The following is a 142,567-nucleotide window of genomic DNA, read 5'->3' on the forward strand; positions in this document are numbered from 1 at the left end:
TGCCACCTTTGTTATCTCGTCAAGTAAACATGGCGGACAGTTGCTGAATGAGTTCATTTATTCGGAAGACATCACTGCAAGTCCGGGATATTTAACAATTATTCCATGAGCGCGCGTTGGCTATAACCAATCTCATATCCAACAAGCGCGAATGGAATAATTATTTTATTAAATTCGGTGCGTTTGTATTCTTGGAAATTACAGCTTAATTTTATTGGATTTTAGCTTTTCAAAACGACCGGAAGTCGACGTGGCAAAAACAACAACAAGTGGGAAATCACATGACACGCGCGCCGTCTGTAAAATTAGTTGAATGAAAAATTTAAAAGCGAAGCAAGCGAAATTGCTGCATAAAATTGCAGTCAAGTAGAATTCAAGGAACGTCTATCAAATGAAGGAGATGTAACCCTGATCAGAAAGCTTGCAAAGCGTTCAAGTTCCAGTCATGGAGAAGAGCCGAATAATTGTGCATTTGCACATTGCCGTTGATGCTGCGGAAACCTTTGATCGCCATGTGACAAAATTATTCTCGACAAGACCTCTTTCAGGATTCCCTTGCTTTGAAAGCCTTGGCATTTCGAACTGTACGTGTGGAGCTCATTGTTGGCAAGATTCTGCAGATTCAGAGTCAGGGACAAAAACTATCTTAGCGTCAGATCCATATTCAGAATCTCCGAGGCCACCCTGATGGTTTTTTGTGGGTGGTAAAGAACCGGGTTTTCTTCGGTTCAGCTCAAAACACTGAACTCCTCGAGGTGTTTTTCGCAAGGAAAGAATTGTTGGCGCTAGCTGTCGTTGTTCTCTCGTCCTCGTCGGCCAAAAAAGAGACCGAGATGAAACTAGGTCGTCCTCTGTAGCTGTGCGGGATTTTTGCTCTCGGCCGATCCGAGCTTGCTTAAGTCGAACACTTTCCTCATCTGCTGATTGGAAATTGTTTTCTTATGGACTACGCCGGTAATGATGCCTGTTTTCCTGAGGCCTTTTATAAATGCATATGCTCTAATAATTTATTTGCCTGGTCTGCGATAATGGAAAACGGTTTGTTGTGCAGCGGCGTGCGAAGAAAATGATCAACTGGCGGCTCTAATGGATTTAGTCAATGAACTTTTGCAAATAGGTGTCGTCTTTCTTCCTCGCAGACGTGTAAAACCACTTCAAACAAACATTCAGTTCTTCTTTTGACATTTCTTATATCGGTTTCAAAAATTTGGGGCCACCTGGACTAGCAAGCCATTCTGTTAAGGTAAACATTGTTTTTGTTACATAATCTTCATGAATGTGTAAAATCTTGACGGTCATATTTTAATTTTGCAGCTTTTAAGAGAAACTTAACGTATACGTACCGTTAAATTAATCTAATCTCGAACTTTGTGGCTTTTTTGTTGTTACTGGGACGGCATTGTCCATAATTTCCTGTATTTCATCTGTAGATGGCTCACCGAATCTGTTTTTTTTTTTTTCATCATTTTTTTGTCGACAAAACTTGGCTTCCCGCGAAAAAGTTTATGCCGAGCAACATTTACCACATTTATTTCCATAAAAGGTCAAACGCAGGTATAATGGCTGGTAACCGTGATCCAGTGAACCAATCAGAAAGCTAGAATTGCATTATCCGAGGCTGAGAATTTAATAATTGTACATATTTGAAAGGATGGAACATTTTCAAAATGAATGCTGCCGCCATTCGACCAAAAATCCTTCTAGGAAGTCGTGTTCAAGGCATTATGAAGAATCGTAAACCAGCAGTGGTTACATAGATCGCTGAAATTTATATTTCTTCAAACTAAACGTACTTATTTTTAGATGATGACAACTGTGAATGAAGTCATCAACGATGAAACAAAGGTGCCAGATGAATTTATTTTTCGCAGTGTTTCACTCGTTTGGCTTACCGCCGAACTCGACGAGTGAATTAATTCACAATCGATGTACATGTAAGATTATTATTATGAATAAAACTACGGCTGCATGAACAATTGCGTCTCAGCTTTTATGTTTTTAGTCTGTTATTCTCTCTTTTTAGGTGTGAAATCATACGTAAAAAACTATTCGGCTCAGGTTCAGTGAATATTGGTGAATATTCGTCTCGACGTCGTCTCAGTGAATGTTCACCAATGTTCACTTCGCCTTCGTGAATTAAGCGACCATGTAACAAAACACATAATCACAATACATAATCACAATACATAACGACGTTTGAGGCGGTTTTCCGAACATGTTATCAAAAATGATATCTTCACATGTGCTAGAATTTTTTGAAGAAATTAAAAATTCGAGACAAAGCAATGGTTTCTTACCTTAAAGTTATTTTTTAAGACCAATTTTGTGTTTAATTTAGTCTCGCTCGACTGCCGACGGTGACTGCTCGAGTATTTTTTTCTGAGTCATTTTCTAAAAAAAAAACAGCTTTTTCTTTCTTCTTCCTGCTTCTCGTACCAGTTCAATGCCTCGACAAGATTCTTTTGTAGCTTATCGTTCACCCAGTCACATAAAATATTATCTAAATCTTCAAATTAAGTTTCCACCATTTTAAAACACAGGGGGGGGGGGGGGACTTTGTAATGATGACGTCAATGGCGCGTCGTCTGACCTCTAATAGATCACAGGCGAGAACCAGACAAACTGCGAGAAAAATGTGACTTATTATATTAAAAATATATATTCATCTATCAAACAAATCTATATTGATCCAATATTGAGTTGGTGGTTTAGAGGACTTTCATCAAACCAACAGAGGTAGAATTAAAAACTATTTTAAAAAATCTTTTTAAGTATTTACTGACAAACATTAAAAGCTATCAACTCTACAACCAAGTTTATTTTGTTTTAACAGGCAACAAGAAACAGTAGCAAACACAAACAGCAGTGGATAAAGTGCAAACACGTGCTCTCCCAGAGAACACGTCCTCTTTCTCAAGACGCACAAAACAGGTTCCACCACAATCGCCAATATCTTTTTCCGTTATGGCGACTCACGGAGTCTTACCTTTGTGTTTGGTGGCAACACGTTGATTGTCTGGCCTCGTCGTTTTCAGGTCTCTTTCACATTGCCTTTAGAGAGACCTCGACTGAATTTTCTTTGCAGTCACACCAGGTACAATCAAAAACCGATGAATCATCTCTTTCCAAAGCCGACTGCCAAATACGTGACAATTCTCCGAAGCCCTGTGGACCAGTACGAGTCGGTTTTTAACTATATGGGGTTGGGCGATATTTATGGATTCGGCAGAGATCCCAGAAATGCTTTAGAAACATTCCTTAGCACTGGTATCGAATTGAAAGACTTTTTCAAAACAGCATCTACGCGCTTGGCTCGAAATCCCATGTCATTCGATTTAGGATTGGCCTACAAATTTCACCAGAATGTTACAGCTATCAACAATTACATTGCATTTTTGTCTAAGGAGTTTGACTTGGTTATGATCACAGATTACGTCGATGAGTCAGTCGTGCTGCTAAAATGCTTGCTTTGCTGGGAATTAGATGATATTCTTTATTTTAAATCTAACGAGAGACAAGACAAAGAGAGAGTTGTGGGCTTGAGCGACGAAGTTAAAGACAATATCAAGCGATGGAACGCAGCCGATGAGTTATTACTTACTCCAGTACTTTAACCAAACATTTTGGCACAAAATAAAAAAGGAAGGTACAGGTTTTTATGATGACCTGGCAGCTTTTCGCCGGAAGAAAGAGCAAGTGAGTTGCTTATGCTTGACAAATGGCACAATTCTTCAACGACAATACAGTAACAAGTACGTCAAGGCGGTTTCTTTAAAGCAGAACTTGAGGGGAGAAACAAGAGAGCACTGCGAAAGAATGACGAGAAGTGAAAATTCGTATCTAGTGCAGTTAAGAAGGAAACAGTCAATGAGATTAGCAAGTCTTAGTGTAGCGGCAGCAAATGAAGAGAAGGCTGAAGAACTGACTAGCTGGGATGTGGCGATTGAGCTTAATTATGCTCCTGCATCCAAAACGACTGTACTAGGAGGTCGTCTTAGTGGAAATGTGGAGAAGCGGGAAAAAAAAGGTAGAAAACGAGGATATATTCGACACAAGGCTAGCCGGCAAGGGCGGAGTAGGGGTTTGGAAGGGGCGAGGGGTGGTGGGATAAGGAGAAAAGAAACTAGGAAGTAATTCTTTGTATCATTGAAGAGAAATACACTATTAAAACAAAACGAAAGAAACAGGGATGTAAACATGAAATATCGCAGATCAAAGTTGTATGATGAAAGCCTCGACATTATGATATTCTAAGGTAACATAATGTAAGTAATAACTGTAGCACTTAGCTAAACTACTCGATTTTGAGAATTTGACACTTTAGTAGTTCTCCAAGCGGCAGGGGAGATCTGATCTTTGTGTTTCAAAAAATGATATCCTACATTATCGGAATGTATTAGGTAAATGCATGTCTATTGAGGGAAAAATTCGAAATAAAGATAAGGATAAACTTTATAACCAGGGGCCCGTTTCTTGAAAACCCCGGAAACTTTTTGGGCCCCGAAAAGCCATTTTTAGTTAATCAGTATTTAATCAAAGACATAGCGTTGTATACTCCTAAAACTTTTTGTATGAAGGGAACTCTGTTCGTATTAAGAATAGGTGAAAGAAAAAAAAAAAAAAAAACAGCTCTGTAGTCATAAGGTTTGAGATTTTGCTACGGCTTTTCGGGTATGAAAACTTTTCGGGACCTTCGAGAAACGGGGCCCAGGTTGCTGCTTTTACTTACCACTGAAATCTCACAAACAAGAAGGGTGACAATTAAGCAAGAAGAAGAATCAACGCTACATTGGGAAAATTGAATTGTAAAAATATAAAGACAAACACCAGTTCTCAAAGGGGCTTTTACTCCAGAAAAAATGTTTTAAAATGCTGAAACAAGTAATACAAAGAAACTAAAATAACATAGTTAAAATTCTTGACTGGCTGGAGGCAGAGCAGTTGGCTAATTATATACAGACCACGCGAAATAAGGCAATGCTTGGTTGATTTGCGCCATATGTTTTTCAGTTAATGGCCTTCCGAGATGAAAAGAAGAATTCTAACTCGAGCAGAACTAGAGGGGTGCACATTTTGCACTGCCGAACGGTAAAATGGAGAGTAACAAATCGGTTGCCGTGAACTGCTTTTTCGAAAACAGGCAAGTGACAAAAAAACAGTTTTTTTCTGAGCAGAAAACCTTTTTTCCTTCATATCTGGTCATGTCGAAAATTTTGAGCTCAGTCTTTTGTTTGTTTAGCTGGTTGTTTGTTTGTTTGTTTGTTTGTTTGGTTGGTTGTTTGTTTACTGTGTGTATTGTTTTGAGGAGGGACTCTCCAAGTGAGCTTTCTTCCGTGTTGTTTTGTCGTTTGGTTAACCTATGAGTAGTCTTAAAGTGTGCTGGAAATGTTTCCACCGGGAAGACTAGAGTTTCTTGAAAAATAACCTGTCATCCAGAAACACATTTTAGAACAAAAAAGACAAGATTTATTTTACCAAGGTTTTGAACAATGGGAATATGGGTGAGTGAATATGAGAAGGCCAGAAAACATCTCGAGAATTTTCTCGTGATCTCAAGAGACATTGAAGACCGAAATGGCATGGTCAGGAGTAGTTTCAGTGATATACGAAATATCGTATATTTGAACCGCGTAGAAAGATGTAGAGACATCCATAATCATCGCAGTTTTATTCACAACTCAAGCGGCTGTGAAAATAAAAGCCGGAAAGAAATATGCTTCAACGGGATCCCGTTCGAATTCAAGCCTGATTTTTTCGTTGTTGTTGTTTTGTTGTTGTTTTGTTTTGTTTTGTTTCGCTTTGTTTTGTTTTGTTTTGTTTTGTTTTGTTTTTTTGTTTTGTTTTGTTTTGTTTTTTTCCATGTGTTTAAATGGATTAGCCTCCATAATCATCGCAGTTTTATTCACAACTCAAGCAGCTGTGAAAATGAAACAGGAAAAAATATGCTTGAACATGATCCCGTTCAAGCCTGATTGTTTTTCGTGTGTTTAAATGGATTAACCTTCTTGACGAAAGCCATAAAATTGTGTATCGATCCGTTAGAATAAAAGAAGACTTCAGACAATTGGGCCAAAAAAAATCATTGGCGAGAAGAAAAATTAGGAACGGACATACACCACATGTTTCTCATCTAAACCTGTGTGTTGAATTCAGTTTCTCCCTTAGCAGTTATAGCAAAGCTAACGAATGTAAACAGAAATTTATCATCGTCAAAGCCATTATCTCAAGGAAGAGGAAGACAGCCATGAAGTTTCGCGAATTGGAAAGAAAAGCAAAGATAACAAGTGGCCCAAAATGAACCTTTCTATTTGTTACAAACCTATCCTTGCTCCCTTATTTTAACTTTCAGCTGAGAAAGAGCGCGTTTTTTTTTTTTTTTTTTTTAACATATAGCTAAGTTCTGAGGCCTTCTATGTCAACCGGTCTTAGCTGATACCTGAGAAATGGGCTAGAACTTTGACCCATTGCTGAAAAATCTCCGAAATTTTATATGGGTAATCAAACGAAAAATTCCATATAAGTAAAAAAAAAAACGAGGGAAATTATTTGAATTTTGACACAACGCAAGTAGAATTATTGCTTAATTTTACGACTCAAGCAGTTTAAGGCCTGGATCAGGAATGAAAAGTAGATGTATGATTAGGCAGCCATATCTCTCGCTATATTTGTTTCATCAAGCTAGAATTTTCCCTGATTATTAAACCTGGCGTTCTCACGTGTCCCGTGATCATTTTGTTAAAATTTAATAAATCGGCCAATTGGTGGCGAATTTTAATTGTAGTGTTCAATAAATGTGCATTTTCGATGCAAATTTAAATGATCTATCTTGCTACGTTTTCAAATGATGATTTTTAAATTTCCTTGATTCCAAGGATAGCAGATATAGATGATCAAAAGTCGAATGTTCTTGAAAAAACCACCTTTGAACCCATAAAATCTTCATGCGAAAAGAGGGACGGTGTCTTTAGAAATATAACTGATAAATTATATTCACAAGTAAAAGTCTTGGATCCAGGCCTTAAAGTACTTTTGAAATATACTATTTGATTACTTTTTAATAATTATCATGTTTGACAAATTGCACTTACGATCATAGGTTTTTGAGCTGTTTGTTGTCTACAGAAATTTTGCGCCAAACGTTGCCATAGCAATTTTATAATTTCACATACGAAATGATCAATCAAGGGCGCTGAAATTTGGCGCCAAAATTAATGCGTAAGTTGTCACCCGTGAGATTAACTTGGTAACCTGGCCTGGGTTGTTCAAAAGGTGAATAACGCCGGATAAATTACCATCCAGTGGATAGGGTGGTTTGTTTTGTTAACATCTATCCACTGGATAGTGTTATCCAACCTTCGAACAACTGGGGCCTGGATTTTATCACCCCTATCCAGAAACCCTCTCGTTGTAAATTGCAATCCGTCAATCATAGAGACTTGGGTGTGACGTAATCTCGTCTGGCAGAATCCCTCCGATCTCATTTATTACGTAATAACCAAAAACGAAACGTAATTTGCTTATTAAATTAATACGAGGCTGTTACCAGCGAAATGTCGACGGCTGTTGCGCGTCATCAGAGGGTGCAGTTGAAGGTGGCCTTATGTTTGAATCTCAGCGCGTTTTTCAAAACTTGCTTTTGTTTTGTTTTGTTATATAACAAATCACTTAATGGCTGGTCCCTTGGGGAACAGTGAATTTTGTTTCCCTCAAATCTCAATGTTTTCCTCAATTTCGTCCCTGGGAAACATTGAGATCATCGGGAAACAAAATTCACTGTTCCCCTCGGGACCAGTCATTAGGCGTTAAATATTTCTCTATGGTAACCTATTGTGTCACGAAAATGGTAACAACGTGTCCACCAATGATTGAGCAATATTTTTACACCATGATTATGGCAACAACTGAGAAAGAATGGTTAAAATAAAATCTAAGTCTTGGAAAATGCTGGAAACTGTCTCGAGCCACCTAAAGTGCTCATTTTTCATTGCCACCAATTTCGAAAAACAGGTTGCCGGATTGTTTTGGTTCTCTAGCGGGGAAGGGGCAGCGAAAGAGATTTCACTTTCTTAAAACCTTCACGCGTCTCGTGTCTTTTTTTTTTTTTTTTTTTTTTGTAATTCTGCAGAAATTTAAAAGTACTATTAACTGTTTTTTGTGATATGCTGGAAGCTCACCAGTAACATGTACGAAAGATGTCCTATTCAAATTTTACAAAATGAGTCCAGTGAGTCATACATATACGTACAGTACTTGTGACTTGAATTGTGAATGAAACGCGATGGGAAAATGCAAAGTGCGGCTGTTCAGCAACGACAGATGCCATTGTAAGCAAAATTAAGACGGTGCCAAAAAAAAAATAAATAAAGGTATATATAGCTATATCATTTGACCATCAATAACTTGAGCCATGTTGGTCAACATGTGTCAGTTCAAAACATTCAATACTGTAGTCCCGGCAAAACAATGAAACTACTAGTCACATGAAATCCATGAATTCTGTAGCAGTAACCCGGCGTTATTCCTTTTGAAACCCGCAAAGTTCGCAGTAAATGGACCGATTTCCTGTTGCTTTGCTTTGCTTTGCTTTGCTTTGTTCTGTTTCACGTTACGTCTATAGTTAATTTGATTAAAATAAACACTGTATGAATAGAAACACGAAAGTAGAAATACAGTAAACAACGATTTTTTTTTTTCGGTCCTTTGTTCTCAACCCCTGATAACTTGAACTCCCAAAAACTCCAACCTTTTTAAATTTTCCTTGAAGGTTCGAGTTATCGGGAGCCGACCGTAAATCGCCTGAGGGACCAGTCACAGACAAACTCAATAGTTTTTTTCTTATAAAAATGACTAAAACTTAGTGTTAGTCATTTTGAAACAGTTTTTACTTAACCACTTTTTACCTCAGTTAGTAGAACTATTTATAATCCTAGTTCTAGTATTAAACTTTAGTTTTAGTCTCACGGTTTTAGCTTTTATTACTTCTGTATGTTAGACATTAAATGTATATTTTAGACTTTTATTTTTTTACAGGACCCTCCTGAAAATCACTTCTAGGTGATTAGAGGCCTCCTCTCAAAATAATAATCTATTATTATAATTATTGTTATTAGTTTTTAATATGCAATTGTTTTCAATAAACCCTGACTACTCCAACCTAATATAAATTCATCATGCCATTTTGAGCAGGGAATTTTTCTTGAGTATTGTGCCAAGTTCCAGGTGAATAGCGGTTTCAAAATATCATGAACAGGATGCTCAAACAACAAAGTCCAAGTGTGACGATCTTTTTTTCCAAGTGTGACCCAATTTCAAAATGTGTAACCCACACGCCCGCTAAGTAATAGAATTAACAATGATAAGGCAGATGGTCATTGCTATAGCTTTGCCTGGATTTAACGATCTTGGACGTTCAGTGACCCCTACGTTTCTTCCCAAAAACAGATTTTATTTGCAATTATCTCCACATTGTCAAAAAATGAAAAAAAAAAAAAATCGATGTGGGAAGTTAAAAGAAAATTCAAGATTTCTGTCCACGGGACATCGAATCCTGCCATCTTGCGGCTGCAAGGCGCGTGAAACTATGGTCGCTAAGTGGGAACTTGTGTTCTAAGGAACCTCACCAGTTGATTAAATTCACTTAATATGTCCACTCAAGCAATATTTGGCAGAGAATATCTCACTTCAAAGATCTAATTGCAATAGTTTTGGGCTTGAAGACACTGTGGCGTTATTCCTTAACGAAGTCAGATTTTTTCACATTTAGGATGTTCTTCCGAGCGTGTTCAAGCTGTTCAAAATTAACCAAAATATATGTTATTGACAGTCATTATTTCTTTGTTCCCTGTTGCTCAGTGGATTTCTGATCATAGCTTAGATATACCGATTCCATGGCTTTCAATGACAATATAAAATGGCGTTGACTAGCCTACACGACTTCCTCGGTTCGTGACATTTGTACATTTGTCGTTCTCTGTTCGGTCTCTCGACCTTTTTTGTCGCTTCACTCGTGTTTATGAAGGGCACTGCATGTTGTATAATAAGGAGGAAATTTAAGTAGAGTTGAGCCGTTAGACTGTGCTATGGGGAATTTTTATTGATCATACGTCTGCATAGTTTCCGTTGTTATCTGCATTTCGCTTCGTAGAGTTTGACACCTCTGTAATTTGCAATGTGTTTATGCATTGTTTAGGCTCGTTTCTATTGCAATATGGGCTTTTAGGTCTACAAGAATTTGCTTTTGACAAACGAAGGCGCTGGGAACGAGATTGTAATGCACAATTTTGTACCTAATCTTCGGGAAATCTAACTTTTTGGTAAAAAAAAATAAATAAATAAATAAATAAAATAGCTCTTTTAATAAACGTGGGCCTAGTTAGCGTCATGGCAGCCAAAGAACTGATTTAAGGGTTAAAACGGCGTTGTTTGGTGAAAATTGGGTAGGCAAAGTGTAAAACAAGTTCACTTTCCGCTACAATCGTGAATTTTTCAATGTATTTCACCCGTTTTGCTACAAATTGTTTCTTTACATTTCCAGTCATCTTTTTTACGTTATTTTGTGGTCTTATGTTTCAGCGCCGTAGTTCTACAAAAAAAAAAAAAAAAAGAAAAAGAAAAATCTTTCATGCAATGATTTCAAACAGTAAAAAAGACTGATGTAATTTAATCTATATGCTACAAATACTCGCCATGCACACATCTCTCTCAGTAAATAACCTTATTTTTGTAACTAGCTGTGCAAAGCAAGCGATCAATTACGTGCTTTGTGTCACGCGCCTCGCGAGAAGTGATAAAACTAATAAAATTGTCACGTATTTAGTGTGCAAAAACCAACAAACATTTCTGTTTTTAAGTCATTTCGTTATTAGAAAAAATATTTACAAGACGGAGACATTTCACAGCGTGAATTTAATCTTTTAGCTTTTTAAGAATATTTTTTCTATAAGGAGATAATCCACAGTGGCATGATTTGTTTTCGTATCGTATATAACGCTTTGCGGCATTTTTAAGAATTTCTCCTTTGATGGATCAAGATTAGTTTTTAATAGGAAACCGAAAATCAAGTTCACCTTTGCCAACCTTTTAAGTGAACCGTTCAGTTTGGAAGTTATATAGGCGTTTCTTAGCTAAACCAGGAACATGGTTCAGGCAGATTAAAGAACACCGCCTTTACTAGGTTCGGTTAGAATTCCAAAACAGCTGAGGTTACCCAATCACAAGAAGACCCATGGTTCATCTTAACCAATCACAGAACATTGTAGACCAGGAACGCGCTTTATTATAGCGTCTTTTTATTTGTAAGCTGCACTTAGTGATCTGAAGCCAGCCAAACCACAGTGATTAAAGAGTTGTTGAAGTCCTCCCAGAGCTCTAAAATCTGTCCCGCAACACTGAATACGAACCTAGTGGCTTGAGGCCGGAGCTTATCCCGGTTTCTGTAGCAAGAGGCGACTAAGGGTATTTCTACTCCCCTCTGGATGGATGCCAGGCCATCGCAGGGTTACCCCCAGCATTAAGTTTGCCGGTAACCATTTATACATCCGGGTGGAGAGGGGCACTGTGAGAGTAAAGTGGCTTGCCCAAGAACACAGCACAATGTCTCCGGCCAGGGCTCAAATCCGGACCGCACCCGCCTCCCATCGATACTACAATAATTGTATCAAACAAATGCCCAAACACTGGTGAGCAAGTGGTGGCCATTTTCGTGATGCAAACGAATAACCCATTTGAAGCACTCTTAATTGTACATTTTTTAATGGGTTTGTAACTCAAGACCGGCTCCTGTAACCTTTTTTAATCGAATTCTAATCACCATGTCAAGTTTTACGTTTTTGGTAAGTGTAAAAAAATGGTGGAAGCAGATTCAGGACCCCCTCAATTGTTTTGGACAATTTAAGCTGGCTGTGAATACGCTACAATCTTCATCGATTCTGGCAGTGAAATCAGTTCCATCGTGAAACTCTTTGATTATTTTTTCTCAAGACCCGAAGTGTTGGTCAAACGGAGTCGCTAGTAGACGTAAGGATTTGCGATAGCCTGCATTCCCTTTAGTCGAAATCAATATTTACAGGCAAGTCCGCGGAAGTTTTCCACCCATCGGCAGCCAACACAAATTGATCGCACGTCATTCGTTACACGGACTGCAGCTAGCTTGTACTAGCAAGTAAACGTGAGGTCCATTTGCCCTTTCAACGCATACCTGTAAGCAAGTTCAACTTTCGCCTAAAAGTGCCGAGGCTCTTTTTCCGCTTACGGTAATAAACTTGCCAAAAATTTCATAAATAGTTATAAATATTGTGGTTATATAACAAAATGGGAACATATCATGACAGTATACGATACATCATTCGGCATTGAACTATCACATGAAATAGTTAGACTGAGACGTCACACAACTCCAAAATCCCCCCACCCAAGTCCCCAGGAAGTAAAAGTCGATACCCAATTTTCAGACCTATAAAATTAGTAAACGGAAAACCAGCAAACAAGAAAAAGGCCTCATCTGTGAAAACATTTGAGAAGGACAACAAATTTGCCAATGTTAATGCGGAAATAATCGGTTCCTTGTAAACAGAATACTCAAAGCCAAAGCCTGAGGGAAAAATCCACCCTATTTCAGGTCAATATGGTCCAAACACCTTTTTCAGAGACAAACAGCTCAACAACCATACTCTTTTGGGCGGCACATATCTCTGATAGCCCATATATAGGAGTATTCCCAACTCATCCCCCCCCCCCCCCCGCCTCCCGAGCTAAAAATACAAAAAAAAATAAAAAAAATAAAAACGCAGTTTCTCCGCCAGGAAAATTTCTGCGCGATATTTCACGGGTCTCGTTTGGATCCTTTAATCTTTAAAATAAAAATTGTTTGCTTTGAAAGTCTTATTAAATCTTTCTATTCATTATTCTTTTATCCATTTTTGGCAACGCGTGACAAAATCCTATCAAGTGACCATTGCGTGACAGATAAATTAGGTCGACAGGACGCCAAATTTACATTTCCAAATTTCCAAATTTACATTTCAGCATGCATCATGAGCTAGGAGAACAGCACATAAGTATTTCGCTTAAGCAAGCAAGGCACTGAAGCTGGAAGGCCTCACCACTTTTATGGATTGCTTTTTAAGAACAAGGAATTGGAATGTGATAGATTATATCGGAGTCAGTTGAATGTCAATAGGAAGATGATGTACTTTGCGGAATTTGCCGAACTCCACGCGTCCCAATGGTTATCATGTAGGATTCTGAATACACCAGTACGTATTATTTGAATGTCATATTTTACAGAAGGTGAGCTCAACACGACTTTTCTGCCATAGTTTAAGTCCACATACCGAGAATATCAAAGGCAAAGAGACATTTTCACATTCCTTTTGATTATCTGGTCACAGGCACTTGCCTATTGTTTTCGTTTCTAGCAGGTTACCCTTACCAAAACAGCTGTATTTTTAAACTGATTTTAAACTGTTTTGAACGTATTTTGACGATTTAAACAGTATTTTGAAGTCACTATGGGGTATTTTTGTGCTATTTTGTACAAAATTCAAAATTTTGCTTCTTGTTTGTAATGTATTTCAAGTATAGTTAAAACCTACTTCATGATATTGGAATGATTTTCACTCTGTTTTTAACGTAGTTTGAGCTCAAAACAGGGTTTAAATAGGGGATTTAAAATCTATTTTAATACTACGGCCACAAAAATGTCGTTCAAACAGTTTAAAAATTCTAGTTAAACCCTGTTTTGAAAGTTATGTTGGCAATGGCCGTAGGTTTAAAAAGTATTTTACAAATTTTCAGTCTTAAAATAGTCTTTAAATAGGATATTTAAAATGTAGTTGACATGCCAAGAACATAAAATATGTTTTAAATAGGAAGTTTGAAACCTATTTGAGATAGCAATTCATATTATAAGCTTTAAAATACAACCAAAACAGTCTGTTTTAAACATATCTTAAGTTTTAATCAGGCGAGTATACTATTTAAATAGTAGTTTTAAATAATGACAATAATGTCTATCTTAAAAACAGATTTTAAATACACTATTTTTGCACTATTTATAAATCTAGCCCAATGGAAATTTATAATTCAATCAACATAATTTGCATCCCCTTTTTGAAAACTGCTTTAGTGTGTAAGCTTTTAAGACTCTCTCAATATCGAAATCAATCAAAAATTTAGCCAAGCCAAAAACATGAATCTGTGGACAAACAAACCTTTTCGCAAAACAGCACTCTCTTGCCGCCCTGCATGTACATGTATTCCTGTCTTTCTTTTTTTTCGAAGTATCAAGCACTGTTTATAACCAAAATGGCAGGCAAAGACTGAACAACTCCAGGACTTCCCAGAGGAGTTTTTCGATAGGCATTAAAGTAAATCCCAGTCTTCTCTAAAAGGACATGGTCACAGATGCCATGTTTGTTCACAAGTGAGGTTCAGGTTGAGAGCATGTGCTAGGCCGCATGTACATGCACAATATAAGTTCTATCAAAAGTGTCATCACTTTAAAAATTTACCAGGAGCAATCAAATCTCTGAAAGCAGCAACTAATAACTCAAGGAAAATTGATCCAAGTAATTGGTTGACATTACTTATTACTGATTGGGGCTACTCCTAATGGCAAAACATGCCATCACTCACAAAGTAGACCAGAATTAAGATCTCACAATCAAATCACAAAAAAATCACATCTACTCAATATTAAAAAGAAAATTTCAAGGTACATGTAACTAGCTTGCAGTAATTAGCAAATTATTGATTGTGGTCAGTCATCATGTACGTGCTTCAAGATTACATAATTTACATACATGTAATTTTGGCAGAAAGTGTCCCACTCACAGTGTGCACGTGAAAGATCTCAAAACAAATCACAAGAAATGACAACCACTGAATATGAAAAAGAAAATTGCTTGTAGTAATCAGCCAGTTATTTATTGTGGTCCCTCATCATGGTATACATGCTTCAAGATCTTGCAAAAGTGCTGTCACTCACAAAGTACACCAAAATCAAGATCTCACAACCAAATTAATTCCTTTTTTTTTTTTTTTGTTCTTTCAAACAATTCTTTTTTTCCTGTTTCCCATATGAGCAGTTACAGTTTTCCAGATTTGACAGTCATTTAATTTTGAAGTCAAAAGTGGTTTGAACTAATATTTGTGTACAACAGTTCAGTCATTATTGTTAACAATGTAGGAAATCCATTTTTTTTTTTTGTCTAAATGATAAAAGTTGTTGTTCCAGTCTGTTATGAGCAGACTTATGTTGAATTTAGTGGTTGGTTTCAATGACAGATGCTGTGACCAGGCTAATATTATGAGAGTCTGTGCTCTGATCTGTTAACAAGAGGCATTCACTACTAACATCACAGCAAGCTGGCAAAAAGCGCCGGTTCCACAATAACTGTGAATAATAATTATTATTGGATGAGGTTGAGCAAAATATCATGATTCGTCAGTGGCAAGCAGATCAATTATTTCCCGAAGCTGAAGGCTGAGCCAAATAATTGATCTGTGACCACCCAGTTTGGTTTCACATTTAAATCACTCTCTGACAGCTCAGCGAAGCGATCTGCCATTTAAATTATTTCACCTGAGAGCTTGGTTTCAATTACGCATGAGAGGAAAATTCAATATTATTTGCAGCAAACACATTTACACGGCACTATGCATGAGCAGATCATTACTTGTAGGCAGTTATTTACATGTCACTTGGTGGGCTCTCAGCCAATGAAAAGGAAGACAAAATGCATTGAATGACAAAAAGTTTTATTTTTCAGTTGTCAACAATAACATTTCAGAACACCTAGAGGCCTTTGCGCATTTGCTTGGATGCCATCTTGCAAACTAGAGCACAAGCTTCAAGATCTCGCGAACAACAACTACCGAACCAAGACTTGGAACATTTCATTATTAATTATGTACATGAATAAACTGCATTATCCACTTACCCATTCATTCATGTCCTAGTGGGCTATTCTGTAACTGGTTAAATTTACTCTGTTTCTTGAAAATGTTACAAGCAAAAGCGAATAAAGAACCCTCACTGGACCACATAAAAATGCCTTGGTGGTAAATCACACTGGTTCTGCAAATCTTTCCCAACTTAATTGTTTCATCTGCTTCAGTTTCTTGCAAAGAATGAAATACTTCAGCTACATGTAGTTTTCTGTGTTTTCATCCTTCTCTTATTACTTTGTCCTCTTGTCTTTCATTATTTTTTCTTCTTCTTGCCAGGTAATTTCTTCTTCCTGAACCTTGGTTGTGCTTAGCCATATTTTTTGGAAATATATCAACCTGCCACATAAATATAGTGCATTCATCTAATCAAAAATTTGTTGAATTTGAACTACACTGAATGCTTGTCTATCCCCCACTGAAGGTCAAAACTAACATGTGCATGGGGAGAAGTCCCTATCACTAGGCCCTTCAACCATTTTCCAGAGCCTCTTTGTGTGAATATCATTTTTGCCAAGAAATCTACATCCATAATATAGAAGAATGAAAATAATTAAAGTAAAATTAACGATAGAAACAATAGGACGAATACAGGTTGAGTGACACCTAAAGTCGCAACCAAAATGCAAGGATTCGACTGTTCATGGCAGGCTTGATTCAAGCTTGGATTTCATGTGTTATAGCATGCAATTACTCAATACATGAACATGTGTACAACACATTCTTGCACGACAACAAAGTGCGATTCCATTCATTCGAATGTCCCAATTTTGTTCTTCGAGTGTTCAGACCCAATCGTTCGATTAAGTTCGATTGATTTCGATAAAGTTCGTTTAATTGAACGTTCCATTTGGTACGTGATTAGTTACGTCTGGAGCAAAGCCATGCATCTAAGAGAAAGCTTCTTTTATGAATAAACATTTGGCGCATCCAAACAAGAAATCGCCAAGCATTACCCGCGTATGTTTCAATGTAAAATACCTGAAAATACGCTTGAAAAAGTTACGAGGGTTGTAAACAAAAAAATGAAGTTTAAGCAGATAAAATAAACAGATACCGTACCGTTAAAAATCCTGGGCTAAGAACTATATCCAATGTGGCGATCGATGCGATCCTCTTGCTTCGTTTTGGCGGTCGTAACTTTTGGCGCAAACAGATTTTCCGGTCGATTTTCCGCTGACCCGCCGGTGCAATACTCTGATGCGAGCATTTTGGTCAGCTGTGATTGCATGAAACATCATGTGAATGACCACGTGACTTGTTTCCATTTCAAAATTGCTGTGTAAAACGGAGGTTTCGTTCCAGTCGTTTAAAACTAGTGCAACAGTTCATTTGTTCGTTTTTTTACCTTTTACTGGACGAAAAGTTAAGGGACCGAACCGAATCATATGACTCGTGGGTGCAGCGACCATGATTTATCTTTCTGATAGACTTCAACTTGGTAATGTCTCAAGGAAATGGAGGTAAGCCGACCATCTTCTGTCTTGGTGTGTCTTTCATTCGAAAAGATGCATGCACATGTAAATACATGTAACATATCTGTAACCACATCAGCTGTTTTATCGAATTAGATGATTGCCTGTGAAACATAGATCTGAATTTTGAATTGTTCTTCGTCCAGTCTACATAATTAGGTACTGTTCTATATACATGTATGATCGGTTATATGGCAGTTATATGTTTGCAACTGTGTATGCCATTTTTGTGCAGCCGTAAATTACTCATCCATTGTGATCATTTTACTATCTTGACATGGCATAAACTGATCGATCTCTTCGTAGGGAAATTAAAGTGCGAGCTGTGGAAGTTGAATCAAACAGTTTGTTTTTCTTCAAGTGGAAAGGCAACTTTATAGACTTAACATGATAACAAAACATACATGGAGGCTAAAATATTAAACCCTGCAATAACTAAACAATGCAGTAAATAATTTTGTTTTTATTTTCAGCTTTGAGAAACAGGAGATGGAGAGTGGTGCTGCCCTGTTAGGGCCAAAGTCTCTGTGAGTTTGATAGGGGTCTTTCAACTGCCTTCTGGTTACAAAGTTATTGCTGCAATTCTGCAATCGTTGGTAAATTTTTAAAGGAGGAAATAACTAAATTTAGGGTTAGAAAGGAAGCTATATGTAACTTCTACAGTCATGCCACATCAGTGAAAGTACAGTTGTTTCTTGTTGGAAATGAATGAACCTTACAACTTGATGGGATAATTTTTGTTAACTTGTAAATAATAATAGTATCGATCATATATTACATACACTGCGGCTACAAAGTTTATTTCAAGGGGAACATGGTATGCATTAATTAATTCTTTCATGATTGAATACTGTGGTCTTTGTAAAACTTTACCTCAAATTGCACATGACCTTGACTTATGACAGCTTGGGTTCTCTATAACTTACTGCAAGTGGTTTTGGTTTTTTAAGCTTCATCTTGCCAGGGCCGGAAAAAAAAAAATGAAATCTAGCTGCCCAGTGGGCCAGTATATTTTAGTTTTCAGTTGGCTCCACTAAAATATTACTAACGCCCAATGGGCATGTAGGGTTCATGCCTTATCAACTACATCAGTTACTAGTTGCTGTCTATATTCAGTGATAGACTATAACAAAATGAGTTTACTGGCACTATGAAACTAGGTGAAAGAAACTACCAACAGTGACAATATTGTTGTGTCAGATACAAATTATGCTTGGATTTTAAATTAATCCATGCTTTCAACTCACTGTTTTGCTCATCTTGCAGTCTTAAGTTTTGAAATAGGCTTTGATTAGAAATTATCATTCACAAGATTATATGTACTGAGGCTAATTTTACTTGCCCACCTGACCAGACCTCCAAACTTCCATTTTCACTTGCCCAAGAGCAAAATTTACTTGCCCCAGGCAATGGGATGTGGGTTTTTCCCTGCCCTGCTTGCTAAGACTACGAGTATTCCCTCTTTGGCTTAGGGCCTCTTCATATGAGCCCAGTCAACCAGCCTGGCTCATTTTCTGAGATCTCACCTGGCCACTCTTTCCTTCATAAAAATTTTGATGTGTTCATATATGTATGAGAAGCCAGGCTGGCCCAGTTACTGAGATCTCAGTTTTTGCGTCCAAGATCTCAGTGACCAGGATGAAAATTTCCCCATATGAACGCTCCAGCCCGGGTAACCAGGACGAAACTTTTTAGGCAAAATAGCTTCACTTTTGCAACACAGCACTTGGGCAGTTACCTCGCTCATACGAAGAGGCCCTTAGTCTATGTATCATGCGTGACACAAAAGAAAATCAACATATTTTTCTCGCTGTTTTCATTTGCATCACACACAATAGACTAAGCGAAAGAGGCCGGGACTACTCATAGTCAATATCTGTAGGCCCAATAAGATGGTACAGCTTTAATTGCTACATGCACTTGTACATGTACATAAAACAAGTCCATGACTCAAAATCAAACCCACAACTTGCTTGCAACTGTAACATGGACCACATAAATGATGCAGGATTTAGTTGCAGCCTCAGACATTGCTCAGTGATAAAAGATGAACAAAACCTTTGCACAACATGATCATCACCTACTAAATTTACAAAAGCCACACATAATGAGTTGTACCCTCTAAATTGGCCTGAGGGTTCCCTTGATTAGAAGTGATTGATGCATGTACTGCATGTACGTTTACAATGTATATAGTTCCCATGTACAGACCAGGGTTGTCATTAATTTTTTAGTCACCTGTAGCCTTATTCTCCACACCCATAGCAAATTTGTTACTTTGTGGGTGACTTCTCTAAACAACAGGGAATTTCACCTGTAGCATCAAGGGAAAATCAAGCATACTCAGCCATAACAGGTGTTACGGCTTACAACCCTTAATGACAGCCCTGCAGACATAGCATACCAGTACAAGTAAATAACCTGTATTTAGTCTTAAAATGAGTGATATAGAAGATGTTTTATACTAAGTAATGGACCCTTAGCCTCAAGTTCTCAATTGGTATTGATACATGCATGTTCCTTTGACTCCTTTACATTGTTTGCAATTCTTCTTAACAAAGAAAATATGTACCACTGGTGATGGCCGTACACTCAAAAATGTTTTGGTTTTTAAAACTGTAGTAACTTTTAGCCTTTTATACAAGTCATGTACAGTAGACAAAAAAAATATTATCGCAGGCTCAACTGTTATTACAGCTTTTCATATACAGATACGTGTCAGTAAGTGTAGAGCTACATACATTGATTATACAAGTAAAGAAAGAAGTAGAGCCAAGCACCCCCATCAAGCTTGAGTTTGCCCTACACTTACTTCTAGTATGTCATGTGTTGTTCACAGCTACAGCAAAGTTACATGTAAGTTTAAGATTTTTTTGGCACTATTGTTATGCTGTTTTGACACTATTTTTGAACTATTTTAATACTATTTTTATACTATTTTTACAGTATTTTCATACTGTTTTTATACTATTTTGTGCTATTTTTATGCTGTTTTATACTATATTACTGTATGCCATTTCTAGACTATTTTAAAGCTATTTTCATATATTTATATTGTATTTGACATATTTTTTTTCATAAATGATCCACTTTAATTTTTAAACTGTTTAAAGTACTATTGAAATATGTTTTGAGACAGTGGATTTCAATAGTGTTTTAAACAGGTTTTAACACCTTTAAAATCAGTCGAAAAATATGTTAAAAATATAATTTTGCACCTATTTTGTACAAAATACTTTTAAAATTGTCATTTAAACTAGTTTAAAAATAGTCTTGCAGATTAAAAGCTGTTTTTAAAACGATTTGTGCCCTGTTTTTATTCCGATTGCTGTGTTCCTCGAGAGATTTTTAAAGTAGTTACAGACTATTTTAATTATATTTTTTAACTTAGCAAAGGATTTCGAGTTTTGGAATTTTAACTATATTTTTAAAAGCTTTTCAAAATACATTTCAAACTTTGTTTCAATAGTGTTTTAAACAGGTTGAAACACCATTAAAAGCAGTCGAAAACTACGTTAAAAATACACTTTTCGCCCTGTTTTTAATCTATTTCATAAAATAGGTTTAAAACAGTTTTTAAAAATAGTATTTAAATACATTTAAAATAGTGTTAGGTTTGGTAAGGGTAGTGTTGTGATTATCACGATTTTGAGAGCGTTAGTACTCAGCGCTGATGAAAAGCCCGAAAATCATTTTTATACCAGGTTTAACAGTGAAATTTCTTCTTTCGAAATGTTAGAATTTTAGGTGTTACAGTGTCTTACAGGGTAGCGAATTTGCCGATTGAAAATGTGTGCATAATTAAGAATTTTGAGGAAGCGAATTTTAGTGATTTTAGGCGGCTCGTCGTGACCTTGATAATTAACCCACAGAAGTATACTCAGCCTTAGAAGACTTGTAAACCCCTGAACAATACGTTTCCAGGCTCAAACTGGAGTGTTGTTGTGATGCCGATTAAACAGAGTGAAGTTTATGATAAGGTATTAGTCACTAAATTTTGCGTGTTTTTGACCAGACCTGGGACCGTAACGAATTTGGGATTTTGTTTTTGCGGGTTTAGAAAAATAATTAAAGAAAAAAATCCCGGCACGTTTCTAGGCTTACCATACGCTATCTCTGAGAGGAATATGAAAACTTTGTTTTTTTTTGTTTTTGTTTTTGTTTTTTTGTTTTTCATGTGCGACGACTGGCTCTTCGTTAGTGGACATTCCCTCTTGAGTCTTTTTATTCAGCAGTACTAGTGTTAAACTCGAATCTTGTCTATTTCGCGTAAATTACGTGAGAAACTCATTCACAAAGGTGAATACTCATAGTAAATGCGATCTTATATATATTTCATATGGTTCTCGGCTTGTTAGCACCACATATCACCTAATTAAATAATTACCTGGAAAGGGGGGGGGTTGGGAAATGGGTGAAATATGCCCCAAAACTTAGTCATTCCCCCCCCTCTCATTAAGCAAAAATTAATTTCAACCCCCCCTCACATAATGATGATATTAAGGCTACCCCCCTTGAAAAAAGTCTCCTCCCATATATAACAGAGGCATTCCTTTCCTGCTGCATGACAGATAGGAAAACAGTTCATAGATCAGAACACCCACGAGTCGATAAATTTGTCCGTTTTATGCTAATGTTAGTATTTATAATTGAACTCTAATAACTCTTCCACTACTTTTCCAGTTTGCAAAATGGAATGAAAAAGTAATGCCCCCACTGTATGTATTGAGGCTGTCTCCGTAAGAACCGACCACTGATTTTACTTCGAAAATTCGATTTTTCTCATAAGCTGGAATTTCGAAGCCCTTACCTAGTCAATCACTAAAATGAGTTTTGTTTCATTAAAAATTCCAATTGAAGTTTTCTAGGATTGATTGAAGTTCAGTCCGCTCGACCCAAGTTTAATGCCCGCCGAAACTGGAAAAATAGCACACATTGCCGGCGCTCTAAAAAAAAAATAATATTCGCTCAAAAGTCCCAATTCCTTTTTTTCAGCTATAGATATATCATAGCAGTTTGTTTAGCCATGTTGCAATTATAATTCAATGTAGTTCCTTCAACGGTTAAAAGAAGATTTTCTAGCCGTTAAATCGAGTTTTGAACCAAACGCGAAAATAGCTCTACTTTGAAGGCACGTTTTAAAAATGTGGCACCTGTTTGAAACTGCTGAACTACATGAATAGAAAGTATAAATGTCCCTTAATTCAAAACAATAAAATTTGTCTGCCCACCAGGTTTTCAAAACTAACGACCGCTTAAAGTTCAGGAAATTTTGAAAATATTGCGGTGAGTAACTAACACACTCGCCTTCGTAAATTGCTCCGATAAATTCCCGTAAATTTCTTACCTGGCTTCAAGATTAAAGTTTTGGTCCTTTGTGGCGATCTTCGAAACCTAGGTAGCATTAAAACTGCCAGCATTTCCTTCCAACTGTAGGTTTGTATATAAAGTAGATTTATGCGTTCCTCATCTATGTCGAGCGTGACCGTCACATGCTTCGATGTTCTTTGTATTACTGACCATTGTTTTCCTCGAAGCCGGTTTAACCATGTAGACTCCTCTTGAAAGGTTTGTAGCTAGAAGCACTCTTTTGGACAACTCTCGGCACACATACATGTATGAACAGTAAACGGTGATTCGGGAAGCCAAGGAAGGATTGATTAATGCCACGGCCATTTTGTGTTCACAACAAGTGATTTAGTTCCCAATCTTCCCGTGAGTATAGCGGGAAGATTGGGAACTAAATCACTTGTTGAGGAAAAACAATGGTCAGTAATACAAAGAACATCGAAGCATGTGACGGTCACGCTCGACATAGATGAGGAACGCATAAATCTACTTTATATACAAACCTACAGTTGGAAGGAAAAGCTGGCAGTTTTAATGCTACCTAGGTTTCGAAGATCGCCACAAAGGACCAAAACTTTAATCTTGAAGCCAGGTAAGAAATTTACGGGAATTTATCGGAGCAATTTACGAAGGCGAGTGTGTTAGTTACTCACCGCAATATTTTCAAAATTTCCTGAACTTTAAGCGGTCGTTAGTTTTGAAAACCTGGTGGGCAGACAAATTTTATTATTGTTTTGAATTAAGGGACATTTATACTTTCTATTCATGTAGTTCAGCAGTTTCAAACAGGTGCCATATTTTTAAAACGTGCCTTCAAAGTAGAGCTATTTTCGCGTTTGGTTCAAAACTCGATTTAACGGCTAGAAAATCTTCTTTTAACCGTTGAAGGAACACCATTGAATTATGATTGCAACATGGCTAAACAAACTGCTATGATATATCTATAGTTGAAAAAAAGAATTGGGACTTTTGAGCGAATATTATTTTTTTTAGAGCGCCGGCAATATGTGCTATTTTTCCAGTTTCGGCGGGCATGAAACTTGGGTCGAGCGGACTGAACTTCAATCAATCCTAGAAAACTTCAATTGGAATTTTTAATGAAACAAAACTTATTTTAGTGATTGACTAGGTAAGGGCTTCGAAATCCTAGCTTATGAGAAAAATCGAATTTTCGAAGTAAAATCAGTGGTCGGTTCTTACAGAGACAGCCTCTTAAATTTTACATCCAACCCCCCCTCTCTCTTATTGTCATTTTTTCCTATGCCCCCACTCTAATCCCCCCCCCCTTCAAGTAATTATTGCAGAATCCCTTTAGACTCCCTTAGGTGATTTTTGTCTTTTATAATTTCTTCCATCTTTTCCAGTATTCCCCCTTTTTTTAGTACCGCTCGGATCGGGAGTTTTATCGCAATTTGTTTAATAACAGGATGACAAGAAAACAGACCAGTTCAACCAGTTCCATTTATGCCCTCTTTTTATTAACATCCATTTATGCCCTCTTTTTATAAACATCACTGTTTTCCCCAGCCGTTACAATTATCACCCACGCTTGCTTTAGCAATCTGTGATCTGAATCCTGAGTGCTTGCGTTTCAAAGCTATCCATCTTTCTGTTGAGAACAAAATTATTTCGTGTGTTAGCCCTCGTTTCCACAAAAGAACTAGACAAGGTCAAAAAATAGACTTGTTCAACCGTTTTATTTTCTCGACGGTCTCTCGACCTCGTGGTCGACCAGTTTCTACATATCACATGACTGACTGTGACTGATTGTGTGGGGCTGGGGTAAACCCTACACTTGCAGAAGCTCCCTTTAGCAGTTCATAAGGCTTAAGTTATATAGTTGCTTTCATTAAAAGTTAAAGGAAATATAGCGACAATTGACTAATTCTCCCTAGCCTACCGATTGGCACAAATGTCGTTTGACGTTGTAGAGGTATCGTAGGCTGTGGTAGTCTGAAAAATCCTAACCACTCCGAAATATAATTTGCGTGTGCTTCTTTCCAAGTGACTGAAAGTTTCCCGAGTTCTAAGGGTATACTTATGATTAAGACGTCTTCTATATCAGTTATATGGTAAGAAACAACGATTCAGTTCAGGAGTGGGCAAGGCAAGTGTCCCGCATGCAATGTAGTTGCTTATGAATTCTCAAAGGTTGTTATATGGTGGCTGCGCTATTGTACTTGACAATGCACCAAAAGGACAGAAATCTGTCGTCACCGGTGCCGTCGTTCTCAGGAATAAGGGTAACACTATTGAATGAAGAGTATATCGGAAAGAATGAATTTTCCTTTACTTGAGGCTATTACTAAGGAATTCATTTGACTTAAGTTATTTAAACATATTTGGAGAAAAAAAAACCTTACCGATTGCAGATTTCTCTTTTAGGAACAAGCACCACAGGTTTTTGGACAATCATTGATAGTAGAGAACGGGTTGCTGTGGCAGTGGTCGCTCAGGCTGGGGCAGTCCCACCTGTGATCTTCACAGGGGTCTTTGAAAAAGCAAGCAAATCAAACTCAAACATTATACCGGTATAATTTCGAGTAAAATACAGAGGCCCAAGCTTAATGCCGGTCAAAAATAAAAAGTGCAATTTTGTCGGCATAACAGTGCCGTTTTTCGACGAAACAACTATTAAGTTGTTTGTACCCCTGTGTTACACTGAGATACCGCGCTGTAGTTTATCTAAAGACTGCGTACTACCACTGACCCACCATAGTATACGGAATCGTTGGCAAGGCGCTTTACAGCCTTCTAATTTGATCCCAAGGTTAAACGAGGTGGAAACCTACTTGTAGCATCTTTCACAGTAGAAGGACCAATTGAAGCTGAGAAGGCTAGATTACCAAGCACTTACCGCAATTGACGGCACAGGCCTTGGGGCATTCACGTAATGTTGCATACGGGTTAGAGTGACAATGACCGTCCCGTGCCAATACGTTACAGTCCCAACGCGAATCCTCACATCCACCTAGTAAAGAATTGAGCATTTGCATAATTAATTTTAAACCTTTGTTCAGACTGTAGTCAGATAATCGATCAATTAGAATTAAATCAACGCGACACAACCTTATTGACAGAGTACACTAGTACAAAGTAAGTATTAAAAGTCATCCAAAATGAGTCTTTTTTTATCATTAAATAGATCTGTTTCCATGCCTGAAATCCCATGACACGGATTGCCTTTATGATGTTCTTCGTTCATAAAAGAAACTCAAGCTAACTTAAGGATATTAAAATGTTTGTTGTCACTGACTAAAAAAAGTTGTTTTGGACGTTTCGGTTAAAATACTGTAACCTTCTTCAGCATGAAAAAAAAAAAATTATGCGTCATTGGCAATAGGCATTAAGCATTCTCAATACATAAAGAACTCATAGGAATCTGACCTTTTAGGATTTGAAAATGATGAACGAGTCATCTAAACCTCATTCGAAATTATTATCGCTACTTTTTATTCGTAAAACTTGGAGTTAAAGTTCATTCTCAAAATAAGTCTATTTAACACTCTTCAGGGTGTTGCTTTTCTTTCTGCATGGTCACGAAGGTAGGAAACCATACCTGCACCTGCAAAGAACAAACAGAAAAGAACATAAACAACGAGGAAAATTTGAAAAAGTTCTGATAAGTTCTTGATCATAAGAAAGCGTCTTGTACTTTTTATTGATGCTTGTTTAAGTGCATGACTCTATTCCCGCATGCGCACGTGTGCGTGGGCGGATGTTTGCGTGGGCGGTTGCGTGCGTGGGCGGGTGCACGCGTTAGTGGGCACGTGTAAGTTAGTGTGCGCGGTTGAGTACATTCGTAAGCAGTGCGTTCGTGAGTGTGCTCGTGCGCCGGCGTACTTTTTGATACTTACAATATCCGACGAGCATCAGCAAAAGGATTCCGCACTTGAAATACATGACTAGCAAATGGAGAAAGATAAGATACAGTCATGCAAGATTAATTTCATTAACAGCCTTTTTTCCAAACTCACAAGGAAAAAAATCTTTAAGTGTAAAAATTCAGTCAAACTATAAATAAAAAATTGGAGCTCTTAACCAGAAAAGCTACACTATTAGTACGTCTAAAATGTCTCTACAAAAAGTTCTTTGTAAGGCTTCTAAAAGGCTTTGCCGGTTTAAACATTTTTGAAGAATTTTTCTTTGTTCTAACAATTGTTCAGGATTATGAATGCAAAGAAGAAAAGATCTGACTAGAAATGCTTGCTAAACATAACAGTATGGCGATAGGAAAAAAAAAGACCAGATGAGTGGCTGGCAACAACTCAAGGCAAATTTTATTCGTTCACGGAATTGTAGACAACAGTGAGAACAAAACGGAGAAATAAAACTTTCAGAATTTAGACAAAAAGATTTACAGGAAAAGATCAGTCGAAGGCACTCCATTGAGAAGAGCATCTACTATTTCCCATTTTCCTCTATCCATTTTTTGTAATGTGTGGAATTTGATTAATATAATTGTAAAAATCTATTAACCATCGTGCAGTTTTCTCACGCATCACTGAGCGGTATGCCAGACTTGAAGGTCCTTTGTCTGGTCTCGTCCTGTATCAACTTCCTTAACGTACCATACTATTTCTCTCGCATAAAGTTTTCAGAAGGTCGATCGACTGATACATGGCTTTTTGCACTTGCCAAATTGCATCCATTTAAATTTTAAAAAAAAGCGAAAATGTTCTAATTTAAATTAAACGCGACTTTCAAACAATCGCAAGAAGTAGTACCACGCAAGAAAAACTAGTCTTTTTCAATCGTATAAATTAGTTTCTGCAAAATGCAAAAAATCGCCCATTCGCAAAAATAAACGTACTCCAGCAAAAACTTATTAGTGCACCACCGTATGTCGTCATATTTTGTCCAACTCACACAAGTATTGACATCTGAGGGCCACGTTTTCGATCAGGAACTAGCACTAATTGCGCTCGATATCTTTCCTCGCTAATAATCTAACCTTAGTACTAGTCCTCCGTCCCACGGACACTAAAAATAAGCCATGAAGATATCCAGGCATTTTCTAAAAGACTATGAATTACCTTGTATCAACGACGAACCAGGTTTTCTTCTCTTTGTCTTGATATGTATCTTCTGCAGAGTCTTCGCAAAGATAGTTGGAACAACTGCAGTCTCCAATATATGGTATCAGCAATATCTGTTTAATATTAACAAGTTTTCATGATATTTTTAAGCTAAGGGCGGATTTCTATGGTTTCCTTTTAGGATAAAAAACAATTACGATTTATTATACATACAGGCGCCATCAAAACAAGATAATTAGAAACTATAGACACGAACATCGGTCTCGGGCACGAGGGATTCTGAATAAAAGCATTTGTATTCATGACCGGCGTGGAAGTGCTCAGTTACCTGATTAAATCATAAGCAAGACGTGTGAAGGCACACGTCTGATTATAATTTCATTAAACTGATGCATTGATAGTAAACACAACTATGCATTTACAGACACATACGTATATACACTCTTTTTTATATAAGAATATATTTTATTTAAGCAATAGACCACTCTTTCTATGGGTTTACTGGCGCAATTAACAACACGGGATGTTGGGAGAACACGAGAAAAGCTTCAAAATCACGAGCCGTTATACGAGCGATTTACAAGCTTTTCGAGTGTTCTCCTAACATCCCAACTGGTTTACTGCGCCTGTAAACCTATAGAAAGAGTGCTCTATCGCTTTTATGAAATAAGTATAAAAAATACTTTCAATTAGAGGAAGATTTATTATACTTTCGCCTTCGCGATCAAGTTGCTTTTTCTCATCAAATATATGAGATAACGCGACAAACCAATCACAGCGACTGGAAGAATGCCGGAAGGTACAGACTCCGCGTCGGACAAGAAACACACAGAGCAAAGCGACGAAAACATTTCACGTACCCCAAGAAAGTTTCAAGAAAGAAAAGGAAAAGGTTATCGGTCAAAACAAAACGTATAAGTATGCTGAAGAGGAAATGCAGGGATTTGTGGGTGGAATCGGTCATCACGAAAGAAAAATTCTCTACGAAAAATGTGCAAGTGGTCCAAAACTTCATGGCCTTGACAAAGCGATTCAACGCAATGTTTAATAATAACTTTCCCAAGTTTTGCGAATGGAATAAAGGTTAGTTACAGAAACCCTGCTTGAGAAATTTATTCAGAATCTTTTTACTTATGCTGAGAGCTATGAAGTCCCTGTTTCTCTGTATTTTGGTAAATGAAAACTATCGTTCGAAAGCTGAGCTTATGGAAACCAAATTCGTTTATCGTGTTATGCATTACTGCATCGAGTTTAAACTCAAAATTTCTGATAAAAAGAAATATTTTCCCTACTTTTTTGACAACCCAACTTGACCATTCAAGCCCAGCCTTCGTCCTCCAAAGACCGTGGAAAGCACCGAAAAAAGGTTTTATAGTCTCCATAATTTTAATCTCAAGCGTAACTGGAGTTGGCGTAAAATTTTTGCCGTGGAACAAAAAAAAAAAAAAAGAAGAAAACTTTATATGACGAAAAACTTCTGGTCCTTTTTTTTCCCTACTAAATTTCCATGTATATGTTGAATGAAAAGATATTCGCGTTATTGATATCTGAGCCGGTAAAAAGCAAAACTACTTATTGCATTTGTTATCACTAGAGTTGCAAGTTCTCTAGTTCCCGCTTAGAGCAGCCATAGATCGGGAACCGTGGTTTACCGGTACAATAGAGCATAGGTTTAGCAACTCTTATCAACTCTTTATAAAGGAATATCGAGGCTGAATTTTGTGTAATTGTACCAACATTTTAAGATTAAACCCAAAGCTGAGATCTTGCAAAGAATGTAGTTTTTTTGGGTTGGAAAACTTAATTATTCACCCTGGGTAGAAAAAAAGAAAACACACACTTTTACAATCAGAAAAATTAATTTCGGCAAAAATTAAAACAAATCGCTGATTCGCAAAAATAAAACGTACTCTTGCAAAAATAAACGTACTCCCGCAAAAATTTAGTGCCACACGGTACGCCGTCATATCGTGTTCAACTCACACCAGTATTGACATCTTAGAGCCACGTGTTTGATCAGGAACTAGCATTTCGCTCAATTGAACTCCTTTCCTAATATTCTAACCTAAAAAAGTCCTCCGTCTCACAAACTTCGCCCTAAAAATGAACCATAAAAATACACATGCACTTTCTAAAAATCTATCTATTAAACCTGGTATCAACGACGAGCCAGGGTTTCTTCTCTTTGTTTAGATATGTATCCTCTGCAGAGTCTGCGCAAAGATGTATGCTAAGAGCAATATCTATTTAATATTTACAAGTTCTCATGATATTTTTAAGCTAACGAAGGATTTCTCTGGTTTCGTTTTAGGGTTTTTAAATAATTACGATTTATTATACGTGCAGGCGCCATCAAAATAAGATAATTGGAAACTATAGAAATGAAAATCAGCCTAAAAGTATTTGTATTCTTGACTGGCGTTGAAGTGCTCAGTTACCTGATTAAATCATGAATAAGACGTGTGGTGGCACACGTCTGCTTATAATTTCATTAAACTGATGTATTGATAGTAAACACGACTTTGCATTTACAGACATCTGTGTAAATACGATGTTTTTTTTTTTTATATATATATACAAGAATATATCTTATTTAAGCAATGGATTACTCTTTCTATCGGTTTACTGGCGCAATAAACCACGTGGGATGTCGGGAGAACATGAGAAAAGCTTGTAAATCACGAGCCGTTAGGGGAATGATTTACAAGCTTTTCGAGTGTTCCTCCACAACATCCCAAGTGGTTTATAGTGCCGGTAAACCCATAAAAGACTGCTCTATCGCCTTAATGAAATAACTATAGAAAATGTCTGTCAATGAGAGGAAAATTTATTGTACTTCCGTGATCAACTTGCTTTTTCTCATCAAATTCATGAGCTGACGCGACAAACCAATCACAGCGACTGAAAGAATGAAAGCACAGACTCCGCGTCGGACACGAAAATCCGTAGAGGAAAGCGACGAAAATAATTCACGTACGCTGAAAGTTTCAAGAAAGGAAAATGGAAAGGTTATCGGTGAAAGTAAAAAGTAAATTAATTAACTCAAAAGTATTTTGACGGGTAAATGTAGGGATTCGTAGGTGGAATCGGTCATCACGAAAGTAAAGTGCTGTACGAAAAGTGTGCAAGTAGTCCAAACGTCATGCGCTTGGCGACGTGATTCAACGCAATGTTTAATAATAACTTTCCAAAGTTTTGCGATTGGAATAAAGGTTAGTTACAGAGACGCTGCTTCCGAAATTTATAATCAGAATTTATTTACTTATGCTAAATGCTATAAAGTCCGTGTTTTTCGAAATGACGCGACAAACCTATCACAGCGACTGAAAGAATGCCGGAAGGCACAGACTCCGCGTCGGACAAGAAACACACAGAGCAAAGCGACGAAAACATTTCACGTACGCCAATAAAGTTTCAAGAAAGGAAAGGAAAAGGTTATCGGTCAAAGCAAAACATATAAGTATTCTGACGGTCAAATGCTGGGATTCGTAGGTGGTATCGGTCATCACGAAGGAAAAAGGCTCTACAAAAAGTGTGCAAGTGGTCCAAAACACTTCATGGGCTTGACAAAGCGATTCAACGCAATGTTTAATAATAACTTTCCAAAATTTTGCGATTGGAATAAAGTTTAATTACAGAAGTTTAAAGTTTAATTACAGAATCGTTTTACTTATGCTGAGGGTTATGAAGTCCGTGTTTCTCTGTATTCTGATAAATGGAAACTATCGCTTGAAAGTTGAGCTTATGGAAACCAAATTCGTTTATTGTGTTATGCATTAATGCATTGAGTTTAAACTCAAAATTTCTGATAGTAAGAAATATTTCCCTACTTTTTTGACAACCCAAATTGATCAGTCAAGCCCAGCTGACATCGACCTCTACAGACCGTAAAAAGCACCGAAAAAAAGGTTTTAAAACTTTCTTAATTTTAATCTCAAGCGTAACAGGAGTCAGCGTAAAATTTTTGCCATGGAAAATAAAAGATAAAGCTTCAAACGACGACCAACCTCTGGTCCTTCTTTTTTCCTTGCAAATTTCCATGTATATGTTGAATGAAAAGCTATTCGTGTCATTGATATCTCAGCCAGTGAAAGGCAAAACTATTTTATTACATTTGATATCGCTAGAGTTGTAAGTTCTCTAGTTCCAGCTTAGAGCTGCCCTAGATCGGGAACCGTGGTTTACCGGTACAATAGAACATAGGTTTATCGACTCTATTGACCAATTCGCGCGTATATGGTATCTCAGTTATTTTCTAAAGGAATATCTGGGCTGAATTTTGCGAAATTGTACGAATATTTTAAGAATAAACCCAAGGCTGATATCTTGCAAAGAATATAGCTTCGTGGGTTGAAAAACTTATTCCTTTCTCTCAACGGCAAAGCTAGCAAAAAATAATCCATTAAGACATCGATCACTCACCGTATGTTCAATGCTGATATCATTTTTGCCATAAGTTATAGGTGACATGAAAGGTTTTATTGCCTGCAGTCTGTCTCCAAAGTTACTTCAACTAATAATATTCACAGAATATTTTCAGCTTCAAATCAGCATAAAAAATAGCATTATATAGCCTGGGCGGAAAACACGAAAACACTGTCTTTTACAATCGGAAAAATTATTTTCCGCAAAATGCAAAAAATCGCCGATTCGCAAAAATAAACGGACTTTCGCGAAAATAAACGTACTCCTGCAAACATTTAGTGCCATGCAGTATGCCATCATATTGTGTCCAACTCAAACAAATATTGACACCTGAGTGAGATCCATGCACGTTTTATGTCAGGAACTAGCATTTTGCTCAGTTGAACTCCTTTCCTGCTACAGTGGAACCTCGAGTTAACGAAGTCGCTGGGGGCCGGCCAAATTTGTTCGTTAAATCGAGGGTTCGTTATATCGATATAACGAATTTGAGGGGAAACAACCAAAATCTTCGATATATCGAGGTCATAGTTAATAATTGATTTGTAACACAGGTGACTTCTGTCACGCAATTCAATGCAATTTTCGTCACCCAGAAGTGTCGCGTTTTGAGATGCAATTCATGAAGCATGGTGGCTTTCAGTATCAATTATTTTCACTTTTGAGCAGACGCGCAGGCTTTGTTTGCAAAAGAACGACACTTTCAGAGTAGCGATTTAAAAATGTTACAACATAGAGGTTATACAGAAAATTGTCTACGCAAAGAAGGAAACGGGTTTCAGTGTTGTTACGTTGCACTGCCCAACATTTCCGGAATTCAAAGAAGATAGAGCAGAAGTTAATTGATGTCGAAATACTATAGTGCCAATGTCTATGACATATAATAAGCTGTTGAGTGAAAGGTTGCTGTCTCTTTACCCTAAGGATTACAAGCATTTGTTGACTGTTGATCTGTTCAGCGTTTATCTTTTGTGGCGTGTTGACACTGTAATTCGTTATATCGAGGTAAATTTAACGTTTGGGCTTCCGGATTATGTTCGTTATATCGAAGAATTCGTTATATCGAGATTTGTTATATCGAGGTTCTGTTCCATACATTTTACTGTAACTTTGGCCGGGACCTAGAATATCGTTCGTTATATCGAGGACTTCGTTAAATAGAGGTTCGTTAAATCGATGTTCCACTGTACTCTAACCATAATACTACGCCGTCCAAGAGACTTCGCACTAAAAATAAACCATAAAAATATTAGAAATAATTTCGATGCTAGCACCATCAAAATAAGATAATTAGAAACTATAGAAATGAACATCACTCCGAGGGCATTTGAATTCGTGACTACCGTTGAAGTGCTCAGGTACCTGATTAAATCATCAACAAGACGTGTGAAGGAGCACGCCTGATTATAATTTCATTATAGACTGATGTATTGATAGTAAGCGCGACCATGCATTTACAGAAATCTGTGTAAATATACTCTTTTTTTTAGATAAGAATATATTTTATTTAAGAAACAGACTACCCTTTCTATGGGTTTACTGGCGCTATAAACAACGCGGAATGTTGGGAGAGCACAAGGAAAGCTTCAAAATCACGAGCCGTTAGACGAGTGATTTACAAGCTTTTCGGATGTTCTTCCATTATCCCAAGTGGTTATTGGACCTGTAAACCTATAGAGAGAGTGCTCTATCGCTTTTATTAAATAACTTTAAAAAAATAATACTGTCAAAGAGAGGAAAATTTATTATACTTTCGTGATCAAGTTGCTTTTTCTCATCAAATTCATGAGATGACACGACAAACCATTCACACCGACTGAAAGAATGCCGGAAGGCACAGACTCCGCGTCCGACAAGAAATGCGCAGAGCAAAATGACGAAAACATTTCACGCACGCCAAAAAAGTTTCAAGAAAGGAAAGGAGAAGGTATCGGTGAAAGCGAAACGTATATTAATTAACTGAAAAGTATTCTGACGAGGAAATGCAGGTATTTGTAGGTGGAAATGGTCATTACGAAAGTAAAAGGCTGCACTAAAGGAGTGCGAGAAGTCGAAACTTCACGGGTTTGGTAAAGCGATTCAACACAGTGTTTAATAATAATTTTCCAAAGTTTTACAAATGGAATAAAGGTTAGTTACAGAAACGCTGCTTCCCAAATTTATTCAGAATCTATTTTCCTATGCCGAAGGCTATGAAGTCTGTGTTTCTCTGTATTTTGCTAAATGAAAACTATCGCTTAAAAGCTGAGCTTATGGAAACCAAATTCGTTTATCGTGTTATCCGTTAACGCATGGAGTTTAAACTTAAAATTTTTCATAGAAAGAAATATTTCCCTTATTAATTTTTTTTGGAAACCCAAATGGATTAGTCAAGCCCAGCTGACTTGGTCCTCCACAGCGCGTAGTTAGCACGGAAAAATCCTTTTAAAACTTCTTTAACTTAAATTTTACGCTGACGTTACGCTTGAGATTAAAACCGTAACCGGAGTCAGCGTAAAATTTTTGCCGTGGAAAAAAAAAAAAGATAAAACCTTATTTGACGACTAACTTCTGGTCCTTTATTCTCGGGCAAATTTTCATGTGTATGTTGATTGAAAAGATATTCGTGTCATTGATATCTCAGCCAGTGAAAGGCAAAACTATTTATTACATTTGTTATCTCTAGACTTGCGAGTTTTCTGGTTCCCGCTCAGACCTGCCAGAGATCGGGAACCGTGGTTTACTGGTACAATAGAACATAGGTTTATCAACTCTATTTACCTATCAGAGCGTGCGTAGTATCTCAGTTGTTTTGTAATTAACAAATCAAGAAGCCTAAACCGTGTATTACACTGTGATAAAACACGATGAGCATTTGAGAACACAAGGGAAATGTGGAAAACAAGATCCGCAGGCGAGTGTCTTCTACATTTCTCGAGTGTTCTCAAATGTCCGGAGTGTTTTATCACATTGTATCACACGGCTTAGTCTTCTTTATTTGCTTTATGATATAGAGTTTACACGCCGCGAGTAGAAACAACAAAGAACACAGGTCGACAAACTGACGCCATTTAATACCACTTAGATGCTACATGCATCGTGTCAAAACTTTCTGCTGCTTCGCACAGAACTCCATCATCACAAAGAAAATGTTTTTCGCTATCTCTAACAAAAATGTTGAATAGATGTAATGTGGCGAAAAACAATAAAACACGCTTTTTCTATGTTTTATACTCTGATAAAGCATGGCTTTTTGACCAATCAGAGCGCGCGCAGGGTATTGTCTATATTATAAGGGAATATTGAGGCTGAATTTGGCGAAATTGTATAAATGTTTTACGAATAAACCCAAGGCTGAGATCTTGCAAAGAATGGAACTTTTGGGGTTGAAAAAATTATTCCTTTCTTTAAACGGCAAAACTAGCAAACAATAACTAAGACATCGATCACTCGCCTTATGTTCGATGCTAATATCATTTCTGCCATAAGTTATGTGTCATGTAAGGCTTTGGGCGCTTTCCATTAGACCAAAATTTCCGAAATTTTTGAAACGGAGACAAATGGTAGGGAAATTTCCAGGGAAAAGTTCCAGAAAATCCAGAAATTGTTGAATTTCCGAATAGCGAACCATTCAACCGAAAATTCTGGAAATTCCGGCATGAAAATCAAATGTCCTCTTTTTCGGAAATTATGCAAATTCGCGATTTTCTTTTCAGCGCTAGTTCTTTTGGCCGCGATCACAGCGAGTTGGACATCTCACGCAAGGATAACGTAGAAGCGTATTCGAAAATGGAAATATTTTAGAATCATTCCACTTATATCTCGATAAATACTAGCTGCAGCTAAATTCGTGAAGAAAGCGTTTTATAAAAATAATGCCCCCGTAGTGTACTCGTTTGTTTTGCGTAGGCTGGCTAGGAAATGTCCAAAGATTTATAACGCGTGCAGAACCATTGTACGACTCAATTAACCCTTTGTTTTGCGACATTTTCGCCGCCGTTGTGGTTTGTATAAGGTCCCTACTGTTGTGGACTACAAAAAGTCACGATGTCGACATATCAGTGTTCTGTTTGCTTCTATATTTGCCATTTAAACCTCAAAGTCATTGAAAAATTCCAAGCGAACAAAGCTGTTCGGCTTGTCGTTTGGCACACTGGAAAAGTCTGTACCATTCACCCATAGAAATTTCCGGAAATTCACACCGGAATTTTTGTTCGAATGGAAAGCACCCTTAATTGCCTTCAGTCTGGCTCCAAAGTTTCTTTAACTAATAATATTCAGAGAATATTTTCAGCCTCAAATCAGCATAAAAATAACATTAGTCAGCCTGGGCGGAAAACACGAAAACACAATTAGTTTCCGCAAAATACAACAAAATCGCTGATTCGCAAAAATAAACGTGCTCTCGAAAAAAAAGAGAAAAAACTAACGTACTCTCGCAAAAATAAACGTACTCCCGCAAAAATTTAGTGCCACGTGGTATGCCATCATATTGTGTCCAAATTCCACAAATATTGACATCTGAGGACCACGATCTCGATCAGGAACTAGCATTTCCCTCAATTGAACTCCTGTCCTAATATTCTAACCCTAATACTAATCCGCCCCACTGACTTCGCACTAAAAATGAACCTTAAAAATATCCATGCATTTTCTAAAAATCTATCTATTAAACGTGGTATCAACGACGAGCCAGAGTTTCTTCTCTTTGTTTCGATATGTATCCTCTGCAGAGTCTGCGCAAAGATGTATGCTAACAGCAATATCTATTTAATATTAACAAGTTCTCATGATATTTTTAAGCTAACGAAGGATTTCTATGGTTTCCTTTTAGGGTTTATAAATAATTGCGATTTATTATACATGCAGGCGCCATCAGACAAAGTAAGATAATTAGAAACTATAGAAATGACCATCAGTCTAAAAGTATACGTATTTGTATTCATGACTGGCGTTTGAAGTGCTCAGTTGCCTGATTAAATCATTAACAAGACGTGTGAAGGCACACGTCTGATTATAATTTCATTAAACTGATGCATTGATAGTAAACACGACTATGCATTTACAGACATTTGTGTAAATACGATGATTTCTTATGCAAGAATATATTTTATTTTAGCAACAGGCTACTCTTTCTATCGGTTTAATGGCGCAATAAACCACATGGGATGTTGGGAGAACATGAGAAAAGCTTGTAAATCAGGAGCCGTTAGGGGAGTGATTTACAAGCTTTTCGAATGTTTCCCCCAACATCCCAAGTGGTTTACTGTGCCAGTAAACCCATAGAATGAGCGCTCTATCGCCTTTATGAAATAACTATAGAAAAACTCTGTCAATGAGAGGAAAATTTATTGTACTTCCGTGATCAACTTGCTTTTTCTCATCAAATTCATGAGATGACGCGACAAACCAATCACAGCAACTGAAAGAATGAAAGTACAGACTCCGCGTCGGACACGAAATCCGTAGGGCAAAGCGACGACGACAACATTTCACGTACGCTGAAAGTAAAGGGCTTTACGAATAGTGTGCAAGTAGTCCAAACTTCATTCTTTTGGCGAAGTGATTCAACACAGTGTTTAATGATAATTATAACTTTCCAAAGTTTTGCGAATGGAATAAAGGTTACAGTTACGGAAACGCTGCTACCGAAATTTATTCAGAATTTATTTACTTGTGCTGAAGGCTATGAAGTACGTGTTCTCTGTATTTTGCTAAGTGAAAACTATTGCTTGAAAGCTGGGCTGCTTAAACAGATTCGTTTATCGTGTTATGCATTAGTGCATTGAGTTTGAACTCAAAATTTCTGATAGAAAGAAATATTTTCCCTACTTTTTTGACAACTCAAACTGATCAGTCAAGCCCAGCTGACATCGTCGTCCCTAGACCGTGGAAAGCCCCCCAAAAAAGGTTTTAAACCCTCCATGATTTTAATCTCAAGCGTAACCGGAGTCAGCGTTAAATTTTTGCCAATCGATAAACCTCGAAATACAAGGGAAATTTGGTTTTCGACGAGTGGGAAACTACTTTTTAGTATTGCATTAAAAACAATGGATCAATCAGGCGAAAAGCGAGAGAATGACACCATGGGAATACCTTCGCTAATGAATAATTCAGTCGCGGACCGATATTGGCGACATCGCCAAGCAAACCGGCGCCCTCCTCGTGGGTGGGCGTACTCAGTCTCCCCCTCCCCCCCCAAAAAATCGAGTTTTTGTTATGCCACAACTCGCACATTTGACATTTCAGCATTTCACGCCTGTTTTTCGTGGTTACAACCTTTTCAGTTCTTGCGACGTTGGGAGTCTTTGGCTTTTCTTTCACGCAGAAGACATCCGTAGTCGTATTTTGAAGAAAGGTAACTTTTTACAATTTCTTCGTTTTTACGGACTTTGTCAGAAAACGTTCTAAGAAATTCCTTGAAACTCGCGCCTTTGTTTCTTTCATTCAGAAAAAGCAAGCAATGTTATCCGCACCTTACTCTCCCAACCCACCCTAGCTGGTTGTCATTACGAAGAAAGCTCTTCTTTCCTAATTTTTTTCTGTTCCGATTCCTAATCATTCGGCGGTGGCAGACCGAAGAGTCCAACTATTCATATTCACCGTTTTTTGCAGGCCAGCAACAAACCCAGTGAGTGCCCATGCTTCCGAAATCTTCCATGTTGATTATACACGGTGAATGGAAAAGAGTTCTTTTTCCTGGTTGCGCGAAAGTATCCTTTTAATAGGGATGTTGAGGTATCTGCACCAGTTTATTAAATCAAAATTGGAAAGCGGAACGTGTTTGAACTTAACTTTTTTTCTATAGTCTCAACTGCCGAAGAAGGCAAGTGAAGATCTTCGTCGCCCGATAGTCGATCGTGCGATGCACAGCTTTGATGAGTGCTCCATGTTCCACATACCAATGCAATAGTGGAGCATACGACAACAACTCTTAGGCTGACAACGCCCCTACCAGATTTCTCCGTCGCCTCTCTTTCTGCCGGTCCGCCGTAAGTAAGCCTTCATGTGTTATGGTACGGCTTCGTCAGGGTCCTGCCGATTGTGAAAGAACGGCGGCATGTCTTCAATTTTTCGCCACAGAGGTTCAGGGACCTCTGTTTCCACTTCCGCAAATCCAAACCAAGTTCTAGCTTTCAGGCGTTCTGTGATAATAGGCGCCGCGCCTGTTGGATTTCGATAGTGCATGACTTTTTCCTTGCCGTAAGGCATCTCTCTGAACATGGTTGACAGTTAGAGCGCGTTGGCGTCGTAGCCGATAATTTGCTTACAAGTGCGTGGCTCGCAATGTAGTGCGACCTCATATTTGTCACTACCGCTTCGTGGTGCCGCGTGAACACAAGACTTTGGCCGCCGACAACTGCTGCCTTCAACATTTCTTCAGCTTCTTTACAGGGGCTGTAAAGAGGTAATGCAGAGATGAGGTAGAGGTAGTGTAAGCTCACTCCTGGAATGCTAACCGCGTCTTTCAAGATATCTATACTCTAATCAGCGTAGAACGCCCTCATCTTTTCCAAGGCTTCTAGCCCCGGGGCTTCATCGAGATCGTTGTAATAACGTAGCCAGTCAGCGAATGTTTGCGTTGTCTTTTCTTGGAAGATTGTTTTCCACTCTTGGATATTCTGAAAGACTGAGAACATATTCACCCTTCAAACGTGATTACCTTCCTGGGTAATCTGCAAGCCTAGGATAATATTTTTAATAAATATTTTCCAAATAAAAGCACGCTAATTTGATTTAAAAAAGCAGTCATTTTCTTTTTGAACGTCGATAACGACGTTCAAAAATTACAACTTGGTTATCACAAACCCCGACAACTCAGTGATCTCGTTGCCCTGCCAGAAAAGGCGAAGAAAGTTGTTTTTTCGCTGCCCTCAGTTGTATTGCGATGATGATTTTAGTAGAGGCAGCCCTGTTATGCCTTCTCAGTTTTTCCGATGGTGAAATTAAAAGCAGAACCCCTCGCTCACAATTTAAAACTGCGAAGTGCAAACCATGAAAACAATGTTGGCTAGTTTTTAGTGGCACTCATTGTATAGGTAGTAAAAATATGCGAATAGTTTTAAGAACGAGCTTTTGACACGAAAAAACATATAACCCAGAGGTCTCGTTGTCCTGTCAGTTCGCAAATACGCGAATTAATTAACATTAAAGTGTATATAGCTGATATATTTTATTTACTCAATGGAATTTACAGAGTTGATGATACGGAAATAAAAGAAATATAGATATTGTTGTTTTTTCACTGCGTTTTAGAAACCTAAAACCATGAAATTTCACTTCCAGCTGGGTCAGAAACCGCAGGAGGTTAGGATCTGGGACTGGTCAGCTGCCTGTGAGGTCAAAACAAGAACGTCGGTCTACATATCTTCCGTAAATGTTTACAATTTTGAACCAAAATTGGAATTACGCTTAATTTTGTAATTCCTAGTAAATTGTGATTTTTACTGTCAATCAAAATCAAAACATTGGATTCTGCTCCACTTAAATGGTTTGATATTCAAAATTGCAATGAACTACATGAGCCTGTCCAAGAATTTCAAGGAACACTGTTTCATGCCGAGACTACAGAAGTCTGGTGTTACACGGACATCCTACTTACGTCAAACACTTAACATCTTAATTTCTGTGCATGGCCATGCCCTGACAAAAAAATGTAATAACATGGTGCTAGTGGAGAGAGAAAAAAAAAGCGTTTTTGCAAAACGTGCCAGGTGTCAATAGGTTAATAGAAAGACAGGAAAAAGGTTGGAAGGTCGTCAGATTAATGGTCGACAGTTATCTTTTTTCTTTCTAAAAACCCAAAGCACCGAGTTGCAATAACAACAGCAATTTGTTTACATTTTCTTCCGCCATTTAAGTTACATCAGGTCATAAAAGGCGCGCTGAACAGAGTTGAAAAAAAAAAAAGAAAAAGAAAAAAAACAGCCTGCAACTTGACCGGTCGATTGAAAATTGCCGCCCATTTTGTCACATTTCCGATTGCAGTTCATGGTCAATAATTATCGACGTTCATGGCGATGCACGTTCTTTTCAATACTCCTATCATGCACCAGTTATCGGCAACGTTACAAGAAAACAACGTCTTTGTCGGACCGCCTTTGTTTGTCCGCTGGTGAGGTATAAATAAGGTTTGCCATGAAGCAACGGTCATTCAGTTCACGAAACTGACAGTAACTCATAACTTTTCTTGTACGTAGCAACAAAAAACTCGTATCATGGAGCGTAGCAGATTTCGTTCAGTCGTTTCTATTATGGAGCCTTTGCCTGGTAGACGCACGCATACCCTGAGTCCAAGGCCCTTGGTAGCAGTCTCTGGCAAGTCACTGTCCTTTTCCATCAGCGCGATCCAGGGTCTGGAAGATAATCGGAAAGATTTACCAAAGAACGGTGAGTTTCTTTACATAGTACTACTTGAGCCACAGTAAATGTCGCTTATGTAGTAGCTATTAGCATAGCTCTTAGTTTGAGAGCCTGTCACACAAAATAAGTGTCATGCCATCTGTAAACTGAACAAAGCACTAAGAAGGTCATGCTATTGTAAAGTTGAGTTTTCGTCAAATAATTTTACACTTTCTTGTTTACACGATTAATCTTATATCTCATGGTTAAAGACGTCAGCCAAACAATTAATGTAAATGGTAAGAGCAGAGACAGAGTTTACAAAGTTGTGAGAGTATGTTCGTTTCTCGTGTTACTATTAGATTACAATTCAGTTGTCTGAGCAATTTACTTCGAAACGGTAGTTAGCACGGATCATGACTAGGCTCTAAATCAAATCGTACCTGGTAAATATCTTTGGTATTGCCACGATCCAGACATGGAGTAACAGTAAGATTGCTAACGTACACGAAATTTATCTGTACATGGTTTTAAACTTGTTTAATTTTATTTTCAGAGAGAAACATGCAGCCTCCTGAACTAAGCGTACAGATTCCAAGTCCTCAACACAGCTACAGTGATACCAGCCCACAATCATCTCCTTGTTCTGACAACACAAGCACCCCTAGCAGTTTTAACAGCGAGCCCGATCAAGCATCGCCTCGTACCGAGCACCCGGCGAGGAAGAGACGAACGCGCACGACCTTCTCACCGATCGAGGTGTGGGAGCTGGAAGGAGCGTACAGGCGGCGGCCATATTTGATGAGTGAAGATGAGATGGACCTGGTGCAGAGACTCGGGATACCGGCCAGAAACTTGAAGGTTAGTTGTTTTGATTGGTTTAGAAAAAAACATAACTGAATAGCTAACCTTGCAAAGGTGCAAGAGTGGAAAGTTTACAATTTTAGAAACATTTGTCAATATAAGTTTGTCAGCGCGAAAAAAATAATGTCTCACATTCCTCAAAAAATAGACTTGCAGGCATGAAATCTCCGCAACATATAACAGACAACTATGTTGGCATAAAAAGGGAGGTCTTGCCACCGTTCACATATCCATGCCATTATTGCCAGGAAGAGAAATTTTAATAAAGGCAAACAGAGAAATTTTCATACTTTCACCAAATAATAATTTTATGACAACCAAACCGTCAGAAATTTTTCTTTTTTTAGTGACCAACACAATGGCGGACAAAAAAAAAAAAAAAAAGAAAAAAGAGGAAAAAAGAAAAAAAAAAACTGTTAAGATCTGTTGACACCTTGGCACGTTGGAAAACGTTATTCGTTTTCAATCAGTTTTAGGATTTTTAAGGGTAACATGGCAGAGTCTGACAACTCAGTTAAGCATATATTTTTTTTAAAATTACTTTTCAGTACTGGTATCAGAATCGCCGTGCAAAGTCCAGAAAGGAGGAAGCACGTTCAACATCCATCCGACAGACCAACCAGTCAAGCCAGTTTGGGCCGCCTGTAAGCACACTTCGCATGGAAAGTTGGCAACCACGGCGACCGCAGTTCCCTGTCAGTCACGGTAGACGCGAATTCCTTGCAGTGCAGTCAAACCGGTCAGGCCAGCGATACCAGACATCTCCCGCGACAGTCAACCATTCCTCTGCATTCAAGTCAACACAGTTTAGTTGCTGTCGTTCTTTCCAGTCACTCATGTTTCACCCGGACCAGTTCGAGTTCCGACCTGTTGCTAAGGCTGCAAAATTACCGCTTAGGCAAGCATTCCATAGATACAAGCCGCATTAATAAAAGAAACAGCCGCATAGCTTGAAATAGTTTATTAATTAAGGTGTTTGTTTAGTAATGATCACATCATTATCTGTAAATAAAGATCGTACTTACAAAGAATATGACAAACAGGAATATAAATAAAGTGATAGCATATGAAGCATAGATTAGGGTTCAGTGAAAATAAAATACGAATCTTTTTGTAACTACGAGTTGTGCACGGTTTACTTTTCAAGGCAAGGTATAGTCTCCTCCCTTCGTTATGAGGGCTAAGGTGGTGGACAATTTCCAAAAACTGCTAAAAAATATATAATGATGATGATGATGATGATGATGATGATGATGATGATGATGATGATGATAAAAGACCTGCAAGGGGAGCCATGGGGAAAAAAATCGATCAAGTTTCTTATACTGTACGTGTTCTGAACTTGACGTTAAAAAAATTCCTGCAGAAGCTATTGCCCACCGATGAAAACAAAACAAAAAACAAAACAAACACGCACAACCTTAAGGTGAGAAAAAAAGAGAAAAAAAATCATGTCCCAGAAACTTTCCCAGCTCCTCTCCTTCACAGTGTTTGTCTCCACCCAGGTGTATGATGGGTAAGGGGGCGGGGTGGCTTGGCAATGGACTAGCACCCCACTGGAGAGAAAGAAAAAAGTTGTTTATGTGTTGAAAAAGGTTGTGGTTGTTCATTGTTGTACGGAGACCAGAGTATGCTTTGGCAAGGTGGGACACTTTATTCTTTCAATACGATTATTAATTGGAACTCTGAAAGTTATTTATTAACTGGTCTGACAAGAAACCCTTGATAGTCCGCAGAAATGGACGAGTTGTATGACGAAATAAAACGGGGCCATATAGGCGTATCGAATGGTCTTTGCGAGCATTTGCGAGCATGGGAGCAGTGCGTTTATTTTTGTGCGCACGAGCAGTTGTCGAATTTGCCTAGCGAGCAGCGAGGACTAAGAAAATACAAATGGCGAGCAGTGAGCACTTCGTAAATTTTCCGCTAGTTGGAATCTCTCAGTAAAAGGAAAAGTTATTTTGCGCCAAGTAGTCTGGCACTTCCAGAACAGGACAACATGCACAAAGCTAGAGGCAACACGTTAGGATCTTATCGCGACTCAACCAATCTCTTGCCTGGTTTGATGCCAAATTACATCACTTAGCTTCACGTGAGTCAGTTGATGGACGCTCAAGGAGATCTAAAGCCAGTTTCTATCCAAGAGAAGAAGCTAAATGCTACCAGACTTCAGAATCCGAGCACGCGAGAAGATGCAAACATTTTGCGAGCACGAGCAAGCGAGCACTTATCTAATTTTTGCGAGCAGTTCGAGAAAAGGCCTAAATTTGCGAGCACTTTTATATTGAATAGGATCATTTGATACCCCTCCATATGCTCGAGTAGAACCTACTGACCATGAAAGTATTAAGCCAAGCTGGAAAACGAAACCAGAGAAAAAGCGTCGGAGAAAGATTCTTCAGGGATGGTAAATTCCTGCGGCGCCCTAACAACAAAACAGCCTCGTAACTGCATCTTATGTTTAACATCTTCATAGTGTGTTTCGTAACTATCTTATATGAAACTATATAACATTTAAAGCTCGAGAATTCCGTTCAGTAGAAATCACAATCGTTACCATGACCACCTGTTGCCATGTGATTTTCATGCGCATTTGGCAAGTGACATTTGTTCCCCGGCTGAAAAAAATTTACCTCATAAGTAGCCAGCGAGTTATCGCAGAAATTTCAACCATTCAAACGTCGTGTTATCACATTTCTTGAACCTGAGATTAGGCTCACGTTTTGACTTGTCTGCTGGCAAACACTCTTTTCTTTTAGGGTCTAAGGAGTTTTTATCGGCCATCACGAACGCAAAAGCGTGGTATGAGCGAAAAGGGGTTGGAGCGAGCCGCGTCCATGTCCAGTCCCAATCCCTTTCCGGCTAAAGCGTCTCACCTCATAATTTTTGCCGAATTTCGAGGGAAAAACCGACTGTCGGCAGTCTATGTTTAGACCCTGCATGTGATTTGAATATTGAACACGTTCATCGTAACAATACTGTCATGATAATATATATCAAATCATTTTGTTTTAATTAACAATAACTATTTGAAATAGAAAGGAAAGGGAGAATTAAAACTCGCTGAAATCGCTTTAAAATGACCTAAACCAGCTCACCACAGAAACATACGAAACACTCGAGCGAGACAAGGTGTTTTAACTGTATTTTTATTTCGTATTCCTAGCTACCGAATAAGTTCGTTTTTATACAGTGCAAACCCATATTTTTGCGTTGTTTCGTATTGTCAAATAAAGAAGTTCACGTTATGAGTTTCGATACCGGTGATTAAGTTATAAAAATCTAGAGTTAGTCCGAGTAGAGAGCTTGAGCCCCAGAAAGGAAAAAAAAATAGAGATTTCTTATCTCATTACATCTTTTTCAAATCGCAGCACCCAAACACTATGAAAACAGTAAGAGATGTCATACAATAAAACTGATTTATTGATTTAAGGAAAACATAAGAAAAGTACATATGTGTTGATTACAAAATTACGTAAGACCGAAACGCTCGGCACAATGATGAACGAGAACGGGCGTGCTTCTGACAACCAACCCATTGCAAACCAATTGATACAATTACAGAGCTGTTCTAGAATTCAAGCTTACATGGCAGTATTCGAGACAACATTTAAGTTCACTTCATTTTAATCAGTTCTCGGCGACTTCCTCACAACATTCCGACATGTATCAAGAGATACCGAACTATTAGCTCTCTTCTCAGCTCTGCCAGTGGAATTCCATGACTCTGGTCGTTTTCTTCTATCACAGAACAAATCGCCACTCGCCTGGTTAGTCTAAACTGAGGAAGCTGCTCGTTGCTGCTGCTTAAATCACTGTGACTCGGTCCTGCTCTCATTTCAGTTCCACTTCTTTTCCTCTTTGTTTTCCTCTTGGAAATACGCAGTCCATTTGCTTGGGCTAAGCTTCGCCATACATTTACGGCAGACTTTTTCATTTGAGATAAAACGCTCCTAGGTTGGATTTGATCCATGACTCCTCTCGCCTTTTGTTTCTTTCAATACAGTGTCGCGAGAGAATAGTTGTGGGTAAGGTGTTAGAGAAAAGGCAATCTGGGAACAAAATTCAGCCTTTTATGGCAAATCTTCGTTGACAGTCTCCAAATTGTACTATCCAACCGGAGAACGGCCCGAGCACTCGAAAATACCCCGAAGGTTGTTACGTCACCATGGTAAAATCAGTTGCTTAGCAACGTAAAGACGAAGACTGCGGACTTTCAATTAAAGGTGTTACTGCACGCGAGACAGAGAAACCTTAAGTCAAAGAAACGTGACTGCTTAAAACGTGAGTGCAAGAAATCAACAGATAATGACATGTGAACCGCCTTCGCCTCTAGATCTAGTCAAACTCCCTTCTAAACGGCTCAAAAAGACCCAAGAACACGGGTAAATGACAGTACTTTTATTTTACATGAATGTAACTGATATGTTATTGCTGATTCAGTGTTCGGGTCCCCTGAAATGGTTTTAAAAACAATGAAAATGAGCAGCAGTAAAATGCCAGCGGCTCGATTGGGTCACATGTTTGTCGGCTAGGCATGTGCAATTCTAATGAATTCCGATATTCTCGGACTTTCAAACACATCTTTCAAGGATCTCACGTTTCACTACCACTGAACAAGGGAAATGAAGATTCTGGGTTCGAGATTGCGTTGCGCTACAGTTTCGTACTTAGACCCCACGCGAACCAACGTTCAACGCTTTCCCGTTCCGCTGGACAAGGGTAACGAGGGCTCTAGGAACAAGGGGCTGGCCTTTTCCCTGATAAGACACTCAGTCAACTCGAGTGGGTGTGGCTCAGGCGAGAAGTTTAAATATCGATTTTAGGGTAAAACTGTCTCGCATCGAGAAAAATGTTTGGAGCAAATATATCTGACTGATTTGCCAAAAACATGCCTGCAGAACTGAACCCCTTCCTTCAAGTTACCTTGTGATTTTTTTTAAGTTTTCGTATTAAATTAATCTATGGTCCCAAAACCTATCACGGATGTAATCCCTTGAAACAACCTCATTCCCAGGCTCCTCTCTCTTCATCGATACGGCTACACTCGTGTCGATGTATGCCAACCAAAGCCGCACAGAGGGTGGGTCGTGAGTTTAATTTTGTCAACTCTATTTAGGGAGGTGAAAGTTGTGCTGCTTTCTGCTGGGTATACAGACGTTATTTTGAAAGTGAAGAAACTTATTTGTCAGAGATCCTGCCTGACCTGTGCTTGTTTATATTTTTTTGGTTTAATCAATTTTTCACAGCAAAATATTAAATGAGCGTCCAATTATCGATGGGATGCATTCGACTGAGTGAGAAGCGAGTTCCCTGACCGAACGTTTGACGTATTCACCGCTAAACAGTTTTAAAACGAAAGCTGTTGAATTTTGCAAACGGGCGGCCCATGTCGGTGATGTCAAGTTCATCATAAAATCTTTCACTGCAAGAGAATCGAATGACCGTCAAACGTTCAATTGGATGAATTCAATCAAATTCAAGGCTACCCTCTTGGTCCAACACTGAACGCATAAAGCGGAAAAAAAACCCGATCGCTGCTGACGGCCAAAAGATTGGACGGCCCTGGAACAACTGCATTCTTCTTTGTCCTCTAAAGCAACACAGACGAGGCAAAATAAGAAGTAACTAAATACACTGAGACCCGCGAGACTGTATTGGAGTATAATACTGTGAAAGGCCATACAAACGCCTCAGAGATATCGAGACTAGCAGAGCTACCGGCAAGGTAATTTAAATTCCCCAGTATGCTACATCCAAACAAAACTGCACGACAAAAATAGCGACTTGTCTAGTCTTTTTCAATCCTGATTTCCAAACTTAGAAATTAGTGTTGATTATTGTCAGATTTCAGACCTTGGTAGAGATGCATCTATGCATAATGAATCAAGTTACAAACAGGAAACTGCTCATAAGAATTAAATCCAGTTCCAATTTTAGAAAAACGCAGGAAACGCCCGAGACAGACAGTTAATTCTGCAGAGTTTTGTAACTCCATATCCTGTAGCAGTAGTGAACTAATCCACATATTTTCCATTATGTTCAATTTTCTCGCCATTCTGTCTAGCTGCAGTCTTCACTACCAAATGTGTGTATCTCTCACTTCGCTTATGATGTGTCCTGCTCTTTGCAGCGCCTGTAAAGAGAAGATATTTCGTATTAAATCAAAGATATCGCCGCAACAAGCTTTGTGGTATACTAAATGATGTACAAAACTCAGGGGCAATAAGGCGCATGCGTAGGCCACGCACGTTTATATAACCTGACGCCAATCTCGTTCCCAGAGTCTCCGTTCCCCTTGACCAGCGGTCGGAAAACGAGAGCTCTGGAAGCAACCATTTCAGGCGTGCGTCATTGAAACCGCATGGGCAGAATTCGGTTATTTCAAAATGGTTACCCCCAGAGCTCTCGTTTTCCGATCGCTGGTTAAGGGAACGAAGACTCTGGGAACGAGATTGACCTGATGCAAAAGGCAGGGAGAGTTTGGAAGAATTTGAAAACCTATTTTAAGCCCTACACGAGGAGTATACAAAGATGTACATTTATAAGAGCTTCGAATTCTCCAAACGTTTTCGAGTGTTTCATAGGGTGTGAACAAGAAGCAGGCTTTTTCCAGTGTCTTTCAAATAAAGCCAACAAAGTCATTCGTCATAACCCGTTTACACAACCAATCGGAGTGGGCACTCTATCATGATCAGAATATTGTATCATAAAATCCAAAACAAGGTCACGTCTACAATTAAAAGAACCTTTTACCGAAGGAAGCACAAATTCAGAAGTTTGGAATATATAACGAACCTCTTTGGTTCCAACCACAAAACGTACATATTTGCAGGTTGGTCCAAAAGCGACTGTGATTAGAAGATAACTTTGTTACTTTAGAGTAATGATGTCTAACAATTTTTCGCTATGTATATTAGCATTTTATATTGAAAGGACGTTGTATTCCGGCTAAGGTCAGTATGTATCGAAACAAACTGTAAGCCCTTGGCTATGAAGCCGTCGTCCCTCCGGCAAATGGGACGTATAAATTGCTATGAACGAAATTATAACGGTCATCAAGAGTGACCATCGAAGCGATGTTGCTGCGTGTCAAAAGAAGTGCATGGTCGAGTTTATGATGCGCGGGAAGTTTGGAGCGCACGAGAGAAACGCAATAGGGGAGAGGCGCGGCGAAAGAAAGCGAAAGAACGCCTGTGGGCAAACTTAACAAAAGGTCCTTCCGGTATACCAGGATCTGGTGTACCCTCTGATTGGTCAATTTTGACAGGTATTGTCAACACTCGTGCGATACTGACACAGATGAGAAATGCGATATGGGGTGGTAAGTGTAAAATGGGGTTGAATGGCCAGCACGACTTCTGCCGATCTCCTGAGAAGGTGTTAGCACGCTTCGCGGAACGAGTATCTCCAGTCGGCGATCTAGCGTTCGTTTGTAGTTTTGGCGCTTTAAGCAATTTTCTTTCTACAATCCCGGAGAATTATCTCTCAACACATCAGCTGAAAACTGAAAACCACAAGCCGGCGGTCATGTTACTGGTCCTTGTGGGCGACCTGTAAGTGGGTGGAAGGACCTATTGTTAAGTTTGCCCAAAGGCGTTCTTTCGCCCCAACTAACTGAACGCCTGGAAGAGGCTAGTTAACGTACCGTATGACAAACGGTCTTACATTTGCATAATTATAATGGCCATGCGTACATTTGCTAGGCAAGGTTGATCGGTATGGGACCCAAAGAGCAATGTTTCCCCCAGTTAGATTTTGAAAAAGAAGTTCAGAGGGCGAAATGGTTCAAAGAAGACTTGGAAAAAGGTGGTTGGAATCCAAGGTTTAAAGTCCCAGGACGTTTCGATTCTTGGAGTAAAACTTTCCCAGAAGAAGAGGTTGCTGTTAAAGTGCTCTTCCTGTTTCAAGATATGCCAATGCCAGCGCAGAAGTTCGCCGAAATGATGCATCCCTCGAATATGGAGATACGCACCAAGTGGGACGATGCTTTCCAAGACATTGAAATCTTGGAGACTGGTCCTGATGGCTCTCTTATAGTATCCACACGAATTGCGTTATCTTGCCCGCTAACCGACCGTGAAATGGTTTTGTTCGCATCAACAACCAGAGAGATCGATTGGTACGGAAAGAAGTCGTTCGCCATGTTTGTGAAAAACGCCAGTCACCCTTCCAAGCCGGTCGGCGGGCATGGTCTTGTGAGAGCGACGAATGGCGGAAATTTCTACATCGTGTCTCCTGACGAAAAGGAACCAGAAACCAAGTGCCAAGTCTTCGGATTAACGAATAATAATTACAACGGGTGGCTGCCTAATGCACGTATGGAGTGGCTGGTCGGCAGGAACGCTCCTAAGGTTTTTCACAAGCTACAAAATAACGCCATTGAGGGTTACATCAAGTACTTTAAGAATAAGGAGGTTAATTCAGCAGATCACAATCAGTCAGTATAGACTGAACTTGAAACTTAAACCTTCCATTAATTGCAAATTGTGCTTAGGATAAACTTCTATTTTCGTAAGGCACAATACTAATTAATTGTCTCTCAATGCTCCGAAAGGTTTTCTTTCCACTGGAGCTTAAAAACAGCAAAGGGAATTTATAACTCTTTCGCGTTTCAAGTTTTTAAAATAATTTGTTTTAGAAAATTCAGATAAAGTAGAAGTCTTGAAGTTGATGTGAAGAAAAATATTTTGGAAAAAAATCGGCCCTTGAAGGTCTACAGTAACCTTTACTAAACGAAAGGTCGTTCGGTATACCAGGATCTGGTATATTCTCTGATTGGTAAATTTTAACAGGTTTTGTCAGCACTCGAGCGTTGCTGACGCAGAAGAGAAACGCGATATGGGGTCAGTGTAAAATGAGGTTGACAGGCCTACACGACTCCTACACGTGCTTATGAAGAGCACTTTCAGTTATGTTGTGTTCTTAGGACCCTGTTTGATTAGGACTGTCTGCAAGTACAGTATGTTGCTTCTTATCACGGATATCATATTTATCTTCGCCCGATTTTTTTTTCAGTGAGAGCCGTAGCTGTACTTCGAGAAAGAACGCCGTGATTTTCCAGTCGATTCCTGTCGATCTCCTGAGAAGGTGTTAGCACGCTTCGTGGAACGAGTATATCCAGTCGGCGATCTAGCGTTAGTTTGTAGTTTTGGCGCTTTCAGCAATTTTCGTTCTACAATTCTGGAGAATTATTTCTCAACACATCTGCTGACAACTGAAAACCACAAGCCGGCGGTCATGTTACGGGTCCTTGTAGGCGGTCCATAAGCGGGCGGAAGACCTTTTGTCAAGTTTGCCCACAGGCGTTCTTTCGCTTTCTCTCATCGCGCTTCTCCCCATTTTTTTCCCTCGCCGTTTTTCGCGCTGCGCCCTAACTAACTGAACGCCTGGAAGAGGCTAGAAGTGCAAGGGTTGCTCGAAACGCAGCCAAGAGCAACTGTAGCTCCTTGAGTGTCCCCTGAACTTCCAATGTGCATCGTAACTCTATGATGCACAGACAAAAGCATGAAGCAATTATTATTATTATTAACTTTGTTCACGCCATGACCGTGCACCAATGTGCACTTATGAACGACGAACAATATTTTGAAACTCTCACAAAAAGCAGGGCTCGAAAAAAACTTGAATTCCAGCTTGCCCTTGGGACAAGTAGCTCTAAAATTTTGCTTGCCCTGGGCAAGTCTTAGTTTGCTCTTTTAATGATTTAGTTGCATGGGAGATCACTTGATTGATCTCTTGCGCATCGAGCAAGTGAGAATGAAAATTTACTTTTCTGGGACAATGGGACGGCACTTCTTTCGTGCTCTGAAAAAGGACTGTAATTCTGTTACTGTACCTTTAACATTTCCGTAGCCTCTTTTCTCTTGATATGCATTTGCTCTGCTTCCTCCAGAAGTCTTTCGAAGATTTCACTCTGTAATATAACATCGACGTGAATTCTCGTTAGTTGTATAACAGTGACTCGGACAAAAACAAGAAATATACCTTCCTAAAAGAAAATGCCGTCCTCTAGAAAACGTTTACTTGCCTTATAAAGTTTCTCTACCAGTTCACTTTGGATCTTCTCCTTAACAAAATTCACCAAGAAGCACATTATAGCTTTAGGCACGCTAGAAAACACAAATAATATGGAATTAAAAGGAAAACGTCTCAGATATGAGTTGCCACTTCCAGAAGAAGTATTTTCTTCACGAAGTGAAGCAGCATGACAAATTGATTTTGGCTGCGTTGTGTCCAACTGTATCTCAAAGACAATGATCTAAAGAAAAGATGTCCCTGTTTGTGTCGAAGAGCTGAATATTCATTCGTAAAACTGAGATCTATACTTGACTTCCAATACATTAGCGCAGGGAAAATTTTGTACGTTTGAATCTACACCTTGCGAAAGTCGCCTGGCTCACGATTGAACTTAATTCTGGCCCTCTCTCTGTCACGTAACGCTACGCTCTCGGAAGAGGGTCCCTCTACCGAGAGCGTAGCGTTGCGTGACAAAGAGAGGGCCGGAACTGGATGACTGAGAACTGTGCTTATTGCGAGTGCTAACCTTAAAAACTCACGTGCGAAAAATTAACATCTAACAAGTCCGTTGCAGCTATAATTGTTAGGTACTCACCTGTCTTGAATTGATTTCCTAACAATCATGAAATACGACTTGATTAACTTACCTGAAAAGAAAAAAAAAAAAAAAAAAAAAAACTTGAAATCCAGACGTTCTAAATACAGTTTTGAAAGTTTGAGCACCTTCAGTAACAACTGACAAAAATAAATGCTCCTGAAACTACTGCTGACTGATAACAGGCACTACAATGCAAATGAAAGAAAGGAAAAAAAATAACGAGGCTGCAACGAGATTGAAAAACTCCACTGTTAAAGGTGAAGGTAAAGTCTGCATACGAGCCAAGTGGCCCATCAGGCCAAAGCTTATCCCGGTTTCTGTAGTATGAAACGACTATAGGAGTATTTCTACTCCGCCCTAGGATGGGATGCTAGCCCATCGCAGGGTTATCCCTAGCAACAAATTTGTCGGTACTCATTTATGCACCTGGATGGAGAGGGGCACCGTGAGGGTCAAGTGTCTTGCCCATGAACACAACACCATATGACAGGGCTCGAACCCGGACCGCTCGATCTGGAGATGAACGCACTAACCATGAGGCCACCGCGCCTCCTCTACGCCGTTAACTTTCCTTACATCTGGTAATTGCCACTCTGTAATACTCACGGATGATGTCTGAATCCATTTGCTCTCGGTCCGTTAAGCCTCTTTGTCTGAACGTCGATGGCAAGGCCTGAGACAGAAAAACAGTTCAAATTTACCAATGAATTAGCCAATCAGAAAAATTCATCTCATCTTATAGTGAGTAAAACCTGCGACCAATCATGAGTTGGCCGTCATGCATTTCTCAGTTGCAAAGGTTTGTTACCAACACTGATTGATTCATTGCGGTATTATGGCGAAATATGAATGGCAGATGGGATAACCTTAGTTTTATGACAGCACTGGAGAAACAATTGGCCGCTGATCAGGGGTAGTGGAGGTTCAGGTAATTGTGTTGTACGGCAGTGCCAGTGTTACAGTTGTTTCTCATAGGACCGATTTTGCATGAGCTGCTTATTTCCTAGTCAGTCCAATAAACCAGGTGCTACACGACTACGCAACAATAAATAGCCCCGTGTTTTACGTCTGCGTGCTCGTGTGCAGTTCAGAATTGATTATTGAACGGTAGAACTTGAAGACCCTTAAAGATCTTTCTGTTTGTGAAATTGTCGCTTACCAATTCTTCCGTAGCCGAAGACTTGGTTGGTCCAACCACTGCACTCGTACGGTCGGAGCTGGACTGGGCATTAGTGTTACGCATGCCGGGAAACCAAGAGGTAAAACCTCCAGTTGAGGCCGAGGGGGCCGGATTTTTGTCTCCTGGGAGACTGGCGCCAAAGGATGTGTTAACGCTTGGGTTTTTGTCGGGCCGATGAACGGGACTTGCTTCCGGAGTGGAGGTCTGGGATCTAACACCCTGAGGGGAAAAAATTCCAGTTCAGGGAGATCTGGTTACCAACCAAGGATTACAGGGGAAATGATGAGATGGCGCTAGTCACGCTATTTTAAGCAATAATAATTAAAAAAAAGCAATAAAACCTTTTGACGTCGGTTTTAAAGTGTACAAGAATGTACAGGAAAAGTCACAGCTGAACAAAGTTGAAACTGATTGATTGGAGTCGAACTTGAAGTGTACTAAGCTGATAGAAATCAATTTATCAATTAATACTCGTTAAGTTACTTACATCAAATCATGAAACAAATTTTTAAAATGAAAACAACAATTACGAATCCAGGAAGGCGCTATTGGTAGCAAGCATCAACAGCGCATAGACCTGGTGTGGCCAACGCCTCGAATTTGGGACTAAAAACAATTCCGTGACCAGCAATCTACAACCACGCGACCATGCAGCCTTTTATGAATGCACATCACTGTTATCACTATACCTCCATCGGTCCATTTACAAGACTGTTTTGTGCTAACTTGCTGAGACGCTTACGTTCCTTAGTAGGAAAGAAAAAAAAAAAAAAAAAAAAAACGATCAGTCTAATTAGAAATTGTGAACGCAACACGATTGGTTCCTGGCTCAGAACATACTTTAGCTAGTGTATCAAACAATCTTTTGTCTTCTTTTAATTTGTGTCAAGCGCATGACCTTTCTACACTACTATTTACATTAGGGTAAATATATATAGAGGACTAAGCACTGACGCTAAATGGCACCCAAATTGCCATAAATCGACCAAGAAACCTCACGGGAAACAAGGAAGTACATATACATATATCGACGATTAGCTACATAAACCCCACATGAGAGCTTTGAAAGCCTGAAATAAAATAGCTACAGCAACAAGGCCCACTAAACGACTTCACTTTAAAGACCACTAGAAACACGCAAAGAAGGTAACTTAAATGATCTTAACAGCTTACGCAAGAGATTCAAAGCTCCATTTATTTTATTTTATTTTATTATTATTTTTTTTGGGGGGGGGGGGGGGGGAAACGGCGAGGGAAAGAAAACAAACAAAGTTGTCCCCCGATTTCTGTTACACGAGACGGTTTCTAAAAGGGGCCGGAAACTTTTCGGGCGCGCAAAACCATTTTTAGCTAATCTGTATCTAAAAACAGACAGGTGTATACGCCTGTAACTTCCTGTAGGAAGAGAACCTCTGACCTCTGTTCATATTAAGAATATGTGAATGAAACAGCCCTGTAATCATAAGGTTTGAGACTTTTCGGGACCTTCGAAATAATACCCCAGGGCCCGGGTATTGTTGTGCTTCATAAATGGAATGCTATTCCATTGTTTAATTTACTAATAAGAAGCATGGATTGTACATAATACCATTTCGTGGTTCATGGCAACTGAGGAGAAGAGCGAAGCACTGTCTGTGAAGTCCGGGTGATTTGTATTAATATATGACAGTTCAATGGCGACTAAGTTTTCAACCTGCAATGAAGAATGTTACGTTACAACGTTACATACGCGCGTGACTGGATGCCGCGTGTGTGAACGTGTTGCGTGTTTGTTTGGTTTTCTTTTCTTGGTTTTTCCCCACACAGGCTTTTACATTCTTTCATCAAAATCATTGATGATTTATAAAGTTTAAACACATGAAATCATGACCATGACGGTGTTTGGCTATCTGATATTACAGTAGCATAGAATTTTATGATTTTATTACGGTCTTTCGCGTTTGATGCAATACACCTACTTCACAAACCAGAATTTTGATATTTTGATTCCCCTTTCATACACAAGTATAATGAACCATTTAGCATAACTTATAATACCTCTAGTGCAACAGAGTAAAACAAGAACAACACTTAAAAGTGATGAAATGATTCCCACAGTTTAGCTTTCAAGTGAAGGAATTGTAAAGAAGCCGAGACAAAAATCAGGACTTCAACATGACTTGAAGTCATGACCTCAACACGGATCCATTACATGCTAAAATGCCATTTTATTTTTACGGTTAGACCAAACGTCAATACTATAATCCGACACGAAAAAAGAACAAAACAAAAACAAAAACAAAAACAAAAAAACCCGAAGGAATTTAAAAACGTAGGCTTTGCGTTTCAGTGCGGACAGAAAACATTTTGGAAACGGAGCTTTTGAATGACCGATGACCGTGTGAATTCCCTGCCCGAGTTTCCCGCGGACACAAATGCAAAATGACCAGTGATTGTGGCGTTTTTTTTTTTAGATTTCTCCGGTGTAGTGTGCACGTTAAACACCTGGTTCGTTTTCAGAGTGAAACCTCCGTTTTCAAATTCGCACAGCTAAGTGTAGACTGGGCCTAATAGCTTCTCCAGACGTGAATAAAACGTGAAATAAACATCGTCCTGGCACTGTACAACGCTAACCATTCTTATTACTTCATGTATGAGCACGAATTGAGTCATCAGTTTATTTGCGTACGCATTTTACAAAAAAAGAAAACAAAAAAAAAATACTGTATGCTAATTTATATCCGGCCGCTTCAAATGGAGATTTCGAGGGCACAAGTCGAGCTACGTGAGAAAAATTTTTTGCGGCATATTAGTGAATTCAAGAAGTTAATTTCATAAGCAATTACCATTTCATTTGTGGAAGGCAGCCGTCGAAGAAGAAGGCTGGTGACCACCTCGACAACCCTATCATGAAGATGTGGAAATCTCTTTACCTCCATCACCTAAGGTATAAAGCAAAAATTAAGTAAACTCCATTGCGACTACTTAGCGAACGGTGGCTAGTCTAATTTGATACAAAACTTTAACCATTGACGTTTTACACATTTTAGCAGTGAGTTACAAGTATACATAGTACTTATTCGTGCGCAAGCTCACACACGGTCTCCAAAAAGGGCCTGGGAACGATCTCTGATCCATATTTAGTGTTTTCACATGACGTAATGGCAGCGCGATTTAATGTTACCTGGCTGAATGCATGCTGCACAATCCTCTGCATCTCTTCATGGACGAGCTCCACACACCGGAGACTGGGTTCTTCCAATCGACGAATCTGTCTCTTGACCAGGAGTTCAAATGAAATCTCTGGAACAAATAACGCTGGACGAGGGCCCTGGAACAGCAGGCACATAAAACATTTTCATTCAACGACACAAAATGTCAAGGTCGTGTTTCGAACTTATTTTTCTCAAACTCATTTTTGTTACTCAGTGTTTGACCACGTTTCCAAACACCTCGAAGTTCGCCAAAAATACTCCGCTGCGCGTCGTATTTTCAACTTTCTTCTCGGTGTTTGGAAATGTGGTCAAGTACGGTCGAACTTGATTGATATGTTACCTAAAAACATTCTGAATAATTTCAAATGTTTACCGTTGCATTTCTGATAGCTGTTAGTATATCTCTGGTTGCCAAGCCTTCCATTGCATCCATCATTTCTAGCGTTCGACCAAAAATATCGTGGAAAATGTAGCATATTCTAGCTCCTCCACACCTTCAAAAGTAACAATAAGACAAGTTAAAAATCAGAGTAAATGCCGTGAGGCAAATTAAGGAGGTGGCGCAGTTGTGGCAGCGCTTGTCTCGAGTTTTTTGTTGGTTCTCGACCTTGTAACGAGGTTTAGTCTCTGTGTTCTCCGCTTTTTCCTCCCTCCACAAAAAAAAATAATAATAATAATAATAAAATAAAATAAATAAAAATAAATAAATAAATAAATAAATACACAAACAAACAAATAAATAAATAAAAATTTAAAAAAAATTATTTCTAAATTCCAGTTCAATCGTAAATCCCAAGGGCCACAGATTTCTCGGTCGTAAGATGCAAGACACTCGTAAATCAAAGTTGATTTGTTGTCGCTAGTTTGCAAGTGAAGGAATCTTTCATAAAAGCCTAACGTTAGGGGTAAAACATACCTTATTTACCATGCGCGAGGGCCGCGCTGGGAGAGTATCGGCCCGAGGTCTTGACAGTACGGACCGAACGCAGCGAGTCCGAACAAAATACACCAAGGACCGATATTCTCTCACTGCAGTTCAGAGCAAGCTTGGTTAAACGTAAAGAAAACAATGTCACGCTTACGAACTGGAAAAAAAACAAAGCAAACTTCAACCGCCCAATTCTGATTTAGAGCCAGTTAGGGGTGTACTCATGTCTGACGTTAAACAAAACAGAAGAGAAAGATAATTGGAAGAAAAAGAAAAGGAATCTTTTATGTAAGAGCAAGTTCTTTGAGAAAATCACACCAGAAATTCTTCAAGAGTAATCGTGCGGGATCATTCGGGACAGTGCCCGGTCCAATACTTAAAGAATACTGGACCGCCAATGAAGCAATTTGATTGGTTAGTTATTGGCTCTCTGAACCAACTTAATCGTGTAATAAATGATCATTTAACTCACAGTTCTGTTGTTTCAATGTCCCGTGCTGTTCCTTCAATAATGGCACAGTACGCAGAGGCAAATCTCGTAATAAGCTGAAGTAACATTGGACCCTGTACATACACAAACATAGGGTTCAGTAAAGCGTAATAGTGTCCCAATTAGTTTTTTTAAACAGTTAAATACCCTTTGACTCTCAAATAAGGCCTTTCATTCATTCAGGTCTCATTCTCCAGGATAGGAGCAACATGACGGCTCTTCAGTACTGGCGAGGGGTAAAAATGCAATTTGTAGTACTTACTGAATTACCACAGTTATTTCGCTAATTTCCAGCTTGTCAAATACCAGAGCTCTCTGGCTGAGATTTGCATTGAAAAATAATTTTTCTAGACTACGAGCTGTCACTCTTTTGCTTGAAGATCTGCACATTAAGAACGTAAACGAACGAGCAGTGGCGAGCGGCGAAACCGCGAGCTGCGCGGATGCACAACTAGCTTCGCCGCTCGCCTCTCGACGCCCCTGTTCGTTTGGGATCTTCCCCGCGGATTTTTGAGAGACCGCTCGCAGTCTAAAATCCTGCAGATCTAACTTGCCACAAATCACGTTATATGCAGATAATTCGCCGTCTGCTCTTGTCTGCCGTCGTTGTTGAGCCAGAGAGCAACAGTAGTCATCAATCTACATTATACTGAATTAGCATGCATGGGTTCGAATCCCAAAGAGGTTGAAGGAATATTTCCTCCTTGGTCACCAATTTTTCTTTCTCGGGCTTTACAGCTAACTCAGAAATAGTTTTCCAGCTCATCAGTAGATACTTAATTCCGATTAAGTGCAGAGTGAAGCGATTACGGCACACTGCAGATTAGGGCAGCCCACATTGTGACTATACACAACCAATCAAAAGGCGCGTTAGAGCGTCAACTTTGTAACAAATACTACCTTGTCTTCCACTGGTTCTCCATAGCTTTGTAGTAAATGCTGGTACTGTGACGTCATAGCATTAACACGTGACTTCAGCTCCGGCAGGCAATTCCTAATATGGTGCATTAACAGCTGTAAGAAAGAAAGGAAATTATTCAATAAGTAGAAAATTATCACGAGTCTCGTTCAGTATCAAAAACCTATGATTAGGCGTTCTTTAGCTGAAAACAAATGCCCTATTTAAGCACTTAAAAGGTCTGACTTTATTTTTGTTTATAGCATCTTGTCCTGACAAAAATCTGCAGGATCAGAAGACGTTCAGGAATGGAGAGAGACTGTTCTTGTTCTAAATAATGGAGGAACTGCAAAGTATCCTGCTACATGAAGGACGATCATAAGTCTGCAAACGTTGGGTTGTAATTATTGACGCGTTATAACAAATGGCATAATTCAGTGTGGTATAACCAAAACCAAAGTAATCGCTCTTAGCCAATCATAAAGGACAATAGCATGAACCAATCAAAATTCATGTACCTGACGGGAAGCGCGGGAAAGCGCGTGCGAACGAGTCATGCTTTGTTCTAGTTTTACTTCTGATTGGATGAAAAAGTGGCGCGAGTTTTTTGAGCCAATCTTGTAGCATAGTTAGTGTAAACCCAATTGCTTTTCCACACTCAAATGAAAACCGCTCTCATAACAGTACTTAGTGTAAGCCCTTCCTTTTGCTTAAATTCTTACAGGAGGTACACTCAATGAAGCTTCATAGAGGAGCTAAGTGCTGTTCGTACTTCTCAAGTGTTCTAAAACTTTCCCAAGGGCTTCTACAAGCTAGCAGTACATAAGGAGACCTGTAAATTGTCTTTTTCTTCAATCATTCAGTCTGAGCTCGTTTGTACCTTATTTAGAGTCCGCGCTAAGAAAGGAGTGCCGTTTCGAGACGCTAAGGCCGGATAATTCTTTTGAAAAAAGAGTGCTTCATCTCTCAGGGCAGCTTGAATAGTCTGCAGAAAAAGAAAATATAACAAAAGTAATCACAAACTCATATTTGTGTGCGGGAGCAAATAAAAAGATAAGAATCGATGTTTCAGTGTCCCAATGGCGCCTTTGTCAACGTAACATCACGGCATCTACTCAGCACAACATGTTACAGTGGAGCTCCTCCTTAAATTTCGTTACTAGGGCCACTTTTTTGTCCCAGCGAAACAGCCATACGTATTAAATTTTCTTATTAGACAACCCTTTTAGTTAATGTGGCCGCTCCCTTAATACAACCAATGGCCACATTGTGTAATTCCGACTTGTATAATCCAGTTTCTGTTTTACACCGTTAACACGGCCACTCGAACCAGTTAACTTATGTTTATATTCTAGGGTTGTCTTTTGAAGTTTCAATTTTTTCAAACATATTTTCAATCCGGATATTTGTTAAAGTAACAGCTGTTTAAAGTGCAACTGTGATACATATATATCTGTCAAGACGTCATTTTTAAGTAACGTGTTTTAAAAAACACGCCAGTCATGAAATTAGAACCAACTCCGTTACTATGGTCAAATTTTTATGATCCTTAGGTGGGCGTGTTAACGCGCTTCAATTGTACTTACAAATGATAACCTATAGTGTAAACTTGCAATAAGACTGTACTTGATTTGCGCAATTTAAGTAAACTGTGTAATTTTAATAATAGATACCTTTTTATTATTTATATCTAGTTGACTTCGGTTCATCACGCCAATAATTCCAAGTTTAACTGGAATAACTAAGAAAGAAATAAACACATTTATTACAACTTTGCAAAAAATTAATTGTCAAAATTTTTAATAATAAAATCTTTCAGTGTCTTTTATTGTAAACATTGATTTACATCGATCAAAATATCCAAATTACTAACTAGCACAGCGGAACCCCACCTCATGGTCACCTCGTTAATACAGTCACCTCTTTATTACGGCCACTTTTTTTTGTCCCGGCAAAACGCCCACACATTTTCTTATAAGAAAACCCTGCTGATGCGGCCACCCTGTTCATACGGCCAACAGCAACATTTTGAAATCCCAACCTGTATAATCCTTTATACTTTTATCCCGTTTGTAAGGCCACTCAAATCAGTTTAATATGTTCATCTTTCCATTGTTAATATTGTATGTACCGATTGAAGTTTCAATTTTTTTCAATTTATATCTGCATTCCAGATGCTCATCAAAGTTTAGAAGTGTGATTATTATGATAAATCTGTTAAGACGTCACTTATTTAGACCAGTCATGAAATTCGACCCTACCGGTCACCCCATTAATAGGGCCACACCGTTAGTATGGCCACCCTGTTAATACGGTCAAATTTCCATGGCCTGTTGGTGACAGTAATAATGGGTTTCCAGAGTACAGTACAAAGAAACTAATACCTCTTACCTCTTCCATATAGAATGTCCAGAGCATCTGTTCCATGGTCCATAAGGTCAAGCTTTGTGCAAACTGCCAGTGTTCTGTTTCCTAGTCAAATGTACAGCATGTTAATAGTCTCATTCATGTTATAGTCAAAGAAGTATGTTGTACAGAGATTTCCCTGAGATTCAAAGGACCAGTGATTAAGTGTTCTGTTTGTACCTGAAGTTTAGTGTAAAGTAATAAAGCAAGATAAAGTCAGAGTAAATTCTGGTTAGTGGGAGAGCAGGCAACATCCCCTAACTGTTGCCTGCAGGGTGACATTTACATTTAGCCACTGCGGTGGTCTGTAGATGGAGCCAACATAGAGCGAACGCCTGGAACTGTTTCCAATTTACTTAACGACTTGGAATGGCCCTCCCTTCAAGACAGAAAGAAATCTGCTCGCCTCACATTACTTCATAAAGCTATTCATGGTGAATCAGCATTAGAAATCCCATGCTATATCAAAAGGCGTAATTGTTAACTTCGATCTTTTCACAAAGACAAGTTCATCGAACTAACTCCGAACACAGAAAGCTATAGCAACTCATTTTATTGTAGAACTATTAGAGAATGGAACGCCTTACTTAACGATGTTTTAGATGTTAAAAAAGTCACTTATTCAAGAACGCTCTTAGATTAGAATGATGAAATTTTAATTAGGTTCTAATTTTTTAATCTTAATTAACTTTTCTTAGTAATCTTTTTAAATTATGTACATATTTTATTATATATTTTTAAGGTTTTTTACCCCCCATCCCCCACCCTGCTTTTTATTTATTTTTTTTATTTAATGTCTTGCAGTGATGGGAGCATGCCTCCCTTTGCAAGACCCCCATAATGTAGATGTAGATGTGACCATAAATCGACCAATAAGAGCACATGTTAGATTCAACCAAACTCCAGCTATATACATGTAACACTACTAATTGCTTATTATCTGCAGATTCTCAGCAAAAGCCATCAGAATACACACCGTCTGGATCCACTTCTCTGGCAATCTTCAGAGCTTCTGATGTGGCAAGGTCGATATTAGCAGGAGTCACGGCAAGAATAATACAGTTAGGATTACTGATATACTGGAGAATAAGGTGACGGATTTGATGCTCAATATCTAGTGGCTGATCTCCAACAGGCACCTAAAAAAATTGAACCAATCAAAATAATGGCAATACAATGTACATCTGCAGTTCTCAATCCATATCCATGGGGTATTGATCAAGCGTGATGTCAAGATTGCTGCATGCTTAAGGACTGATACAGAGTCACGGTCTATAAAGACAAAAAAGGGAATGAAGGCAATATCCAACCATCTTTACCATCAAGACTGGTTAATGAAGGATTTATTGCATGAAAAAGGACACTATTTTCTTATGGGATATAGCTGGTAATCTCAAGCAGGCTTGGGTAGCCACTCACAGGGCAGGACTTGGTTCATCTTGCCCGCTTACAGGGCTAGCCTTTATCCATAATCATTTTTATAAGCCCCAAGCTTCAAACCAATTCTGAAGAGGTTTTGAGTGGTTTTATCTGGGGGAAACTTCCATCTGCGAGAGGGGAGGCGGGGGGAGGGGAGGTGGGTGTTAAGAGAAAAATGGCCCTATAACTAGGAGAAAGGGGGACTTTTTAAAGGGGGGGTCACTTTGTGTCAAAGTAAGGGTAATCACCAGATTATCATGTCATTTTTGCCACCTGTTGTAGGTTGTTTGCTGGTTAATTTATCTTTATCAGCTTCACATACATTGGATAAATGAACTAGTTATTTTGTGTTTTACTTGCCCACAGACACAGTACGTAACACCAAGCTCTTCTTGGCTTTCTGAGAAGACTCACCTTTGTAACTCCAGGAAGATCAACCAATGTCAAATTCAAAACTTTGGGTGAGTAAATCTTTAATCTAATTGGCTCATTAGAGATACCCTGTGAAACCAAACATCAAGACAACCAAAATATGAAAGAAAGTCTGTTAGAAGACACCTTAATTACAACTCTGTCACTGTACAATTTAGATATAACAACTCAAACATTAATTCAAGAAGTTTAAACTTTGTGCTGATGCCATCTGGAGACTGATACAGAGAACCAAACACAATGTGGCAATGAAGCTAAGCGTGTCACTGCTTTTCCAAGACCCTCACAGGCTTTCTAACAGGGTGCATGAAACAAATAAAAATCGAACAGGATTTTGGAGGCAAATTGGGCATGAAAAACAATTTATTGCTTGAGGAATTGTGTGGGATTATGCAATCTTTTGATGAACCAAATTCAAATTTCAAGTTGTTTTATTTAAAAATATGTAAGCAAATCTTTGAGTATCGTGTGGGGTTTTGTGGGGGTTTGACCAAATTGTGCGGTTCCTACACCCCTGTACCCTGTCAGAAGGCCTGCACTTGCATGCACACATTCAGTGCTTGATTACACTTGAAGCCATCTCATGAAAACATTGGAGGATAGCAGAAGAGGAGAGCAGCAATCTCCTCTGCAGAAGGGAGGTTACCATGGTAACCCAGATGAAGCCCACCTCTACACAAGACAGGGTGTGGAAGATTTACTAACCTAAGTGGGAGGGAGGCAAGGAAAACTACATGCACAATGTAAACTAGCAAGCGAGCAATACACTGCAAGTAAAGTGCATGACATTGCCCCTGGAACTCCTCCAAGTACCCCCCACAAATGAGATAGACAACTGGCCAGCATTAGATAACAAACCTTGTTATTTCCTGTCACTCTCTCAGTCTCCCGTTCTATTTCGTCACAAATTTCATTAAAGTCTGTCACTTTCTGTAAAGGAATGGAATCATGCAGTTTTAAAACATGGACTGTAGATGTAGTGATAGTGTTGCACAACACATGCATACATATGTATTTCAAAATTGAATTGCTATAGGTAACAAACACCAGCCTTCTAAATTAATTCTGGCCTGTATTACAAAATCATTGATAGCAAAAGTTGTGATAAGTGCTGTTTTTTTTTTTTTGGCGGGAGGGGGGGGGGGCATGCTTATTTTTTTTTGGCACTGATCTAACTAATGGTTAGAAGGGACTAAGTTAGATCTAAAAAAAAGTTCTAAAGGTGTATATGTCATGTACACAGTACACATGTACATGAAACTTTCTAAAGATGATACACAAAACACAAAAAGGAAAACAAGTTCGCAAAGCTGTCAGTTGTAAACCTGTAAATATCCATTCTACATTCAAGGGTTCTGAAAAAATGCAAGATAGTAGACTAAGATTTTGGTTGTTTATTGTCTAGTAAGCAATTTTAGCACAGGAAGAGGGGGGAGGCTTATTATTTTGTCACTAGGTTATCTTTGCTCTAACCCTTTCTTTTAAGTGAAGAAATTTTCCCCATTCCTCTGGTTCTTCCTTGTCCTTTTCAGACTCTTCGCCTTCATCATCTGAAAAATCTGTTGCCAGCAAATTAAAAATACATTACAAAAATAGCCCAAATGAAATATGCACTTTAAAATCATGTTTCTACAACTTGACAGAAACAAAGAACTAGCACAAGCTGTTGGCGTAATGACGGTATGAGCAAAGAGAATTTACATTTTGATGGTCAAAGTAAACAAGTTGTTTTCTTTTTTTCATTGCAAAAATTTCTAAAAGAACTAGAAAACATGCTCACTGTATTTCTATTGAGTTTTAGTATAAATCTATTAGCATTCTATCACGAATGTCGTTCTCTGATTGGCTACGCTACTCACTGTTTATTCTTTGATAGATAGTGACTAGCATTGCAGTGTACCCTTGTTAACAAAATGACAGCCACTTCTTGGTGTTTTCAAAGTGTTCATGAGGAGGATTTAAATCAAATTTTGAACAAGTAGCAGATTTATATTAAAACAATTAGATATTCCATCTCTATTTCTATGCATATTAGTTGACTTGGGCTGCGCCCTTGTCAACTATCGCGTGATAGAAATCTTGAGCTCATAATCTAACTGTTTAATGGAAACACTCATGGAAGTTTGGGAGAACTTGAAAAGGCATTTCTCATTCTCGCAAACTTCCATTCATGTTTCTATAACTCGATAGAAACACAGAACATATTTTCTATTTCTTAATTAAAAATTTATGTGTCTGTTAAAACTGGAAGATGATTGAACTCTTTAAAAAGGTCTTTACACTTACAAGCTTCGCCTTCTTCGTCATCCTCCAAGCCTTTTGGTTTCTCCTCCTTGGTTGACTTCTTAGATGTTGTGGTCTTGTTCTTTGGTGGAGTGTGAACTAATTGAAGAATCAGTGGTCGTCGGGTAACAACTCCAGATCCTTAAAGGAAGATTGAACTCACAGTGATGCCCTTGAAGTAAATTCTGACATGGCAATTCTAAAACAACTGCAATACAGTTGTTTATTACAGTCCTGGTACACTTCAATATTCAACATAAATGTTTACAACTTCTGCTAGTAGTTGTGGTGTTAAATCATTATTTTCAAAATTGAATTACCTCGTGGTAAAAAGTCTCTTCCAACAAGGTTTTCAAGGACAGAACTTTTTCCACTACTCTATGGGGAGAAAAAATATTAAATAATTAAAAATACAATGAAGAATTCAACAAACACATCACTTGATGGAGGTTGGGTGCCTACATGTAGATTATAGAATAATGCCTCCGTGCCTGGTACCATCTTTAAATCTTGCATCAAGGCCTTACATTATATCAGGTAAGTTATGCCTTATATCAGGTTACAGTCATCCATCACACTGACCTGTTATTATATGCTGGGAATGATTGTTTATTTATGTAATCAATCCCCCACAATAGCATGTTAGCCTTGCGCTGTGCAGCTTCATGTGCAATGACCAAGAAAAGGTTCATCAGTATTATTAGCTGGAGTTTAGTTTAATCTAACACAGCTTCTTGTTGGTTTATTTGTGGTCATGTGGCAATGGCTAAATTTAAATTTTGCCCTTTGGCTGCCCAGGGGTAGCAATATTTTTGAGCATTTGTTGCCCACTCCCCAACCAACCAGACATTACTTTGACTTGGTGGTAATTACTTTACAATACATTTTAGCTATATATCAAAACACTTAATTACTGGTCCTTTGGGAGAAAGTAAGTTTTGTTGTTTCTCAAATTTCAAGATTCTTGGGGAAACAAAACTGTCTACCTTGGGACTAGTAATTAAGTACATAATTTACTGTTTGAAGCTTCTAGTCTAGGCTGATGTCTTTGATGGACATCTCCAGTTTAGGACTGAGCCATGAACATGTCTAATGCAAGAATCTAATCAGTTTAGAAGAAAGCCAATTCATGACATTTTTCCAAATAGGCAAGGTAATAACTTAGCAAGTCCAAAATTTGTCCTTGCAACTGACTCAAGTGCAACTCTTAAACTTTAGTTGAATTCAAGCAGAGATGTCAAATTTAACTCTCAAATGTTTCTTTCTCTCATATGTGCACTGTATACATAAATAAAATTGTAGACACTGCCTTGCTGCTGAGGGAAATCAAATTCACAGGAAATCAAAATTCTCCGACCAAAGAGAATGATAACTCTGCATTAGGGCGTACAAAGCAAGATAGGGCAAATATTATGCTGCCATTTCGCATTGTGTACAGGCCAAGGACAAAATGTCTCCTTACTTCGACAGCTTATAACGATTTCAACAAATTAAATACATGGCAAACTAACTTGTATAGAGCGTTTTGGAAATATAAAAACAAAATCACACCATTCTGTATAACACCTGTCAAACAATCAGTAATTTAATATCGATTGTCTTCGCATAATATCAATCTTATTCCAGTGAAAAAGAAAACATCTTTCGCTTTCGGTTTCCCGCCGTATTTCGCAGCATGGGTAATAAAGTAAAGTAAACTCAAAATTTAAGGAAAAAATTGACATCTTCCCTGACAAGGTAAGTAAAAGTGAAACTATGATTTGACCAAATGGCAAATGTTAACACAGACGCCGTCGATCTTTCTGGATCAACTGGTTAGAAAATTGCAAATTGGTGAAATCAGCGAGTGTTAAAATATTTCCAAAATAAACTGTACAAACCTGGGCGCCCACAACTACAATTTGAGGCAGCTGAATGGCCTCTGATCCTACTGTATTGAACACATCTTGAAGCTTGTTAATCACAGGAATAAGCTGATCCATTTATTTGAGGAGAAATAATAATATTGTACTCTGCCGGTTCACAGGTTTTGAACTGCTTTATTTTGGACTTCGCCTAAAACGATCGCCGAGCATCGGAGCATCTGTTTTGTTGCAACGCTGCTGACCAAATGTTGGTGGCCTCAGACATCCTCGTCCCCAGAGCCTCCGGGCCGTGCTCGCGGTTGTTTTTCTTGATCCAATGGACCTTTTTACCGATGTCACGCAATATCAACAATTTTTCGTATTTTTTAAATAAAATAAATCACTTTCATAGCTAGTTCAATTTATCGTGCCGAATGCAGTAAATCTATGAATTCTCATAAGAATACGTTGGGATCCCACACTTGCAAAGAAATGTATACCAGGGGACAAGAGTGAAGTAGCCTGAACTGTCAGTCATCTCCCGCCCCTGGCGTTAACCCCGAGGGTGATGCTGAGGGCAGGAAATGACTGACATTTCAGGCTAGGGGGCAAGCGTTGCCCTCTAGCATACATTTCTTTGTAAAAACTGGCAAGTTAGAATATAAGGGTTCAATCAGACTTTATGAGTTTGCGACGGCCTCTAATGAAACTGTACGTGATAAATCGGACGGTGCCAGATTATTTTTTGTTTGATCATGAGTGAATAAAATCGATCGGAAAAACGTGACTTCGTTGAAAAGGTCTAAACGGGATTTTGAATGAGGAAAGTGGGGGAAGGTGGCGGGGGGGGGTGGGGGGCAGTGTGGAGGGTAAGCAGGAGTATTGTTGGCGCGCGAGCGAGCATTTTCGTATTAGGCCGCCATCTATTACAATCCAATATGGTAAAGTCTGCATACGAGCCAAGTGGTCCATCAGGCCGGAGCTTATCTCGGTTTCAGTGGCATGAAGCGACTAAGAGTATTTCTACTCCCCCCTGGATGGGATGCTAGTCCATTGCAGGGTTACCCCCAGTATTAAGTTCGCCGGTACCCATTTATACACCCGGGTAGAGAGGGGCACTGTTAGTAGTGTCTTGCCCAAGGACACAATGCAATGTCCCCGGCCAGGGCTCAAACGCGGACTGCTCGATTCCAGAGACGAGTGCACTAACCACGAGGCCACCGCGCCTCCCACATTCAATATGGCGGCATCGAAAACCTGGTATATCGAACGTTATGTTCCAAAATAACGACCTTAGTCTTCGATGGTATTAATGACATTTGACTGGGCCTTCTTAAAAATAAAGTAGGTTATCTTGGGCAACTCATTGGAACGTATCAGCAGACAAGTAAAAAAGATTGTACGTTTTATTTCACGTCTATATACACTTTTTGTTTGTTTGTTTAAATTAAACACGGGAGTGGTCAATAATTTAAGGAATAGCTATTTCACGCTCGCTCATAAGTCAGAAAAACAGCTGGCAACATTCACGCTCTTACTGCACCATTAGATTTAGGTTCGAACAAATAGCGAGATTTATTTTCTGCATGAACCCTAGACATGATGGTTTAGCCATGTTTAGTTTTGTGAACCCTTCAGATCAACCTCGCTCCCATGGTCCGTCCCATGGTCCTCTCTCGTTCTCGAGCGAGGAAGAGGAAGGGCCTTGGGAACGAGCATTTCTTCTAATAAGATTGTCAACGTGCAAATCAAACTGAACGCGCGGATTGCTCCAGGGTAAACAGCTTTCAAATATTAATTTAAAAAGACGACAAATGATTGACTACAGAAAGTAAATCTAGTTCTGATTATGAGAAAGAGCTCCTGACTGCTGTATTGCGCACTAAAACTTTGATTAGGGGCTCCACCATGTTACATGTAAAAAATAAAATTAAGTAATCGATTATATTATCTTTTCGATATTTTTCACACATTATTTCAAACCCTATTCAATTTCAAATAGTATTCCTAAATCATACACGCTTGTTTCGACTGTCTTTTGGCTTTCACGTTGAAATTCACTTTCCAAAGAAGTACTTTGTTGGCAAAAAAGGCATCTTCACAACTTGAGCCTCGATCTTTTTCTTGTACACTTCTAACTGGAGAGATGTCCCAGGTTTGGCGAACTCTGACGTCACGTAAGCCATTGCAATGTTCTGCTTGAGACTGGGTGACGGGCATCCACTGGTCACGTGACCTAGAAATTCGGGAAGAGTGAACACGGATACAGTCTTGTGTCGTACATGAAAGAAAGGTTTTGGCAGTCGTATGGTACGTGGTGCAATAGTTTGTGCAGAATTAAGAGAGGATAAAGCCCCGGGGCCCTGAATGGCCATGTATAGGTAAAAAGGTTACCACTAACATTTCGCGTAAATTCTCTGCCTTGTAACGTGTAACGCGCATTAAGCGTGATCTTGTGAATAAACTCGATTGCTGACGGCTCCCTCTACTATTTGTTGTATTATTTGTCTCCTTTACTTAGAATAGAACTGTTTTCTATTAGGCTGAGCGAAGCGGAAGAGAAAAGAACTTCTGTTAAAAGTGATAATGATTAATGTACCTATTTTATTCCCATCGGAATCCAGAATGGTTGTTCCACCTAAAAAGACATAAATTTTTAACAAGGTAAATTAATTATTAGATTGCCCTGATAGGCTACTGAATTCTCAGAACTGGCACAAAAAAGAAATGTGCGAAAATCACTAATGAGAATTGATTACCTCTTGCAGGAGGTCCTTTAGAAACCAGGCCTACTCTTTTCCTTTTAGCTTTTTCTTTGATCTGTCTCAGGATTATTTCAGCTCCAGGAAAATCTGCTTGGGCGCGTCGCCTCTTCCCTTTAACGACGAAAAGTTCAATAAGAAACTAGGTAATATGCTTTTTGTAGGGTTAATTTAGTGCAGTGTAATATAGTGCAAAGCAATATAGTGTTTATTCATTGCAGTGCAGTGTAATGCAGAACAGTGTAACGCAGAGTAGTGTTATGTAGTGCAGATTAGTAAAGGGAAGAAGGCTAGCTGAATACACGATAGTCAGTAGATTTACGAAGTTATTAGGTTACTGACCCCAGCTAAGAGATATCTATAGTGTCTATGGATGCTTAGAATAAATCTACCAGCGTTCTATCACGTCTTGGTCTCCGTAGGGAAAGAGCCAAAGTGGTAGACCGAGGGAGCCCTGGCATAGAACCGCAGAAAAAGAAAGGACAGCCAAACGAAGAATAGGATCTCTATTTTTCTCGGTCTCCACCTGCTATCCCGTGAAGTCTCCTGCTTTGCGCTGACGTCGAGTTCTCTCGCGATTCTATCCGCGCGTTCGACGGTCGAATAAAAGTAAGAAAAAATAGAGGGCTGTGAACAGTCTATGCCTTCACTGATCATTTTAAAACAAACCTACTCACCTATTGTCCACACAAGCACTGCCTCAACAGGGCTGATGCCTTCATCAATGTCGTTTCCATAGAGACAAAGGCCTGCCTCAAGTCGCAAACTGTCCCTTGGCCCCAGTCCAGCTGGTTTTACCTCGGCTTCTTTACTTTCTAACAAGGCTTTGGCCAAATCAACAGCTCTGTTTTTATCTACAGACAACTGGATACAAGTACAAGGAGAGAGATTGTTTTAAAATTACAGCAGATGTTCGTTACTTGTACAGTGTAGGCATGCAAAGTCTTGTTTTGTAGAGTTGATCAGCAGGTGGTGGAGAGAGAGAAAAAAAAGTAAATGAATGAAGGAATATTGAACGAAAGAAGAAACAAAGAAACGCACACACACGCACTCATGACCAAACCCTCGCATGCAATCTCGCACGCACGGACGCACGCACGAACGCACGCATGAAGAAAACATATAAAACGAAAAAAATATATATTTTATCGCCCCAATGAATGAACAAGCCAATGGTACGTCATAAACAAACGAACGAATGAAAAACACGTACATTTACCGACGAATACCCGAGCTGCCGACATCATACGACCTACGAAAAAGGAATGCCTCGTCGGGAAAAGAGAACGCCTAGTTGCCGAAGTCAGGGTGACTTCATCAACTGATTGCCCCCAAATTCCCAACAACTAAATCAAAGGCAGTATATGTTTATCACGCTACATTTCTCTCAGGATGGAATATTTTCAAAGTTTTTGGGTCAGTGAATGACATAAGCTTGTGAACAGGTAGCATGCCTCTTTTTTTCCCTGAATGTAGAGATGTTCTCACCTCAAAGCCATCCTCTCCAGTGTAGCCACACCTAGTAACCCGCACATCCTTGATTCCAAACACATCCATTACACCACCATGCATAAAGAACATTTTACTGAGGTCAGTTTGAACACCGCTCTGAAGAACTTTGGCAGCTTGAGGACCTAAATAAGAGCATTGGATCCAGAGGTAAGACTCTAGACTGCATGTAAAACTCCAGGAACAAAGCTACACCCTGGCGTAAGATGTACTAACTTGTACTGGTCAATAGATGAAGACTGCTTGAAAGCCAATTTGAATTAAATTACACCAATATAACAAGACAATAACATTAGAAAAAGATAAAATACAGAGTGGTAACTTACAGAGTTTTCAAGTAGGTGGCTAAATTAGTTGGAGTAGATGGTTGATTTTGTAATATTTTTTAAGAATTGGTAATAGAAAAACCCTGCAGAATAGCTGCCAGGGCTGAGATCATAAAGAAGCTCTGCATTGGATAATTTTGCCAGCAGCTTACTAGTCATGTGTGACAATTAAAATTATTACTTTGTATCTAGACAGCTAAATTATAACAAAAATCAATAGTCACATTGTGAGCATTATCAATTAATGATAAAATGAAATATTTTGTAAACCATCAACTGTCATAGAAAAAAAAAGCTTTGATTATATATGGTAATGAAAATTAATGTACATGCCCACATGTACACCTTGTAAGAAAGGAATACTTAAGAACATATGGAGACCAAGAACTTTGAGGCTGAAATTTGGGAGAAGTCAATATTCTTTACCTTGTAATGCAACAAGGGCTTTGTTCTCAAGAACTTCTAGAGCAACATCTAGATCACTACTCACAGCTTGTAGTCTTTCCTGTTAGAAAGAAGTAATGTTTACGTTATGCAATTTGTGTTATCTTGAGTATGTGATCTTGTTATCTTCTGAAAATTAATTAAATGCCAATTTTGAAAATGGAGTGTGAAGGCCTGTTCGATGTATGAACTCTAAGAGTCTCTTCATGAAGAGCATTTAAAATTATTGTGAGTCAATAAAATAAATGTCGCGGACTTTTGAACAGATTTCGTACAGTCTTTTATAAGCCAAGGTCCCCCCCCCCCCCCCCACCCTGTGGTTGGAGGGTGGGGCTTAGGGGGTGCAGGTGCGGATCCATACCGGTCTTCACCACTTTACGGAAATCAGTCAGATTCTTTGGAATTACTCAGAAACCCCTAAAAGGAGACTGCGGGAATAAAAAAAATCCAGGACATTTTCTAAGGGAGCATGGCCCTGTACCCCTCTAGACGACACTCATTGTTTCAAAAATCAGTCACTTTCTGGTCCCAAGGGGGTACACCTATATGTACAAATATTCCAGTGTCAATCACCATACCTGGAGATGCTTCAAAACTTTATCTGCACATCCTGCATTAGACACAACATATAAATGTTCAGGAGTCTTGTTAATGATCAAGTCATCAATAATGCCACCACTTTCTGTCGTAAACAGAGAGAGTGTTCCAGTGTTGTCCACAAGTCCATCAATATCAGCAACGACTAAACCCTCCAAGAATTTAACCCTGTCATTTCCGTGTAACTTGAATTGTAACATGTGTGATACATCAAACAGAGAGGCTTGCTGGCGCGTGTGTAAATGCGAGGGTAAAACACCATCTTTATATTGCACAGGCATAGACCAACCACAGAAAGGAACCATTCTACCTCCATGTTCCAAATGAAAGTCATATAGTGGTGTCCTTTTTAGGTTTTCCTGGCAACAAAAGAAAACGATTTTTGTGATTGACAAGTATGTACCTGTGCTATGATAAACATCAAAGCATATGCCTTCAAGGGAAATGCTGTCTCGACCCTGTATTACGTAGCTGAGCCCTCCCCCTTTCCCCGCTCCCATTAGCCTTAGTACCTGCATGTACACGCAGGGGATTTCAGTAGCTTTCATTTTCCATGGATTACATACCAAAGAGATAGTTGACCAACTGCAGAAGACGTGAGCTTCTTGCAGGGTTTGAGGGCATGCCCCCTTGACATGGAATTTTTATTTTTAGGAGCTCAGAATTCCCACGTATTCCTATAAGTTTTATATATTTTTTTTATTTATCTATTCATTCATTTTATTTCAGTAGTGGGGGGGGGGGGGGTAGCTACAGTGAGGTACAGTGGGTCAATTATGGTATGCATTTATGGGGGAGGGACCAGGGGTGTTTCAAAGGGCTTGTATGCGGTGGCACATTAGATTTGGGAAATATGATTACAAAGCTGATCCAGCGAAACAAATAAAACAAATAAAAAAATAAAGATATTAATAGCGAGTCAAGTGGACAACACGCGCTTACCTGTGTGTCTGTTGCAAATGTTCGAGATGCAGTGAGCTTACTAAGTGTGCGAGAAAACGGAAGATATAAATCACTCCTCCTGCAAGCCACGCATTGAAAGCTCGTGGAAATTACTCTGAAAATTGAACTCATCGTCACTGATTTCCAAAATCCCTAGGAAATTTTATGTTAACCACCAGCGCGCGATCGTTTGAGGTTGTGAAATCTTGGACGCGGATGCTGTCGCGTCAGCGGTCCCTACCTTGAGCATGCGCGATAGCGAGGGTCGGCGATCGTGAAATGGACGCCATGATGAAATTAACAAAAAGAGCACAAAAGAAGTAAAAATTACACAGCTACTGATGCAAGATGCTTTATTTGGAGGACTATGTCGAGTGTAAGATTATCTCAGCTCATTTGAAGTTTTATTTCTTGCGTGCATTCTCCTCAATGAGAGTATTTTTAGGGTTTGTAAAGTTTTAATTCGTCGGGTTTGAAATTCCGCATTCGGCGCTCGTTATTCACTCAGATCACTTTAAATTTTTGTGTAAAGACCACTTATTTGGACACGAGACCTCGTTGCTTCGATCTAAGGCGATTGTTAGAATTCGAAAGGTTGTGTGCAGGCAAACTAATTGTAATTTGAGGGAGATCGATTGATCGCAAAAATGTAAACAAGGTCGGACTTCAGACATGCGCAGTAGCTCGTCTGTAATCGGGAGTTCGGGATGCTTTGAAATCGCACGGGACCTTTGCTATCACTTCATGTACGTATGGATTTATTTATAGAGTATGCATGAACTGTTATGAGTGATGTCCTGAAAAAAAAAAAAGTCAGGAATGCACATGATATTCTTGACTTTTTTTTTTCCTCAAAGATATTTTTTATAGGCTAAAGAAAATTTATCCCCCTCAATGGTACATTAACCTAACTTTCACTCACATACCACAAAAATATTGCAATCTGCAATCTCCTCAATGAAAAGTATTTCAATTACAAAGTCATTGGTCTCAGTTTTGCAGCCCATTCCAGAATGTTGTGAATTATCATAATCAGATACACAGTTGAAATAGTGCATGTTGTTGTCATACATTATCAACGTGGATAATCTTTGGAATGTTAAGGCTTGCATATTTCTGTCAGGTTTTTTATGCAGATATGATTTCAGGAATTGACCTAAGAGGGCAGTATACTTACTTGGTGTGCTCTATTGTACTATGATAAAAGCGGAATCTCAAAAATGCTTTTCGCAAAGAAGCTTTCTTTTTTTTTGTAGTTTTCATATTTTTACTCAAATTTCTACATTTAGTTTTCACATGTTTACCCTCATAGAAAGCAATGACTTCCAGCAAGTCTTTGAAACCTCAAAAAATCTACTTTTGTCATGCCCCCCAATGCTTATAATTTATCGCTTATACTGTACTTAAGAAATAGAAAACGTACCGTGTTTCTATCGAGTTACACGCTGTACAGAAACACGAGTGGAAGTTTAGGAGAACGAGAAATGCTGTGGGAACATGAGCCACACCACAGCTTTTTGAAGTTCTCCCAAACTTTCATGAGTGTTTCTATAACTTGATAAAAACACGGAGAACATGTTTTCTACTTCTATTAGAAAACACCGCGACGAAAAAAGAAAAACAACTTGATGTTTACTTTGATCATCAAAATGTAAATTCTCTTTACATGCACCATCATAACGTCAACAGCTTGTTCTTAACTTCTGTGTTTCCATCGAGTTATAGAAACATGATTTTTAACCAATCAGCTTGCACATTTTCTTAGGGCTGTTTTTCTAAAATCCTTTTAAAAAAGGTCACCTTTAATTGACTAAGTCATACATAAATTCTTGTGGAAGTGTGGATTGAGGTACACCCAACAGACAAACTGTAGATACCCTCAGGAAGTGAAATTAGCTGCCATGCAGAAAAGGTGCATGTTTCCTCTTCCTATGAGAGGTGAAAAAAGGTAGAGTCTGTATGCAATGGACCTTGAGTGCCAGGTTACAGGGTGTATACATGTATCTGTATTTTAGTGTAAATATATGCAAAACAGTACCATACATGTACACGTATGTACATACCCAGTCAGTTTTAATTTATCTAAAACATTTTTTTGTACATTGAACTATTGTAAGTTGAACTTTTATTTTATTAGTGATAGAGCAACTCCCAGTGGAGCTGCGAGACAGATTTACAGACATGAGAGAGATGGATCTGCAGGTTCAAAGTAAGTTTGATGTTATGTTGTACATTTTTTGTATGTCCAACATTATGTATGTTTAATGAACGTACGAAGTAAAGTACGAAGTAAATTTTGAGAAGGCCTGAGTTTTTGAAGTTTACAAAAAGACCAAGTAAAGGTCTTGTATTCTCTTCATTATATGCTGTCCTGCAAATTATAAGTCAGGTTGCAATAAGTTCTGAGTCTCCAGGGTTTTGTTGATGCCTCATTTTAATTATTTTTTAACAATGATATAAAATTAATACTTTTAGATACTTAGATATCAGTGCCAAAAATTGAGATTGTCCAAAATGGTGTAAAAAGACCCTTTTCTCATAAATATTTTCAACCCTGTCTACATTATAAATGGTAAGTTCAAATAAATGATGCATATAGATCTACATACATGGCCAACTTTTAATTTAAATACTCAGTACCCCCCCAGTCAAGTTACATGTATGTAATTTATGGTAAAGCTGTGCCAGGTAATTTTATGCTTTTCCTGCTCACAGAACATGATCCCTGTTTTTTGTTTCTGAATCAACAGACAGAATAGATGACCTAGACATCAGAGTGAAACAGTTTTTCATGAACTGCCGCAAGGCCAAGCCAGAGTGGAAGGAACAACAATACAAACAAATCAGAGATGTAAGTGCTAAAGTACTAACACTACAATAATTTCAACAATGCATGTTGAATGAGTTTCAAAAATGTTTTAAGTCATCCAATCAGAAGGTCTGGGTTAACAGACATACATGTATAATCATATACAAAACTGTAGGTAGCTGGATAACTTTGAATTGTTCTGTACATGTACCCAGTATTATACATGCGCATAATTTTATAAATAATCCATCAAATAGTTTTGCCCATGTGCAATTGTTCTAAAGAATCACATGACAGGATACACCTGGGCTAAAACTGAATATCCAAGTGACATTTCCCGATTTTCAAAACTGTTCATGTTGCAAAAAATATTTGAGGAATAATAAACACAATAGCTCAGAGTTCACAGTTTTCCTTGAGCTAAGCTCTGGGAAAACTGTTCACTTCTCAGAAGAGATAATGTCTGCGGTCAAATATCTAAGCATATGTTCCCACCAAATGGAAGCTATTGTTTATTTTACATTGCTTGTTGTTTAATACAAATTGTCATTTACGTGAATAGTATATCAACCACTTGCCATCTTTTACTCATTTATTTGGTTTTCATATTGTTTTTGATGTAACTTCTGTCATTTTTTTTTGGTAGGAGTATCAAAAGGCTATCGAAGATGCTGATGAGAAAGTGAATATAGCATCACAGACTTATGATCTGGTGAGCCAAACATTTCTGAAATACTATATAATCATTCTGCCTGAGTGAAATTTTTAGTGGTCAGTTTTCAACTTTATTTATTTATGTATTTATTTATTTATTTATTTATTTGTTTATTTATTTGAAAGACATATAATTTACAAATATAAACATGAATTAACATTACGTACAATACTAAAATTGATTACTTCGCTAGCAGTTACTTACAATATTAACATTATACATGTACTTACAGATATTCAAAGTTAACAAATGAATATTAAATTAAACAAAAACAAAAACACAGACAAAAAACTATAGTCTCCAGCACAAAAAAGTATGAAGTGCAGCTCGCAGGGTCATAGAAGTATTAACAGTTTTTTAGTACCTAAGTTTTTACAATAAGTGGGCGCAGGTAGATTGGAAATTATTGTTATAGTAAGTTTTCTTCTCAACTTGATCAGGGGTTTCATTTAGTGTTTTCAGGAGGAGAGCAACTGTTTTTCTCAAGCGAGCAAAACTTTTTCAAATTGAACTTCTTCAATTATAAGCAGACAACTTCCTTGTACAATGTACATGTATAATTATGTGTGACTTGTATAAGGTACCATAATCATGTCTTTCTATAGGTGGACAGACATTTACGAAAACTAGATCAAGAACTGGCAAAGTTTAAAATGGAACTGGAAGCTGATAATGCTGGTATAACAGAAATTCTAGAACAAAGTAAGTAGATAAATTATTATCTGGTACATGTACATGTACTGTACATGTAGGTTTCCTGTTAAATCAGCATTTGGTTGCTAGGTTGCACCTTTTGATGGGGGACAAAGTAATGAGTGCAATAACATATAATTATACTATGTACACTTTATACTTGATCTTTCGTACCATTGATTGCAAGAAGTGTAAATTATGGAAATAGTGTGATGATCTCTGTTTTGATAATTATCTGTTTTACCATTTTCAGGGTCATTAAGACTAGATGAACCACTTAATCCACCCTCACCAGCAAGAAATAATCACATACACGGGTCATTGCAACTGGCTGGACACAGTAAGTTACACCGTACTTGTAACTACATGAACTGTGAGTGAACACTTACATGTAGGATACGTGATTCAACCTCATAATAACCACTGTGTGTATTGTACATGTCTTTACTTTCTAAAGAAACTGTGTTGCATCAGCCTTTTCATCTAACTACATGAATCTGGTGCTGTGCAGTTGACTCGAATTTGCTTTACTTGCAAATTTACAACTTACCATGCACATGGCACTTTCATTACAACTGAAAAACACACCACAAGGCTTCGAAGCTCACCTCGCACTTTCTTAGTTTAGACTGATGAACTTGTTTGTGAATAAGATTTTCACAAACTGTTCAACAGGATTCAAGCTATAAAATGTACATGAAAATTACAAGGGAGACGAAAGAAATAAAAGCTGAATTTTGACGTAGTCATGCACGTTGATATCTGCAAGACTAAACTCACCATTAGATGCTAACATGCACCATTAATAAAATTGAATGTCATGTGCATGTAATAGTACATGTAGTTCATTTAATAGTTCAGTTATATAGCCCACACATGTACATGTACATTGTAACCTACCGGTGACAAAGACTGTAAAAGTGAACAGATTAATCTGGTACATAAATACTGCCTGCTGTACACTGAAAAACTTAATGAGAAAATTGCTGTTCATAAACGTATTAATTTTGTGGTCCTCGGGTATCATGTAGACTTCCCCTATTTTCTTCTCAATTGCAGAAAGAAAAACTCCTGACAGTTTGTCAGGTGATCTTGTGAACGGTGACCACTTGTCCGTTCCTGGGATGCACGACTATTCGTATGGTTCCCTTGGAGTCTACAATCAGATGTCCCCCTCACCAAAATCAGTTGCACCTCAGTCTCCTTCTTCTGTTCCAAGATCATACACATTAAGTAAGTCAAAACAACTTTTAATTAGTTTTCATATTACCTGTACATTATACATGGATGATTGATCCTTTGTAAATTGTAGGAGAGGGGTGCGGGGGGGGGGGGGGGGGGTGGTAGCCTGCCAGTGTATTATTCGCACTCAAATGAACATTTCATATCACGTAGATATGAGGTGGAAAAAATAGGGGAGGGGAATGAAAAATTATCTTTCAACTGCCCCCTGCCCCCACCATGCACTCTGGCCCAACCCTTTGCCAGTCTCAGAACATCCAATTGCATTCCAAGGTGGTGGCATCAAAAACCTGGTCTATCAAGCCTTTTGCTCTAAAATAATGCCTGCACTTCAGGCTAGTGTACATAATTTATCTTTACTTCATGACTACATTTTATTTATTTAAATGTAAATTCCTTCAGAGCTGGGCCCATGACTAGGATTAACCTTTGTCATTCAAGTACATGTATTTTCTGACTATTAGCTACTATTGGACTGGGTATTGCCCTGAAAGATCCTGCTCAGTTTTCTTGTTGTTCTTTCAAGTTCTGTTGTAATGATCTCACTGTCCTTGGTCTGTATTGTCTAGACCTTTGGCCGGCATTCTGTCATTACAGCCCTCGTGGTCTAGTGTATGACATAATCTTATGACTGTACTTACTGTACCTACCAGTTGTGTCCATGTACTAACCTACCTGACCAACAGGAGGCAGGCCAGTCACAGAGAAACTCTTGATATTAGAAATAGCTGTCAATATTCAATGTGTTTTGTTATTGATTTGTATCATTCCCAGGTTCAGTTGGACCTGGTTCAGCAGCTGTGGCAGTCGCTGCACATCAAGCAGTAACAACAACACTGCAGATGCAGTCTGGGAGGAGAGGAAGTGGAGCCTTGAAGCCTCCTTACGCTGCAGCTTTAGGTGAGTTTCCATGGAAATGAAGGAATCGTAGAATCGTTACTTCAATTTTGGCAGTGTTAAAATTATTCATTTGGTGTTTATTCTCAGTACGTAGCTAGAGTAAAACGACTCGCAGCTTTCCTTTGTCAGTAAAAGTATTCATTCTCCATGCGAGGGACATTAAAGGCTTAAGGCCAGTTCAGACATCGCACTTCTACCGTGCCAAACTTAATTTCAATAATTGCAATTATTAGGTTCGTCTGTGGCATGGCAGAAACACAACTCTGATTCAGACATCGTGCCAGAGTCATATTTAATTCAACCAAGATTTTCTGAAGCCATGTAACAATCCACCACATAACTCCCCGTGGGAATGCAATCCTGCCAAAATACATTAAATATAATTTACGTTTTTGTTTTTGTTTTGTTTTGTTTTGTTTTTTTGGTGCAGCAGAGACACAATGTTTGAATCGCTGCCGTGTCAGAGTCGCGTAGCACAGCAGAGCTTGTCGAACTTAATTCACAAGTTTGATTCGGGCGCTATTCTTTTGCCATGCCATTGTCGAACTTTATTCCTGAATTTAGTTCAGCCTAGCAGATGCAAAACATATGAACTGGGCCTTACATGTTTTAATGAACAATATTGATTTTTATAGCATAATTGAGCTACAACGCACGCTGTCATTGGTCAATAGGTTTATTTAGATGAGACTATGTAAACACGGTTGTGACGTGTTAGATTCCCCTGTGTTTGTGAGAACTGTTTTCTAAAAGCAATTGAGCACTTTCTCCGTGTTTACATAGCCTCATCTAAACACTCGGGGGGCTACAGTAGGAGAATTCTCGAAAGTTACGCAAACCTTCGACTATGTCTTGGGTTTGCATAACTGTCTCAAATTCTCCCAGCCCTCCTTGTGTCTGGATGAGGCTATGTAAACACGGAAATAGTGCTCTTGGCTTAAATGTAGCCACTGATAAGTGGGTACGTAATTCTGAAGATTAGTGCACATGCAAAGGGATGCTGTAGGGCTAGGTTTGTCAGGATATTTTTCTGTTCTTGTATTTTATCAGCTTTTGATTATTTTCGCTGTGAATGGACTGAGTGTAAAATTTCTCAGGTGACTTTATCAGGGGTCCCGTCCAGGGGGAGTAGAAAACTCCCTGTATGGTATGCTAGTCCATTGTAGTGTCTCCTCCCTTCCCCCGAGCCTAAAATTTGTTTATGCCCATATGAACACCAGGGTTGAAAGGCACTGTAAGCTTGAAGTGTCTTGCCCATGAACACAGCACTGATTCCAGAGGGCTCACGCAAAGACTGTTGCTTTCGGTGTCCAATGTCCTAACTGCATTTAAACAAGACCAATGCATCTTCCAGGCCTACTCATGCCCTGTCCACGCTATGCCGGAGGAATTTGAAAACGGAGGTTTCACTCTGAAAACGCATCAAACGTTTTCGGTCCACACTACGCTGGAGGAATTTAAAACCGCAACAATCACCGGTCATTTTGGATACCGGTATGTGTTTGAGGAAACCTCGGTAAGGGAAATAACATTATTATCGCGGCACCACCGTTTTCGAAAAGGTCCGTTTTCAAAATGTTTTCCATCCACACGAAAACGAAAAGCAAAAAATGCCTCAAATTCCTCCGTTTGAAGAGCGTTTTCGAAAAGCTCTGTTTCCGTGACGGATTAGTGTGAAAAGTACTACACCAAGCCACAGAAATAAAACTGTGTTTTCAAATTTCTCCTGCGTGGTGTAGACACTGTCTTAGGCTATAATAACTGGTGCTGTGGTAAACTGATTGCTGTTTCATCCGCTTTTACTTGACTTTGTTATCAACAGGAAGTTCACTGGGCACTTTGTCATCCACACCAGGTGGCTTGAATGGTCTGCCAGCCAGTAGTTCTCTAGGAATGCCATTCGACTCGCCAGCTTCTAGTGTGAACTCTGTCAGTATTCCTGTTCCACCCAGTGATGTGCATGCCTCTCTTAGTGTGGCGCCGACATCAACAAAACAGAAGAAGAAGTAAGTACCTTGTGTCAGGCAACGGAATGATGAGCAGTACTTACATGTGAGATTCCAAAATTGGAAATTGTTAAATTATTTCACCTTGTGGGACGTTATGCTAATACAGTTTCCAGGGCCGTATCCAGAAAAAAATTATGACCGAGGTAATGTCCATGATAAAAATTGTGACTGAGACAATGTCCATGAAAAAATTATGATCGTGGTAATGTCCCATGGTTAAATTCTCTTCCTACATGTAGGTACATGTATTTAGGGTGTTTCTAATGACTATCATAAACGACAGAAACGAATGAAATGACTGTTTTATAAACACATTTGCTACTGTAGCACAAAAGCACACGCAAATGAAGGGTCTGGGAACTACTTTTCTACCTCCCTTTGACAAACTTTCTTTGTTGATCCGTCTACAGCAGGAGCAAGTTGCTGGTTTGACAAATTTCCTTTCTTGGATTATGGCCTGCGAAGAGGTTCCCGGCGAACCCGAACGAAGAGACCTTCCCGATCTCTTCGCTCTCCGAATTCTTCAGTTTCGCGCTCGTCCGCTCGCTTTGCTCGCCTAATTTTTTTTTTCCGTCCTCGCCGGAAGTCTATTCGTAGGCTACCAGGATTGCAAATACTGTAAGTTCTCTGGTTCAAAGCTTCCAGTCTAAAGTGCAAAAACGTGAATGGAAAACCATTTATCCCAATAAAATTTGCCATTTTTTTTTTTTTTTTTTTTTTTTTCATTTACGTACACAAGAGAGATATTAGCCCTAGCATTTATTTGTGGCTTTCACCGAACTGTCTTGTTCTTGTCCTGTACAGGAGTAAAAGCTCGACCCAGGTTACTGCGGTAGCCTCGGCCCAGGTTGCTGAACAGGAGGCAGCGGTTGCAGTAGCTGCTGTGTCTGACTGGGTTTACGATCCTAATGAACCTCGGTATTGTCTTTGCAATCAGGTAAGGGAATTGCCTCGTCTTCTTCCAGGCCTTCACGGTCAATTAAGTTCGAAACAGATTGACCTTTGCGAGGCCTAGAAACAAAGCAAGTAGGGAAAGACTTGTAATCTTAGTAAAGTGTTTCCGAGCGAAGCTTGATACGCAGTCTGTAATTCCAGTTAGAGAACACTGTTTTGTTGAACAAATGTAGTTTTCGAACTACAATTGAAGCTCAAAAGTTGTAGTGTAACTAGAAAGGTATGTGTCTAGACTGGAGAGTCTACATACATATAACTATGTCCCGTACACTTAAAATTTAGCTTTTTGCGATTAGAATGTTATAATTCTTACAGTACTGATTAGTTTAGGTGTCCCCATTTACATGTAGCTTACTGCTTTTTTGAGCTAGAATTTTGGCACGTTAATATATTTTTATTATTATTATTATTATTTTATTTATTTGATTTTTCCACCACCACCACCACCACCACCAGCAACAACAACAACAACAAACTGTCTAATTTGAGGGTTGACAGTGTATGCTATTAAAACAGGAAAGAAAGGAAAAATAGTAAATAATTCTTATAAGCCTGGAAGTTGTTGTTTGAACATTCCATAAGGGTGAACGGTATTTTGTAATATGGGTAATATTTTCTTGCAACTTGTTGGCCAACTTTGTTCCAGTTGAAAAGCGCTTTTCCTCTTATTACCACCCGTGTTAGAAGGTGTGACAAGTTGATTTTACTAGACACACGTTCAACTTCGTACGTCACTTTACTTGTCATCTTCATTATAAACACTAGCCCATTATTTATTTGCGTCAATATTTCTTTACCTTTAGGTCTCCTATGGCGAAATGGTCGGATGTGATAATCCTGACGTAAGTAACTGTTATTGGCGCGTGAGTGCACATTTTTGTATTAGGCCGCCGTCTTGAATTTGGTAACTGTGGAATGTTGGGGCGAGGGACAATTTGCCGAGGAAGTAGGCGAGAGGTGGAAAAATGAGCGAGAGGGGAGGTGGAGGGGAAGGAAATAAACAACTGCCCCACCCACCCACCCATTACCCCCTGCACTTTGCCCCAACCAATTACAATCTAAGATGGTGGCATCGAAAACCAGGTCTGTCGAGGGTGACATTCCAAAATAACGCCTGCACTGAAGGCTCTTCTTTAGATGGAACGCCTTATTCAGTAGATTTACAATAATGTGCAAAACAAGTAGAGATAAATCAAGCCTGACAAAAAAAATAAAAAAGCTTAGTGAAGCCTGAATTATTTTTAGGCTTTAATTTCACAGCTGCTTAAGTTGTGTGGATAAAACTGCGATCTTCATTCTTGTCTTCAAATCTTTCTCCGCAGTTCAAATACGTGATGTTTCATATATCCACTTCCAATCAAGGGGAAATTGAGTTGGTGGAGGCGTGTTGGCCTCATGGTTAGTGCGCTCACCTCCAGATCGAGCGGTCCGGGTTCGAGCCCTGGCCGGGGACATAGTATTGTGTTCTTGGGCAAGACACTTTACTTCCACTCTGCCTCTCTCCACCCAGGTGTATAGATGGGTACCAGCGACCGTAATGCTGGGGGTAACCCTACGATGGACTAGCATCCCATCCAGGGGGAAGTAGAAATACTCCAAGTCGTTTCAGATTTCCGCCACTCTCTCATGCTACAGAAACCGGGATAAGCTCTGTATGCAGACTTCACCCGAATCATATTGACATTTATGTGACTGTTTCTTTCGCTTTTCAGTGTGCTATCGAGTGGTTTCATTACGGATGCGTTGGATTAACAGACGCTCCCAAAGGAAAATGGTTCTGTCCTCAATGTCAAAATCAAATGAAACAACAAAGACGAGGAGGAAGACACAAATGAACAGCGTACATGAAGGCCATCTGGATAAGTGTAACGCTCTACGGTGTGAAAGGGCCCCTTTTTCGTGACTATTGGCTGAGTGTTGCGTGACTGATGGTTGTTGCCCGTAGGTGTTACGTGAGGACACAAGGGAAGCTTGCAAAAGGGATTGCATTTCAAAATTAAGGAACTTAACGAGCATGAAACTTGGAAAAAGAAAGTTATAGACAAATCGAAACACTCTCCAGAGTTTGCGTGAAAATGGGAGAGTTCGTTGCGAAGCTGCTTCCCGATATTTCAAAGACTGGGCACATGTAGGTCTCGATTTCCGCCACTCTCTCAAGTTATGGTGTAACTGTGTTTCTCGTGCGCCTCTTCGTGGCTGAAATTTATGGGCGTAACACTACTTACATTGTTGCAGAAATCCCTTCTACTCGTGCAATAATATCGTGTAATATTGCTACCCACTTTCTGCCGAATTGTGCTCAGATGGTGCGACAAATTTCCTGCCTTCTTGCTGTGTAATTTTCAAATCGAACACAAAGGACGTCTCTCATAGTAAAAGTACTAAACATAAGGTTAGCCATTTTGTGGGTAATTTCCACTATCATAAATTGCTCGCAGCGCGCCGAATGTTCCACAGTGAAGATACTCGAGCGTAATATTGCAAGTAGTGTTTTAGCGTTTGTCCGGAACTTAGTCCCCGTCCGGTCCACATTAATCCGAATAACTTTTGAAAACGGAGGTTTCACTCTGAAAACGCATCAAATGTGTCCTTCCACACTACGCCGGAGGAATTTAAAAACGCAACAATCACCGGTTGTTTTGAATTTGTGTTTGAGAAAAACTAGGACAGGGAAATCAAATGGCAATTGTGACTACATCGTTTTCGAAAATCACCGTTTTCGAAATGTTTTCCGTTCACACTAAAACGAAAAACCCGGCTTTTTCGAATTCCTCCGGTTTGAAGAGCGCTCTCGAAAAGCTCCGTTTTCGTGACGGATTAGTGTGGACGGTAGGCCTAACTATAAAAATAACGCTGCGTTTTTTTCAAGTTCTTTTGGCGTAGCGAGGACGGCTCCTTAGTGAATGAGCATTTATGTACAATAAGGGGACCTGGTGTCGCTCCTGGTAAGATAGAACTCAATTACTAGCCACTGTCCGGGAAACGAGCCTGCGTTTTATACTGGAACGACGACCGGACACGACGGAGACACGACGGAGATCTCCCGGGGAACGGGGGTGCTCGACGTACATTTTAGGGGTGAAAAATGCGATTATGGTACCTCGTAGGGTATTCAGCCTCCGAAGGTTGACAGCAGGAGCTTTTACGGAACCTTTTACTTTAGTAGGGTATTGAGCCGAAAGAAAAAAACATGATGGGAGGTGATGTGTTTTAGAAATGGTATTTCTTAGGGGTGAAAAAAATTAAGCCACGCCCACAAAACAGGATTTTGGTACCTCTTATATTAGGGGTTCTTCTCAAAATTTCCGACGAACACCCCCGTCCTTTTTATATGGGAGCCCCCTCCCCCCCCCCCTCCGGAGGGGGCGGAAATTGAGCCCAAGAAAAAACCCCGCGGATGAATTTCCAAGCCTCAAGAAGATCCTTTAGATATTCACATTTCCTCTTATCATGGTGTGTTTGTTGAGAAGTGGTAAAGTGCGAATGTAACATTCTCTACATTGAAACCTTATAAACATTTGTTGCCATACGCAATTGCCAGATGTACAGAATAAACATTTGAATTCATTATTTGTAAAGTACTTCTACAATCTTACTTCAAAGGCATCAATTGAAGAAACAAACCAATTTAAAATCTGGCAATCTAGTTTCAGCTCAGTCTCGTTTTGGTTACTTAACGAACTCCTCCGCAAAATGTAGAAGACTCGAGAAAGCTATCAAGGAATTTCGCTCCGTTATGTTTTCTTAAAGGAGCCCAGTCACGGTTTGCACATATTGAAAAGTTTAACCTCAATTTTTCAAATTCGTCGTTTGTAATCCGTGTCAATCTTCTCCATCCTTAGCCATCCTTGTTCCTTTATGGTTTATCGTGATCTCTTTGGTGTTTTTCTATCTTATTAAACTGTTATTTTCAGATTTCCTACCATTTAAAGCTGGTAATTTTGTATGTGGCCAAAATAACTCAAAATACAGTGACTGAACCCCATTAATATTCCTGATGTTTACTACAAGAATTAACTTGACTAAATTAAACTGAAAAGATCTTTTGTCTTCTTTTGGATAATAGCCCATTTCCGAGTTGCCTTTGCCTCTCTATCAAACCGAGGTCTGGTTCACAATAATTCATATGAAAATGCCGTTTAATTTGCACGTGAATGAAATTTCATTTTCGTTTGAAAGGATCGGCACCTATGAAAGGCAAAGACTCGCGTTATGGCCTCGTCCACAAGTATCCGAATATTTTTGAATCCGCAACTGTTTCTTTCCGGATACGGCTTCCGTCCACACGCATCCGGCGAATTCTGCAGCGAATCCGGATATTTTCTAACCCACTCCTCCAGAGTGGAAAAAAAAATAAATCCGCAACGAATCCGATAACGCGTGGACGGTGAATCCGGATATTTTCGAATTCGATGACGTAGCAAAATCGTGTCCAATCTATACTGAACAATAAACCAATATGGCGGTACAACGTGTAGGCCTGGTTTCTCTAGAGTGAATCCGGATACCATCGGATGCGCGTGGACAGGCGAATTCCATTTGAATACGCTACGTGTGGACGGGCAAATTTTTGTATCCGGAAAGATAACGTTGCGGATTCAAAAATATCCGGATACGTGTGAACGGGGCCAAAGAAAGAGGCTAAAGGTAATTCGGAAATGGTCTATTGTTGTGATATTACACTGAAATAAACCTAACAGCATTATATCATCCTAAAATTATGTCAGGGGAAGTTCTGTCAACAGAACTAAAGTGTTTGAGAGTATTGGTGAGTAAGAGCTTTGTTGGGTTGGTGGGAAGAATTTTTTTTTTCTTTTTTTTTTTTTTTTTTTTTTTGCACAAAATGTCTCACTAGGTTTGTTGCCTGTGAGCAGCAAAAGGCAAAAGGGAGCTTAAGCAAACCACAAGGACGACGGAAGCGAGAACGTCGTCAAACAAAAGGTTAATGATCAAAATAATGGCTGTCCATGTGCGTCATAAATTTTTGTACATTTCTTTGCTGCCCTCTGCAAAACATCGTGAAATGACAAAGTTCTGCGTACATAAGAACGCGAATGTAGACGGCTAATTTTTTCGTATTTTCATTTGGAATTGAACGCTGTCATTGCATATTTAGCCTGAGCAAGTTTTTAGTTCTTAGAGCCAATGACAAACTGAACAAATCTAGACAACTGCGAGTTTCGCTGGTAAAATATAAGTTCATTTTTGACGAGGCGTCGTCCACGGCGTCGTCCTCGGCGTCGGCGCCGTCGTTGCTTAGGTGGCTCCATAGGATAATCACTTGTCACGTTGCGCGCGCTAGTGTTATGTTGTGAATGCTGTTTTAGCATTCGTTTTTACACCCAGTCCTTTCAAACTCATTAAATGTAATAAACAATGATGATATGTTGATTTACTATCATCTCTGTTAAAATCTTGGCTTTTAATGTTGAATTGTAAATGCCCAAACAAATGCGTTGTTTACCGTTTTTATGGCTTCATTTGTGATTTTCTCGGATTTCCTTCGGTGAAATTTTCCAGACTTTTACGGTACATTGAATACGGCGGGATACGAATTTTAAACACGAAAAAAGTAGGGTTAGTGCTGGCAGTTTTTTTAGAATTTTGGCAAATTTATGTCTTTTACCACTGCAGAAAAACTGGTCAGATATATTTCGCTGGAAAACGAGCTCCAACTAACGTAAAATATTTATTACCAGTCTGCCAAATTTTACGGAATTTCAACGTAGGAAACGCGAGAAAATTCACTATCAGTTTTGCTTTTTGTGCTCATGTTGACATCATAAAATATCGAAAAACACGGACGTTTCCTTTGAGCGCGCGCAGATTACTTGAGCTTTCGTCCTAAGAGCGCATGCGATCGTAAAACTATAGGGAGCCACCTTAAGGTGGATCGATCGGATTTTTAAATAACAATACCGTTCAACTTTGAATGACTAGAGCACCACCATAATCAATACGACAAAATCAAACGTTACTGGTGTACTAGAGAAAGATGAGAGTTTTAAGTGGGGACATTTTATCAGGATCGAGTCACCATGACAACAAAATGACGCCATACCCCCATTTCACTCACCTCGCGTTAACGCCAAGTGAGTGAAAGTGTGACAAAGGTTTCATTGTTATTGTAATGTTGGCTCGGCAAATTTTAGCATACTTCCGGTAAATCACCGGAAAACAAGCACGCGTTTTATGAATTCGTAATATGCTGAAATATACAATGGTATTCCGATTCGAGACAATAGAAAATGTTTATGAAAACAACAAACCACATGCGTCAAAATTCCCGCAATATTTTCCTGAATTGAGGCTAAAAATATAAAATAATCATATAAAAATATAAATCATCGAATTTGTTTTAATTGTCGACCAATTTAATAATTTTAGGTCAGATTTAAAAATAAATAAATAAATTAATATAATATAATCTCAAACCAGTTATGTGCAAGCCAGTGTTTCTGAATATCAAACTGGGCGATTTCTCTGAGATTTTCATTCAAGATAATTAGGCGTTATATGATTTATCTAAGACTAAAATTCCATTTAGTCGAGTCTTGTGAACATAGTTTTCAATTAATAACATTGTAACTGTTTGTTTTTGTTTAATTTTGACACCTTGAAACTTCACTCACAATTTTCTCGAAAACGCTCCTAAATTTGTCGCTGATGGCAAGTTATTCGGTCAGATGTAAAATGGGGTATGGCGTCATTTTGTCGCTATGGTAACTCAGATCCTGGTGGAATGTACCCCATTTGAAACTTTCATCGTTCTCTAGTACACCATTAACATTTGATATTCTATCTTATTGATTATGGTTGTGCTCTAGTCGCTCAAAGTTGAACGGTATCGTTACTCAAACATCCCGTCGAGGCCCCATTATGCTCCCCAGTGAATGGATTTTGTGTGGTAGTATTGGGATTGCGAAGTCTGATCTGATCGGATGATTTTTAGAATTCCCACACACGAGTTCATTCCAAGGTCAGCGATTCGATATTTCGGAAAAGCTCATGGCTCAAAATAGCTAGAAACCTTGGAATCGTGTATTTCAAACGATATATAACGTAAACACTAATTTTAAAAAAATGATTTTTTCCTTTATATAAACTTTAATCCAATACACAATACATTTTGTACTCATTTATTATATGACTAATCTGGTTTTCAGTTCGGCTTGACCTATGTCGTTCCCAGGATTGACGAAAACGTGTGTTGATAGAAAAATATATATGTTTACATATGAAAAAAAAAAACCACATCCTTATTTCTTTATTGACTTGTTTATCCCCTATATTTCAACTCAGGCAGAATTCGTGAAAACGAGTTTTCTTTTGTTGACTTAGTGAGTCAATGATAATGGCCTTTTCGAATTCAATAATAAATCCACATTTTCAAAAATAATCTTTTTTTATTAATTTGCATTTCATCGTTCTCTGATTCCCTTCGCCTCAATGAATTTCCTCTTTATTCATTATAATTTACACATTTTTAACGGGGTGTCAAAATGTGACCGAGAAACATTGGCGTTCACTATCTCACAACGATAAAATTTGGATAAAACTCTTTCCCCCTTGTTAATCAGAAATGTAACTGAATGAAGAAAACGATTTTCTTAAATTTCAGTTCAGTACATCTGAACTCTTTAGGATGTTTACAATCTATTTAACAAAAGACGGTTTAAATGAACAAGAAATTCAAAGCCGATGACCCCACAACTTACGTTTATATGGACAGGTGAAGTTGTGTACAATCTACAAAGGAAGATGGAAATGAAAAAGTTCTATTTAAAGACCGATGACCCCATAACATATCACAACAGAGAAGACATGAATTTCAGCGGGTCTTCTACCAGCGACACGATCTCCGTTGAATGCGAAATCTACGAATATCTAGGTGGAAGACTTGATCGTACCGCTACATGGGCGTATGTGCTGCTTATCTTCATAACAGTCGTCAACATAACAACATGTCCATTCATCATTATTTTGAACGTGCTAGTGATGATTGCTGTGAAGACCAAAGCGCGACTGAAAACTAATTCCAATATCACACTGTGCTGTTTAGCGTTCATTGATGTGCTAGTGGGAATAATCGCCCAACCTGTTTTTACCGCGGTCACAATATTAACCATGCAAGGTGAGACATCGAACAAACACTGCACGCTACAACGATTATCGAAAATTGTGGTTAAGTCATTATGTGGAGCTTCATTCTGTCAACTTGCCCTGATTAGCGTGGAAAGGTATTTGGCCATTAAACACTCGTTCACTTACACAAGCCATGTTACTAAAGCTCGTATATTCGGCTTGTCTGCTGTGACTTGGATAAGCATAATGGTGCAGGCATGTATACCCTTTCTCATAACGGACGAGAACATTTTGTTGACGGTGAGTTATTTTCGCTTTCCCTTTCTTATGGCCATCATAGTCTTCTGCCACATTGCGGTTTACAGGGAAATTCGCCGCCACGAGAAGCAAATCGCAGCCCATCAAGTATCAGAAGAAGCCAGGGAAAAATTCTTGAAGGAGGGAAAAGCTTTAAAGTTAACAACTACTGTACTTTTTATTCTGCTATTGTGCTATCTGCCATCAATAATTGTTCGAATACTACTTCAGACTTCTACCATAACTCGTGTAAAGATAGCTCATATTGCTTTTTTCACGACAAGCTTTGTAGCAATTCTCAATTCGTTGATAAATCCTGTTATTTACTGCGTTAGGATAAAGCACTTTCGAATTGCGTTCATTGAAATATTACTCAGAAAAAACTACACACAGGCTGAACGGTTCCGATTGCGAGTCTTCGAAAGATCGACGAACATTGTGGTACCGCTTGAAGCAACACAGGAAGGGGAAGAACCACCAAACAATGAGCAAGAAAATGCGAACGATAACATTATTCACGGAAGCAACATAATGGCATCAATAGCAACATCATGAAGAACCACTGGCACATGACGGTAGCTTGCGAATCTAGAAACAGCTAGCGCTATATAAGACTTAATTTATTATTATTGTTATCATTATTAGTACGCAAGCTATACTATACGCAGAATTAAGAACAGTGGCTGCCGAAAAATCAACAACGATATCAACAAATGAAAATAAGTAATCAACTCTGAAATAAAACTTAAATGTTAAGTAAGTGCTGAAGTAATTAATCCCAGGTCGGTCAGTCACTCATCGCTCAAGTTTTAACTAACTGAACAGTTCTTGCACTAGAAGACCTACTACTTTCAATGATCAGAACTATAGAGTAATAATTTTTTTGTTTCAATAGCAAAACTCAATGACAGCTGTTTCTGTTATTGTGCGGCCGCCATGTTGGTGTCCCTCGGATGGGCACCAATATGTGATGGCGTCTCCATACAAAGCTCTATAAATTTGGGTGAAACACTTTTCGAAATAACGCGCGAATGAAAAACCGCAAAGATCTTAGCAAGGTTGTTTATATATCAATCCTCTATCATATCCCAGATTCTTAACTTAATTCATTGAATGGGTTATTTATTTTTGATTGCGTGATATTGCAAACCAGCAATAGACTGCTAGACTTTCGTTTGTTCCCTGAAATTGATCTGGAAACAATTTGGTATAACTAATGGCAGTCAGGACCGAGCTGAACTACCGAAACGACACGATAATGGTCTTTTTCTACGCAAACAACAAAAAATTCGAGAATTCCGCGTTTAATTTGATGAGGGGTAGCACATTTTATTCAAAATGACACAACTTTTATCCTACCTGACGACAGCGACCGATGAGTGAGGTGCCGAACGCTGAAGACCCATTTTGGCGCCAAATTAAAAGTTTGGAGACTCACATTTTTTTTTTTTTTTTCACTTTTTACAATCTGATATAGCTTTTTTGAATTATATATCCCTTTTCGTGAATATTCAATGCCTTCACCGGTGAGAAAAGATGCCCAACTTCAATACCTTGCGTCAGGACAGCACAGTTTTTCCTGCCTGCTGAATTCTGATTAGTCAATTCAAATTTTAGTCGCACCGGCCGTCTGCAAGGCTATACTCGAAACGTAATGTTTCCACGGTTACCATATTTGGCCGACATGTTCTTACAACTTGAAAACTATTTTATTTCATGCAGTTATTTCAAAGTGTTTAGGGCTTTTCAACAATATTTCATTGATTTTTGAATCGACCTTGACTCGATTTTTATTGTTTTATGACGTTTTTGGAAAATAAAGAAATCCAAGAGATTGCGTTCTAAAATGGTGGCTGTTTGGATAGGAATGCGTCATCAGCCTTAATTTTTCGCCATGGCAAGTATTCATTATTGCTGGATTACAAAATTCAAATTTGGAATATGCGCTTACAGAGTTGAAGCTGTACCAACTGGCCTGATATTAAAAGACAAACGTATGCCATGGCAAATTTAAATTGAAAGGAAACCTAAAAATAAATTAAAACTTCCCTGAAAACAACGCATTATGTAGGAATAAATTTGCTCACCCGAGAGTTTAGAGGAACTACGTTACGGTTTTTTTGAAAAATTCAGTCTAAATTTTTCAAGTTTGCCGCCGTTTTTACAATCCATGCAAATCTTCTCCATCCTTGTTCCTTTATAATTTATTATTATCTCTTTTGTGTTTTTCTGTCTTGGTTACCTACTATTTTCAGGTTCCTTTCAAGTTAATGGTAATTTGTACGTGGTCAAAATACCGTGACATAGCACCTTAAAAGTCAACAATCCTTGACGCATTTTTAGGAAGGGTATTTATCAAACGAATAGTTTTTCAGAAAAGGATAACTTTTCATCATCTCCGTGACTCGCTTTATTTGCTCATCAGTCCAAACTACTTTGTTCCTCGTGATTGACAGCGTTCCGAACATGACTTTACTGCATTTTTCAAAATAATCGTCCGAACACGTGACACCTAAATGGTCACACAATCTTTGTAGCGTTTCACGAGGTCTTAGCACTGTTTCGTGTGCTGGAATATCGAGAACTGCATCACTGTACCGTTCTCTGACGCGTTGATTTGAGGCAGCTAACTCAAAATATTGTCCAATGCTCCTTTCTAGGTAATTCTTGCGGTTTATCTGTCAGAAATGAAGCAGAAAACCAATAAATGCTTCATTGTTTTAACGTGGTTTTAAGGAGGCTGGCAACAGTTTCCAGCACTTTTCTAACAGCTATACTTCGAAGGATGAATACCACCACTGTTTTTAAACAAGTGATGCTACAATAATGGTAAACTACAAATGTCTAGTCATTGGTAAACAAGTTTCAGCCATCCTTTTTATAAAACAGGCTACCATAACAATAATACAACCTTTTAAAAAAACCCATAATTTTAGCTTTAAGCGCTTACAACATAAAAACGAGTTTGGTGACCCCCATTTTTTTATCATCGAATTGTGAGAAGCATGATAAGATATAATTTTTCACAAAGTTTAAAAAAATCTGTAGAGAAGGTTCAGAGCCACCTTAAATTTTCGCAAATATAAGGTGGTTCTGAACCCTCTAAACCAGGCTTTTCCTTGTGGAAGCTTGGTAACCAGCGCGGTAGACTTCAAACCATGTGACCATTTTTTTTGTCAACTTTGACCAATCACAGCACACCTGCACATAGCTAACAAAGGTTAATAAAAACTTATCTATGAAACACTGAACTGGCTCAACAATATAAATAGTTAATTTTGTCTCTAACTACTTGACCCGAAGGAAAAAAATCCCACTATAGTATTATTCACTCAACGTTCGTCACTCAACGCTCTGTGTCACGCAACGCTCTCTATCACGCGACGTTCATTAGTGTTGTATACTATTAGGTGCTACACGTTAGTAGGGGACATAGTAAAGAAAACTCACCTTTTCTCCCGCTTCGAATTCTTTCGCAGCGTTACGTGAACATGATTTGAGAAGTGTCATGGTTGCTATGTTGTCAAAGGGGTTCCTGGTGACGTGGATGAATTTCATTGGTACTTGAACAAGTTGACTGATTTCTCCTAGTTCACTCATACTTCTCGGGTCCATTAGTATACCTGACGTAACACCTCCTTTTTTGTCTCCAATAACCTTTGGAGAACAAGACGTTATCAATTAAACAAAATTAACCAGAAACGATGGAATGTGCGTTTTGACACAGAGGCCACAAGAGTACTACATTCCAAGGTACCTAGGACCGTTCACAAGTAATTGCTCAGAATATGCAAGGTATGTATAATGGAGACGCGGCGGCCTCATGGTTAAAAATTTCGCCTCTGGATTGAGCGATCCAGGTTCGAACCCTAGGGCCCGTTTCTCGAAAGCCCCGGAAACGTTTCGGACCCTCAAAGCCATTTTTAGTTAATGTGTATCTAAAAACAGAGAGGTGTGTACTCCTGAAACTTCTTGTACGAAGGGAACTTCTGGTCATATTAAGATTATGTGAATAAAAAAGCTCTGTAATGGGGGGGGGGGGGGGGGGGAGTAGGGTTAGGGTTAGAAATTAGAAATACTCCAAGTCGCTTGATGATACGGAAACCGGGGATAAGCGCTGGCTTGATAAGCCACTTGGCTCGAATATCGACTTCATCTACCTTACCTATATATACTACTTAAATGTCTATAGTTGTCTTTTATTGTAAAAGGCACAAAACGTTATTCAATTAATTATAACGTTACCTTAATTTTATTTTGATAACCTCCTTGCCACAAACCAGGCACGTGATATGTATACTTAGCAGTTGACACTCCAGTAGGTTTAGTATTATTGAAGTTAGCGCGTATTCCAAACATAGCTTGTTTCATGGAGAGACGGTGAAGGTCATAAAATAAAGCATATTTCTGTAAATTGTTCTGTATAAGTTCTGGTGCCTGGTATTTTTTCCATCTTGTCATCAGATCGAACTCGCTCGGAATGATAATTTCTGGGTGGGCATCCAATATGGCGCCCACTAAACTGTGACTGCTTCGTTGATATCCGATGAACATTACAAATGTCTCCACTCCATCGTACAATTTGAAAAGTTCCTCTGCTGGAGAAAGGAAATACGACTCGGCTGAAAGAAACAGAAGCAACGTTTGTTCAGTGATCATGAATTACTATATCAAACACGGAAGAACGCGTTTGACCACATTTCTGAATACCGAGAAGAGAGTTGAAAATAGGACGCGCAGCGGAGTATTTTTGACGAGCTTCGAGGTGTCTGAAAATGTAGCCATGACGAAAAACTGTCTTGAGTGTTTGATATATCTTCTCAATCGAAACTAGAACTAACGAGAAAACGGAGATGACAAAATCCTAAAAATCTATGCTAATTAAGATCAGATATCCAAACATCGTCACGGCCAGTTGATACTTCGTTTAAATTCGATGAATTATTAATTAGTTAGATGAATTATTAGTTGTTCATTAATTAGAACTGGAGGTAAAACTTTCATCTCACAAACTTCTTTATGGCTATTGTAAGCATTCGTTGTGAAGTTTGTGAAATGCTTCAGGAATTCAACACCTGATGCTTCTTGCCGTACAATTTCGATAAGTCCCCAGAATTCAACACATACGTCCAACGGCTTTAGGACAACCCCGATCCCTTTAGCTATAGTGGAGAAAGTGTAAATTAAATTTACCATTTTCTTTGGAGTGGATGGTGGGCTGTTTGCAAGACGTATCCTCGAAAATGGAGCTTCCACTGTTCTCGACTTTGACAAAGTAGAGAGCCAAGAACGAGCTTGCCAAGAGCCCGGTGAACAGCAGAGGAAACCATTTTCGTCTTAGAAGCATCTCAGTGGTCGTGAATCGATAACCTGAAAAATAATTGGCCTTGTAGATTTAAACGGGTCTTATTTAGACCATGTCAGCCTGCAGTGCAGGCGTTTTTGTTGGAACGGAACACTCGATGGACCAGGTTTTCGATGCCGCCATCTTGGATTGACCGGTAGAGGGCTCAGAGGAGAGGCACAGCCGAGGATTGCAACCGTGGACAGCTGTTTCGACTTGGTTGGGTCTCGTCAGCAAGGTGTAGCAGCTAAAAATAGAGCAGCAAGCTCGAAGGCCAATTGTCTCCTAGACGCACATGGTAATGATCTCAGATGAAACTCAAATGCAAATGTTTGCTGTATCATGTCGATTTTCTGGTAGTAATCAGCCTTCCTTCATTGTTAACTAAGGCTTTAACTAGGGCCTCGCGACAAAATTATGTACAAATGTTCACAATATATCGTTTTCCCACAAGTTATCGATCTGAGGCGGTTGTACCAAAGAAAAACAATGAATTCGTGATCGTCTTATTGTTTTAGCACTAGTCAGTTTTACAAAAAAAAAAAAATCGCTAAGTTGCGTTTGGTTCAAGAAGCCGCACTGTAAAAACACATTCTTTTGGAGGTAGACTAAGGGAATAATTTACTAGAATACATTTCTTACCTTTTCGTTGTTCGACAGTAGTGTGAAGTCTAACGCAGCGAGCGAGTGAAGAGCAGTGAAAGAAATATTCTACATCTCTGTAAAATTCTTTTAAAACATATTCACTTGTATCGCATGAAATATGCTAATTATTTTTCAAAAGGACGAGAAGGAACGATAACAAATGAAGAATAAAATCACTGAAAAAAAATCATAAAATTGGGCATGATATCTGCTAAATCCCTTTTGTGGAAGGTAATAAATAATTTACAGTCGTGCATTTCAATATTCGTGATGTTTAAGTTTTCTGTAATCAAATAGTTGCATGGAAACCTTTACTTCATGGTAAATATGTACTAGTCCCTCGTTGCTTCTTGTCTGTTACAGTGTGGCAATTATTTTCCGAAGCCGAAGGCTAAGACAAATATTTCATATGCGAGTCACTGACAAATCCCGATATCTTGCGATAACCGAGTTCAATAATTATTTTAACATTCGATTACCAAGTCTGTTTTCATATTTAAATCACTCTCTGACAGCTAAAGGAAGCGATCTGCCATTTTTCGCTCAAGAGCGTGGTTACATGTTAAAATATAGGCTTTCTATTCTATTCTATTCTATTCTATTCTATTGTACAATTACACATGAGCAGAATATTATTTGCAACAAAACACATCTACACGGCACCGCTTGTAAGCAGACCATTAGATGTAGGCAGTTATTTGCAGGTCACGTGGTGGGCTCTCGGCTGATCAAAAGGGAGAAAAAATGTATTGAATGATAAATATCTCTTCACTCGACGGTTGTGCAAGTAGTTTGAACCAAAAGGTTCAAACGGTCGGTGCACGGAACACATAAGCAAAGCATCATTTGACGGGTCTCAATGGAAAAGACTTGCGAGATTCACGAGCTGAGATTATCACTCGGTGGACGTTTTCCTCCGATGAAGGGAAGCAATAATTAGAGCAACACTCAGACGTGTTCTAGGTGGAATCGTTAGGCGATGGGAGCTTTTGGGGCGAATTTAAGGCTGTTTTCCCTCAGTCAATTTGCAAGGCTTCGGCCCTTGAGTTGCCTAACTTGAGGAATAATGATATGTAGAGAGGTAAACAGTGAAAACAATACTCGCTATTCAAAATCGGCGATTTGAAACGATCCCAAAATGCCACGGAAACACTAGTAACACATAGAAATGCCAAAGTAAGTCATTCTCTGATTAAACTAATTTTCCATATTTCGAACCGTTCTTTTTTTAACAATTCTTCCACTCGCGCTTTCTGGATATTAGATTATTAAAGCCAACTCAGCGCTGCAAGCGTCTTTGACTATCTACCATCTCACATTCAACGCGCGCTCGTGGAATAATTGTTCACAGTTCTCTTGTTGTTCAATGTTCACGGCTCCCCAGGAGCTTGGGAGACCTGTGATGCAACAAGCAAAATGGCCTAACTCTGCTACATTTGAATGGTATAATAAGAGGGTAAGTTAGCAATGATGAGTTACCAGTGGCGAGTTAATTTTCAAGATCCTTCCGGCAATATCTTGAATTTTCAATCATTTCAATCAATCTTTTCCCCGGAAAGATCTTGAATATTCGATATTTTGCAGGCAAGATCTTGCATTTTCAACACTTTTCCGGCAAGATCTTAATTGTCAACATTTTGACCTTGCAAATGGTTCACAGGCCTAACGCGACCCCTATTGGTCAAAATAGGACAACTTCGACCTTCAAAGCTTTGTTCTAATGCGCGTGTTTCCCAAAGACCTCTCCTTTCTCGATGAAACTCTTTGGTCTCTTCAACAGAGAATTTTAACGGGAGAAATAAACAAGCCGCTAAGGAGAAGCAACACGTTTCCACTCTTAATTCATTTGAACCCTGTAAAACACACTAGTGTATTTTCTATTTATTTATTTATTTATTTATTTCTCAATACAGCAAATGACATTTTTGGAACCGAGCTAGGGCCAGATCATTGTCTCTTAGCTAGGACCTCCAAAATGATACGCAGTCAAATTAGCGCTAGCGCTCTTTGCACTAAGGTAGGGAGTGACTTAACCAGAAGTGTAACTGCTCCCCCCAGCCTAAATGCATGAGAGTGCCGACTAGTATCACAGATATAAAAACACTGGGGCGTTTAAGTACCTACGACGTGAACGCCAAGGACAAAGTCGAATTTATATTTTGCCTACGAATCTCGCGATACTCTAAAAGTTATTTAATCTGTTTCTCTTTGTCAAAACTGAATATGAAACACAGCGTATTTTTCGGAATATAAATTACAAAAATTATCCGTCGTGGTTCACGTTGTCCAGACAACGCAGAAATTGCTTAGTCATTTGACAAGGATGTTTTGCAGAGGACGGCAAAGAAGTGTACCAAGAATTATAACGCACGTGCCATTCATTGCTCATTACACCTTTTGTTTAGCGACGTTGCCGTTACCGTTATGGTTCTCTTAAACCCCTTACTGTCTGGCTCTGAGACGTGAACAACCTCGTACCTAGAGTCTTCGTTCCCCTTAGCCAGCGGCCGGGAAACGAGCGACCCTGGAAAGATCCGATCTGAAGTCCAAACATATCGGACTTCCGATTAAATTGCGCATGCCTCTATTTACAGAGGTTTAGGGGAACCGGCATGTTTGGCGGGAAAGAAAAAATCTTTATCTGTTTAGTCAGGTAAAAAGATAAGCTTGAACTTCTAATGTAAAACGAGTGTGTATCACATATTATGACCAAATCTTAACATACTCCTGGCCTCATTTCTGAGCAATACCAACGGTCTTCTCTGATCTCTGATAGTTGCCGTGCGAGCTATTTCAGTTTGGTAAGGGTATTATTTTGTCTTCTGAATCTTTTGTCGTAAGACAATGGTGATTAAAACAAGTAATTTCCCCTCGAATAGCCGGTCGAGGTAATCCGCAGAGATTCCAGCTCTCACAATGGATTGAACAGAATCCCGTAAGCTTTTCAAATTAGGAACGAGCACCTTTAACGAAAACTAGAGCTGCCTCTCTGACTACACCCTAGGCTATTTTGCCCATATTAATATGTACAACTAATACCGTTTCTTATTTTGCATTACTGAACGTACGATTTCATTATCGCTATCAGCGAAAACACCAAACCAAAACCACCCGACAGGACTCCTACACAAACGATGAGCAAATTAATGACGTAACGCCTTGTGCTGATGTGATCAAGATGAAGAATGACGTCAAAAAGACACGGGAAAACTAGCGTGAGCAAAACACCTGATATACTGCCAATCACTGCCATCAACAACGAGAACTGTGGCAGCAACACAGCAACCATGACTGTGAAAATCACAAAGATCGCCCGCAATGAGTAGATCATGGCGCGTTCCTTAACGGTCAGCGGGTGTTTCTCGTCAGGGATGCATGGCGGGAGACACGAAAACTGGGCTTTGTGCACAATGGTTACGAGCGTGAACAAAGGAAGGGCATAAGAAAACATGCCGTTCAGTCCGAGGAGGGAGTTTGCCGTGTTTTGTAGAGCTCCTGCCGGTAGATTCTCAGAGATTTCTTGCTGAGTATTGTCCTTGAAGGTCAAGACTGCAATGAAGCCGTAAGTCAGTTTGGTCAGGGCTGACGCCAGGAAGGAATAGTTCATGATGCTGTTAAACTCCTCTGGTTTCTCCATGCTTTCTTCGATGCCTGGTAAATACGGATGGCAAACAAAACTGAAGAGAATGATACCCCAAGCCACGGGGAAGCCCTCCAGCGTTGTCACGCCAAGGTTGAAATCCCATTCGTAACGCTTTGTCACGCCATACCCAATGACCGACACAAAAACCATCACGAGTGCTACGACACTAAACATGCTGAGCCAAGAGATGCGTTTGAACTGATTCAGGAACACTGAAGGCAGGAGAAGAAAGCCAGCGATGATGATCCACAGGGAGTAGGACAGAGAGTGGTGCTCGAACAAGTCGTTAAAAAAGTCCGCCACAAGTAAGAGGTACAGCACGCACGCGCACGCGAGTTGCATCACCTGGGCTGCCCACACGACCGCTGAACCGTGCTTTTTCCAACAGGCCTGACCTGAAATGTAAGGTATAAATAATTAAACAGGGATGAGAGGCAACAAACAAACAAGCAAGCGATAAATACGAACAAATGACTGACTGACTTATTGCCTTAACCGACTGGTTGACTTTCTGACTAGTCAACAGCAGACAGACAGACAAACAGACAGACAGTCGGACAGATAGACAAACTGGCTCAGAGACTAATTATAATTGACTAACTGAGTCGGCTTACTAGTCAATAGCAGACAAGCAGACAGACAGATATACAGACAGAAGGACAGTGAGGCAGACAGACAGACAGACAGATAGACAAGTAGACAGACAAACAGACAGCATGAAATAATTTGATTGACCGACCGAATGATGAGGATGGTGTTTTCTAAGGTACTATGTACAGAAAAACCTGGTTTTTGTTTAGTACACAGAAATGGATGTCAGGGAAGTTTGACTATAACCTGTACCACCAAGAGAAAATGAGCATGGTCTCTTGGTACCACGTAATCTTGAGCAACAACAACAACAACAACAACAACAACAACATTATTTTGAAGCTGACAGCCGCTTACCTATCAAGGCGTAGCTATTCCTAAGGCGGACTCCACGTGTACCCTGATCACTAAATGGCTTCTCATACAAACACTCGACGATGAGTTTGCCAGTGTAGTTAGTGATTATCGAGACGATGACAATGGCTACCAACGACATGTATCCACCTTGCATGACAGCAAACGGAACGCCAAGGGTGCCTGTACCTAAATATTGAGAATGAAGTAAGTAAAAAATAATCATAAAATTATCTCTGAAGTTATCTCGCTGTGGGAGAGACAAGGGCAGGGTAGGGGGACGGGTGGGTGGGACAGGAGCACTGAGGGACTAAGATTTTGCTTCCGGCAAACTTTAAACGCAAAGGGAGTCGAGTCGTCTAAATTTGTAGTCGACTTGACTTAACGGAAGTTGTATGGTGAAGAACAGAATCTAGTCGTCTATAGCATTGCGGTGTTCTCTACTATGTCGTGGTGTATACAGAGATGGTTACGGCCGAGCAGGTGACAAGTCGACACGAGTTGATACGACTAGGCTTCTGGAATAGTCTAGTGCACAACGTAATTATTGGTATAATACCACATTGTAAGCGTTGCGTAGGAAGGTAGAGGATGAGGTCACGTCGTGACGAGTAGACACGACTTTTTCCTTTTTGAAAACGTATTGTTTGGCTGCACACGCTCATAGAACGACGTGTATATTGAATAAGTTCTTTTGGGTTTTGTCGATGATTTTTAATCGCGCGTAGTTCTTTTTGTGTCTATGAGCCTTTTGCTTAAAACGTCTCACTTATCTGAAGCGTAATCACTTGTCTACACGTGCTTATAAAACTGGGTACACCCGTTACATAGGTTTTTTTTTTTGTTTTTTGTTTTTGTTTTTGTTTTTTTGCATGCTTAGTTTTATCGTCTGCATTCGCATTTCGCTTAAAACGTATCATAAGTCGAGACGACATTTTGAAGGAACGAGTTGGGCCGACTCGTGTCAAGTCGTGAGGTCTCCCCTCCTCCCATACATCCTTTCACGCGGCAGAAGTTTGTTCACGATTAGACTTCTGTGAGTATAGTGAGAATTTCGATGGGGATAGTCCATGAATTGCAGTTTATTATCCTGATCTGAAATAGCGCGACTTGCTCAGTATTTTATTATCTTGTGGAATTTGGATCCTGCTATTCTCATTATTAGATATCCTGTGTATTGTCATTATATAAAGATTGAATCACCTCGCTTCTGCCCCGTCCAAACGCGGAATGTCTGTTGACCAAACACGATCAAACATTGTTTGGTGACCAAACATATGTTGACGTTGTACTGAGTGGCCAAATAGAATCAAACATGTTTGATCAAAGACCAAACGGACAAAATGTTTACCCATCAAATGTATGTCGACGTTCAACTTTATCCAACACGATTAAACACGCGGTCAATCACGATCACGCAAGGTGTCCAAGCGGGACAATGATTGGTAACCAAACAATGTTTGATCGTGTTTCCAAACGTTTCTCGTTTCGGCTGGGTTTAAGACGGCTGTAGTTAAAGTTATAACAGCTAGAAACAACAGAGACGTCGGGCGACCAGAAAAATATCCTACCGCCCTTCAGTTTCAGCTTTTATTCTTTATTTTGCGTCAGTCCCAATCGATCAGCCTCTCTGAATGCCAATTTATTCGTTATCTGTCTTTCAGAGGGTTAAATAATTTATATGCTGGAGGCTCAAGAAAGTGAATTCTAAATTAGAGCCAATCTTAAATTGTAAATCTTTTTTGTCAGGAATGTTATTTAGAAGCTAGAATCACTTGAAAACTACATTTCAAAATAACAACACCTTATAAATTGGCTAACACTTGAATGAAACATTGTCTTTCATTTAATTATTTCTTACTGTAATTTGATTAAATTCTCGTTGTGTAGCTTATACAGCAGTTGGAGACTTGAGTATTTGAGTAGAAAGATTTCAAAGACAGCAAAAGCCTTTTTTTTATCAATTATTATTTTGAATTTCGGCTTTGTTAAATCACAATTCAAAATTTGTTTACGTAGTATTGTTACCGCAGCTGTGAAATTCACCCAGAATTGGGTCAATACTGTTAATTATTAACGAGCGGATATCTCAGAATCCATTCTGTGAAAGGACAGCTCTTTAATAGTAAAGTAGGGTTCAGTAATATTCAATAAACCACTCCAGAATAATGTTTTTCATTAAGGAAAAAACGATCTTCAGTCTGGAGAATCTTCTTAAATAGATTAAGGTTTATTTCTCCAAAAAAAAAAAAAAAAAAAAAAAAAAAAAAAACCTGCTTTGTTTACTTTCCTACGCGTTCACACAATTATTCATTGAAATTTTAATATTTTATCATATGCGGTTCTTGGCGCTTAAAAGAAATGGAGAAGTGGATTGAGTTGTTAACACAAAAGGCATCGAATTTTAATATGTTCCTTTCCCCGTGTAAAAGAAACAAAAATATCAACTAAAAAACTGGATGAATAAAGATGGAATCTATTTTAGTTGACTTCGAAAGAACTTTGCAAAACAAAAAAAACCTTACAAAGAAATTTTCCTTTCCGACAAAGTACAAAAATAAAATCACTGTTCCAAAATATACTCGAATTTATTATTGTTATTTAATTTTTTTTTTTTTTTTTTTTTTTTTTTTGCATTAATAATATATATCGGTCAATTGAGTTTCATTTACGCAGAAGAAAAATGTGTGCCTTTTTAAATAAAATTAACGCCATATTGTTTTGCCATAACCTTCCTACATTGTTAAAAAAATTATTAGTTTTTGGAAATTGTCAAATTTCCCTTTGACGTTAAACTTTCAGGCAAACAACTGAAGTGTATTAGATTATTTCTTAAGGTGTATTAACTTCACATCTGTCAGTATAAACGAAGAAACAAAATTTGAGATTTTTGTACGGGGAAACTTACAAGAAAACGAAGCATTGAATCAGAGACTTTCCACTTTTTAAATTAAAACCGTACCTCAAAACCAGATCTGACGTATGCGACGATTTATCTTATTTACAAAGGCAAATCTTTTCCATTTTGGATTACTTTTTTCGAAACATTTTTTGTTACGGCAACTTTGACGCGAAAGTAATAACTAGAAATTCCTAAGTGAAAGAACTGAAACTCGAGAGTAGAGTAGAAATCGAAAAGCAGTACTTTCACGGTCGAAAATTCGTTTCTATTGAAAATCTAATATTTCAGCCTTGATATATAGATAAGGTCAAAATTTGCCATGGCTATGTTTCAAATCAATATTTTTATGTTTCGAATTTCAGTAATGAGCATTTGTATTAGTTCTACGCATAATAACCGAAGGGTAAAGATTTCCCAGATGGTTTCAAAAATTTTGCATGGGCAGGTTGCATATGACATGTCAATTTAAATCTTGTTACTCAGACATTTTTTTTTTAGCTGTTGATTGTTGTTATAGAAAAGTCGATTGAATATTGGATTAAAAAGTCCCATCGGACAAGTCACTAGAACTGAATTTAGTTTCTTTGCTAGTCTCTTATAACAGAGAATGGATTCTCCAGTTGAGTTAAAAATAAAGAGTAATTTAATGTTATTTCAATAATCCTTACCTTGAATCAAGTTTAAAACATTCCAAGCTGCTTGCAAAGCTGACGTATTTTGTGATTTTTCTGCTTCTTGGCTGTTTCTTGTCATTTCCTCACTCGGATAAACTATATCCTCCTCGCCGCTATCTTCCTGATTTTCAACATGGAGGTATTCTTTACTGCCATGGTGAGCTGCATTTCCCTTTTCAAATAGGGAAGAAGGGAAAATGTTCCGCACAAAATCTTTAATAGCCTTTGCCATAACTGGGCCTTTTGATATCAAGAAGGATGACTTTGTATTCGAGACACCACTCGTGTGTGTGATATTCCAAGTTCTTCTGTCAAGTCATCTCCGTTGGCGCTAGAAAACTTTGATTCATTAAACATTCAAGCAATCTTCCCTGTCGAAGGTGGGTCAGCGGCTACAACCATCTGGGCTTGACCTGTGACAAGCCAGCCATATTCAATATATTCAATGATTAATCTCGTCTGGGTGTTGAAACCACGTTTTTCCCCTCTATGCACCTCCAAAGGTGTTCACATTACTATAATCAAACTTATATCTTATGTTAAGCATCCACGACTCTCCAAACTTGTTTATGTTACTAAAAGTTATTTGAAAGGCCTGTCGTTTTCAGATGGATAAAAATACGTCGATGGTTTTGGGAACCATAAACAGGTCACCAACGCCGGAGAAATTTGAAAACGCACCTTTTATTTCTACGGTTAGGCCTACCTTCCACACTAATCCGTCACGAAAACAGAGCTTTTCGAAAAACTCTTTTCAAACCGGAAGAATCAGAGAAAAAGAAAAATTCTAGCTAAACTTCCTTCAAATAACGATTTCCAATCATTTCTTAACTTAATATCCGGCAGGCTTCAGGAACTTTATAGCGTGGATTGAAGTGTTATTTGAAACTTGCACTTATCGGTTCAATGAAAAGTTTTGTGGTTTTTTAAGTCGCATAACCGTCAGTTTCTTTTCTTTAATTACGTTTCTTGAGAATTTAATTATTCAGTGATATTTCTAAATCTGTTTGGAAACTAGAAACGTTGCCATTATGTGAACAACCTCTGGCCACTTCACTCTAATCAAACAATAGAGAGCTTCTCGGGCAGATATGCTAGTTTTAAAAACATCAAATTTCCAAGGGGCAACTATCAGACTGATAGCTCCGAGATGCAAACACTCTATTGTCGACTTCATTGTTCACCATTAAATTTTCGTCCGTGCGCCAATTGAAAAATCACATTGAACCGATTATTTTCAACTTTTTTTAGAAAGCCGTGAAAAGCCAAATGTAAAATTTGAAAAATTTTTCACGGACGAGTACAATCCATCCGGGTATTTTTCCTCGGCCGGGCATTATGGGCTGATAGTGTCTCTCCGCGGAAGAACACTATCGCGTCACGTGATCAACTTAAACCAATAAGAATCGGAGAAAATTTAGTGGTGAACTATAATGGCTGATAGTGTGTAAATGCTCGCTGATAGTGTGCAATGGCTCAGCCAATCAGATTACAGCAATTGTACTAGTGTTCAAGTAGAATTCCACTAAAACTCGCTAGAATACACAGAACTGCTCTAGCACGAGTTGTTGACGTACGTAATGATGGCGCGAGCAAAGAGAATTTTCATTTTGATGATCAAAGTAAACAAGTTGCTTTCTTTCATATCAAGGCATGTGCTTTACCATACAGGGTTATCTCTCAAGACGCCCTCAAGTGCAAACTTTGCTTGAAATCTAGTTCATTGAAGGAAGAATTTTAGTCGTGACCGATCTGCTTGATCTGATGGCGAGGAAAGAAGGGAAAATCATTTGAATAATTAAGTTAGTTAAATTGGCTGTCTACAGGTACCTGGTACGACCTTCATTATACCGGAAAGTCACGTGAGAACGAGGCTTTGACATAATTTACATTATGTCTGGTCATAATGGCTGCTTTTTTTTCGTCCCAGAATTTTCTAAAAGAAATAGAAAACATGTTCTCTGTGTTTCTATCGAGTATTATAGTTCACCACTAAATTTTCTCCGATTCTTATTGGTTTAAATTGATCACGTGACGCGATAGTGTTCATCCGTGGAGACACACTATCAGCCCATAGTGCCCGTCCGAGGAAAATACCCGGATGGATAGTACTCGTCCGTGTAAATGTTTCTGTAAAGAAGCGGGCTTACAGAAAGTAAACAATTGAAATGTATTAAGTGGGTTTTTGTCTGTTTTCCTTTTCAAATTTTACATTTGGCTTTAACGACCTTTCACGGCTTTCATCTAAAAAAGTTGAAAATAATTCACAATGAATTTTGAACTGGCGCGCGTAAGAAAATTTAGTGGTGAACGATAAAGACCATAGAGCGTTTATGTCTCGGAACTATCGGTCTGATAGTTGTCCCTTGGAAATTTGATGTTCTTAAAACTAGCATATTTGCCCTCGAAGCTTCGCTTCTCGGGCAAATATTTGTTTTAAGAACATCAAATTTCCGCAGGGCAACTATCAACCGATAGTTCCTCGACAGAAACACTCTATTGTTTAAATAGAAGCACGAGTGGAAGTTTGGAAGAATTCGATCGGAAAAGCTATGGAAACACTCGCCTGTCGGATCGTTTCCCATAGCATTTCTCGTTAATTCTCCCTAACTTCCACTAGCTCATGTTTCTATAACTCCATTAAAACACAGCACCTGTTTTCCGAGTATCAAATAGCAAATCCTGTCTCATAGACGAAGGATGGCCGAATGAAAGAAATGTTAAAGAAAATTCGCTTAACATTGATTGCGATTCAAGGTAAAGCCAATTAAAAAATGCATCTAGAACGTCGAAGTCCAAAGTTTATGAGGCGAGCGGCGTTCAGGTAAGTAGTATTCACCCAAAAGCGTAATTTGAATATAATTTTCATTAATTGACTTACCTGTCTTTTATAAATAACATTCAAAGAAATTCACCAAGAAGCACCTCAACAAACCGAATCGATTCTCCACTCGCGGAATCAAACAGAAAATCCTTTTCTAGCTTTTTCTTGGTTTCCAGCCGTAACAGAAGAAGAAATTGTAGCAGTCTACTAAGTGGACGTCCCTTCTAAAACAAAGAAATCTTCCAAATTCGCCTTAGCCGCATTTGCAAATACGATTTTAGTATTTTTATTCCTGAAGTTTCGGCGAAAACCGACACGAAATTATTTGTTTACGATTGCAATTTAGAACAACTTTGACAAGGCAACCCAAGTGTACGTTATTGGTAAGAGATTAGCGAAATTTAAACAGTGGAATCTATGAAATCTCTCACAGCATAGTTTCAAATCAGGTAGAATCTACAACTACTATTGAAGATATCTCGCCGGAGCAACTAGACAATCTCTTATCGCAATTTGGTAATTCACTTTTGTGTGAATCTTCTGGTCTCTTTACCTGGTGACTTCCAGAAAACGTTATGCAGACTGAACAAAGCCAATCGATCACAGGAGACCCGAACACTACATCAGCGGTAAAAATAAATGTACTGTTATTTACCTGTGTTCCTGTGTCTTTTTTAGTCGTTTAGAAGAGATTTGAATGAGGCGAAGACCGTTTTCATTTCGAATATTGTCTTGTCTGACGCTTTGTAAATGTGACGGTCCGGTAACGTCTCAACAGTCCGGAATATCCCGATAAATTAGGACATCTGTGATGTCACGAAACTCACGTCTCAACCAATGCGTGTTTTGATTGGAGTGTTGTGTTTCACAACAAACCAAGAGATTCAAGATGGCGGACAAAGAGAGTCGCGAATACTTTCCAATGCCATGAATGCGGGCGTTCAGGAGGATTATATTTATCTCGAATTGAGTTAAATACTGTCCAAATTATAAAATAAAAGGAAAGTTTGTGTTCGCGTTCCATGTCACAGACAATTCTGCCCAGATAACGATTATCCTCGGACCAAAGGAAGCACCACAGAACGCAATGCGAGCCACGTTTGACGAGCTGCTGTTATCATTCTTTGGAAAGAGACCGTACAATCGGTAAGCATCTTTACTCTGAATTTTTCAAAGCACAGAAATGATTGATATGAGAATAGGACAATCACATGACTTTTGGAGGGCATATAGTTTATTTGTGGCCCGAGTAGCATCATTTGCGCCCGAGCGCGAAGCGCAAGGGCGCAAATGATGCTACGAGGGACACAAATAAACTATATGACCGACAAAAGTCATGCGATTATCATTATTATCAATACACAAGGCCAAATCGTACAAATTCATTTAATAAGAAAAAAATGTTTAACAGAGATGACTGCCTTGTAAGCTCCCGCCATCCCTCTCTGCCGCGGCGAGCAAAATGAAAACACAACGAAAACCAAATAAACTCAACTAACTTCTCCGCATCTTTCCAAACGCCGTCCGTGTTCTGCCCTTCCATGAAGTATCGATTCAATTTCTGCATGTCTCCTGACTGAATGGATGATTTGTGTTTTGGTTTCGCATTGTTTTCTTTCGTAAATAGCTTGGCCTTCGCTTCAAACATTTTGTTGGCAGACATAAATTCGCTGTCTTGCAAAATGTTTATGTTTCGGCTGAGTGGAGCACAGGTTAGATGGCCATGAATGGCCGCTCTAATTCCAGTCAATGCACTTGGAGTTAATGCTTGGCCTTTCTCTGTTTTCACTTCAGCGAAGAACTTTCGCAGAATTTCACTCAAGTCCGTTGCACTTACTGTTTTGAGATCCACTGTAATTTTTCTTTTCTCACACCATTTCTCGAACTTTTTTACTCCCCACTCAGTTGCTCTCTTGGTGTTTTTCGCTTGAGCTTTTTGCTCAATCTCATCCAGTTGCTCGTTGTCTAAGTCCGAGTTTTGACTAGAAAAAAGCTGAAAATTTGGGAGTTCTTCCATTTTAAAATGAAATTTCCAAACGGCAAACGTTCACTACGCAAGCTGTTCGCACCTGAATGGTTTTCCCGCGTCAATAAACGTAACCTGATTGGTTAATATTCATCGGATGATGAACCGAGAACCAATCAGCTGCAGGGCCGTTAATACATTAACGGCCCGCTAGGAGTCATTTGCGGCCCGCAAAGCGCGTGTTTTCAAGAGGGCAGTTTGTCATTTGGCCGCGCGTATTGATAATAATTGAGGCTTTCCTTTTACCTAGGGATTATCGGGCCGAAATCGACAGCACGCGCGTGTTCTTATTTGCCAGCAAAGATAAATTGTAGATGTCCAAAATGTTATACATTTTGGCTAAATCGAGGAATTGAAATCATCATTAAAACAGAATTTTCAATAACGTATACGAGTGAGAAATTCTTGTTCTTTTATACAAAATAAACTAAGCTAGAAAAAAGTATCCAAAATTTTAGTGTTGTCAGATGCAGGGATAGTCAAAAATTCTGTTAATATATTCTTTGTAAATCTGAAATTTCGCCATTTTGGTATTTATTTCAAATATTTCTTGTATCTATTTGTTACTGTGCTAAAAGATATCATGTCTGATTTCCACATTTAAATTATGAAAACTTACATAAAATTGCTGATTTTCACAAGTTATTTACCCAAAAATACCAAAATATAATTCCTGGACAGGTTGACAAGGGAGCATTCACAATCCATCCACATGTCCCAAGGTTTTATTATATATTTATTTAAAGTATACAAAACAAATTCAGTCATGAAAGTGAAATCCATTTTATTTTATTCACTCGTTAGGTACTCCCGACCTTGAATTTGCCTCTTAGCAGAATGCAGGACCTGAAACAAATCACAAGCGCTTAGAAGATTATTACATTGCTTACAGATGCCAATATTATTACAAATGTATTTTTCGTTTTAACATATGAATTTATTTTGAATGTAGTTACCACATTAGTCACATTGAATAAGAGATTGCCCTCAAGTGGTCTGATAACTCTTATGTTTTCCATTTTTTATTACATATTCTTAACCAAACTGATATGTTTCCTGTTCACAACCAATTAATGTTTTGCATTAGTTTCACAATTAGTAATGTTCAACACTCGACACTACATTATAAACTCTCGTACCTTTTCAGTCTTTGCGTTCATAAAAATTATTTTGCAAAAACATTACTTTCTGGTACATTCAAGCTTCATGGGGAGGTGAAAAGAATCATCATCTACTAGGAATAGCTGCAGTGTGTATAGTTTTTAAAAAATACCAAAAAAAAAAAAAAAAGAGTACAATGTCCCCTACAAACCTTAACTTACTTGTTTGCATGGCCCTCAACGTCTGGTAAATGAGCACAAACATTCTCTCTACCCTTTGTGCCATTCCTTGGGATACTGATAGCATCCATTTACAGGGAATCACTGCACAACCCCTGCCCTGTCTGTTTCGCTGCCACTTCTGTGTTGTAGGTGGTTTTCAACAGGCTGCTGGCTCTCCAGTGATAAAACTGGGGTGCACATTCGGTGAATCCACCAAAACAGAGACCTCCCAAATTTGTTTAATTTCGTCCGCGTACTTAGCAACGTCTTATTTCCTCTCTTTTCCCTTTGTTTTTTCCCCAAAAACTCGGCAAAGTGCCTCGAGCAGTCGAGTATGCTCTTCCATGTTCTTAAGAGAGAGAAATTGAAAACAACTGTCATAAAAATGAAGGAACGATGCATTACTCAAGCCTTATAACAACAGCGGTTCAGGTACACTTGTAACGCCTCAAATTCAAAGAGAGTTTACAAAATATCGACGTTGTTTACAACTGTGTAATTTGGCATGATGAAACTTTAACAACACTAGAACCAATAAAAAATATACACAGCTCAATGAAAAATACGTGAATACTAGAAAATAACGCGTACACTTTACTAACCTTAATATTTGGCCACAAAATCGCGTCTACATCGTCGCTTGACACCAAAAAAACTCAATGATTAGAAGACAGTCAACGTTCTCCCACTACCAAAATGGCCGCTTATTCTCCCTCTCAACGTTTGGTCGCAAAACGTCCTGGATAATGCTGGCCAGACTCTATGCGAGACTGGAAACAACATATTTTCTTGGTCCGCATAAAAGGGCCGCCATTTTCCCTGCAAACAATAGCTTGATGACGTCATGACTGTCCTAATTTATCGGGATATTCCGGACTGCTCAAGTTTCCATTGTCGTCGTTAAACTATTGGGCGCGATTCATTCAACCAACATTTCCGGAAATTTTGGTCTAAACTGAATGGATCAGTTCCGTCCAACCGGAAAAGTTTCGAAAAAGCCGGTCCAACTTTCGAGGTGGACAGCTTTTCTCGGTTAGGCCGGTCCGATCGAAATGGGCCGTTCCATTCTACATTTCCGACCCATTCTCAATCCCAGTACTTCGCTGTTCGGTATTTTCCATGTGCAACATGGAGGAAAACACTCATCACTGCAGCTTTTAGCTTTTATGGATTGTTAACAGCGGATCTATCAGTGTTACTCGTACAACCATGTGCAGTTACGACAGGTCTGGAGCTGCTTCGCAAGCCAAGTGTATGTTTTGGCTGTTAACGGCTCTTAAAGACGATTTATTTCCCGAGAGAATTTGGAATGTTCTTTTTATCATTCGAAAGTGGTTTTTGAACTCATACGGCAAATATCTGGGAACGGTCTATTCAAAATATCCCGTTATACTGGTTACTGAATACTACGCATGAAACATCTCTCACAATATCATTGATATCACCGTCGAAATCGTCATCTAGCTCTAATACGAGCAACATGCAGTGATCCAACATCGATCCTCCATTTTTAATGGCGCGAAACTCATTTAGCGGGTGGAATGGAACGAGACAGTCCGGACTCGTCGCAATCCATTCGACGCCAAGAAATTTTCGAACCTCAGCCCGAAGATTTCGATTGAATGGATCGCGCCCATTAACTCTCAGCTGGCGTTTTCAAATTCTTTGAATCTCGAGCTCGTAATCTTTTGATAGACAGATGCAAGGGACCGCAAATGAAAATGCTGCCGGTATATGTAGGATCATGTGCAAAAGATAATAATGAAGTAAGGCTGCTTACTGCGTAGCAACCTGAACGGGACAACGACATGATAAATTCCAAACTGAAAGCTAAGAATTGCAACCGTGGACAGGTGTTTCGACACTAAGTTAAATAGAAATACGATTTAAAACTAATCAGAGCGAGCATTTTGTTTGGGCTGTTTTCTAAATATACTTATCTGTATTGAGAAAAACTGTCCTCGAGGTCTTGAGTCCGCCGTACTCAAGACAGAGGACACAGTTTTCCAAATACGGGCCGACCAAGGCCAGTAAACGATATGTTACTTTTTTTTCCTACGGTATTGCTTTGAAAAGAAGTTTTGTGTTGACTTTTAATGAAAGCCGTTCAATTTAATTCTGGGGTACGCATGCGTTTGTCATTTCGGTCACAAAATGTTATCGGAAGCAATAATTTTTTGACTCTGTGTTTGCTCACCTTTAAGTTGTTTTACGGTGTAACAAAAAGCTTGAAAAGTTGCAAAAAATAGAAATTTCGCAGCGGTAGCGCGATTAGCGAAACACGTTAGAGCATTTTAGAATTCCAGTCCACCGAGAAGCTGGAGAAAAAAAAATTAACATTCGGATATTCCTTAGTTTTAGCTGGGGCATATTCAGTCATGTGACCCCTTTAGACCAATCCGGCACGCACGTGAAAATATTTGATGGATTATGTAAGCTTTATATTTCCTCGTTTTGTTCAATTTACTCGGTTTGGTGAAATGCTTATTGGTAAATTCCTTTTAAGATTATTGTGCCGAGTAAGTGATTGGCTTTCGTGCTTCTCACGCGACCGCTCACTTGTGTCGCGTTCTTCTTTGCGCTCTTCAGCAAGGAATTGCGAGCAAAAGAGAAACCTCAGTCTTGTAGAATCGAAAAAAATATCCTTCATTTGTTGTTTAACCGATGGATGTATCAGTTTGCTTTGCATTGTTTACAGAGATTCATCTAAAATCAGACGGTTTGGTTTTACAAAAGCCAAGATTATCATATGGCACCCTTAAAAGGGTTATGATCAGGGCGGAAATTGTTCACTCGTAGGAATTCCCTTTCATCTAGGTAACTCACATGATTTCAGGTGCAGTTTGGATTTAATTAACACGGGAAATTTTTCAAAGGCTGACAAACTTGCCCCAGCCCGTAGGGCGAATTCCAATGATCGGCAGTCTTTGAAAAATTTACAGGAATCACACGAACCCGTCGCCGAAGGTTTTCGAAAAGTTTTGAAAATATTTTCGGAAATGTTCAAAGGTATTAGAATACGAAACACTCTGCATCCTGCAAAAGGAAACAATTCGTAGAGGACCTGAGATAAAATGTTGTGAAGTGCATTATTACCAAGTAATCACGATTGTTCTAGAGCAATTTGGAATAAAAAAGAATTCGGCACTCTTCTGAAACCATCGAAAATCTTCGGCAATCTTCGGAAGGGTTTGGGTTAGGGTGTTTATCAGAAGCGTTCCAAAATATTCGGGTGATATTCGTTGATCTGTGGAAAGGTTCACATGATGTTTGGAAGGGCTCGGAAATCGTCCAATTAACTTAGGCTATCTTCGGAAGGTTTCGGGTGAATTTCGTCCACCTTCGAAAGACCTTGGATTACCGTTGGTAGTCATGAGGGTCTTAATACTAACTTCGGATATTTTCGTTTTAATTTGCACAAGTGTTTCAAATTTGCACTAATGTTACATGAAAACTGCACTCCTTTTTAGCCAATCTGAATAGAGAAGTTTTTTTCAAGTGTATTGGTATTTTTGCTCCTGACTAGAGAAAATTCTTAAACCTTGAAAGCTGAGTTTCCAAGGCCACGAACTCCATAGATTTGTGGCAGAGCTCCGGTGCGGCCGCCCGACGAACCACCAAGCGGAGCACCATGGTCATAATTGCAAGCAATATTGCTCGTGCGCGCGTACGTACGATGAAGACGACGACGTCGCGCAACATGGCGGCCTTACTCTAGCTTATATGTCTTATAAAACAGTTAACACAGCGGAAAAAGTGTTTGATTTGATCATGACCTACCGAAAAGATTAGTTCAGTTCAGTCTTCACAACTTTTGCTGGAAGTTTCTGAAGGGAAGACTCATACTGACATGAATTACCAAATTGCGGTAAGCGACTCTTTGTTGTAAAAACTGCCGCCGCGGTTTTTGCCTCAGCGAGATATCTTCAATAGAAGTTGTAAAGTCTTCCTGATTTGAAACCATGCTGTGAGTCATTTAAAATATTTCATTATTTTAATTTGGCTAATCTCTTAACAATATAACACTTGAGTTTTATTTGTCGAAATCTTTTAAATGGCAATTGTAAACAAATAGTTCTTTTCTGTCGGTTTTAGCTTACTGCTATGGCGAATTTCGAAGTTTCCTTTGTGCTAGTAGGGACAGTCGCTTCGAAGACGGCTAAAATTTTTCCTTCTATTACGGTTGGCTTTGTGCCTCTTGTAAATAGTAGTTTGCATAGTCTTTACAACGTATGGTCGTTTCTTCAATATATTTGATTTAGTCAAAGGCTTATCAGTGAATTAAACAACTGGTAAAGCTACGGGCGATAAAATGAATGCAAAGCCTTCGACAAAAATTATCTTGAAATTAAGCTTTAGCGTGAATAGTTATTAAACGTTAACACCGCACGCCTTTGACGAAGCTGTCTCGGAGTCACGATATTTTGCAAGGCCAACAAAGTTTCAATATGTTTGTTTTTGTTCAAAAATGACGTCTGAACATAATAGAGTTTGAAAGTTCGCACTCGCATTTAAAATACTTTGAAGTCTCGCACTCGTTATTTAAAAAGTCAAAATGTCTTAGACTAGGAAAGGAAAATGGTAGTCTCGCCTTCTCGCAATGTCTCGCATTAACCATTCAATACCCCTACTTACCCTGGGTATATGCAAGAGGCCTTTTGTGCGCTCCGCCGATCCGGGTGAAATAGTTTCTATGTTATACTTTCTCGGTTACTGTTGTTGTTGTTCGTCCTTCGTAGTCGAAGATGACCAAAGACATCTAGTTTGTTAATAAATTTCTACGGTGTGCCCGGAAGTGGCTGATGAGACCAATCCGGGCAAAGAAGCCTCTCCCACAGGTAGGGCAGAAGTGGGTAGGGGCTGTGCTATTAGTGCTAGCGGCTCTTTCCTTGCGTACTGCTCGCTTCTCGTCGGCTACACGCGCTGTGATTGGTCAATTTCGCGGGCCGTACTTTAGTGTGCGACCCGCTAAAATTTAAAGCTGTTTTTGTCGACAAAATGTTTCGTGATTCATCACCAATTGTTTTTAACTTTTATAGCAAGTAAAGTTGAAAACTTTCTTTTACTTTAAATTGTGCTAACAAGTAAACGACCATTTCAAATTGACTCGTTTTGCTTTCGACGTGCTCCAGAAATTTGAAGGCGTTCCGCGTGAATAAAAATCGTTCCAGAACCCGTCAGACACAGTAGAGACAAAATAAACATCTTTTAACCTAGTTTTCTCGGTCCGTACTGCAAGTTACGGACCCTCGTTTTCCCCGTCAATTTATGGCCGGCGCGCTTCGCGCTTGGGCCATAAATCGAAGGGGAAAAAACTCGGTCCGTAATCTACAGTAAGGATCTTGAACTCGATTAGTAAGAGGTCTGGATTGATTCGCATGAATAACCTCTAGGCCGGAGCGCTATTCCTCTGATGAAGCCGAACCAATGACAAGCAATTTTAAATTAAGAAACTAAGGCTGATAGGCTCAAACAACCCCTGAGAAATTTTGAATCAAACGGACCCCATGACGCAATTAGTTTTAAAGGCGCGGAAGAAATTAACAGCGCATCGAATGAGCTATGTGCATGTCAAGGAGTCCAAAAAAAAATTACCAAGTTAGAGAGTAATTCCTTAGTTTCGAGGTAGAGTTTACAAGAATCTAAAATCAGTCTATAGCTCTGGAATATTTTGCAAAAAAAAAAAAAAATATTAAGTTATGAGCTTCAATTTCCGAAGTATAGTTCCTTTTTCTCTGACTTAATGAATAGTTTCTTTTTACATCATTTGAAGGTTTTCTTTTTAACACAGTAAATATAGGTTTATAAATGGGTTTATTTTACGAGCTCTCTTTTCACAAAGCAAAGTACTTGCAATTCAATTATTGCACCTAACTGTGAACTGGGCTGAAATTCGTTTAGCCTCAGTCAAATAGATTTAGCTCAAAATTATCAAAATTCAAAATAAAATGTTACAAAGAGTTCGCTGAAGATTAATAATAAATAATTATGCAATGTCAGGTCAATTTTGTTTTGTTTTCCAGTCTCCCTCTGTACCTTAAATATAGTTATTTTAACAAAAAGTAGTTGACGAAGGTGACTGTCCGATGAATGATCGCGCCGAAGTAAGTTAAACTAAATTGGCTCCAAGGACACTGATTTTGTAATAGTCCACGATTTCAATTACCGGTAGCTTTTAATCAAAAAAGCTCCTAAAATCAACGTAAATTAACTAAGGAAGAATTTTCAAGATGGTCACGGCCGTATACGTAACGACTTTCAGTTGAACTTAATCTATCTTCATTCCAAGTTATAATAGAACCCGCTGGTGCAAGTGATATAAGCAGAGAGAGATACAATGATGTGTAAACAGCACGGAACGAGTAACTAATTACAACATCATCATCATCATCAGTCCTCATCGCGCCACCGGACGCATAAGGCCTTAACTAATTACAAAGTGACAAGAAATATAGAAAATACAGGGGCTTAATCAGAATTTTACAACTAGGGGGGAGGGGGGTAGGGGGGTTTCAAAGTGAGAGTACTCGCCAGATTGTCATGTCGTTTTCGCCACCTGTTGTAGGTTGTTTGCTTAAAAAAGGCTTACAAAAGGGGGTCATAGGCACCTCAGTACCCCTCCCCCCAGCTACGTCCCTAAAATACAACTAATAATGGGGTGGTTTAGATAAACATATACAGGCAAAAACTGACGATAGACAAATCCGACGTTTCGGCGACATCTTGGCGCCATTGTCAAGGGAAACTAATTAAATATCCGATTTCAAGAGTAACTAAGAGTTCAGAGTTACTAATTTGCATAATGGCGCCAAGATGTCGCCGAAACGTCGGATTTGTCTATCGTTAGTTTTTGCCTGTACATGTTTAAATAATGGGGTGGCGGTAAGTTTATTTTTACGAAACTAAATAGCCAGTGTTTGAAAAAGGGCCAACGAAAGTTAAATTTCAATTAACAGCAGTGGGTTGATATCTCTCGATGGTTGATAGTGGTGCAAGGGGACCGCGGACTTTTTGTTTTTGACGACGTTATATTTAACACCTGAGAGACACATGTCCTTAACTAGGACATTAAAAGTGAGACCCTTGATGTCGTTATGGAAACCGAGCTAGGTATTGTTAGTTTTATAAATCTTGACTACCAAAGTTCGTACTCACCCAGTCGTTGGACGAAGAAGCTTTTCAATCTGAGATGAAAGCTAAGTTGTAATAGCTAATTCCATATGGTATTTGTATTCATCATTTTGGACTAGATAATTGTTTGGTTGAATACAACTACCAGTTCCTGGCAGGTCCACACCAGCCTTAAGGTTGCCGCAAAAATTATATGTATGTATGTATGTATTCCTCGGAGGCACCTCTCGTATGGAGAATGGGCCGTTGTCTCCTGAGCTCCCTCCTGATGTGGAAATCATTTGACCGTGAAGGCCTGGAAGAAAGCCGTAGAGGACTTTTGCAAGTATTGGCTAAAGTATCTGATATAACGAAACCGTGAAAGGAAGGACCAAATTTGGGGTGCGTAATTGGTTAGCGCTCTGGGCTCCGGGACCAGCTGTCTGGATTCGAACCCTAGTCATTGTGTTGTGTTCTTAGGTGAGACGCTTTACTCTCACCGTGCCTCTCTCCAACCTGGTGTATATACAAACGAATTTACCTCTGTGTAGCTAGAGGTGGGGAACCCTGCGAAAACCTCAGAAAACCTCACGACAAAGTTACAAAACCCAAATCAAAATTCTACCTTTTCCTGGGTTAACTTAATCGGGCTCTGAACAACCCGGCCCAGGAGCTACGCTTTTAGGCTGGCCTAAATCTATTTATTATATGGCTAGCTCCGTGAGCGGGCAAAATGAATCAAATCCTGCGCTGTCATTGGCTACCCGAGCGGGCAAGATGGAGCTATCCTGCCCGTTCGGGACTACCCGCCGCGTCCCGCAAGAAAAATTTCCCCAAAAGCCATATAATAAATCCTTTATTGCCCAAGCTTGTTCGGTCAAGATGGCTGGATATTGGCCTCGTTCTTTTTTTTGCGAGTTTATGGACCTCGACTCCGTCTCGGTCCATAAACACGCAGAAAAAGAACTTGGCCAATATCCAGCCATCTTGACCTCACACTTGGTCAATAACCCATACATATTGCCCTATTCAGTCACGCAATACGCAGAAATGTTGCGTGACTTAGGTTCGACTCCAGCTACAATTGTGGCTCGATTGTAACTAATAAAGACGTAACACAAACATGGCCGCTCTGGATTTTCGATGAAATAAACAGTCGTGGTTTGGTTAGTTCTTCGTGTGTTTCGTCACAATCTGCCTCAGAACTAAATTGGTTTCACCATTGCCAATCTCTGGTTCGCCTTCTGTCATCATTGGCAGTACACTAAAAACATATAAACGACAATGAACAAAGAACAAAACTTATGACGAAACAAAAGTATGCGTGGAACACAACATACATGGACTGCAACGTTTAACAGCATCTAAACCAAAGTGGAAGTGAAGACACAAACGGACACACATGTATAAACAACACAAAACATGGCCTTCTCGAACGCGAGCACTACTCAGTTTGAAAACTTAAAAGAAACATCTGGAGGTTATTAAAAACTACTCCATTCAGAATATGACTGTCTTCACAATGCTTCAAGCGCTCAAAGTATGGCCGTACATCACAAAACAAAGCTACATCAACGCTACAAACAACCGAGCACTCAAATACACATGGCAAGACAGCACGTTTTAAACTCGTGGAGTGGGCACTAAAACAATGTCTGCGCATAATCTCCATCGTAGCCGCTGTGCGGTTCTATTGCAACGTCGATGCAAGATGGCGTCTTCTCAAGAGAGTCGTTTACATTAAGCTAATCGCACATCTTTTGTCTTTGTATTCGGCTGAGGAGTTTCAGATTTAGGACGACAAAAAATGATCTTTAATGAGTAGCGACTCTTTCCTACAAGCGTTTGGTCTATTTTGCAGTATGTGATCGTGAACTGGACTTAATGATTGTACACATTCGGTTGTCATGGAACATTGTGGACAGTACACAATTCTTGGCAATATCGGCGAAGGAGCTCATGGAATTGTCTTCAAAGCGAAGCATATCGAGGTATGTTTCGTTGTCGTTGATCTGAATTTTTGTTTTGGTATCTACACAAATATGCAGCGCTTAATTTATGATAGTATGTGATTTTGATTTTGTAACTGATCTAGACCTTTGCGTTGCTCCTTGTAGTAAGCTTAATAGTTTTGGCCTGCTACTTAGTCTCTGAGAAAGAATGGTCGATTGCAATTATTGCAATTATATGCAGAAGGTCGAAATTTTGTGTGGAGAACTAGGCCAATTTTTTAATCATTACTTTGTTGTTTTTAATTTTGGGTTTGAGTAATGTACATGGTAATGAGTTTGAAACAAAAGAAACAAAAATTTGTTCTTGCTATTGTAGAGTGGAGAAGTTGTTGCTTTAAAGAAAGTTCCTTTGAGAAAACTGGAAGATGGGATACCAAACACTGCTCTGAGGTTTTCAATGTTTATTCTATTTCCCAGTGTATATAGAACTATAAATTGTTAAAACTTTTATCATTCCAATTGGTCACTCTTTTAAGTGTAGTCCATTCCTTTTCATCCGTCAATGGTTTAATTTAATCAATCCCGTGAAATTCCAAACACAATGGAAGACAAAGCTGTGGAATGAACGACACAAACAAAAGAAGCCCCTGGCATGCAAATACATGTAGAAACTGTTTATAAGATCATTCATTAAATTAACAGGGATGATATCACATGAAAAAGTACAATGCCAGTTACTGTGAATTTCTGCTACAGTAGCTTTTGAGTTGGGACCTTAAGGGCCCATTAACCGATTCATGCGCACGCTCGCGCGCGTTGCTAAGGAGGTGAAATTTCAGTTCCGGTTACTTACGTCAGCCTGAGGACGGAAATAAAAACAACTCATAAACTTGCAAATTCGCATACATTTTAGATGTTTTTCTTTGAAATGCAAAGTGAAAAAAGTACAAGCAAAGACAAAATAAGAGAAAGACAGTAAAACAGGAGCAAAAGAAAGAGAAAAACTAACTCCGTGTGGCTTTATTTGATCTTATGGAAGTGCGCTGGTAGTGTAAATTGAGCACACGCTGATAGGGTAACTTCCAATAGATATCGGGCGCACTTCCGGTTTCTTTAAATGCTAAAGGAAACACAGTTTTTTTATTAAATCCAGCCTTTTTCGATGAATTTCGATTAAAGCCAACATTGGCAACATACACCTGTAGCTATGCATTCCTTTTTCGAAATCATGCTTTTTTCAGAAAATTACGAGTTTTTCAATATTTTGAAATGTTCTCAAAATCTGACCTTTTAGAAATGAAACAAAATCGATGCATAGCGTAATGAGAATTTAAATTAAAATGTTAAATCAATGAAAAAAATCCCGAGAAAGTAATTTGCCTGGGAGCCTTTGCATTTTTTCTGTAATAGTCACATGACCATGGACATGGCCTGATGACATCATCACTAGTGTTACTGATCATGAAAAAGTCGAAACACATGACATAACTCTGAACTAACTTAAAATGATGAGGTTATATGAGACTAAATTTTCCTTAGCAACAGCTTGAAAAGATCAGTTAATGGGGCACCCTTAAACTTAGGTTTACATGATTGTATAATTATATATCAGTTTTCTTACGGTATAGTGTTAAACCTGCCAATTCACCTTTAACAAATAGAGGAATTTTACTAGTAAAGGTAAATTGTTATGGCTGGGAAATAAGTGCTGTAATATGCCTGACCGCTTGACCATGTTAAACCTTATTAAACCTACTTACTGAAATGCAATGGATTGATCAACTTGTTGAGAATCATGACTTATTACTTGTCTCTCAGTCTAGTGTTGATACTTAAGATTTAATGAACATGACCAATTAATTAATTTGACAATTGATTGACTTTCAATTGCTACAACCTAGAGAAATCAAGGCACTTCAAGAAATAGAAGAAAATCAAAATGTGAGTACCTTCGTGTACATGTTAGTTAAAGGTAAAGTCTGCATATGAGCCATAAAGTGGCCCATCAGGCTGAACTTATCCCAGTTTCTGAAGCATGAAGCGACTAGGAGTAAATGTATTAATTTTCTAATCCTCCCTGGATGGGATGCTAGTCCATCATATGGTTACCCCCAGCATTAATTAAATTTGATGGTACCCATTTATACAACTGTGTTGAGAGAGGCACTGTAAGAGTTAAGTGTCTTGCCCATTAAGAACACAACACATTAGGTCCGAACAGCTCGATCCAGAGGTATAGCGCACTAAACATGAGGCCACCATGCCTTCCACACATACATACACAATGTAAAATTAAATGTATCTTCTTTGAGTTGTAAATTTCATAAAATACATGTTAATTGCATCAGTCCCATAAATTTTTATTTTTATGTAACTTTATCAGGTTGTGAAGTTGATTGATGTGTTCCCTTACGGGACAGGATTTGTGCTGGTGTTTGAGTACATGCTCTCTGATTTGTCTGAAGTTCTGCGCAATTCAGCCAGACCATTGACTGAGGTTTGTAGTGAATTTGATCTAGATACCTTGGATATACTGTACATGTAACTTGTGTCGATTTAGCCTCTGCAGTGTGACTAGCTCCATATAGTTGACTCTAGCCAGTTATGATCTTGACTTTTCAAATAGACCCTTAGTTGTTGTTTGTTGTTACTTTCTTTAGATTTAAAACAGATCTTATGAATTCTTTCCTGATAATATGAATTTTAAAAAGTATCCCCTCGCTAATACACTGTAAGCACTGAAATGTGATAAGTACAATGTACCACCTATTGATACATGTAACTATTCCCCCCCCCCCTAAAAGGCATATTTGTACAGATCTAATTTGATCAAAATTTCACAACAACATTAAAATGACTTGAAAAGGTGCTTGCTTTCTTTCTATTTGTAGGCCCAGATCAAAAGCTACATGTTAATGTTGTTGAAAGGAGTGGTGTTTTGTCATGAAAACTCTATAATGCACAGGGTACGTACATAGAGGATATCACATGGTGGTGAGAAGATATGAATTTTATTTTCAAGTGGCAAGAACAATATCTCACTCATTCGCTGCACTCACTCATGAGATATTGCTCTTGCCACATGGTACACGATGTAGTAGTCATTATTTTAGGGGAACACTTCTCAAGATATATTTACATAATTATACATTTCTCTTTGTGAAGGACTTGAAGCCTGCAAACTTGCTCATCAGTTCCACCGGGCACCTGAAGATAGCCGACTTTGGTCTTGCAAGAGTCTTTTCTAATGAGGGCAACAGACAGTACAGTCATCAGGTTGCTACAAGGTACTGTTCATGTAATAATTATATCAAACATGAGAGACAATGTTTCATCAGGATATCCAAACACTGAGAGGAGAGTTGAGAATATGATGCACAGTAGAATATTTTTGATTAAATTTGAGGTGTTTGGATAGCCAATGAAACACTGTCTTGAGTGTTTGAAATATTCTCTCAATCAAAACAAAAACTAAGGAGTAAACAGGGAAGTAAAATTGTAAAATCTATGCTAATTAAGACCAGGTATCCAAACCTCCTTCCCAGTTGTGATTTTCTTAGCTTTAACTCAAGGTGAAATATTAATTAAGGAGTTTGAGAAGTGTAATTGACAAACTTTTTTTCTTTTTTAATGGCAAAGAAGAAATTACTGAAAATTAATTGGGGCTTATGCTGGATTTCCATTGACATGTTATTTGGTTTAGAGATATACGTTTGACTGTCAATGTTACAGAGAGGACACTCGGCCTGTGAAGAGTACTTGACTTTTTTTGTACAATTTTTATACGTTACTTTAGTGACTACAGAATGAGGGATCTTTAATTTAGTGTTTTTACACCGTGAAGATGCTAAACGAGATTATCAATAATCAGAGTTTAATGGGAGATCTGCTGTTGGCCAGCAGATGATCATCACGAGCATGCGTAGTTGTGTCATTGCTGTGTAGTTTTGCCCTCATGGTCTTGCGCTGCGTGCATTTTTAGCTTTGCTGCTTTTGCCTTTGGTTAATGCCCCCTCCCACCCACCTCTTGGTTCATGGTGGGCCCTGTGTCGAGGCAAGTACATTTATTCTCCACTGAGAATTCAGTGTCACAAGTGCCAGGGGGAGGTGACCCATGGGAGGTTACCATGGTTACCCCCTTTACTTGCATTTTGCCCACACTCGCCTGCTCGTTGCCTGCTTTGCTGTTTAATGGCACCTACACTCCATTTGAATATTGCTTATCGACAAGTTGATTAACCTTGAACATGGCTAGTCTGTGGAGAGTAAAAGCTGTAATGAGATGATGCTAATTATTAGTAAACAGATACTTGTGTGCCACAAATTAAAGAAATCTGCTTGCTTGATCACTTCTGTAATTGTCTGTTCCTTGTTTAGGTGAACTCTCTCTCTTTTTGTTGTCAGGTGGTACAGAGCACCAGAACTACTCTATGGAGCAAGACAGTATGACGAAGGAGTTGATCTTTGGTAAAAAGAAAAAATTGTACATACATACATACTATGTTTTAGTACAAATTTACTAATGTTCTATCACAAATGCTGCTCTCTGATTGACTAGCCTACTCACTATCTATTCTGTTTTAGTATAAATCTACATCTACTAGCATTCTATCACGAATGCCATTCTCTGATTGGCTAAGTTACTCGCTATCTATTCTGTGATAGATAGTGAGTAGTGTAGCAGTGTGCCCTTGTTAACAAAATTGTGGCCGCTTCTTGGCATTTTCGAAGTGTCTATGAAGAGGATTTAAATGAGGTTTAGAATGACTGGGAGATTGATACTAAAACAATTAGATTATTCACTCTTGATTTCTATGACTGATGGTTGACTTGGGCTGCACCCTTGTCAACTATCAGGCATTATACTTCACCACTAAATTTTCTCCTATTCTTATTGGTTTAAATTGATCACGTGATGCAATAATGTTCATCCCCAGACAGACACTATCAGCCCATAGTGCCTGTCTGTGGAATATACCCAGATGGATAGCACCCGTCGTTGAAGATATTTCTGTAAACAAGTGGGCTTAGAAAACAAACAAATGAATTTGTATTAAGAGGGTTTTTGATAAGTTAATAAAGATGTTGAATTTTCGCTCTCGTAGCTTAGTGGATAGAGCGCCCGCTCGGTGTTCGGGAGGTCATGGGTTCGATTCCTGTCGGGAACTCAGAATTTTTCTTTGTCCCACGCTCTTGTCATGTTGATTAATTCACCTTCACATAAGAGGGTTTTTGTTGTTTTCTTTTTCAAATTTTACATTTGGCTTTCAGGGCTTTCATGTAAAAAAGTTGAAAATAACTCAGTATGATTTTTGAATTAGCACAAGGAAGAAAATTTAGTGGTGAACAATAAAGACAATAGAGTGTTTATGTCTCGGAACTGTTGATCTGATAGTTGCCCCATGGAAATTTGATGTACTTAAAACTAGCATATTTGTCCTCGAAGCTTTGCTTCTCGGGCAAATATTTGTTTTAAGAACATCGAATTTCTGCCGATAGTTCCTCGACAGAAACACTCTATTGTTTAAATAGAAATCTCGAGCTCTTAATCTAATTGGTTATTAGATAGTGAGTAGCATAGCAGTGTGCACCTTTTAACAAAATGACGGCCAATTCTTTGCATTTTTGAGGTGTCTGTGAAGAGGATTTAGATGAAGTTTTGAACGACTAGTAGATTTATACTGAAACAATTAGACTGTTAGTTCTCAATTTCTATGTGTGATAGAACTTGACTTGGGCTGGGCCAGCCCTTGTTAACCATCACGCGATAGAAATCTTGAGCTCATGATGTGGTTGTTGAATAGAATGGTGCAAAGTGGGTATACTGCTCTACTCTTCTTGTTTTGGAGGATTGTACAGTAAGAAGGAGGATGTAACTACAGTTATCAAAAAAAAAAGTAACAAAACAAACAAACAAATAAACAAACAAAAAAGAGTAACAAAAATAACAATAATAGCAAAACCATTGAGCCAAAAACTAAGGCACCGCAGGATGTGCACTTTATTATAATTTTTATGACTAAATGCAAATGTAGCTCTGCAAGGGGGTAAGATGAATCAATGCTGAAATTTGATTGGCTAACCTGACTGGGGGTTTCATTAAGGGCCTGGCATTTTGCAAATTTACCAGATTTGAGGCCAATTTTGTCTGCCTGGTTTGACCATCTATAGGGAAGTTATTCTTATAAATAAGTTCTTTTCAAACATTTTGCCTGTCTGTGAAAACTTATTGCATGAATTCCTGCTCAAAATGTTAATGAAATCCCTGCCTGAGCAAGCAGGATGGGGCTATCTTGACCCAGCTTGTATGCCACAAGAAAGTGGTGTCCTGTATGCCATATGTAAATCCTTTATACAAAAAGCACTTAGTAATTTGACAAGATGGCTGGATTAATTTTAATACAGGGAGACTTCAAGTTTATAAATGTCTAAATGTCTTAGTTGCATGCGCGCCAATGCAGCATAACAGTTTTTTTAAACTTAACACAAATAACTTTGCTCAACCTTAAAGTATGTGCTATTATTTTGTTTCATCAGGGCAGTTGGGTGTATTTTTGGAGAACTTCTTAACAACTCCCCTCTATTTCCAGTAAGTGGAAATGTCATACGTGTGTATACAGTATATTCATGTAGGCCTGCTGGTTACACTATCGCATTCCATACAGGGAAGAGGGTAATGTCCTGTATGATAAACGATGTATATACCACACAAGTGAATAGTGCTTTTCACGCGTTCTGATTGGTTAACTCGGAGGTGATTAGCATTGAAAGTACTATTCACGTCCGAACATAGATTGAAAATTCCCGACCACCTACCGACCGGTTTATTGTCAGAAATAAAGTAGTTATTTTTTGTGCGCTAATTATTCAGCTTGTGTGGTACCTACTAAAACACTCACCACTATTCACCGCCAATTCGGTGAAAAATTGTTAAGTAGAACTTACTGATTCCAATGTTTGTGACTTTACCAGTGATTGTAGAACACTGCGTTAAATCATTAATTACATTATTATACACTGGCAGTGTTCCAGATAAGCAAGAGGCCTCAGGTCAAAAATTAATCCCGACAAGCTCAGCTACACGACCCAACAAATTAATAGAAAATTTATAATGATTTGGTGGGAGCAGTGGGAATTGACCCGTTGGAATTTCCTATTGACACCCAGCCTTGAAAACTTATCTGGAACCCTGCATAGCTACTAAGTTTTGTTCGTGTCGATCGCATTTTCGAGTTCAAACTACGAGAAAAAGTGGATAATGTAGACCTCAGGAAACTACAAAAAATTCCACAGAAGTAGCCGAGGGGTTTTAAAGAATATCTGACTTTAGGCGAAAACTATGGAGAAATGAAAACTTCCAGAGAGGTATACTGTTAAAGCCAACCATTGAATTCTTCGTTACATTGTTACAACTTTCAGTCTAAATTGGTTTTACTCGCAGCTTTAATGTACTGTAATGTAAATTACGTCTTTCTTTTCCTTACAACAATGTATATAGTAGAATAATTATTGAATTCAGTATTTGTGTTAGAGCAGTTTTCAGTTGAGTGTCGGAAGTAATGAGGCAATTACTTTGGTTTTGGTTTTACTACGGTTTGAGATTGGCTGATTATAGTCTAATTACCACACTCAATTAAAAACCGCTCTATGCAGAGTGATCAAGACCTCCGTTTTTATAACTCTTTCTATTTCAGGGTGAAAGTGATATTTCACAGCTTTTATGTGTGCTCAGAGTGCTAGGAACACCGAGCCAAGGGCAGGTATGTGCTGGGCAGTAACAGCATTTTTTCAGACCTTTGTTTCTTCCCGAATAATATTGTTCAATGCCTCGTAAATTTTGCGATTAAAAAACGCTTCAAATGTTTGGAAGCAAGAGAACTATACTTATATTGAGGTCTAAGTAACACTGTGTAAAACTGAAGCCGGAATTTGCGGAGTAATTTACACGTACATGTGTTTTTTGTAGGACTTACTATTTTGTTTTCTACGCTTGCTGGCAACCAAACGTTTTAGAAGTTAGAATATATTTGAAATTCAGCTGAAAACGTCCACTGTTCTCATAGCAGCAAGGGTAGAATTGAACCATGGATATTTAAGCACTTTACTCGTTAAGCCTAGTTCACACCAGCGACATAACGACATAAACAATTACATATACGACATTAGAAGGACGTTATGTCGTTATGTTTGCAGTTGTGTACATTCTGACATAATAGCACACGAGGGGAAAAAAAAAAATCTGATCTTTTCGTTATGTCTTCATATTACCGACATGGGCGATTATGTCGTTATGTCGTTAGTGTGAACCAGGCCTTAGTCTGCTCTTCACGTTCCTTAAAACACCGCGTGGCCTTGTGAAAATATCTACATGTATTGGAGATACGTGTATTGTGGAAGAAATTGTCTAGTAGGGTTATTCACTGTGAAAGTTGAAATTGAAATATTTGTAAAATGGGGACTGGCTAAAACTTCCTGTACTCCGTAACAGGGAATGACAGAACTGCCAGACTACAACAAAATTGTGTTCCCAGAGATGCCGCCCATCCCACTTGAGAACATTGTACCTGACGCCTCACCAGAGGTAGGTGTGACTAACAAATATCAGATAGTCTTCGTCAGTGGTTTCTCCGGATAGAGGACAGGGGTTTCAGAGCATCCCACTTCCTCGTAATTTTATCTCTCGACCTATTGGTCTTTTCCGTCTTGCTGTCGTCCCCTGTAAATTAGGAGACTTAAGACACTTCCTAGACAGTCGTTTGCGCAATTCCTTGGAGCTTTCTTTGTTTTTAAATTGCTCGTCTTGTTCACCTCTTTTGACAACTTAGGCGACACATGTGCACTCATGCCGCTTGACTATTCGTGACCTACTGTAAGACGTAACTAATCTGAAAGGGTCTAAAGTTTCCCTGGAAGTAAGCCTGTTTTAGCACAAGAGAGAATTTTGTGTGATTGTTGGCTCGGAGGTCTCAGAAGACGCTAAATGCAAGTCAAATAACATTTTCTTGTTGTTGTTTTTGAAAGTGTATTTCTAACACATTCATAAATGAAAAAATGAAAAAACAACAACAACAACAACAAAAAACAAAACAAAAACACAAACACAAACACAAACAAAAACAAAAACAAAAACCTTTTGCATTTCTCTCCCGCTTCCCGCCTTCTTTGAACTCCCCCCCCCCCCCCGTTTCCTCTCCCGCCTCACGTTCCCCCTATTTTCCCGGGTCCCTTCCCCCATCCCCCCACACCTTTCCTTATTGAACAATAATAATTTGATGATTTTTTGTGTGGTCTTCTTTGAATCTGAAATAAACTTGTTCTTGTTTTCGCGGCTTATCCCTCCCCCCGCTCCACCACAGCGAAAAGTAAGGAGGCCTGTTCACAAATTAAATCTTAAAGTGCCCACCAACCAGATGCCTGACGTAGAACTGTTGGACCTTGTAGAATTATATACTAATCAAACTTTTTGGTGGATTGCTAGAGCTATGATTGCATGTAATTTGTTGGTGTTTTTTTTTTTTTTTTGTTCATTTTTAGGCGGTTGATTTGCTCAAACGGTTCTTGGTGTATCATTCCAAGGAGAGGATTTCTGCAGCGGAGGTTAGTATTTAACAAAGAAAGAAGCCTAAACCGTGTATTACACTGATAAAACACGACCGGCATTTGAGAACACGAGGTAAATGTAGAAAACACTCGCCTGTGGCTCGTGGTTTCTACATTTCTTGAGTGTTGTCAAATTTCTGAAGCTTCTTTGCTTTATGATATAGAGGTAATGTGGCGAAAAACAATAGAACACACTTTTTTATGTTTTATACTCTGAAATAAACATGGGTTTTTGACCAATCAGAGCGCGCGCAGGGTCCTATCTATATAATAAAAGCAAATATAGTAAAATCCATTGAAGTTAAGACTGCCGCTACTTGTTCCCTATCATTTTAAGAAGAAACATATTTCTCGACTTGGGGAAACTTGTTGCTTCTGACCAATGCTATACAGTATAACCATCGGAACTGTTCGTGTGTCGTCGGGGGTTCTGACACAAGTTACCTTTTGGATCTGTTTTCGAGAATATACTGATTTGTAGCGAAGGGAGCGAATGTTCGGCAGTCTTCGAGAGTATTCGGAAGTGTTCTTGTTCAAGATTGGTTGGAAAATAGCGAAGTATTGAGATTCTTGAAGAAAGTTTATGTGAAAAAAGGCAACAACAACGCTTCCGTACTGAAAGGCACTCATTTCTCTTTACTACTTAGAAGAATTTGTTGACTCATTAATGGTAATTGTGCAACAGGCTATTTCCAAGATGCCTTTTATGTCTATTTCAAGACAGGTCGTCGTGTAAAACACTTTCTATGAAAATGACTTCGATTACTTGCGGATGAAAGGACAAAGAGTCATTTTGGCACAAAGGCAAAAGCGGGGAAATCAGAATTTACCTTTCCCGCTAACCATCTATTTGGCAACGTATTATCGAATATAAGTAGAACTAGACGATGATCTTTCAGTGGAGTAAATGGTTATTTATGAATTGATTGCAGGCTTTACTTCATCCATATTTCTTCACGGAACCTCTTCCAGCTCACCATTCTGAATTACCAATCCCAGCACGCAATGCCCGCAAGACATCAGGACGAGGTCCGTTACGTCGCGCGTTTGACATTGATGTTCCCTTGGAGAAATCGCTTGTCAACCCAGCGTTACTAGTGCATAATGTTGTCGGCATGCCTAACTTTCAGCCATAAGAGTAAAACCTTGCAACCTTGGTGTAATATTTCAAATGTGTCCTGGAGCTCAGTTACGGCATTTTGGCCACGTACAAAATAATAGTTTACTAAAATAGAAAAACACTAAAGAGATAATAATAAACCATAAAGGAATAAGGTTAGAGAAGATTAACACGGATTACAAGTGACGAACGTTAAAAAATTAGGTTAAACTTTTCAAGATGTGCAAACCATGACGTAGCTCTTTTAATACCGCACTGGATTTTACAAACGTTCTCTGTACTACGTTTAGGTCTCTCATGGGCCAAGTAAACTGTCAGTTTACGTCAGATCCCCAAACGAGCAACGACAATCAGCGATGGGAGCTCGCGCTCCCAGTTGCGCGCTAACTCTTATGCACTTTTTTTGACTCTTTTTCCGCACCCTCGAATCCAAAGCTGCTGTTGTCTTATGGACGTTTCTGGAACTTGGTAGTTGTCACGGAAATCAGTCGAAGACGCAGCAACCAGTGAAAGACAGGCGAAGAACAAGCAATATATTCTTTATTTAAAATAGTTTATACCATACAGTCAATCACTTCTAAGTACTCCAAAACAGGTACAAAAGCTAGATCTTTGGCCAATTGGCAACGCATGTCATCCTTAAATGCAATCTGTGATTCAATGTTTCTCGTCAGCTTTATGAAGGCTTTTCTCTACCTACAAATGTGTTAAAATGTATATTGTATAGGTATGTACAAAGCGTCGAAATGTGTCAATTCGATTAATAGCTGGTGACGTCTCAATCATGGTGTTCCAAACAGGTGACCCCATCCGAACCGATCCCACGATATTCTATTTGATTGCATACAGTAAAATCAAATTAGGCGTTCTAAGCCATTTAACAAAGCCAACCTTTCACAAATTTTTGTAATCCATGTTGTTTATGAAGGAAACAAATAGTTTCGCACTTTCCACTTTACAAGTGGTATGTCCAAGTAAGCTTACAATCGTCTGACTAGTCTTCTACACTACTAACTCTTGTCCAAAACTATCAAAGTCACAACCAGAATACTATACTTAACAGAACTGGCTATTTTAGTCAGTTAAGTTTTCTTTGTATCTAAGACCGCTATAACATTTACTAAAAAGTCAAGAAATTCCGGTCAGAATGTAACTGAAAAGACTCTTTACCTTGCCCGACCCGAAAACTGCCGAAATAAATGGAACTTCTTTAAAGGAAGTCCGATCATTTTAAAGACATCCATTGGAAAGCAAATTGGACAGATGCAATCACAAAAAATTAAGAGGCTTTCCCTTTTTGGTTTGTTTGTTTGTCTTTTTAATCAGACAAAACATGTTTAGCAGAAACTCTTTTAGAAATGTAAGTTTTGTCTGTCTGTATCTGTCTGTCTGTCCATCTGTCTGTTTGTCTGTATCTGTCTGTCTGTCTGTCCGTGGCTCGCTCAAACATCGATACATCTTTCCATCCTAGAGAAGCTCTTGTAGAATCTATGTTACGGTCATTGGTTTATTACCTTAAATTCATGGCTTTATGATTAGACACTACAAATTGTGAATCAAGAGTTAACGTATTCAAGTCACATTCAAGATTTACTCAAAAAGTCAAGTTTCACAGCTGCAACATTTCCGCTGGTCTTGTCAATGGCACTCGCTTTTATTTCCGTCCCTCCAAAGAAGACGGATAATTCGATTTCGCGATTCGTCCCTTTGGAGGTGTCGGGGGAATCGACCGTCATCTTTCCTATAGAAGGTCCAACGGAAGGGTCTGTGGTGTACTTGACATCTGGGTCTGTAGAGGTGTAAAATGTAAATCCTGCACTCTTCTGATCGCTATATACTGGAACCCGAATGATGCGCTTTGTCTCCCCGACTTCAACAGCTTCATTTTCTTTTACAATGACATCAAAGATGTCTTTGCAGCGTTCAATACCTTCTGCAATGACCTTCTTTTGAGGGTCGTGAACCTTTGGATCAAACTTGTGCCAACTGTCGAAACCGTATGTTGTGGCCATGACTCTTGAACTAATGGTAGTTGGCTTCTGACCAAACATGGTTGCACCTTGGACGACTGCAATGGCAGGGTCAGTTACAGGGACGAGTATTTTACATCTTGAGCTGAATGCTGTTGCGATGGCTTCTCGAAGAATGACAGATTTGGCAAAACCACCGACCATGAATAAGCAGCTTACACTGTTAAGCTCGGGGTGGTTAAGCACCTTTTCCATATGAGCAACAATTCCACCGACCACGGGCTGAAACAGTTGATTCATGGCATTCGGCCCCAAGCAGATGTAATCATTAGTGATTTCTACATCATGAGGGAGTCCGACTGTTGCAGAGGTACCTGCAACTATTTCAAGAAATTTATGGGGAACTCGGATTCGTGTAACTTTGCCTTCAGAGGCTCGTTTTCCTGTTTTCTTCTCCTCAAAGTTGCTCATCAGTTCAAGCCAGTCTTTGGGATAGCTGAGGCGGAAATCTTTTATGGCTGGCTGCCCGTACAGGTTCTCAAGCAAACTCACAAAGTTGCGATCCACGTAGATTGCACCGTTAGCACCCCCGGTCACTTTGTAAATTTCTCTGATCATGCCACCGGCAAGGCTCTCATGGGCTGTAACATCAAGTGTTCCACCTTTGAAATGTTTATGTGTCATGGGTTAGGGTTTGAAGGTTTGCATATAAAAAGTATTGTTCAAGTTGTAAAGCGTCATAAAATACAAAACCAAAAAAAGAGAAAATAAAACAAAAAATAAAACAAAAACACTAGCTTGTTTCTACAAAAAAATATCAGGCTTTTAGCAGAATTGTAAAAAGATAAACTCTGTTTTCATGAAACGTTCAATAGCTGTTTGCTCAGCTATCGCGAAAATGCTGATGTGTCGTTTTACAACTGCCATTGTCATAGCAACCGCATTCTGACTTGTATCACTTTTTACCGTGTTTTTATTACGTTATGAGAACACTCGTGAAAACTTGGGAGAAGTTATAAGCGTTGTGGCCTGAGGGAACACGTGCTACAAGCGTTTTCACAGCTTTTTCCACTCTCCTAAACTTCCCCTTGTGTTGCTATTGTAGTGATAAAAAGCAACAGGCTATTAATTTATTTTTAGTACCTCCAATGTCCATCATCACATAACTTTTCCCAGGGGAAACCAGAGCATCTGACACTTTAGCACTTCCTGTTTGGCCAAGAAAGTCTTGCACTTTTCTCTCCTTGCAGAAGATTGCACCTGCCTCAGGTTCCAATGCAATTATTAACTGTTCCTCTTTATCGGGAGAAGCAATTCCAGCCTTGGAATTATACATAGGAAAAGAAAAAAGCTATTGACATTCGCGATTCTCTGGACCCTATTATGCCCGAAATGGGAGTGAAAACTCCAGACGAAGTCTGCGTTTACCCCAAATTTACGCAGTTAATGAAGTCTCTAAGCAATAACAACTAGGTTCTGTTGTACTTTCTACCATAAACGTCGTCGTGTGTTAGTTATTTCGTTCAGCTGACTTGACGGTTCCGGGACAACCATTTGTGGTACATGTGATCGAATGTGAGATAACGAAGAAACGTATATTGTCCGTGTACAGCCCTGTCAAAATATTGCTACCTTTGAAATATCAAAATCTCCTCCGACCCGCTCAAACACCACGGCTCTAAATGCATTACATTTCTCTTAAAAGTGATGGAGGGAAAAAGCAAACAATCAATCAAACAAACAAACAATGTGAGTTAATCACCTGGTACGCAGCCTCTCTCATGAACTGCTTAGCTGCCACTGTCCATATTGCTGGCACCGTTAGCACCCATTGGAAATCTTCGGCGTTGTAAAATTTATCCCCGGTCGCATCACGAATGGTCTCAACTGCTTCATCTTTCAGGTATTTCATTGAAAGTGAGAACACCGTTATTGCGTCAATGTTTTTTCCATTGGCGGCTGTCAGTTGGGTGTTTCGATCTAAGTCCTAGGTTAAGTGAAAAAAAAAAAAAAAAAAAAAAAAGAAAGAAAGGAAGAAAAAGAAAAGATGATTAAGTATATCAATGAACTCTGTGGTGAAGACAGCGACAGACATCTATGGTGGCCTAGGACTGCCGTAGCAAAAAACCCATTGTCTTAACAAGTTTCTCGTAAATTTATGTTAGACGGCGGTCAACTTCAAAAAACACAAGACCTCGACGAGCTTTAAATTTAAGCCCGTGATATTTTCACGTGATACTTATCAGCGGATACTTAGTTTTGACAGGTGTCAATTTACCATAACATGCCTGTCCAATATTTAAGACGTGCTCTAAACTAATGCTGCATGCCTTGATCGACCTATTAGTTGGAGTATGACCACCTTCGTTTTTGTCGTCGTAGGGGCGCACGCGCTCGCGATCCATGCCACTAGCCATGTTGACCATGAAAAAAGAGTTGCATGGTTTTCTCTTTCTATGCATGCATGTGGTTCTGTTCTTATAGTTATGGTGCTTCGCTCAGTGGCCCTTGGGATCGCCGGAGCTAAGAAGCTATTCAGAACTATACAGGTCAAGAAAGTTTTAACCATTGCGCCTGACTTGTCAAATTTCAAGGCAGTAGGAGAAGTACCTGTCTTTTGTGCAGCTCCATTTTGAAGTGTTTCAGGTAATAGTACTGCTTATCCTCCCCATGCTTGAAGTTAAGGTATTTGTCATCCGCATCGTATCCAAACGAATCGAAGTCTTTATTGGGGCGAAGAAGAATTGATGTTGGGGTTTTCGGAGTACCATACCTTTCCTCGTTTTCTCCCCAGTTCATTTTGGTGTGAATCCCACCTTGACCACTCTGGTCAGTGAACGAGAAAGCAAAGCCGCTGTAGGTTGTTCCAAAGTCGATTGCCACCACTCCCATGTACGTTGAGGATGAAGCCATCTATAATAATATATAATACCACAAGTTATTCTCCAATTTTGACTGATTCTCGCCTATGATCTATTAGAGGACAGACGTACGACTGACGTCATCATTACAAAGATTTTCCCCCTCTGTTTTAAAATGGCGGAAAGTTTTGAGAATTTAGATAATATTTTACGTGACTGGGCAAACGATAAGGTACAAAAACGTCTTGTCGAGGCATTGAACAGGTACGAAAAGCAGGAAGAAGAAAGGTAAAGTCGTTTCTTTTTTTAGAAAATAACTCGAGAAAAATACTCGAGCAGTCTCAGTCGGCAGTCGAGCGAGACTAAACCAAGCACAAAATTGTTCTTGGTAAGCCGAGAACCATTGCTTTATCTCGAATTTAACAAACCAAGAGATTATCAAGGTAAGAGAGTGAATCCTCCAGATAGCTATAGGCCTTCTGCCCCAAGGTAATCCCTCTTAAGTTATTTTTAGACGTGGTGCAAAGTTCTTTCGAGGATGATACTCGCGCGATGCGTGGACAGCCGAAGCGACTTTCTCGAAATTACCCGAGAAGAAATAGCGGGAACGTCATTTTATATGTTTTGGTTTTGTTTCATACCATAGATATTTTCTGCACTCTCAGCCGCCTTTTTGTTCGGCCGGTCTTTCGTTTGTTTTGTGCTCGTTTGGCTGTTCAGTATTTTGTTGTCTATTGGGTTTTAGAGAGTTTAATTGAACAAACTTCGACGGCAACGGAAACGAGTACAATGGCTATGTAAGCGTGCGTTATAATTCTTTGTTCATCTCTTTGCCGTTGTTTACAAAAGGTCACAAAACAACAACATGAAAAAGACACCTTCCGCATATTCGAGAGAACGTGAACTATACGAAGACCAATTTTTAAAATTTCTTTTTCAAATTTTGAAGCTGTCTTACATATTCTGTTTGGTATATTTCAAACTGAATGAATCTAAATTCTCGTAAGTTTCGTTGGTTGAATATTAAGTCATTTTTTAATCGACGTTGTCTTTGGCGTGGTTGCCGTTGCTGCTTAAACTGCTTTTTGCTATTTGGGAAGCGAGCGTCTGCCTGCACTTTCGATCCTCTGTTTGTTCGGTTGCCTGGCTTGTGTTTGGGCGTTTGGTTGCTTTGGACTCGTTTGTCTAAACATTTTTCTGCCGTTCATTCAGTTGTTATTGTTCGTGCAGGGGACATCCGTCTCCTATTAAAGTTTGGAAATGATTTAAAACTTACTGAGAGCCGAAGCTCCTATGCTAGTAATCAAAATATTAAAGAAGACATCTCCACAGCGTTGGAAGTTTTCCTTTGCTTTGAAACAAAACGAAACGAAACGAAACTTAACATAAACAGATCCTCCACGAAAACACCCACGCAACGCGCGTGTAATATCCGCGGAAGAAATGGGTACAATGTCTAAAAATAACTTAAGAGGGATTACCTTAGTTAGAGGATCTACATCGGGGATTCACTCTCTTACCTTGATAATCTCTTGAACAAACCCAATAAACAAAATGTTAGTGAGATTAATTTATTTAAAAAAATTCAACTTTTCTCAGTCTCAAAATAATTGTTAACACACTGATTGATGTCAGGAATTAAAATTCAAAACGTCACTTCTTAAAATCAGTGAAAATAAACACATAACCTTGCTTTCCAATGCGAATGTTCCTGTCCGTTTCAGGGAACAGCCGCGAACAAAGTATAGCGCACTACAGCTCACGACCAACTGTATCACAGCTAAAAGGTGTCTCCGACACTATTTCAAACCGATTTGAGAATCACCAACCACAGAGGACACAAATTTCCACCGTCAGTAACGCTCCTTTCATTCAAAACTCGAATCGAATGGCCTCCAGATTGACCGCAACCGCAAGTTTTCCGAACGTATTTTTTCAACTCCTGCAATATTCAAGGCAACGTCCAAGCTTTTCGGCTCTCAGGGCTGCTCTAATGACAAAAACCGACTTGACTTTTCCAGCGTTTTCTTTAAAATATGTAGATTTCGGAGTTCAATTCTGCTTTCGCTGTAAGTTTTCATTCCACGAGAAGCAACGCTCCAGTCAAGTTTGACAGTGGCGTGATTTTCCTGGACCAATCACAATTCTTTGCTACGCATACCAACCAACGAGATTGCTTCATTTTGTGTACACAATTAGATTACGGCAAATGGATTTTTTCGTGCTCGCCAAAGTGGGCAAAGACTGGCTTTCCCCCCGTCCTTCGAGTTATGTTGAAAGATTTTGAACTAAAACAAGAGCTTTCTCTGTAGTAGTTTGTTTCGTTATTATATAAAACAAATAGATTCAATGTTGCTGTTCAGTAATAGATCACAGAACACGTAAAAATGTGGCAAGAGCATCAGTGACACACTCGGTTATCGCCTCGCGTACCACTCCAGATTTCTATTGCGTGATAGCTGAGGAGAGCGCAGCCGGAGTCAACTATCACGCATAGAAATCGAGAGCGAATGATCTAATTGTTTTACTATAAATCTACTAGTCGTTCAAGACTTTATCTAAAACCTCTTCAAAGACACTTCAAAAACGGCAAGAAGCGGCCGTCATTTTGTCAGCGAAGGCACACTTCTACGCTACTCACTATCTACCACAGAATAGATAGTGAGTAGCATAGCCAATCAGAGAACGGCATTCGTGATAGAACGCTAGTAGATTTATACTAATACTGAACAGACGCACGGCAACATGGAATCTATTTGTTAAGTTGACGGGGAGCTAAGTGGGGGAGGGGGGGGGGGTAGTAATCATTTTTACTTGCTAATAATAAACAGATTCAAATCACGCCAACAATTACCCAATTTTAAGAGCTAGCTGTGGCAAATTTTGCTTGAAGTAAGAAAAATATCGGCCCATTTTCAAGTAGGCAGAAACGAAAACGAAAATTCATCGAGATATAAAAGCAAATTTCAACATTCCAACGTTGGCTCGACCAGCCGTAAGAACTTAGTTTCCAGTCCACTAACATGGTTTCTGAAATGCTTTGATTATAAAAAGAAAGAAAGAAAAAAAGCACCAAAAACCAATAAAAAAACAAAACAAAACAAAGTAAAAGATAAGAAAACAATGACAAAAAAGAGTACCTTTATTTTTCTTATTTCATGATTTTTCTCCTCCATGGCCTGGTCCATTTGCTGAATCTTATCCCTCATCTTTCTGTTTTGCTCGGCAATGGCATCCATGTCTTCCTTGTAAAGATCCACCTCCGCCTTGATACGGTTCTCTATCTGTTTTTCTTGCTCTTTCATGTCCTTCTGATTCTGTTCTTTGAGACGTTCCATGTCCCTCCTCTGTTTTTGCATCGAAAGTTCCATCTAGAATAAGAAAACAGGTTGCTACTTATTACCTTCACTGCAGCAACAATAAATATTACTGTTTATTATATGGCTGTGTCTTACAAGGACTGGGAACTACCGAATTCACGAATTTGATTGGCTGAAATCGATATTGACCGCGGTCTAGATTTTCCCATCTAGACCGGCATCTAGACTGCTTTCATTTTGCGTTGAAAAAGTTGCAAACTAAAATACAAAAATGTTCACCATTTTCTTTTATTTTCTTCTGAATCATTTATGGAAGTGCCAAAAAGCCAGATGACAAAAAAAAAAAAAAAAAAAAAAAAAATGTAAAGAGGACGAGCAAATTTCGGCAGGTTTAAGTTAAGCTCATCGCCGTTTGTAAGCAAAATGTCAGCAACCCAGTTACATTAAACGAATTAAAGTTTTCTTCTTTGCCATATAATAAACATTTTATTAACCGAACTAAGTCGGTTAATAAGAGCTAAATATTGGCCCCACAACTGGTAGAAACGAGTACCTGACGTCTCTTTGTTCTAGTTTGAAAAGGTAAAAGTTTACATTTAAGATTTAATGTTTAAGTTTGCCTTCCGTTTTTTCTAGTCAAAAACCTATATTTAAGAAATGAAAGCAATTTTTAAGTTTAAATTTCAATATCTCATTCTGGGTTCTAACTGTTGTGAGAACAAATTATGGTAAATTCAATCTACGACATAAAGAAGCTGTAGTATGGAATACCATAGAAAAGAAATTAAATCAGGAGAACTTCAAAGTTTCTCAAAAACAAATTGAAACCAAGATATTTTCATTCGTTTCTCCTTTGAATACATGCCTTGGTGTGTTTTCTTTATACAGTCGAACCTCCCGTGAGCGACCAACCAAAATGTCAAGCCTAGGTGGTCGCTTTCTGGTGGTGGTCGCTAACTGAGAGCGTAGATCATATTGGGTCAAAATTTTGCCTCTTTAGCATATGGTAAAGTCAGGGACTAACCCTATGTTTTAATATTTTATTCGTGTGAAAAAAGTCAGTTTCGAGAAAAAAAAATCCATCGAGAAGTTTGCGTCTCTTGTACTACCCAGCAATGCGATAATGTTACAACACCTTATCTAATTTCCGTTCTATTGTCTGTCAAGTGGCCGCTTACGGGAGGTTGAAAACAGGAGAAAAATTCAAACCTTTAGCTCTAGAAGTGGTCGCGGTCGCTAACGAGAGGTGATCGTCTACGAGAGGTTCCAAATATAGTGATTTGAATGGGAAACTATTAGTATTTTTGAAAACTGGTCGCTGCATATATTGACCTTTTGTTCATTCAGGTTGTCAGATCAGCCACTCATCCACATTAGCTTCTGTAGTCATTATGAGTAGAGTTTTACCACTTATGGTCTGTAGTCTTAATTACAATACTTTTTCTTTTGTAAACCGAAGGTAAATAAACACGATTGTTGTTGTTGTTGTAGGTAATATACTCTGTCAGGTCGTCTCTGAGGTAATGAAATTGATACTGAGGCGATATTGTTTCGATGCATCTGAGTAAGCAAGATATGTAAATTACGCGCTTTATCAGAACATATAAAAAAAAGACTAAGGTTATATTTCTTTCTTGAAAATACCAGAGAATAAAAAAATATAGACATCCATCAGGGATAACTATTGTCTATGGCAATATTCTTCTTACTGTTAGGGGAATCGGCCAAGATTTCCTAAGGACAACCTTTGAAAAAATCACTAAGGTTGAGGTATTTGAAGCCAAACCAATTTTTCACACGGAACTTCAGGCCAAACACCAATGGAGTAAAAACTACTTACAATTTTATTTGCCAGCTGACACTGTGGAAATCAAAGTTTTAATTTGAATCTCTGAAAGTATTTAGGCACTCCATC

The 142,567-nt window shown here is 38.9% G+C and overlaps 10 protein-coding genes, 1 long non-coding RNA gene and 1 pseudogene across 19 annotated transcripts in view; 6 read left to right on the forward strand and 6 right to left on the reverse strand.

Annotated features, from left to right (window-relative positions):
• LOC145502068 (galactosylceramide sulfotransferase-like) overlaps nucleotides 1–4,174 on the forward strand; it is a 6,664-nt pseudogene extending 2,490 nt beyond the window's left edge.
• A 4,422-nt stretch (nucleotides 4,175–8,596) lies between these two features.
• On the reverse strand, nucleotides 8,597–17,266 carry LOC145502538 (uncharacterized). The gene is made up of 3 exons (XR_014051356.1): nucleotides 17,011–17,266; nucleotides 15,942–16,287; nucleotides 8,597–8,611 (listed from the first exon to the last, which is right to left on the reverse strand). It is a non-coding gene; the product is annotated as an uncharacterized LOC145502538 (long non-coding RNA).
• Nucleotides 17,267–41,854: 24,588 nt separating this feature from the next.
• Nucleotides 41,855–45,421, forward strand: LOC145502902 (uncharacterized). Its single transcript, XM_081482303.1, has 2 exons — nucleotides 41,855–42,415; nucleotides 42,967–45,421. Exons 1-2 carry the CDS (start codon nucleotides 42,119–42,121, stop codon nucleotides 43,345–43,347), a joined length of 678 nt encoding a protein of 225 aa, XP_081338429.1. The 5' UTR covers nucleotides 41,855–42,118; the 3' UTR covers nucleotides 43,348–45,421.
• Nucleotides 45,422–45,771: 350 nt separating this feature from the next.
• Nucleotides 45,772–68,948, reverse strand: LOC145460402 (dynamin-1-like protein). Its single transcript, XM_081445181.1, has 23 exons — nucleotides 68,147–68,948; nucleotides 66,587–66,644; nucleotides 66,270–66,407; nucleotides 65,457–65,542; nucleotides 64,842–64,913; nucleotides 63,966–64,052; nucleotides 63,109–63,271; nucleotides 62,118–62,198; nucleotides 61,400–61,467; nucleotides 60,607–60,711; nucleotides 59,729–59,842; nucleotides 58,811–58,902; nucleotides 57,784–57,904; nucleotides 57,380–57,526; nucleotides 57,042–57,137; nucleotides 55,805–55,909; nucleotides 54,906–54,962; nucleotides 54,196–54,435; nucleotides 53,643–53,709; nucleotides 53,034–53,085; nucleotides 52,449–52,530; nucleotides 52,257–52,334; nucleotides 45,772–48,554 (listed from the first exon to the last, which is right to left on the reverse strand). Exons 1-23 carry the CDS (start codon nucleotides 68,246–68,248, stop codon nucleotides 48,498–48,500), a joined length of 2,268 nt encoding a protein of 755 aa, XP_081301307.1. The 5' UTR covers nucleotides 68,249–68,948; the 3' UTR covers nucleotides 45,772–48,497.
• LOC145460405 (uncharacterized) lies at nucleotides 48,564–51,144 on the forward strand. Its single transcript, XM_081445185.1, has one exon. It carries the CDS (start codon nucleotides 50,140–50,142, stop codon nucleotides 50,866–50,868), a length of 729 nt encoding a protein of 242 aa, XP_081301311.1. The 5' UTR covers nucleotides 48,564–50,139; the 3' UTR covers nucleotides 50,869–51,144.
• LOC145460403 (aminomethyltransferase, mitochondrial-like) lies at nucleotides 68,948–74,901 on the reverse strand. 2 transcript variants are annotated; one of them, XM_081445183.1, is made up of 8 exons: nucleotides 74,691–74,901; nucleotides 73,730–74,107; nucleotides 73,134–73,212; nucleotides 72,361–72,506; nucleotides 71,550–71,736; nucleotides 70,870–70,986; nucleotides 70,710–70,748; nucleotides 68,948–70,346 (listed from the first exon to the last, which is right to left on the reverse strand). In XM_081445183.1, the coding sequence occupies exons 1-8, from the start codon at nucleotides 74,820–74,822 to the stop codon at nucleotides 70,168–70,170; spliced, it is 1,257 nt and encodes a 418-aa protein (XP_081301309.1). In that variant the 5' UTR covers nucleotides 74,823–74,901; the 3' UTR covers nucleotides 68,948–70,167. The 2 variants fall into 2 exon arrangements, with proteins under 2 accessions (XP_081301309.1, XP_081301308.1); XM_081445182.1 differs by lacking the exon at nucleotides 74,691–74,901 and having other exon boundaries at nucleotides 73,730–74,412.
• Nucleotides 74,902–74,944: 43 nt separating this feature from the next.
• Nucleotides 74,945–88,842, forward strand: LOC145460404 (inhibitor of growth protein 3-like). The gene is made up of 12 exons (XM_081445184.1): nucleotides 74,945–75,066; nucleotides 76,828–76,899; nucleotides 77,441–77,541; nucleotides 78,146–78,211; nucleotides 78,820–78,916; nucleotides 79,161–79,247; nucleotides 79,967–80,140; nucleotides 80,924–81,049; nucleotides 82,872–83,055; nucleotides 83,863–83,995; nucleotides 84,816–84,854; nucleotides 85,725–88,842. Exons 1-12 carry the CDS (start codon nucleotides 75,039–75,041, stop codon nucleotides 85,845–85,847), a joined length of 1,230 nt encoding a protein of 409 aa, XP_081301310.1. The 5' UTR covers nucleotides 74,945–75,038; the 3' UTR covers nucleotides 85,848–88,842.
• A 2,516-nt stretch (nucleotides 88,843–91,358) lies between these two features.
• Nucleotides 91,359–93,928, forward strand: LOC145503158 (melanocyte-stimulating hormone receptor-like). The gene has a single exon (XM_081482620.1). The coding sequence runs from the start codon at nucleotides 91,714–91,716 to the stop codon at nucleotides 92,947–92,949; it is 1,236 nt and encodes a 411-aa protein (XP_081338746.1). The 5' UTR covers nucleotides 91,359–91,713; the 3' UTR covers nucleotides 92,950–93,928.
• An 800-nt stretch (nucleotides 93,929–94,728) lies between these two features.
• On the reverse strand, nucleotides 94,729–98,934 carry LOC145503159 (uncharacterized). 2 transcript variants are annotated; one of them, XM_081482623.1, is made up of 5 exons: nucleotides 98,381–98,934; nucleotides 97,588–97,764; nucleotides 96,640–97,016; nucleotides 95,845–96,051; nucleotides 94,729–95,072 (listed from the first exon to the last, which is right to left on the reverse strand). In XM_081482623.1, the coding sequence occupies exons 2-5, from the start codon at nucleotides 97,739–97,741 to the stop codon at nucleotides 94,734–94,736; spliced, it is 1,077 nt and encodes a 358-aa protein (XP_081338749.1). In that variant the 5' UTR covers nucleotides 97,742–97,764; nucleotides 98,381–98,934; the 3' UTR covers nucleotides 94,729–94,733. The 2 variants fall into 2 exon arrangements, with proteins under 2 accessions (XP_081338749.1, XP_081338747.1); XM_081482621.1 differs by lacking the exon at nucleotides 98,381–98,934 and having other exon boundaries at nucleotides 97,588–98,292.
• A 909-nt stretch (nucleotides 98,935–99,843) lies between these two features.
• On the reverse strand, nucleotides 99,844–110,205 carry LOC145502393 (vesicular inhibitory amino acid transporter-like). Of its 2 annotated transcripts, XM_081481714.1 has the most exons (4): nucleotides 110,027–110,205; nucleotides 106,542–106,960; nucleotides 102,975–103,160; nucleotides 99,844–102,421 (listed from the first exon to the last, which is right to left on the reverse strand). In XM_081481714.1, exons 2-4 carry the CDS (start codon nucleotides 106,777–106,779, stop codon nucleotides 101,439–101,441), a joined length of 1,407 nt encoding a protein of 468 aa, XP_081337840.1. In that variant the 5' UTR covers nucleotides 106,780–106,960; nucleotides 110,027–110,205; the 3' UTR covers nucleotides 99,844–101,438. The 2 variants fall into 2 exon arrangements, with proteins under 2 accessions (XP_081337840.1, XP_081337839.1); XM_081481713.1 differs by lacking the exon at nucleotides 110,027–110,205 and having other exon boundaries at nucleotides 106,542–107,362.
• An 11,041-nt stretch (nucleotides 110,206–121,246) lies between these two features.
• Nucleotides 121,247–132,517, forward strand: LOC145502415 (cyclin-dependent kinase 20-like). The gene is made up of 12 exons (XM_081481743.1): nucleotides 121,247–121,820; nucleotides 122,158–122,231; nucleotides 123,683–123,722; nucleotides 124,165–124,278; nucleotides 124,673–124,747; nucleotides 124,947–125,068; nucleotides 126,186–126,248; nucleotides 128,319–128,370; nucleotides 129,476–129,541; nucleotides 130,270–130,362; nucleotides 131,316–131,378; nucleotides 132,314–132,517. Exons 1-12 carry the CDS (start codon nucleotides 121,737–121,739, stop codon nucleotides 132,515–132,517), a joined length of 1,050 nt encoding a protein of 349 aa, XP_081337869.1. The 5' UTR covers nucleotides 121,247–121,736.
• Nucleotides 132,518–134,082: 1,565 nt separating this feature from the next.
• LOC145502351 (uncharacterized) overlaps nucleotides 134,083–142,567 on the reverse strand; it is a 29,666-nt gene continuing 21,181 nt past the window's right edge. For all 6 annotated transcript variants that reach the window (XM_081481644.1, XM_081481643.1, XM_081481642.1 and 3 more), the window contains 5 exons: nucleotides 140,473–140,703; nucleotides 137,082–137,384; nucleotides 136,234–136,458; nucleotides 135,615–135,792; nucleotides 134,083–135,133 (listed from right to left, as the gene is read on the reverse strand). In XM_081481644.1, the coding sequence (XP_081337770.1) occupies nucleotides 134,085–135,133; nucleotides 135,615–135,792; nucleotides 136,234–136,458; nucleotides 137,082–137,384; nucleotides 140,473–140,703 (1,986 nt within the window). In that variant the 3' untranslated portion in view covers nucleotides 134,083–134,084. The remainder of the gene's footprint in view (nucleotides 135,134–135,614; nucleotides 135,793–136,233; nucleotides 136,459–137,081; nucleotides 137,385–140,472; nucleotides 140,704–142,567) is intronic.

The sequence above is a fragment of the Orbicella franksi genome, chromosome 11, assembly GCF_964199315.1.
Source record: "Orbicella franksi chromosome 11, jaOrbFran1.1, whole genome shotgun sequence".
Classification (NCBI taxonomy): Eukaryota; Metazoa; Cnidaria; class Anthozoa; order Scleractinia; family Merulinidae; genus Orbicella; species Orbicella franksi.

Coding starts and splice junctions, on each gene's coding strand:
- LOC145502902 (XM_081482303.1), top strand. CDS start 42,119: ATGCAGCCTCCTGAACTAAGCGTACAGATTCCAAGTCCTCAACACAGC. Junction 42,416..42,966: donor TACCGGCCAGAAACTTGAAG/GTTAGTTGTTTT, acceptor ATTACTTTTCAG/TACTGGTATCAGAATCGCCG.
- LOC145460405 (XM_081445185.1), top strand. CDS start 50,140: ATGGGACCCAAAGAGCAATGTTTCCCCCAGTTAGATTTTGAAAAAGAA.
- LOC145460402 (XM_081445181.1), bottom strand. CDS start 68,248: ATGGATCAGCTTATTCCTGTGATTAACAAGCTTCAAGATGTGTTCAAT. Junction 63,272..63,965: donor ATCTTCCTGGAGTTACAAAG/GTGAGTCTTCTC, acceptor CAATTTTTTTAG/GTGCCTGTTGGAGATCAGCC. Junction 52,531..53,033: donor AGGAAATCAATTCAAGACAG/GTGAGTACCTAA, acceptor TGTGTTTTCTAG/CGTGCCTAAAGCTATAATGT.
- LOC145460403 (XM_081445182.1), bottom strand. CDS start 74,296: ATGAAAGCTACTGAAATCCCCTGCGTGTACATGCAGGTACTAAGGCTA. Junction 73,213..73,729: donor AAGTTTTGAAGCATCTCCAG/GTATGGTGATTG, acceptor TCTTTCTAACAG/GAAAGACTACAAGCTGTGAG. Junction 72,507..73,133: donor AGCCCTTGTTGCATTACAAG/GTAAAGAATATT, acceptor GCTCTTATTTAG/GTCCTCAAGCTGCCAAAGTT.
- LOC145460404 (XM_081445184.1), top strand. CDS start 75,039: ATGCTTTATTTGGAGGACTATGTCGAGT. Junction 83,056..83,862: donor TCAACAAAACAGAAGAAGAA/GTAAGTACCTTG, acceptor TGTCCTGTACAG/GAGTAAAAGCTCGACCCAGG. Junction 84,855..85,724: donor TCGGATGTGATAATCCTGAC/GTAAGTAACTGT, acceptor TTCGCTTTTCAG/TGTGCTATCGAGTGGTTTCA.
- LOC145503158 (XM_081482620.1), top strand. CDS start 91,714: ATGACCCCACAACTTACGTTTATATGGACAGGTGAAGTTGTGTACAAT.
- LOC145503159 (XM_081482623.1), bottom strand. CDS start 97,741: ATGCTTCTAAGACGAAAATGGTTTCCTCTGCTGTTCACCGGGCTCTTG. Junction 97,017..97,587: donor CATCCACTCCAAAGAAAATG/GTAAATTTAATT, acceptor TGTTTCTTTCAG/CCGAGTCGTATTTCCTTTCT. Junction 95,073..95,844: donor AATTCGAAGCGGGAGAAAAG/GTGAGTTTTCTT, acceptor CATTTCTGACAG/ATAAACCGCAAGAATTACCT.
- LOC145502393 (XM_081481714.1), bottom strand. CDS start 106,779: ATGGCAAAGGCTATTAAAGATTTTGTGCGGAACATTTTCCCTTCTTCC. Junction 103,161..106,541: donor TGTTTTAAACTTGATTCAAG/GTAAGGATTATT, acceptor CTCAATATTTAG/GTACAGGCACCCTTGGCGTT. Junction 102,422..102,974: donor GAATAGCTACGCCTTGATAG/GTAAGCGGCTGT, acceptor CTTACATTTCAG/GTCAGGCCTGTTGGAAAAAG.
- LOC145502415 (XM_081481743.1), top strand. CDS start 121,737: ATGGAACATTGTGGACAGTACACAATTCTTGGCAATATCGGCGAAGGA. Junction 122,232..123,682: donor ATACCAAACACTGCTCTGAG/GTTTTCAATGTT, acceptor GCTACAACCTAG/AGAAATCAAGGCACTTCAAG. Junction 131,379..132,313: donor AGAGGATTTCTGCAGCGGAG/GTTAGTATTTAA, acceptor AATTGATTGCAG/GCTTTACTTCATCCATATTT.